Source organism: Theobroma cacao, chromosome 7 (genome assembly GCF_053813885.1).
Source record: "Theobroma cacao isolate CCN51 chromosome 7, ASM5381388v1, whole genome shotgun sequence".
NCBI classification, from domain to species: domain Eukaryota; kingdom Viridiplantae; phylum Streptophyta; class Magnoliopsida; order Malvales; family Malvaceae; genus Theobroma; species Theobroma cacao.
The window spans coordinates 6,240,262-6,372,239 of record NC_142645.1 but is presented as its reverse complement, the minus strand read 5'-3'; the positions used below and the strand labels follow the sequence as shown (position 1 = coordinate 6,372,239).

At 33.3% G+C, this 131,978-nt stretch overlaps 13 protein-coding genes, 2 long non-coding RNA genes and 2 pseudogenes across 26 annotated transcripts; 8 read left to right on the top strand and 9 right to left on the bottom strand.

The window, feature by feature from the left end:
- Nucleotides 1-627: 627 nt before the first annotated feature.
- On the bottom strand, nucleotides 628-48,885 carry LOC108662734 (putative disease resistance protein At1g50180). Its single transcript, XM_088808642.1, has 6 exons — nucleotides 47,722-48,885; nucleotides 44,982-46,828; nucleotides 42,306-42,707; nucleotides 40,476-40,593; nucleotides 36,971-37,450; nucleotides 628-829 (listed from the first exon to the last, which is right to left on the bottom strand). The coding sequence occupies exons 1-5, from the start codon at nucleotides 48,746-48,748 to the stop codon at nucleotides 36,990-36,992; spliced, it is 3,855 nt and encodes a 1,284-aa protein (XP_088664768.1). The 5' UTR covers nucleotides 48,749-48,885; the 3' UTR covers nucleotides 628-829; nucleotides 36,971-36,989.
- LOC148761558 (putative disease resistance protein At1g50180) lies at nucleotides 6,324-14,855 on the bottom strand (annotated as a pseudogene).
- On the bottom strand, nucleotides 16,266-21,990 carry LOC148761557 (putative disease resistance protein At1g50180). Its single transcript, XM_088808449.1, has 5 exons — nucleotides 20,894-21,990; nucleotides 17,820-19,704; nucleotides 17,113-17,177; nucleotides 16,792-16,843; nucleotides 16,266-16,364 (listed from the first exon to the last, which is right to left on the bottom strand). Exons 1-2 carry the CDS (start codon nucleotides 21,924-21,926, stop codon nucleotides 17,840-17,842), a joined length of 2,898 nt encoding a protein of 965 aa, XP_088664575.1. The 5' UTR covers nucleotides 21,927-21,990; the 3' UTR covers nucleotides 16,266-16,364; nucleotides 16,792-16,843; nucleotides 17,113-17,177; nucleotides 17,820-17,839.
- Nucleotides 25,776-29,027, bottom strand: LOC148761556 (putative disease resistance protein At1g50180). Its single transcript, XM_088808383.1, has 2 exons — nucleotides 27,965-29,027; nucleotides 25,776-27,652 (listed from the first exon to the last, which is right to left on the bottom strand). Exons 1-2 carry the CDS (start codon nucleotides 28,995-28,997, stop codon nucleotides 25,791-25,793), a joined length of 2,895 nt encoding a protein of 964 aa, XP_088664509.1. The 5' UTR covers nucleotides 28,998-29,027; the 3' UTR covers nucleotides 25,776-25,790.
- LOC148761555 (disease resistance protein RPP8-like) lies at nucleotides 32,580-36,333 on the bottom strand (annotated as a pseudogene).
- Nucleotides 48,886-51,663: 2,778 nt separating the features above from the next.
- On the top strand, nucleotides 51,664-53,198 carry LOC148761554 (uncharacterized). Of its 2 annotated transcripts, none has more exons than XR_016027447.1 (2): nucleotides 51,664-52,127; nucleotides 52,639-53,198. It is a non-coding gene; the product is annotated as an uncharacterized LOC148761554 (long non-coding RNA). The 2 variants fall into 2 exon arrangements; XR_016027446.1 differs by having other exon boundaries at nucleotides 52,629-53,198.
- A 776-nt stretch (nucleotides 53,199-53,974) lies between these two features.
- LOC18594062 (D-amino-acid transaminase, chloroplastic-like) lies at nucleotides 53,975-57,340 on the bottom strand. The gene is made up of 5 exons (XM_007021512.3): nucleotides 56,486-57,340; nucleotides 56,316-56,386; nucleotides 55,354-55,529; nucleotides 54,575-55,248; nucleotides 53,975-54,319 (listed from the first exon to the last, which is right to left on the bottom strand). Exons 1-5 carry the CDS (start codon nucleotides 56,520-56,522, stop codon nucleotides 54,219-54,221), a joined length of 1,059 nt encoding a protein of 352 aa, XP_007021574.3. The 5' UTR covers nucleotides 56,523-57,340; the 3' UTR covers nucleotides 53,975-54,218.
- Nucleotides 57,341-57,469: 129 nt separating this feature from the next.
- On the bottom strand, nucleotides 57,470-61,333 carry TAT7 (Tyrosine transaminase family protein). Its single transcript, XM_018124508.2, has 7 exons — nucleotides 60,879-61,333; nucleotides 59,758-60,097; nucleotides 59,424-59,642; nucleotides 58,793-58,852; nucleotides 58,353-58,508; nucleotides 58,176-58,269; nucleotides 57,470-57,879 (listed from the first exon to the last, which is right to left on the bottom strand). Exons 1-7 carry the CDS (start codon nucleotides 61,130-61,132, stop codon nucleotides 57,752-57,754), a joined length of 1,251 nt encoding a protein of 416 aa, XP_017979997.2. The 5' UTR covers nucleotides 61,133-61,333; the 3' UTR covers nucleotides 57,470-57,751.
- Nucleotides 61,334-78,952: 17,619 nt separating this feature from the next.
- Nucleotides 78,953-81,997, top strand: CUC1 (NAC (No Apical Meristem) domain transcriptional regulator superfamily protein). The gene is made up of 3 exons (XM_007021510.3): nucleotides 78,953-79,629; nucleotides 79,740-80,023; nucleotides 81,238-81,997. Exons 1-3 carry the CDS (start codon nucleotides 79,449-79,451, stop codon nucleotides 81,856-81,858), a joined length of 1,086 nt encoding a protein of 361 aa, XP_007021572.3. The 5' UTR covers nucleotides 78,953-79,448; the 3' UTR covers nucleotides 81,859-81,997.
- Nucleotides 81,998-86,613: 4,616 nt separating this feature from the next.
- Nucleotides 86,614-88,794, top strand: LOC18594059 (ankyrin repeat-containing protein BDA1-like). 8 transcript variants are annotated; one of them, XR_001928678.2, is made up of 5 exons: nucleotides 86,614-86,754; nucleotides 86,864-87,480; nucleotides 87,837-88,128; nucleotides 88,208-88,372; nucleotides 88,486-88,794. XR_001928678.2 is itself a non-coding variant. In XM_088807947.1 (5 exons), exons 2-5 carry the CDS (start codon nucleotides 86,884-86,886, stop codon nucleotides 88,490-88,492), a joined length of 957 nt encoding a protein of 318 aa, XP_088664073.1. In that variant the 5' UTR covers nucleotides 86,614-86,754; nucleotides 86,864-86,883; the 3' UTR covers nucleotides 88,493-88,794. The 8 variants fall into 8 exon arrangements, 7 of the variants coding, with proteins under 7 accessions (XP_088664073.1, XP_017980003.2, XP_088664072.1 ...); XM_088807947.1 differs by having other exon boundaries at nucleotides 88,208-88,268; XM_018124514.2 differs by lacking the exon at nucleotides 88,208-88,372.
- Nucleotides 88,795-90,931: 2,137 nt separating this feature from the next.
- Nucleotides 90,932-92,573, bottom strand: LOC18594058 (uncharacterized). The gene is made up of 4 exons (XR_001928683.2): nucleotides 92,146-92,573; nucleotides 91,729-91,807; nucleotides 91,568-91,624; nucleotides 90,932-91,405 (listed from the first exon to the last, which is right to left on the bottom strand). It is a non-coding gene; the product is annotated as an uncharacterized LOC18594058 (long non-coding RNA).
- A 14,899-nt stretch (nucleotides 92,574-107,472) lies between these two features.
- On the top strand, nucleotides 107,473-109,750 carry LOC18594056 (ankyrin repeat-containing protein BDA1-like). The gene is made up of 2 exons (XM_018124504.2): nucleotides 107,473-108,369; nucleotides 108,709-109,750. The coding sequence occupies exons 1-2, from the start codon at nucleotides 107,773-107,775 to the stop codon at nucleotides 109,555-109,557; spliced, it is 1,446 nt and encodes a 481-aa protein (XP_017979993.2). The 5' UTR covers nucleotides 107,473-107,772; the 3' UTR covers nucleotides 109,558-109,750.
- Nucleotides 109,751-111,158: 1,408 nt separating this feature from the next.
- Nucleotides 111,159-113,743, top strand: LOC18594055 (ankyrin repeat-containing protein BDA1-like). 4 transcript variants are annotated; one of them, XM_088808580.1, is made up of 4 exons: nucleotides 111,159-111,355; nucleotides 111,470-112,067; nucleotides 112,819-113,389; nucleotides 113,477-113,743. In XM_088808580.1, the coding sequence occupies exons 2-4, from the start codon at nucleotides 111,471-111,473 to the stop codon at nucleotides 113,617-113,619; spliced, it is 1,311 nt and encodes a 436-aa protein (XP_088664706.1). In that variant the 5' UTR covers nucleotides 111,159-111,355; nucleotide 111,470; the 3' UTR covers nucleotides 113,620-113,743. The 4 variants fall into 4 exon arrangements, with proteins under 4 accessions (XP_088664706.1, XP_088664705.1, XP_017979995.2 ...); XM_088808579.1 differs by having other exon boundaries at nucleotides 111,163-111,355; nucleotides 111,450-112,067; nucleotides 112,819-113,743; XM_018124506.2 differs by having other exon boundaries at nucleotides 111,164-111,358; nucleotides 112,819-113,743.
- Nucleotides 113,744-113,958: 215 nt separating this feature from the next.
- On the top strand, nucleotides 113,959-121,535 carry LOC18594054 (ARM repeat superfamily protein). The gene is made up of 16 exons (XM_007021504.3): nucleotides 113,959-114,262; nucleotides 114,565-114,673; nucleotides 115,038-115,100; nucleotides 115,680-115,783; nucleotides 116,973-117,039; nucleotides 117,154-117,225; nucleotides 117,598-117,759; nucleotides 117,848-117,918; nucleotides 118,055-118,152; nucleotides 118,503-118,610; nucleotides 119,149-119,246; nucleotides 120,006-120,143; nucleotides 120,415-120,462; nucleotides 120,541-120,655; nucleotides 120,925-121,022; nucleotides 121,259-121,535. Exons 1-16 carry the CDS (start codon nucleotides 114,126-114,128, stop codon nucleotides 121,343-121,345), a joined length of 1,575 nt encoding a protein of 524 aa, XP_007021566.3. The 5' UTR covers nucleotides 113,959-114,125; the 3' UTR covers nucleotides 121,346-121,535.
- A 331-nt stretch (nucleotides 121,536-121,866) lies between these two features.
- On the top strand, nucleotides 121,867-124,736 carry PRPS20 (chloroplast 30S ribosomal protein S20). Its single transcript, XM_007021501.3, has 3 exons — nucleotides 121,867-122,137; nucleotides 122,643-122,812; nucleotides 124,241-124,736. Exons 1-3 carry the CDS (start codon nucleotides 121,960-121,962, stop codon nucleotides 124,472-124,474), a joined length of 582 nt encoding a protein of 193 aa, XP_007021563.3. The 5' UTR covers nucleotides 121,867-121,959; the 3' UTR covers nucleotides 124,475-124,736.
- Nucleotides 124,737-125,179: 443 nt separating this feature from the next.
- LOC18594052 (uncharacterized) lies at nucleotides 125,180-126,674 on the top strand. The gene is made up of 3 exons (XM_007021500.3): nucleotides 125,180-125,420; nucleotides 125,591-125,682; nucleotides 126,106-126,674. The coding sequence occupies exons 1-3, from the start codon at nucleotides 125,264-125,266 to the stop codon at nucleotides 126,355-126,357; spliced, it is 501 nt and encodes a 166-aa protein (XP_007021562.1). The 5' UTR covers nucleotides 125,180-125,263; the 3' UTR covers nucleotides 126,358-126,674.
- Nucleotides 126,675-126,781: 107 nt separating this feature from the next.
- LOC18594051 (Tetratricopeptide repeat (TPR)-like superfamily protein) lies at nucleotides 126,782-128,609 on the bottom strand. Its single transcript, XM_007021499.3, has one exon. The coding sequence runs from the start codon at nucleotides 128,557-128,559 to the stop codon at nucleotides 126,955-126,957; it is 1,605 nt and encodes a 534-aa protein (XP_007021561.3). The 5' UTR covers nucleotides 128,560-128,609; the 3' UTR covers nucleotides 126,782-126,954.
- Nucleotides 128,610-131,978: the final 3,369 nt, after the last annotated feature.

Genomic DNA, 131,978 nt, shown 5'->3' with positions numbered 1-131,978 from the left:
TCATGTCATATCAACATTATTATTACATCGTTCGTGAAATGTCACTTTATCATTGTAATGTCATTCGATTCATTATCACATTAGTAAGAAAATGTCATGTCAATACAGTCAAACATCATATCAACATAGATAACAAAAAACTTTTAACACATTGGACTAATATTGTAAATTTTAGAAAATATAGGGACTCAATTATTCCATAGTATACAATGGACTGATCGTTTTCTATACACAATGAAAATCCTGTAATTGCTCAGGCAACCAAGGCAAGCATAAACTACATAGGCTCCAGTAGTAGTAAGAAAGTGTAACTCGCCGCCCACCAAAGAGAGGATGAATTATTAATGCATAACTTTTGGCCCTATGTCTCCATTACCAGAACAAGAAAATAATTGCAAATTAATTAATAGAAAGAATCATATGCTTTTCTTAGTCTATGAATTGAAGCAACTATATTTCCATAAATCATTCCATATATATTTGGTTTTAATCCAAATATTGCGTGTCAAAAAGTTCATGTTCTAACCATTGTAACTATGACTGCTAATTAAATGTAACTCGAAATATTATTTAATTTCAAGCATTGAAAATAAAAACTGAAAATACAGCTGTAGAATATAAATGTAGCAAACCCAAACTTACAATAAAAACAGAAAATATTACAACTTTGAAAATAAAAAACTGAAAATAATAGCAAACCAATCATGTCAACAGCAATGCAAGATGGTACAAGACAATTTCACATCAGACAATTATTCCATAGTGTTGGAACAAGTATCTTCGGTCCCCTCATGTAGGGCAGAAGAAGAAATGCCAATGGCTTCTTTTCCTGAAAAAGAAAAGTTAAATATGTCATGGTAAGTGGTTCAAATTATGTGAAACATCCTAATGGAACTTGATTTGATTATTAATATAGCATGTTAGAATTCAGATAAAAGCCAGCTCTGCAAGCAAAATAAAGCAAATGAATAAGAAACAAATGCGGGGGAAAAAGAAATATATATTTATGCTCAAGGCCTAAGGCATCAATATTTAGGATAACATAAAGACTTGATTTACTTTAATCTCTATTGCCTCTTAATTATATTGTATTACATAAACTTGAAAAGCTAGCCCTGAACAAGACTCAAATTTAGCTTCCAACACTCAATTTTTAAATCAAAAGATTATCAAATAAAAGCAAAATGTAAATGCCGCAGCTGTCACTCATGTTTGAGACAGCTTGATGGAAATAGTTTCCATCTTGCCTTACCTTGTTGATGCATCCGAATCCAACTAACCACAATCCCATTTTTCTCCTGAAATATGTCAATCTCACAGTTTCAGACTTCCAAATTGAGTGAGATGGTTTGTAAACCATTAATCAATTAGACTGAGAAAAGACATTGAGCAAAGTTGAGACGGCTTTGAAGCAGTTATCAAATGAAGAGTCTAGAAGCTCCAGTGATGGAAAACAGGTTTGTCAATTTGACGAAAGTGGGCATAATGAGAAAGAAAGCCAAAAAAATCAAGGGAATCAAATGTAAACCTAAAAATAAAGGAGATAGATCATCTCATCGACTGAAAAATGCTTTGGAAAAAGCTAAAAGAAAGAAAAGATGTCAAATTGATAAATTAGTAAAGACTCCACTAGTTCAAGAGGAAGGGTAATAATTTCTTGATATCGTTTTATATTATGTTTTGATTTAATTTTATAATTATAATTTCCTTCTAATCTATATAATCATGTATCTATTCTAATAATTTCATAGGATTCAAGTCAAATTGCTCATACTTTGTACCATAGTGCTACTAATGGATTCAATCAATGTACTCAACCATTTCAGTTTGTCCAGGTAATTAAAATATTATAATAGTAAAATTAAATTTTATATTTTATGTATCACTTACATATTTGAATATTTAACAGCAAACTCATGTTGACATCCATCAATCTACTATCACAAGCATGGTGGATTTACTACAAGTAATTCCTTTTATATTTAATAAACAATTTTATTTTTTCTATTTTTGTTTATAATACTTAATTAATTTTTTATTTGTATATGTATAGGCTCAAATACCACAAGTTTCTATTTTACAAAGATAAACTTTGGAAGGAGACGAGAAAGATAGATGAAAGATATGACTTCCCCAACATGTTTTAAATATTATTGTAATTTACTTGCGAAAGATAAAAGTGATTTATTTTGCTTTTCAGATAAAACTTTGGTTTTTCATATTTGTTAAGTTCTATATAGTTTGAATTATGCCAAACATTGTTTTATTTGATATCAAGAATAAATTTGGAGTCTTCTACCTCTATTGGGTTGGAAAGTTGGGATGCCGAACTCACTGTTCTTTCTAGTGTTTTCATCTAGATCCAGATGATAATACATGATAAAAAAAAGTGTTTGCTTTTGTTTTTTTCTTATTTGCTAATTGAGGTGAGTCTTCTGTCAACATTTTTTGGGGGCTACATGAAATGGGGTTTTTTTGGGATGGTTGGCTTTTAGCTGCAGAACTTGATGATCTCTGAGCATGTCCTTGCAAGTTAATAATGAAAAAAAAACTATATAAAAAATCAAAAACTAAAAAAGCTACTTGATTAACAGGGATTGAAAGAGTTCATTGAACATCACATAAAATTTGAAAGGTAAGGGCACTCCATTCTTTTTTTTTTAAAAGCAAAGAGAGATTTCATTAATAATCAGGAGCAAAGACTTCCCCTTTACAAGAGCCATGGCGGACAGCCATAGCTAAACATCAAGAATATTGGTAAGTATGCCCTTGTTCCTTAAAGGTATACTCTCCCAATACTCCTGTACAAAAGAAGGTCCCTGTCATCACAAACACAAACTATCTTTGTCGAGCTTACAAAAAGAAACAGCAAAAAACCTGACCTTCCAACCAACATTCAGAACAAAAAAGACAGAAACATGAGACAGACTCAAGAAAAAACAGACAGACAAATTGATGCAGCGCAGAAACGGTCAGCAAAAGCTTCCTCCCCTCTTTCCAGAGATACCATCAGCAGAATCGAAACCCAAAATCTCCATCGTCAAGTTCCCACTAACATATCCTTCTGGAAATAGAACTCTCAGAATTACCTTCATGGTAAAGCAGTGATGAGGTAACACCGAGATCAGCTAGGAATCCAAATCTTCCATCATAAACAACAACTAAAAGACATCCCAAAACATTATTTGCAAGCACAAAATTGAATAAAACACCATGTAATGAATCAATAAATATAAAATTGAAATCTAAAGAATTAATAAAACAACTTACAAAAAGTACTCGGCAAAGGTGAAGCGAAGTAAAAGAGGAGTAGGCAGCCAAAACAAGTAAAAGTGAAGTCGGCAGCAAACAAGAAAACAACCTACCATGAGAATTTTTTTTTTATTTTTAAAGTAACGTTAACAGCCGGCTTTAAAATTTTTGGCACTACCGTTTTAACATCCCATTAAAAGATAGGACATATGGCAAAAATTTCGAGAGGAGGCACGGATGGGGGCACAAGAGGGGGGCAGAGGATTTCTATCCAGTGGTTTTCTTGTTTCATAAAAGCATGATTGAGGCTCGAAGGATCAAATTACATGACAGCGAAAAATAACGTTAAATAAAAGGAGGAGAAAGACAAAACAAAAGACTTTTTTTTTTTTTAACAATAACAAATTATGTCGTGAAGTGTGAATAGATTAATTTTCATAGGTAGGAGGGAAGACTAAGAAACTGCAGTTGTTATTTAATTACAAAGGGACAGCTTGGAAAATGAGTGGAAAGCGTTCTTTTTAGACCAGGCTAAACACTCGAATTACAATAAACATATATGAAAATCACCATCTGATGTAGACCCCTTCACCAACTTGCTTTCAAAATTACTAGCCACGGCTTTTGCTCTTTTTCTTTTCTTTCTTGGAGGATTTTTTGCACAAAACATCTTCAGTCTCCTGTAAGTGTTTCCATCTTTTATGTTTCTTAACATCTGAGATGAGATGATGGGATACTCTTCCTCTTCAACCTCACAGGACTCATCAATCAAAGTTTCATCTAAAAGACCTTGGATGTGATCAGTAACAACTTGGATGGAGTCCCATCATAATCTTGTGAGGGGCCCGAGATCTGCCCTTTTGTGTTTGGGCTTGGAGGCATCCATACCATCAATTACAGGCTTGGAACTGTCATCTAAAGCATCTGCAGGCCGCAGAATGGCATTAAAAACTTCGAATGCATCAATGCTCTCTCGCATGATGCAGAAGGCAAAAGAATCATGGCGAACAGGAAAAATTATCTTTTTTTTTTATTTTTTTTAAAAAGCAATTGTTAAACTATGAAAAATAAGGTGGTAAGCGAATATTTATGAACAATTATGCATTAATCACTAAATCAAATGCAATTCTGATTATGATTGAGTATAAACTTTATAACTGCTAATAATTATATAAGTTACATAATAATCAAAAAATTGTAAAATAATACAAAGATTTCAAATTCGACCCATGCTATTGGCCCTATCAATTGAAGGTGTTAAGTCAGTCCTAACTCTCAATCCTTTGTCTTTCCGAAAAAAAAATCTCAATCCTTTGTTTGCCATAGCAAAGAAAAATGAAGCAAAAAAACACATATGAAGATAGTTTTAAAGATTATTCACAAATATGAATCACTCGATAAAAAAATGAGAGGTTATTAATTAAAACATAAACCAAATCCATAGAGGTCTCAACTATCAAGACAACAACACACTAATCCCATGTCAACAAGACAACTTTACATACATCTCCAACTTTTACAATATCTGACACCGAATATTTAGAGACAATTCCACAATTTGAAGAGCATAAACATATGCCCCTGGCCTCTTCACCTGAAAAAGAATGGAAGCAGATGAAATGCTGTTTAAGATCCCAATGAAACTTTGATTTGATTATTAATGTAGCAAGTTAGAATTCATTCAGATAAAAAGGCAGTCTCAGCAAGAAAAAACACTGCAAAAGAAAGAGAACCTAGTACAAGAGCAAAAAGATATCAATAAGATTATGTATAGGAGATCAACAAATTTATCTCAAGGCCTAAGGCATTAAAATTCTGTATGGATAACAAAAAGACATGATTTAGTTTGATCTCTATTGCCAATTACTTATATTGTATTACTGTACATAAACTTGCAAAGCTAACCATGAGTGAAGATACAAATTTAGCTTCCAAAAATGCAAAGCAAAATTGAAATGCAGCAACAATCTATCATGTTTTAACAAGCTAGGCTAGTTGGAAATGGGTTCCATTTTGCCTTACCTTGATGATGCAGTTTCAGAATGAATTGATGGCCACAACACCCCATTTTCTCCTGTGAAAAAGAAGTCAGTTTCACTGTTTTGTTTGCATCGCTCTAGTCTGTTTTTTTTTTTTTTCAGGAAAGATGGATTCAATTGACTCTTTCATGATAAAATTAGATGCATTTACGTTAAATCAAATGTTAAAATGCATTATGTCACTCTTACTCGCAAAAAGAAACTTATAAAATGAGTATAAACAACACTTTGACGTAATGCAAATATGATTTATGCATTATTATTTAATAACATTGAGAATATGAACATACTCATCACACTCGACCATTTGAGTCTATATATCCTTTGTTTAAAGAGCTGAGTTCAAATCTTTTTCTTCCCTCCAAAAAAAAAAAAAAACCCATCAAAATGCTGTTGCCTTCTAAATTTAAATAATAGAGTCTTACTCTTAATTGCATGAAAAGCAGAATGGAATGCATTTTACTTTCTTTGGTGTCCTTTAACAATCTATTCAGAATTTAAGACAATAGCAACGATGCCACCTGATAAAGCAATAAGCCTCGAAAAAAAAAAAACAACATGACAAATATTTAGAGATCTTTGTACCTGAAAAAAAAACCAGAATTAATGCCATATAGATGACTTTCTAGAGCTCCTTGAAGGGATAGTTTGGCATGTAAAAATTGAGAATTGAGAGAGAATGTCATATTTTTATCAGAAAAATAAAGAAAATGATGGAATGTAGAATGAAATTTACAATTCTATCCGGGGGAACAAAAATATACTCTGATTTTGCCCATCCAAAAATATAATAACAACAATAAATATTAAAAGTTAAATTATTTGTTTAAGATTAACCTCCTAGGCCAATCGTCTATGTACTTAAATCTTAAGTTAAGATTTTTATTGAAAAACAAATTATCAATTTCATACATTTTTGTATCTAAGTGACATTAAAAATAGGATTTGTATATGCAAAACAGTTGCAATTCTAGAGTACTAGCAACTTCTAAAACAGAGATTATATAGTTACCTAACAAAGATAATAATTCCTCATCCACAATTTTCAAATACAATTGAAGGAATATGTTGGACTTTGTAAAAATCATCTCCTCCTTCCACCAGTTTATCCTTGAATGCCTTTGGCATCCATCCATCCAATCTCCAATTTCCAGAGGGTTGTAATGAACCTCAATCCATCCGGAAGCATATTCAGGTTTTTGCATTTATAAATCTTCAAATGGCATAGAGCAGGCATGGCTTCTTCATCCACCTTCCACTCCAAATTGTGAAGCTGATAAATGCCTAGAAAATCAAGTTTCACAAAACTTTGTGCAGAGCAAGCCATTTCCTTTCCAGTGAAAGCATCCTTAAAGACTTTGAGAATCCTTAAGTTAGGTAGCTTTCCTAGTGTTGGCATTGGATCTTCAACAAGGTTGCATTTACCCAAGCATATATAAGCAATATTTGAAGATAAGTGATGATACTCTGGTAACTTCCCTATCTTTACAACTATCCTCAACTCATAAATATTAGCACAGTCGGAAAGGAGGTGTGTCACAAGTATTGGATTTGTTCTTTCGTCACTCCAAATACCCAAGGACCGAAGAACATTATTATTCCCGAGTATACGGGGATTCTCACCCAAATCTTCAAAATCTTCAATACAGAACTGTATGCAAGTCTCTAAGATTCATCATGTTGTGAAGATCTCCAATGTAACGTCCCTCTCATTCAGAAGAAAGGGGGGGGCCGACCAAGAAGAGAAAGGAAGAAAGGAGAGAGAAGAAGAAAAGTCAACCGGCAGAAACAGAGAAGGAAAAAGACAAAAGAGAAGAGAGAAGAAAGAAGAAAAAGAAGAAAAAGGGGGGGTCGGCCAAAAAAGGGGAAAAGAGTGAAAAAAGAAGAAAGAAAGAGAAAAAAAAAAGGGGGGACCCGAGTGAGAGAAAAGAAAAAAGAAAGAAAAGGAAAGAGGGAGCAACGACGTCTCGGGGAGAAAAAGGAGAGGGAGGAAAGAAGAAAAAGAAAAAGAAGAAGAAGGAGAGAAGGAGCAGCAGCAGGGGAGAAGAAGGAGAGGGAAGAAAGAAGAAAAAGAAGAATAAGGAGAGAAGGAGCAGCGACAGAGGAGAAGAAAAGAAAAAAAAAAGAGAGAAATAAGAAAAAGAAGAAGAAGAGAGAATAGCTAAGTACACGCGTAAAAAAAAAACGAAGTAACGTCCCGCTATTCTAAGGTGAATGGGTGTTAAATTTTAAAATTATGTCACTATAACATAACATATATGTTACATTTAGTAGTTGACAAAATTGTAGACAATATGAGTTGGTAAAAAGCCTTAGATTGTTTATGTTTGTGACAAAAATTTTAAATTCGTTTTTTTATAATATATAAATATATATATCTACATATTTTTTAAATACGAGGAAACAAACCTTTGACTGGCTTTCACTTCAAAATCATACCTTATAAGTTTGTGTGATATTTAGGCTAATAGCCTTTGTTTGATTCATAGAAGTTAATGATAAATTATTTATTTCAATTAGCATGTTGGTTTGGTAAATATAACATCTTTTGAGATAAAATATGCACAACATTGATTTGTGATTATATTGTTTACAAACTATAATGTTTTGCTAATGCATTAAATTGCAATGATTTTATTTTAACGTGATTGAGATACTCTGGGTAGGACCTATTACCACATCTGGTCAAGTGTGATCTTTGTGCACAAAGTAAAAATTATCGATTATCGATATTTGATTGTAAAAGGGAGACCTGAAGCCCCGATTTATATTTGGTGGCGTAGATAGTTCCCACGAGTAGGTAAAGGGGGACTTGAAACTCCAATTTATATTTGGTGACATGGGTAATTTTCACGAGTAGGTAAAGGGAGACCTAAAGCACCGATTTATATTTGGTGGCGTAGGTAGTTCCCACGAGTAGGTGATGATGTTTGAGAGAGTAAGCCTAAGGACTATAGTAAACCTACCCGAGGACGATACTCACTTGTAGATTTTTATTTCACCATGCATGGCATTAATACTTGAATTTTATTTATTTATTTAATGACAAGTGAAATTTACTTATTCATTAGTAATCAATTAATTCTCCCTTTTATATTTAAGAATTTTTATTTTTTACTTGTTATTGAATTTAATGTTGACTGGATGTCAAGGTTGAAAATTTTTCTAGTATCCTAGATACAACTGTTTTCATACATGTTTACTTAGAAATTATTATTTTTAAGAATTGCAATGTATAAAAACAAAATCTCTCAGTTTTATTAAATGTATTTTCTACGCTTACTCTTGAGTTTATCAACATTCCACCTTTATGTTTGTTTCCCTTCTTCACCTGCTCACGGGGTCGATAATGATCACTGAGTCTATGATACTCACAACCCTCTTATTTTTCCTTTTTGCAGATAGAGATCAATCTAACGTGTAACCATCGGTGCATACGATTCACCGCAAAGTAGGTAAAGGTATCTTCTAACCCTGCTCCAAGTCGCTTTGCTGTTTAGGGTTGTGTCGGAACAAAATTTGCTAGATGTTGAAAAATTTTAATTCATAAACGTGAATTGTTATTATTTTGAATGAAGTAGATAGTAATTTAATTTTTATATATTCGCTTACGCACGTAATTATATCTATTTAATGAATCTAGCGAAAGTTTTAAATGAGGCTTGTTCGGGACTTAATGAAAATTCTTTGGAAGTCTCGGACGCCGGTAGCGACCAAGGAGGGGGTCGTTACATCCAAAATAACAATTCCTCATGTTGAAGTTCACAAGTGTTAAAAGATACAACTTCAACTTGGTCTTATGGCCTGCTTCGGGAGATATAAATGTCTTAATTGTTTCATCCTCCATATTACATTAGGAACATAAATAGGTCTACCACAGATTCCTTTTACGTAACTATCAACTCTTAGATCCAAGGTTTGCAACCACCTTAAGTTGCCTAGAGATGCTGGCAATTTAAGTTATAGAAACATAAACCTTTTAAACACAAGAATCTCAAGTGGATTAAATTACCTATATCACTGGGTAAGTTAAATCCCGCTTCTGAAAATCTTCCTTCAAAATTTAGGACTCTGAGCAATTTGAAACTGTTAAACATGTATGTCCAAGATCTCCACAACATATATTTTAGCCAAAGTGCGTAGATCAAGCAAATTGGGTTCCACGCTTCCTTTTTATGTTCAAAAAGGTAATTTGCCATCATTAACATCTTTGGGTTTGTAAGCGCTTTAGTTTGCTTGGGCGTGAACTCAAACAAAAATGAAAATGATCTAAGATGGGGACTTTTAATGCATTGGACTTGAGGAAATACATGTGCGGCAACTCTACGGACTACACGAATTGTACATGAGGAAATATCCTTACCAAATTGATCTCCACTTGAGTGATCAACGATGCAGAGAACGTTTTCTTCTTTTGCCTTTGACAAGCAAAGATCCCTCATGAGATCATGCATGCGACATGTTTGGATTTTCGATAATGCATCTCTTTCTCCAACTTGAATCATACATCTTTCTGTTAGTTCAATTAGGTAATATTCTGCCACATCTTCTACAATTTTTCCTCCGTTTCTTTCGTTTTGATTTGATAAAACAATACCTTCTGCAACCCATAATTGAATCAATTTTTTTGTAGATATCTCATAATCTTCTGAAAAATGACTTAAATAAAGGAAACATGATCTTAAATAGGGTGGCAAATCGTCATAACTTAATTCTAACATCTCCTCAATCCCTTGGCCTTTACCTCTCTTCAGGTATGACTTGACATTTTCAGAGACCGTTTGCCATTCATTTAATGGATTCTTTCTAGCCAAAACTCCTCCCAACACAATGATGGCCAAGGGCAACGCTGCACAATGTCTAACCATGTCTTTTCCTAACTCTTCCACTTTCACATCAACTTTATTTTCTGTAAAGTAACGAAAAATCAATAATTGTAACACCAAATTAGGAATCAAAAAATTGTATATAAATGATGGGACTATTATTGCTAATCCAAATAACTTTTTTCATGTTTATGAATTTTTTATTTATATTTGATGCACTGATAATATATAATTTCTATATATTATGATTTAATCAGAAAATATCACATCATTAATAAACAAAGATAAAAACTTATAGAACATAAAAAATAAATATTAATAATTAATCATAAAAAGAATAAAATGGTTTTAGAATCTCTCTCCCATACTTCTCTCCCTCTTCCTTGTTCTTCATCTGTAGACATCCAAATTATTTTTTTTACGCAAATTAATTCTCCACTATCAACGAGAAATTGAGAATTTCTTTGTGGAAAAAAAATTTTAAGTTGCAATTTGAAATTATTGTTTGATTGAAGTATTGATTCAAGTTAATTAATTCTTCCAATAAAATCCAAAAAGCCCTCTCAAAACACTTTGAAAAGATACTTTGGTCTCTCTTGTTTCAAAATGATGTTTTTAGTCCCTTAGTTATTAACGCAGTTAGTCAATGGTTAAAAAAATTATAACCAATACTACATAAATATTTTAGAACACAAATACCTTTTTTTAAAAAAAAAATCGCTTATGTTCCCTGCCTTTTTTAAAAAAACTACTCATGTTTTCTCCCAAAATTTAATAAAATTTATTTTGATATTAATAAAATTCAAAATTTGACAAAGAAGAAAAAAATTAAAAACTTCATAAAATTCTAGAACAGGATTTGTGAATGTGGTAATTTGGAAAAAGCTTAAAACTTCATAAAATTCTAGAATAGGATTTGTGAATGTGATAATTTGTCTCACTTTGATATATACTTAATAAAATTCAATATTTGATTGAGAAAAAATAAAATTAAAATCTTTTATATATAGTAATCAAAGTCAAAAATCTTTTCATGTCACCCTAAACCCTAGTATCAAAAAACAAAATTTGGGCCAAATTATTTCAATAAAATTAGTAATCACAAGTAAAAAATTAATCTCGACCTGACACCATCAAATTTGAGATATCCCTCATTGAACAAATGATTTACTTTTTAATGAAAAGAAATTCTCGAAAGGTTGAAAAAATAAAGAGTTTGATGGTAATAGACTTTTCCTCAAAAAAAAAGTTTACAGTTTTAAGGCAAATATGGCTTCAAATTTCGAGGCCTTCAATTAAAAATGTTTTAGGTTTTTTTTATTAAGGTTTATTTTATTAAGGTCTTCAAGGGATCGATGAGCAGATTTTTTTCAAAAGAAAATATCTTTAATTAAAAAAATATAAAAGGTATTTATGTCTTAAAATATTGATGTAATATTAGGTCTAATTTTTTTAACTGTTGACTAATGATATAAACAATCAAGAGACTAAAAACATCATTTTGAAATAAGAGAGATTAAAGTGTCATTTTGAAGTGTTTGAGGGAACTTTTTGAATTTTGCCCTAATTCTTCCACGGTCAACAAGCAAGCTTGAGAATTCCTTTTCTAACAAAGCAGAACGAGATTAACTTGACAAAGGCCAAGATCGAAAGACTTTTGGGTAGATAAAGCTAAGAACAGATGTGATGGCAATGAAGCAATTGTCCAGGAAGTCAATAGAAATAAAGTTTTTTGTCCACAAGAAGGCAAGGCGAGATTAATTTTGATAAATAAGAAGAAGGAAAGTTTCTTTATATCTAAACTTCAAATAAAAATAATAATTCAATCAGATTTCAAGCTTCAATTTTTTTCTTTAATTATCATATTACTCTTGAAGTTGCAAAATTTTGCTTCTTAATGAATAAATAAGGGAAAAGAAGGAGTTAAAGAGACATAAAAAATTATATTTATCTTTATTTATTAATATTTTATTTTAAATTCTTAATTTTAAATTTAATTAATGATACATTGTCAATGCATCAATTATAAATTCATTTTCTTCAACTTTAATTATTCGAATGCCGCTCCAACTTAATTTAAATAATTGGAATGGTAAGAGAAGAGGTGTCTATAGGAGCAGTGTCCAGCCCAACCCATGAACATCTTTATGCTCAGATAAAATTTGTAACTATTATTCAATATATAATATAATATATACATACCTGTAGAATCTCCGTCAGGAAATGCGATTTTCTGAAACAATTTCCAACTGTTTTCTTCATTTAAACACTCCAATTCATGCAAGTAACTTCTTCCGTCTGCATGTGAAGCCACCTCTTTGTTGTGACAAGTGAGCAAAGTCTTGCTACCTGTCTCCCTCATTGGGAAGGCAGGTTTTATACTATCCCAAGCCTGAATGCTCCAAAGATCGTCAAGTACCACCAAACATTTGTTATCCTTCAAAAAGTTAAACAACATCTCTGCCAAATCTTCCTCTCTCTTCCGCCTGGCCTAGTCCTTATCCATAATCTTAAGACTACATAGCATGTCTCCCCAAACTGTTCTTCTTCGGCACTGCTGAGAGACGTACACCCAAGCCAAGTGATTAAAATGACCTCTAACCTGGCTATGATGGTATACAATTTTAGCAAGAGCGGTCTTCCCCAGACCACCCATTCCACATATGGAAACAACTTGATATCTCTTTTCGGCCTCATCAATAATGACTGAGACCAATTCCTCAACTTTATCACTGAACCCAACAATATTATCTTCAACAACATGAGGAAAAGACCGCCTCAGCTCCTGCTTTTCATAGGAAGAACTTGATCCTTCTCCATCCCTTAATTCCTTTATGCCATACGTCTGTAAGCGTTGCGTCAAGTCAGTGATTTTGGTTATGATTTCCTCTATCTCTGACCTGATTTTGCGGAGCATCCATCCTTCTTTCAAGATGCAAGCAGATCTTTTGAGGACATTTGAAAAACCTCCTTTCCTTTTGGACCCAATCCTCAGAGCAAACGTCTCCACAACATCCTCAGCATCATAAGCAAGATCTCTGATTTCAGCAACCCAAAGACGTACCCTTTCACTCTCACCTCGTCTTGCATCTGCATCTAATAACAAGCTTTGCATCCATTGCAGCTCCCTTTGCAAACGATCAACTTGCTCCTCCACTCCCCATAGGGATGTTGCCTCTTGAGTTAGAAGCTCGCCAATCCTTATGACAGCAGAAGACACAGCAGACCAAGCCAGGTAAATCCTGAAAAATCTTTATTTGGTACGTTTTGATAGCACTGGTTTACAAGTTCTCTCCCTCTACCTCTCAAGTTGTAGGAGTAAAATTGTTTGTGATGAATAAAGACTTAGTGTGAACAGCTGGCTTCACTTTCAGCCAAAATTAAGGTAGCTTTGCTGGTGCCAATGGACAATTTGGGTCTACACGTTGATTGCTTTTTCTTTTTTAATTTCTATTTAGGCATGGTTAAGGTTTGGAAACTTATATTAAGTGAGAAAATATTAAATAATTCGAAATATATTCGTTAATTTGTGTCAAATTTTTAAATTTGGAGGTTATATTATTTATACATAGTTTCATTATTTTTATATTTTCCACTTTCAAATGTAAACAATTTAACACATTTTAAATAAAATAAGATATAAATCCTTTTCATTTTAAATATTTGTCTTATTATTTCAAAATATTTTTAAAAAATTCACTCTCACAAAATTGGAAACATTTTTCCAAAATCGTCCTTAATTGAAATATGAATTACGAACTTGACCAATTTTAGTTTTTATTAGGTTTAAAAAATATAAGTTGTAAAATAAAAAATCAAAAGTGAATATTTAATATAAAATGAGAAAAATATTAGGGAATAGAGGGAATAGAGAGTACAGAAGTGAATAACGTATGAAAGTGGGGATAGGGCCACGGTCTAAAGCTACTGTCAAGTGTGAAAAGATTAATCTTGATTGAATTTAACATAGAGATTGTGGAAGACTAAGAAACCATCACCAATCTGAATTTAATTGAAAAAGAAAGACTTGGAAGGGATGTTTTAAGCATTTTTTTTCGTTTACTTTTCTGTTTGTTATATAAATTATTTTATATTTAGAATTATGTTTCATAATCTATCAGCTTCAAATTTATCATTTTTATTTTTTTTATGTGTCAAATTTAAACAATTTAAAAACTGAAAATATTACAACTTTGAAAATAATAGCAAATCAATCATGAATCATGTCAACAACAATTCACACTGTAGAAGAAAGTACAACACAATTTCACATCTTCAACTTTACAATATGTGACACCAAATATTTAGACAATTATTCCATAGTGTTGGAACAACTATATTTGGTCCCTTCATGAAGAGCAAGAGCAGAGGAAGAAATGCCAATGGCTTCTTTTCCTGAAAAGGAAAAAGTAATTATATATGTCAAATTCGGTGAAAGTTCCCAATGAAACTTGATTATTAATATAGCATGTTAGAATTCAGGTAAAAGTCAATGAAAGAGAACCCAATACAGGGAAAATGAAATATTTATGCTTAGGGCCTAAGGCATTAATATTTAGGATAACAAAAAGACTTGATTTACTTTGATCTCTCTTGCCTCTTAATTATATTGTATCAAGTGTACATGGACTTGCAAAGATAGCCCTTATCAAGATGCAAATTTAGCTTCCAAAACTCAATTTATAAAGCAAAAGATTATCAAATACAAGCAAAGTTGAAATGCAATAGCTGCAGTCATGTTTAAGAAAACTAGTTGGAAATTGTTTCCATCTTACCTGATTAGGGAATAGAGGAAAAGTAAAAGGAGTTAAGAGTACAAAAGTGAATAACGTGTGAAAAGTGGGGATTGGGCCACAGACACACAGAGTATTCATGAATGGAGGAAAGTTGGGAGAAAGATAAGTAAAAAATTCGAAATAAGAGTCATTGCACAGAGATTCGGAGATAGTACCGGAAGACTGAGAAACCATCACCAGTCTTTACTTTATTGAAAAACAAACACTTGGAAAATGAGTGGAAGAAACAAATATTATTCAAGAAAGACTTTGAAAATGAGTGGAAGACTGACCACAACTCATATTTACGATAATTTTGAACATTACAACATATGAAGTCACTTTGCAGAACAATGAGGATTTAGTAGAGTCAAAAAAACCAAATTCATATACACAGATCTCAACTATAACTACACCTTTGAGAAAATAGTAATGATAGCAAGTTATTGATCATATAAAGAGAGTTAAAGTTAGAATTTAGATAAAAAGACGGTCCTACCTACTGAATACTGTAAATTAAGGAGAGCATGACAGAGGACAGAAAGATATCAAGATTCTGTAGAGGAGAACAATGACTTCATGCTCAAGTAAAGGCCTACGGCATTAATATGACCAAAAAAATAAAGCATGATTGCATTGATATGTTGCCTTTTATTTTCACCTATATTATCTTCATAAACTTCGGAAGCAAGCAATGATCTCTTCGATGGATATTTGTTAAATATTTGAATAAAATAAATTTAAAATTAATTTTCATGTATATTATTAATAAAAATTTAATTTAATTTATAAAAAAAAATCAAAACATAATTTTTTAATTTTACTTAATCAGGTGAAGTATTGCAAGTTATTTGATTTCAAGATACTCGTTATCATCCCTAGGTGAAAAGGCAGATTCTATACTTTCCCAAGCCTCTATGCTTCAATGTTAAACTTTATAAGGTGGTCAGAGAATATTTTATGAATAATTATGCATTAATCACTAAATCAAATGCAATTCAATGCTCATTGTGATTGAGTATAAACTTTATAACTGTTAATAATTATATAAGTTACATAATAATAAAAAAATTGAAAAATAATACAAAGATTTCAAATTCGGCCCAATGCTAGTGGCCCTATCAATTAACAGTGTTAAGTCAGTCCTAATTCTCAATCCTTTGCCTTTCCCAAAAAAAAAAATCTCAATCCTTTGTTTGCTATAGCATAGAAAAATGAAAAAAAAAACACATATGAAGATAATTTTGAAGATAATTCACAAATATGAGTCAATTGATAAAAAAATGAGAGGTTATTAATTATAACATAAACCAAATCCATAGAGGTCTCAACTATCAAGACAACAACACACTAATCTCATGTCAACAAGACAACTTTACATACATCTCCAACTTTTACAATATCTGACACCGAATATTTAGAGACAATTCCACAAGTTGAAGAGCAGAAACATATGCCCCGGGCTTCTTCATCTGAAAAAGAATGGAAGCAGATGAAATGCTGTTTAAGATCCCAATGAAACTTTGATTTGATTATTAATGTAGCAAGTTAGAATTCATTCAGATAAAAGGCAGTCTCAGCAAGAAAAAACAATTCAAACGAAAGAGAACCTAGTACAAAAGCAAAAAAATATCAATAAGATTGTGCATAGGAGAACAACTGATTTATCTCAAGGCCTAAGGCATTAAAATTCTGTATAGATAACAAAAAGACATGATTTACTTTGATCTCTATTGCCTATTACATATATTGTATTACTGTCCATAAAATTGTAAAGCTAACCATGAGTGAAGATACAAATTTAGCTTCCAACAATGCAAAGTAAAATTAAAATGCAGCCACTATCTATCATGTTATAACAAGCAAGGCTAGCTGGAAATGGGTTCCATTTTGCCTTACCTTGATGATGCTATATCCGAATGAATTGATGGCCACAACACCCCATTTTCTCCTATGAAAAAGAAGTCAGTTTCACTGTTTTGTTTGCATCGCTCTAGTATGTTTTTTTCTTCCCAAAACAGCTAAATTCAATCCAACTCTTTCATGATAAAAATACATGCATTTACATTAAATCAAATGTTAAAATGCATTATGTCACTCTTACTCACAAAAAAAAAACTTATAAAATGAGATTATAATAGTATAAAAAACACTTTGACGTAATGCAAATATGATTTATGTATTATTATTTAATTTCATTCAGAATATGAACATACTCACCGTAATTGAACATTTGAGTGCATGTATCTTTTGTTTAAAGAGCTGAATTCAAATCTCCTTCTCCCCTAAAAAAAAAACTCATCAAAATGCTGTTGCTTTCTAAATTTAAATAACAGAGTCCTACTCTTAAGTGCATGAAAAGCAGAATGGAATGCATTTGACTTTCTTTGGTGTCCATTAACAATCTATTCAGAATTTAAGACAATGGCAACTATGTCACCTGATAAAGCAATAAGCCTTGAAAAAAAAACAAGAACATGACAAATCTTTAGAGATCTTTGTACCCAAAAAAAAAAGACTCCAGAATTAATGCCATATAGTTGACTTTCTTGAGCTCCTTGAAAGGATAGTTTAGCATGTAAGAATTGAGAATTGAGATAGAATGTCATATTTTTATCAGCAAAATAAAGGACATGATGGAATGTAGAATGAAATTTACAATTCTATCCGGCGGAAGAAAAATACACTCTGATTTTGCCCATCCAAAAATATAATAATAACAGTAAATATTAATTATTAGTTTAAGATTAACCTCCCAGGCCAATCGCCTGTGTACTTAAATCTCAAGTTAAGATTTTTATTGAAAAACAAAATATCAATTTCACGCATTTTTTTAGCTAAATGACACTAAGAATAGGGTTTGTATATGCAAAACAGTTGTAATTCTAGAGTACTAGTAATCTCTGAAACAGAGATTATATAGTTACCTGACAAAGATAATAATTCTTCATCCACAACTTTGGAATATGATAGAAGGAATATGTTGGACTTTGTAGAAATCATCTCCTCCTTCGACCAGTTCATCCTTGAATACCTTTGGCATCCATCCAATCTCCAATTTCCGGAGGGTTGTAATGAACCTCAATCCATCCGGAAGCATCTTCAGGTTTTTGCATTCATAAATCCCCAAATGGCGTAGAGCAAGCATGGCTCCTTCATCCACCTTCCACTCCTCCAAATTGTGAAGCCGGTAAATGCCTAGAAATTCAAGTTTCACAAAACTTTGTGCAGAGCAAGCCATTTCCTTTCCACTGAAAGCATCGTTATCGACTTTGAGAATCCTTAAGTTAGGTAGCTTTCCTAGTGTTGGCATTGGATCTTCAACAAGGTTGCAGATACACAAGTATATAAAAGCTATATTTGAAGAGAAGTGATGATACTCTGGTAACTTCCCTATCTTTACAATTATCCATAACTCATAAATATTAGCACAGCCGGAAAGGAGATGTGTCACATGTCTTAGATCTGTTCTTTCATCACTCCAAATAGTTAAGGAGCGAAGAATGTTATTGTTGCCGAGTATAGGGGGATTCTCACCCAAATCCTCAAATCCTTCAATACAGAACGACCCAACTGTCTGCAAGTCTCTAAGATTCATCATTTTGAGAAGATCTTCAACATAACAATTTCTCGTGTTGAAGTTCACAAGTGTTAAAAGATTTTTCAAAGTACACAACTTCAACTTGGTCTTACGGTCACAATGCTTCGGGAGATATAAATGTCTTAATTGTTTCATCCTCCATATTACATTAGGTACATAAATAGGTCTACCAGGGATTGCGTTTAGACCTACATAACTATCAACTCTTAGATCCAAGGTTTGCAAGCACCTTAAGTTGCCTAGAGATGCTGGCAACTTTAAGTTATGGAAACATAAATTTTTTAAACACAAAAATCTCAAGTGGATTAGATTACCTATATCACAAGGTAAGCTGAATCCAGCATCACAAGCCACTCCTTCAAAGTGTAGGACTCTGAGCAATTTGAAATTGTTGAACATGTATGTCCAAAATCTCCACAACATATATTTTAACCGAAGTACGTAGATCAAGCGAATTGGGTTCCACACTTCCTTTCCATGTTCAATAAGGTAATTTGCCATCATTAACATCTTTGGGTTTGTAAGCGCTTTAGTATCCTTTTCCGTGATGTCAAACAAAAACAAAAATGATCTAAGATGGGGACTTTTAATGCATTGGACTTGAGGAAATACATGTGCGGCAACTCTACGGACTCCACGAATTGTAGATGAGAAAAAATCCTTGCCAAATTGATTTCCACTTGAGTGATCAATGATGCAGAGAAAGTTTTCTTCTTTTGCCTTTGACAAGCAGAGATCTCTCATGAGATCATGCATGCGACATGTTTGGATTTTCGATAATGCATCTCTTTCTCCAACTTGAATCATACATCTTTCTGCTAGTTCAATTAGATAATATTCTGCCACATCTTCTACAATTTTCCCTCCATTTCCTTCATTTTGATTTGATAAAACAATACCTTCTGCAACCCATAATTGAATCAATCTTTCTGCAGCTATCTCATAGTCTTCTGGAAAATGACTTAAATAAAGGAAACATGATCTTAAATAGGGTGGCAAATCGTCATAACTTAATTTTAACACATCCTCAATCCCTTGGCCTTTACCTCTCTTCAAGTATGACTTGACATTCTCAGAGACCGTTTGCCATTCATTTAATGAATTCTTTCTAGCCAAAACTCCTCCCAACACAATGATGGCTAACGGCAACCCTGCACAATGTCTAACCATGTCCTTTCCTAACTCTTCCACTTTCACATCAACTTTATTTTCTGTAAAGTAACGAAAAATCAGTAATTGTAACACCAAATTAGGAATAAAAAAATTGTATATAATGATGGGACTATTATTGCTAATCTAAATAATTTTTTTTATGTTTATGAATTTTTTTATTTATATTTGATGCACTAAAAACATATAATTTCTATATACTATCATTTAATTAGAAAATATCACATTATTAATAAACAAAGATAAAAACTTATAGAGAGTTAAAAAAAATATTAATAATTAATCATAAAAAGAATAAAATGTTTTTAGAATCTCTTTCCCATACTTCTCTCCCTCTTCCTTGTTCTTCATCTATAGACATCCAAATTAATTTTTTCTTTCACGCAAATTAATTATCCACTATCAACAAGAAATTGAGAAGTTCTTTGTGGGCAAAAAATTTAAGTTGCAATTTGAAATTATTGTTTGATTGAAGTATTGATTCAAGTTATAATTAATTCTTCCGATAAAAACCAGAAAACCCCCTCAAAATATTTATAAAAGACACTCTGATCCTTCTTGTTACAAAATGATATTTTTGATCCCTTAATTATTAACACTGTTAGTCAATGGTTAAAAAAAAATTGTAACCAATACTACATAAATATTTTAGAACACAAATACTTTAAAAAAAAAACTACTCATAGTCTCTACGTTTTTAAAAAAAAACTACTCATGTTTCCTTCTAAAATTTAATAAAATTTATTTTGATATTAATAAAATTCAATTGTCCAGGAAGTCAAGAGAAATAAAGTTTTTTGTCCACAAGAAGGCAAGGCGAGATTATTTTTGATAAATGAGAAGATGGAAAGTTTCTTTATATCTAAACTTCAAATGAAAATAATAATTCAATTAGATTTCAAACTTCAATTTTTTTCTTTAATTATCATATTACTCTTGAAATTAATGAATAAATAAGGGAAGAGAAGGAGGAGTAAGAGAGACATAAAAAATTATATTTATCTTTATGTATTTTTTTAAAAAATTATTAATATTTAATTTTAAATTTAGTTAATGATACATTGTTAATGCATCAATTATAAATTCATTTTTTTCAACCTTAATTATTCGAATGCCACTTCAACTTAATTTAATTAATTGGAATGGTAAGAGTAGAGGTGTCTAGGAGCATCTTTATGCTCAGATAAAATTTATAACTATTATTCAAAATATAATATACTATATATATACCTGTAGAATCTCTGTCAGGGAATGCGATTTTCTGAAACAATTTCCAACTGTTTTCTTCATTTAAACACTCCAATTCATACAAGTAATTTCTTCTGTCTGCATGTGAAGCCACCTCTTTGTTGCGAGAAGTGAGCAAAAACTTGCTACTTGTCTCCCTCATTGGGAAGGCAGGTTTTATACTATCCCAAGCCTGAATGCTCCAAAGATCGTCAAGTACCACCAAACATCTTTCATCCTTCAAAAAGGTGAACAACATCTCTGCTAAATCTTCCTCTCTCTTCCACCTGGCCTGGTCCTTATCCATAATCTTAAGACTACATAGCATGTCTTCCCAAACTGTTCTTCTTCGGCAGTGCTGAGAGACGTACACCCAAGCCAAGTGATTAAAATGACCTCTAACCGGGCTATGATGGTATACCATTTTAGCAAGAGTGGTCTTCCCCAGACCACCCATTCCACATATGGAAACAACTTGGTATCTCTTTTCGGCCTCGTCAATAATGACTGAGACCAATTCCTCAACTTTATCACTGAACCCAACAATATTATCTTCAACAACATGAGGAAAAGACCGCCTCAGCTCCTGCTTTTCATAGGAAGAACTCGATCCTTCTCCATCCCTTAATTCCTTTATGCCATACGTCTGTAAGCGTTGCGTCAAGTCAGTGATTTTGGTTATGATTTCCTCTATCTGTGACCTGATTCTGTGGAGCATCCATCCTTCTTTCAAGATGCAAGCAGATCTTTTGAGGACATTTGAGAAACCTCCTTTCCTTTTGGACCCAATCCTCAGAGCAAAAGTCTCCACAACATCCTCAGCATCATAAGCAAGATCTCTGATTTCAGCAACCCAAAGACGTACCCTTTCACTCTCACCTCGTCTTGCATCTGCATCCAATAAGAAGCTTTGCATCCATTGTAGCTCCCTTTGCAAACGATCAACTTGCTCCTCCACTCCCCATAGGGATGTGGCCTCTTGAGTTAGAAGCTCGCCAATCCTTACGACAGCAGAAGACACAGCAGACCAAGCCATGTAAATCCTGAAAAATCTTTATTTTGTACGTTTTGATAGCACTGGCTATGAGTTCTCTCCCTCTCCCTCTACCTCTCAAGTTGCAGGAGTAAAATTGTTTGTGATGAATAAAGACTTAGTGTGAACAATTGGCTTCACTTTCAGCCAAAATTAAGGTAGCTTTGTTGGTGCCAATGGACAATTTGGGTCTACACGTTGATTGCTTTTTCTTTTTTAATTTCTATTTAGGCATGGTTAAGGTTTGGAAAATTATATTAAATGAGAAAATATTAAATAATTCGAAATATATTCGTTAATTTGTGTCAAATTTTTAAATTTGGAGGTTATATTATTTATACATAGTTTCATTATTTTTATATTTTCCATTTTCAAATTTAAACAATTTAACACATTTTAAATAAAATAATATATAAATCCTTTTGATTTTAAATATTTGTCTTATTATTTCAAAATATTTTTAAAAATTTCACTCTCACAAAATTGGAAACATTTTTCCAAAGTCGTCCTTAATTGAAATATGAAATACGAACTTGACCAATTTTAGTTTTATTAGGTTTAAAAAATATAACTTGTAAAATAAAAAATAAAAAGTGAATATTTAATATAAAATGAGAAAAATATTAGGGAATAGAGAGTACAGAACTGAATAACGTATGAAAGTGGGGATAGGGCCACAGTCTATCGCTACTGTTAAGTGTGAAAAGATTAATCTTGATTGAATTTAACATAGAGATAGTAGAAGACTAACAAACCATCAGCAATCTTAATTTAATGAAAAAGAAAGACTTGGAAATGAGTGGAGGCAAGACTTGGAAAAGATGTTTTAAGCATCTTTTATTTAATTTAACACATTTTAACTAAAATCATACATAAATCTTTTCAATTTATATTTAAAGTCGATATTATCATTTCAAAATATTTTAAAAAATATTTAATCTTACAAAATTGAAAACATTTTTCCAAAGTCGTCCTTAATGGAAATATGAACTTGTCCACTTTAGCTTGTATTACACTTAAAAAATATAAGCTGCAAAATAAAAAATAAAGAGTGAATATTTAATGTAAAATGGGAAAAATATTAGCGAATAGAGGAAAAGAAAAAGGGCAGCCGACGGAGTACAAAAGTAAAAAACGTGTGAAAGTAGAGAATGGGAAAAGAATGACTTGGAAATTTTGAATCTATTTTTGAATAAAAATATATATTTATTATTTAATTATATATTTGTTATAAATATATGTTTAGATCATGTCAGACAGTCGAATTGACAGTAATCCAGACAAACCAAACAGCTTAACAGACCCACACACAGGACAATATTTAATTTAAAATGAAGAAAAACTTATCAGGGAACAGAGGACAAGAAAAAGAAGATAGAACACAAAAGTCAATAACGTGTGAAAGTGAGGATTGGACCATAGAGAGTATTCATAAACGGAGAAAAGTAGGGGGAAAGAGAAGCAAAAAAATTCCAAAATAGAGTCATAGTTGTAGGTAGATTCGGAGATAGTGGAAGACTAAGAAAACCATGACCAGTGTTTTTCATGGTAGTTTCGTTATTTATCATATTCAAAATAAAGGTGTGGCATTCAATTCTCCAAGAATTTCACAATCTATTTCATAGTGAAATTAACATCCCCAAATATAAATGTAACTCCAAATATTATTTTCAAGCAATGAAAATGAAAACTGAAAATACAACTATTGAATATAAATGTAGCAAACCCAACTTTACATTAAAAAACTCAAAATATTACAACTTTTAAAATAATAGCAAACGATCATGTCAACAACAATCCACATAGTAGAAGATAGTACAAGACAATTTCACATCTCCAACTTTACATATATCTGACACCAATATTTAGACAATTATTCCATAGCGTTGGAACAACTATACTTGGTCCCCCCATGAAGAGAAGAGGAAGAAATGCCAATGACTTCTTTTCCTGAAAAGGAAAAGTTTAATATGTCATGGTAAGTAGTTCAAATTCTGTGAAAGATCCTAATGGAACTTGATTTGGTTATTAGTATAGCATCCTAGAATTCAGATAAAAAAGTCGGTTCTACAAGAAAAATAATGCAAGTGAATGAGAACCAAATGCAGGGGGAAAAAGAAATATTTATGCTCAAGGCCTAAGGAATCAATATAGCTGTCAGTCTTTGTTCGAGAAAGTTACTTGGAAATAGCTTCCATCTTGCCTTACCTTGTTGATGCGTCCCAATCCAAATAGACCAGAGCTTCATTTTTCTCCTGAAAAACGAGAAATATGTCAGTTTCACAATCTATTTACACTAAATATTTGCATCTGCTAATGGAAACATTATCTCTAGCTTTTCCAAATTCTAAAAACAGAGTCCTCAATTGTCAATTGAATGAAAAGAAATTGAGGAATATATTTAGGCTTACGTTGGTGTCCTAACAATCAAGTCACCTGCTAACACAATGAGGCTTAATTAACATAACAAATAAGAAACAGCCTTCAACATGATAATCTAAAAAGGTCTTTATAGCAAGAAAGAAAAAAGCATGATAGAATTCATTCAGACAAAAAGGCAGTCTCAGCAAGAAAAACAACGCAAATGAAAGAGAACCCAGTCCAGTCCAAGGGAAAAATGATATCAAGATTCTGCATAGGAGAACAACTGATTCATCTCAAGGCCTGAGGCAGTAAACTTCTGTCTAGATATCAAAAAGACATGACTTACATTTTGATATCTCTTGGCTATTTCTTATATTGTATTATTGTACATAAACTTGTAAAGCTAACCATGATCAAGATGCAAATTTAGTTTCCAAAACTCATTTTTAAAGGAAAATTTGTCAAAATGCAAATGAAAATTGAAATGCAGCAGCTGTCATTCATGTTTTAACAAGGCTAGTTGGAAATGGATTCCATTCTGCTTTACCTTGTTGATGCATTATCCGAATGAACCGATGGCCACAACATCCCTGTTTTATGCATTCAACTTTGATCTCTCTATTGTTCTTTATTTTTTCCTTGGAAGGATGGATTTGAATTCAACTTTTTAAAGACAAAGATACATGTAATTTTCAAAAAAAAAAAATTGATAAAGTTACATGTTCTTATTTTTGCATCACAAAACTCTAGCTAATTCAATTAAAATGAATGCAACATTAATTATATAATTACATAGAAGAAGCAATTCCAAGAATGAGACTATATTAGTATAAAAAATCAAGCACTTGGACATAGTGTAAATGTGATTTGTGCATTATTATTTAATTTCATTGAGAATTTGAACCTACCCATCACATCTGAGCAATTGACTCAATTGTAGGTGCATATTTCCTCTTTTTAAAAAGTTGAGTTCAAATCTGCTTTCCCCTCTCAGACAAAAAAGAAAAAAAAGAAACTCCTCGTCAAAGTGTCTAGGACCTTATTGACAAAGTTATCTTGCCTTCTAAATTCAAATAACAGAGTCCTCTACTCTCAATTGCATGAAAAGCATAAAAGGAATGCATTTAGCCTTTCTTGAATGTCCTTGAACAATCTATTCAGAATTTAAGACAGAGACAAGTATGTGTCACCTGATAAAGCAATAAGCCTTGAAAAAATAAAAACAGAGCATGACAAATCTTAGAGATCTTAGTATCAAAACAAAAAATGTCATTAAAAGGTGAATCATTAGTTTAAGATTAACCTCATAGGCCAATTACCTATATATGTACTTAATCTTATGTTAAGATTTTTACTGAAAAACAAAGTATCAATTTCACACATTTTTTTGTAGCTAAATGACATTGAAAAAAGGATTTGTATGTGCAAAACAGTTGTAGTTCTAGAGAACAAGCAAGTTTTGAAACAACGAATACAAAGTTACCTGACAAGGACAATAATTCCTCATCCACAATTTTCAAATATGATAGAAGGAATATGTTGGACTTTGTAGAAATCTTCTCCTCCTTCCACCACTTTATCCTTGAATGCCTTTGGCATCCATCCAATCTTCAATTTCAGGAGAGTTGTAATGTACCTCAATCCATTCGGAAGCATCTTCAGGTTCTTGCATTCATAAATCTCCAAATGGCGTAGAGCAGGCATGGCTCCTTCATCCACCTTCCACTCCTCCAAATCTTGAAGCCGACAAATGCTTAAAAAATCAAGTTTCACAAAACTTTGTGCAGAGCAAGCCATTTCCTTTCCAGTGAAAGCATCTCTATGGACTTTGAGAATCCTTAAGTTAGGTAGCCTTCCTAGTGTTTGCATAGGATCTTCCTCGAGCTTGCACCGATACAAAAATATGTAAGCGATATTTGAAGAGAAGTGATGGTACTCTGGTAATTTCCCTATCTCTACAAATAAATCCAACTCATTAATATTAGCACAGCCGGAGAGGAGATGGGTCACATGTCTTGGATCTGTTATTTCATCACTCCTAATACTTAAGGACCGAAGAATGTTATTATTCCCTAGTATATGGGGATTCTCACCCAAATCCTCAAAATCTTCAATACAGAACGATCCAAATATCTGCAACTTTCTAAGATTCATCATGTTGCGAAGATCCCCAACATAACAATTCTTCGTGTTGAAGTGAACAAGCGTTAAAAGGTTTCTCAAAGTACACAACTTCAACTTGGTCTTACGGTCACAATGCTGTGGAAGATAAAGATGTCTTAATTGTTTCATCCTCCATATTACATTAGGTACATGAATAGGTCCACCAACGTCTCCATTTAGATATACAATTCTTTTAACTCTTAGATCCAAGGTTTGCAAGCACCTTAAGCTGCCTAGAGATGCTGGCAACTTTGGCATAATGAAACTTAAATCCTTTAAACACAAGAATCTCAAGTGGATTAGATTACCTATATCACAGGGTAACTTGATTCCCGCGTCATAAACTCTTCCTTCAAAATATAGGACTCTGAGAAATTTGAAATTGTTGAACATGTATGTCCAAAATCTCCACAATATATATTTTGTCCAAAGTATGAAGATACGGGAAAGTGGGTCTAGATTCTCACTATGTTCTAGAATGTAATTTACCCTCTTTATCATCTTTGGGTCTGTAAGCGCTTTAGTTTGATTGTTCCGAACTTCAAAGAAGAACAAAAATGATCTAAGATGGGGATTTTTAATGCATTGGACTTGAGGAAATACATGTGCAGCAACTCTACGGACTCCACGAATTGTGGACGAGGAAATATCTTCTTGAAATTGATTTCCACTTGAGTGATCAATGATGCAGAGAAAGTTTTCTTGTTTTGCCTTTAACAAGCAGAGATCCCTCATGAGATCATGCACGTGCAATGTTTTGATCTTCAATAATGCATCTCTTTCTCCAACTTGAATCATGCACCTTTCTGCTAGCTCAATTAAGTAATTTTCTGCCACATCTTCTACAATTTCTTCTCCATTTCCTTTATTTTGATTTGATAAAACAATACCTTCTGCAATCCACAATTGAATCAATCTTTCTGCAGATATCTCGCAATCTTCTGGAAAATGACTTAAATAAAGGAAACATGATCTTAAATAGGGTGGCAAATCGTCATAGCTTAATTCTAGTACATCCTCAACCCCTTGGCCTTTGCCTCTCTTCAAGTATGACTTGACATTTTTAGACACCAGTTGCCATTCATTTAATGAATTCTTTGTAGCCAAAATTCCTCCCAACACAACGATGGCTAAAGGCATCCCTCCACAATGTCTAACCATATTCTTTCCTAACTCTTCCATTTTTGCATCAACTTCATTTCCTGTAAAGTAACTAGAAAATTTAATAATTGCAACACCAAATTAGGAATCAGATAATTATATATAGATGGTGAGACTATTTTTGCTAATCTAAATAGTTTTTGTTCACGTTCATGGATTTCTTTTTGACATTAATAATTATATGACTACCGCTTCACTTAGTTTATATGGTTGACATGGTGGGAGCTAGATGTGTTCACTAGCGGGTATCCAGCCTGGGCCAAACACCTTAATACTCAAGGTAAAATAACTATAATTTCAATAAGGATATAAATATAAATATAAATATAAATATATATATATATATTGTATACCTGAAGAATCTCTGTCAGGAAATGCAATTTTCTGAAACAATTTCCAACTGTTTTCTTCATTTAAACAGTCCAATTCATGCAGGTAACTTGTTCTATCTGCATGTGAAGCCACCTCTTTGTTGCGAGAAGTGAGCAAAAACTTGCTACTTGTCTCACTTTTTGGGAACGCAGGTTTTATCCTATCCCAATCCTGAATGCCCCAAAGATCGTCGAGTACCACCAAACATTTGTTATCCTTCAAGAAGTTAAACAACATCTCTGCTAAATCTTCCTCTCTCTTCCTCTTGGCCTGGTCCTTATCCATAATCTTAAGACCACAGAGAATGTCTTCCCAAACTTTTCCCCTTTGGCAATGCTGAGAGACATATACCCAAACCAAGTGATTAAAATGACCTCTAACCTGGCTGTGATGGTAGATCTTTTTAGCAAGAGTAGTCTTTCCCAGACCACCCATTCCACATATGCAAACAACTTGGTAATTCCTTCCTGCCTCATCAATAATGACCGAGACCAATTCCTTAATTTTATCATTGAATCCAACAATATTATCTTCAATATCATGAGGAAAAGATCGCCTCGACTCTAGTTTTTCATAGGAAGAACTTGAACCTTCTCCATCCCTTAATTCCTTTATCCCATACGTCTGTAGGCGTCGCGTCAAGTCAGTGATTTTGGTTATGATTTCTTCTATCTCAGACCTGATCCTGTGGAGCATCCATTCTTCATTCAAGATGCAAACAGATCTTTTGACGGCATTTGAAAAACCTCCTTTCCTCTTGGACCCGATCCTCAGAGCAAAAGTCTCGACGACATCCTCAGCATCATATGCAAGATCTCTGATTTCAGAGACCCAAAGACGCACGCTTTCACTCTCACCTCGTCTAGCATCTGCATCTATTAAAAAGCTTTGCATCCATTTGAGCTCCGTTTGCAAACGATCAACTTGCTCCTCCACTCCCCATAGGGATGTTGCCTCTTGAGTTAGAAGCTCACCAATCCTTAGGATAACAGAAGACACATCAGACCAAGCCATGTAAATCCTGCAAAAACAGTTTTTTGGTATGTTTGGTATGTTTGGAAATATGTACCACTTCAGCTTTTATTGGACTAGAAAAATATAAGTTGTAACATAAAAAATAAAAAAGTGAATATTTAATTTAAAATGAGAAAGAGTACAAAAGTGCACAACGTGTGAAAAGTGGGGATTGGGCCACAGAGAGAGAGAGAGCATTCATAAATGGAGGAAAGTTGGAAGAAAGAGGAGTAAAAAATCCAAAATAAGAGTCATTGCATAGAGGCTCGGGGAAACCATCACCACTCTTACTTTATTGGAAAACAACCACTTGGAAAATGAGTGTAAGAAACATATATTACTCAAGAAAGACTTTGAAAATGAGTGGAAGACTGACCCCAATTCATATTTATGATAATTTTAACAGAACAATGAGGATTTAGTAGAGCCAAAATACAGCTAATTATATGTAACTATAACTGCTAATTATATGTAACTCCAAATATTGATTTCAAGCATTGGAAATAAAAACTGAAAAATACAGCATATTGAATATAAATGTAGCAAACCCGACTTTACAATAAAAAATGAAAATATTACAACTTTGAAAAGAATAGCAAACCAATCATGTCAACAACAATCCACACAATAGAAGATAGTACAAGACAATTTCACATCTCCAACTTTACAATATCTGACACCGAATATTTAGACATTTATTCCATAGTGTTGAAACAACTACATTTGGTCCCCTCATGAAGAGCATAGGAAGAAATGCCAATGGCTTCTTTTTCTGAAAAGGAAATTTAATTATGTCATGGTAAGTAATTATGTTATGGAGAATCTCTCTCAGGAAATATAATATTTTGAAACAATTTTCACCTATCTCTATCTTTTAAGCATCGCAATTCGTGCAAATAACCTCTTGTATCTGCATGTGAAGCTACTTCTTTGTTGTGAGAAGTAAGCAATATCTAGCCACTTGTCTCCCTCGTTGGAAGCGCAACTTCAGATTATCCCAAGCACCAATGCTCCAAATATCATCAATTATCACCAAACATTTTTTATCCTTGAAGAAATTAAACAACTTCTCTGCTAACTCTTCATCCCTCTTTTTCCTATCCGCTTTACCCATAATGGTAAAGCTAGATAGAATTCCTTCCCATACATTTCTTCTTTGGCATTGCTGAGAGACATATACCCAAGCCAAGTGTTTAAAATGATTTCTAAACTGTCTATGATGTAAATCTTTTTAGTCAGAGTGGCCTTCCTCAGATCATCCGTTCCACATATTGACACTACCCGGCTATGACTTTCCTCATCAATAAGAAGTGAGACCATTCTCTTAATATCACCATCCAATCCAACAATATTATATTCAACAATATGAGGGTAAGACCGCTTTAACTCATGCCTTTCGTAAGAAGAACTTGGCCCTTCTCCATTCCTTAACTCTTTCGTGCCATATGTCTGCAATTGTCGTGTCAACTCAGTGATCCTTGCTATGATTTTCTCTATCTTCGTCCTGGTTTTGTGGAGCATCCATCCCTCCTTCAAGATGCAAGCAGATCGTTTGACGACATTTGTATTCAATTGGTTAGTGTGAACAATAGGCTCCACTTTCAACCAAAATTAAGGTAGCTTTGTTGGTGCCAATGGACAATTTGGGCCTATACGTTGAAAAATGAGTGGAAAAAAGAAATATTATTTAAAAAATAAAAATAAGAGTCATCGCATGGAGATTCGGAGATGGTGGCAGACAAAGAAACCATCACCTTTCTTATTTTATTGAAAAAGAAAGACTTGGAAAATGAGTGGAAGTCCCAGTTCATGGTAGTTTTATAAATATAATTTTATATCTAAAATTAAGGTAAAACATTTTAATATTTTTAAGTTTTAATCATAATTTCATGCAAATTTATTAATTTTCAAAATTTACAATTCGTCTTAAAATAATATCTTTTGTTGGACACACAAATACAACCATTAATTAATCGTTAATATTTTTATTAGTTTAATGACGTAATAATATTTTAAAATAATTTTACTTTTCATTAATTTTAAAACTTATCACTATATAAATTATAATTTTTTATTTTTAAAGTTTTTTCTCTCTTTTGCAAAAAAAAAAAATCTCTCAACTCGGCCATCCTGCGACCGGTGGCACTCCCTAAAGGAGCCTAATCTGGTGCTCCCCTCCCCTAAGGAGCACCAAGGAGCATGATCTGACCGAATATGGCGCTCCTTGACCAGATCCGACATTGGAGTTGCCGATCACAAGGTAGTCGACCGATGAGAGGGACGGTATAGAGATTTTTTTTGGAAAAGAGTGGAGATAGAAGAGTATTTTAGATATTTTACATTTGTCCATTAATGCCGTTTATACGTTTGGGACAGACTATTTATTTTGAAAACTAATAGACCCACATAAAATTATAACTAAAACTTAAAGGTATTATGATATTTTACCTTTAAAATTATGGGTTAAATTATGACATTAGTCCTTATACTTTATCAAAGTAGTGAATTTAATCCATGTACAATAATTTAAAAAAAAAAAGTCTCTATACTTTCTAAAATTAACAATGTTAGTCCAATTGTTAATAGTATTAAAATTTTTCTATTATTTATGTTGATAAGACATTTTTTATTAATTGACATTGAATATGATGATGTGTTAATGATAATTTGATAGTTTTGATTTGTTTCACAATATTGCTTTCACTGCTTTAAATTATAAAGAACATAAATTCTAGTCTTCTCTATCTCACAACATTTTTCCCCTAAATCTCAAAAATCTATTTGCATTTTAAATATGTTTTTTTCTAATCATGTTTAAAACCATTAGCTTACATTAGATAACTTCGAGTCAGTACTTATAAATTCCATGTCAGAGCTTGATCACATCATATCAACACTATTATTACATCGTTCGTGAAATGTCACTTTATCATTGTAATGTCATTCGATTCATTATCACATTAGTAAGAAAATGTCATGTCAATACAGTCAAACATCATATCAACATAGATAACAAAAAACTTTTAACACATTGGACTAATATTGTAAATTTTAGAAAATATAGGGACTCAATTATTCCATAGTATACAATGGACTGATCGTTTTCTATACACAATGAAAATCCTGTAATTGCTCAGGCAACCAAGGTAAGCATAAACTACATAGGCTCCATTAGTAGTAGGAAAGTGTAACTCTCCCTCCACCAAAGAGAGGATGAATTATTAATGCATAACTTTTGGCCCTATGTCTCCATTACCAGAACAAGAAAATAATTGCAAATTAATTAATAGAAAAAATCATATGCTTTTCTTAGTCTATGATTTGAAGCAATTATATTTCCATAAATCATTCCATATATATTTGGTTTTAATCCAAATATTGCGTGTCAAAAAGTTCATGTTCTAACCATTGTAACTATGACTGCTGATTAAATGTAACTCGAAATATTATTTAATTTCAAGCATTGAAAATAAAAACTGAAAATACAGCTATAGAATATAAACGTAGCGAACCCAAACTTACAATAAAAACAGAAAATATTACAACTTTGAAAATAAAAAACTGAAAATAATAGCAAACCAATCATGTCAACAGCAATATTACAATAGAAGGAATATGTTGGACTTTGTAAAAATCATCTCCTCCTTCCACCAGTTTATCCTTGAATGCCTTTGGCATCCATCCATCCAATCTCCAATTTCCAGAGGGTTGTAATGAACCTCAATCCATCCGGAAGCATATTCAGGTTTTTGCATTTATAAATCTTCAAATGGCATAGAGCAGGCATGGCTCCTTCATCCACCTTCCACTCCAAATTGTGAAGCTGATAAATGCCTAGAAAATCAAGTTTCACAAAACTTTGTGCAGAGCAAGCCATTTCCTTTCCAGTGAAAGCATCCTTAAAGACTTTGAGAATCCTTAAGTTAGGTAGCTTTCCTAGTGTTGGCATTGGATCTTCAACAAGGTTGCATTTACCCAAGCATATATAAGGAATATTTGAAGATAAGTGATGATACTCTGGTAACTTCCCTATCTTTACAACTATCCTCAACTCATAAATATTAGCACAGTCGGAAAGGAGGTGTGTCACAAGTATTGGATTTGTTCTTTCGTCACTCCAAATACCCAAGGACCGAAGAACATTATTATTCCCGAGTATACGGGGATTCTCACCCAAATCTTCAAAATCTTCAATACAGAACTGTATGCAAGTCTCTAAGATTCATCATGTTGTGAAGATCTCCAATGTAACGTCCCTCTCATTCAGAAGAAAGGGGGGGCCCGACCAAGAAGAGAAAGGAAGAAAGGAGAGAGAAGAAGAAAAGTCAACCGGCAGAAACAGAGAAGGAAAAAGACAAAAGAGAAGAGAGAAGAAAAAGGGGGGGTCGGCCAAAAAAGGGGAAAAGAGAGAAAAAAGAAAAAAGAAAGAGAAAAAAAAAGGGGGAACCCGAGTGAGAGAAAAGAAAAAAGAAAGAAAAGGAAAGAGGGAGCAACCACGTCTCGGGGAGAAAAATGAGAGGGAGGAAAGAAGAAAAAGAAAAAGAAGAAGAAGGAGAGAAGGAGCAGCAGCAGGGGAGAAGAAGGAGAGGGAAGAAAGAAGAAAAAGAAAAAGAAGAATAAGGAGAGAAGGAGCAGCGACAGAGGAGAAGAAAAGAAAAAAAAAAGAGAGAAAGAAGAAAAAAAAAGAGAAGAGAAAATAGCTAAGTACACGCGTAAAAAAAAAATGAAGTAACGTCCCGCTATTCTAAGGTGAATGGGTGTTAAATTTTAAAATTATGTCACTATAACATAACATATATGTTACATTTAGTAGTTGACAAAATTGTAGACAATATGAGTTGGTAAAAAGCCTTAAATTGTTTATGTTTGTGATAAGAATTTTAAATTCGTTTTTTTATAATATATAAAAATATATATCTACATATTTTTTAAATACGAGGAAACAAACCTTTGACTGGCTTTCACTTCAAAATCATACCTTACAAGTTTGTGTGATGTTTAGGCCAATAGCCTTTGTTTGATTAATAGAAGTTGATGATAAATTATTTATTTCAATTAGCATGCTGGTTTGGTAAATATACCATGTTTTGAGATAAAATATACACAACATTGATTTGTGATTATATTGTTTACAAACTATAATGTTTTGCTAATGCATTAAATTGCAATGATTTTATTTTAACGTGATTGAGATACTTTGGGTAGGACTTATTACCACACCTGGTCAAGTGTGATCTTTGTGCACAAAGTAAAAATTGTCGATTATCGATATTTGATTGTAAAAGGGAGACCTGAAGCCCCGATTTATATTTGGTGGCGTAAGTAGTTCCCACGAGTAGGTAAAGGGGGACTTGAAACTCCAATTTATATTTGGTGACATGGGTAATTTTCACGAGTAGGTAAAGGAAGACTTAAAGCACCGATTTATATTTGGTGGCGTGGGTAGTTCCCACGAGTAGATAAAAAGGGGGACTTGAAGCCTCGATTCATCTGGTGGCTTGGACAGTTCTCACGAGTAGGTGATGATGTTTGAGAGAGTAAACCTAAGGACTATAGTAAACCTACCCGAGGACGATACTCACTTGTAGATTTTTATTTTACTATGCATGGCATTAATACTTGAATTTTATTTATTTATTTAATGGCAAGTGAAATTTACTTATTCATTGGTAATCAATTAATTCTCCCTTTTATATTTAAGAATTTTTATTTTTTACTTGTTATTGAATTTAATGTTGACTGGATGTCGGGATTGAAAAATTTTCTAGTATCCTAGATACAACTGTTTTCATACATGTTTACTTAGGAATTATTATTTTTAAGAATTGCAATGTATAAAAACAAAATCTCTCAGTTTTATGAAATGTATTTTCTATATTTACTCTTGAGTTTATCAACATTCCACCTTTATGTTTGTTTCCCTTCTTCGCCTGCTCACGGGGTCGATAATGATCACTGAGTCTATGATACTCACATCCCTCTTATTTTCCCTTTTTGCAGATAGAGATCAGTCTAACGTGTAACCATCAGTGCATACGATTCACCGCAAAGTAGGTAAAGGCATCTTCTAACCCTGCTCCAAGTCGCTTCGCTGTTTAGGGTTGTGTCGGAACAAAATTTGCTAGATGTTGAAAAATTTTAATTCATAAACGTGAATTGTTATTATTTTGAATGAAGTAGATAGTAATTTAATTTTTATATATTCGCTTACGCACGTAATTATATCTATTTAATGAATCTAACGAAAGTTTTAAATGAGGCTTGTTCGGGACTTAACGAAAATTCTTTGGAAGTCTCGGACGCCGGTAGCGACCAAGGAGGGGGTCGTTACATCCAACATAACAATTCCTCATGTTGAAGTTCACAAGTGTTAAAAGATTTTTCGAAGTACACAACTTCAACTTGGTCTTATGGCCTGCTTCGGGAGATATAAATGTCTTAATTGTTTCATCCTCCATATTACATTAGGAACATAAATAGGTCTACCACAGATTCCTTTTACATAACTATCAACTCTTAGATCCAAGGTTTGCAACCACCTTAAGTTGCCTAGAGATGCTGGCAATTTAAGTTATAGAAACATAAACCTTTTAAACACAAGAATCTCAAGTGGATTAAATTACCCATATCACTGGGTAAGTTAAATCCCGCTTCTGAAAATCTTCCTTCAAAATTTAGGACTCTTACAATAAAAACAGAAAATATTACAACTTTGAAAATAAAAAACTGAAAATAATAGCAAACCAATCATGTCAACAGCAATGCAAGATAGTACAAGACAATTTCACATCAGAAAATTATTCCATAGTGTTGGAACAACTATCTTTGGTCCCCTCATGTAGAGCAGAAAGAGAAATGCCAATGGCTTCTTTTCCTGAAAAAGAAAAGTTAAATATGTCATTGTAAGTGGTTCAAATTATGTGAAACATCCTAATGGAACTTGATTTGATTATTAATATAGCATGTTAGAATTCAGATAAAAGCCAGCTCTGCAAGCAAAATAATGCAAATGAATAAGAAACAAATGCAGGGGAAAAAGAAATATATATTTATGCTCAAGGCCTAAGGCATCAATATTTAGGATAACATAAAGACTTGATTTACTTTGATCTCTATTGCCTCTTAATTATATTGTATTATATAAACTTGAAAAGCTAGCCCTGAACAAGACTCAAATTTAGCTTCCAACACTCAATTTTTAAATCAAAAGATTATCAAATAAAAGCAAAATGTAAATGCCGCAGCTGTCACTCATGTTTGAGAAAGCTTGATGGAAATAGTTTCCATGTTGCCTTACCTTGTTGATGCATCCGAATCCAACTGACCACAATCCCATTTTTCTACTGAAATATGTCAGTCTCACAGTTTCAGACTTTCAAATTGAGTGAGATGGTTTATAAACCATTAATCAATTAGACTGAGAATTTGTATGTGCTCATGAAAGTGCCCAAGGCCTTATCTAACTTTCTAAATTAAAATAACAGAGTCCTCAATCAATTGTCAGTTGAATGAAAATCATAGAGGAATATATTTAGGCTTTCGTTGGTGTCCTAAAAATCTTGAGAGAATTTGAGACATTGCCAAGTATCAAGTCACTTGATAAAATACTGAGGCTTAATTAACATAACAAATAAGAAACGGCCTTGAATATGACAAATCTGTGAAGGTCTTCTTAGCGGAAAAAAAAAAAGTTTTAATACTTTTTTTTAAACTAAAATTCCTATTCAAACTCCTCGTCACAGTTTTAATTACCAAAAACAAGCAATTTCTAGAACAGAGCTTACAAATTACCTGTCAATGAATAAAAAGTATTGGTGCACATTAATACTTTTTTCATTTTAGGAGAAGCACGATCCTAATAGGACTCCTTGATTGGATATTTTGACATGTGAGAAATGAAATAGGATTACGTATGCAAAACAGTTTTTATTATCCGGAACAAGCAACTTATAAAACAGGGCTTAAGAAAGTACCTGTCAAAGAGCATAATTTTCATTCACAGTTCAAAAATATGACAGAAGGAACATGTTGGACCTTGTAGAAATCTTCTCCTCCTTCCACCACTTTATCTTTGAATGCTTTTGTCATCCTTTCAATCTTCAATTGTCGGATGGTTGTAATGAACCTCAATCCGTCTGGAAGCATCTTCAGTTCACGGCAGGCTTCAATCTCCAAATACCGTAGTGTAGGCATAGCTCCTTCGTCCACCTTCCACTCCTCCAAATTCCTAAGCCAATGAAGGAGTAGAGAATCAAGTTTAGGAAAACATTCTGCAGAGCAAACCATTTTCTTTCCAGTAAAAGCTTTATGACCCAGTTTAAGAATCCTTAAGTTGGGAAGCTTCTCCAGTGCTGGCATAGGATCTTCCTCAAGCTTGCAGTCACTCAAGAGTATGTAAGCGATATTTGAAGAGAAATGGCGGTACTCTGGTAACTTCCCTTTATCCGCAGATTAAACAAATCCATATAGATCTCAACTATCAGGACAACAACACACCAATCTCATGTCAACAAGACAAACTTTACTATGTTTTTGGGTTTTTAACGTTTTGTTGGTTTGTGTTTTGAGGCGAGGTGTGGATGTTCCAGTGAAGATTTGGATCTCCACTGTTTTCGAGGTGTGCGCAGTGTGATTCCTTGTCTGCTTGATCTCGGTTCATTGAACTGCGGTGGGACTAACTTTTCTCTCTGAGCCTTGGTGTTTCCCTTGCATGCGGCTTGGCTGATGGCTCTTTTTGTGCTGCTTGATGGTCCTGTCCTGTGGTGGTCTGATCCACTCATTGAGAGGTTCTCTTCGTATGGTGGTCTTCACTAAAACTACAAAGTGTGCTCCTCATGATCGCTCCTCTGGGGCTTTCTTCTTGATGCTGTCTCGTGGAAGGCTTGGAAGCTGCTGCAGCGAGTCTTGCCCCTTGAAGGATTGAGCTAACGGTTGATTTGTGCTGTTTCTCTTGCCTTGACGCTGCTGTTTCTTTTCGCTGATGCTTGGAAGTCTACCTTTACTCTCTCTCAAGAGGGTTGCTTGCGTCTTTGATGTTCTCTTCTTACTTTTTGGGCGCCCTCTTCCTAATTAATGCCGGTTTGCTTTGGTTGTTTCCCCTTGTGTTTCTGTTTTAACGTGGCAGAGTTGCTTTATGTAGCTAGTCTCTTGTTATGATTATGAACATCATGTTCTATGTTGTATAGTTTAGAGTTAATTAAATTTCATATTTACAATAAAATTTGAGAGAGAGAGAGAGAGAGGGGGGAGGGGAAGGAGGAGGAACATAAATAGTGCGAAGAGCTGATTATATTGCTTTGCTATGTCATTGCCAACTGATACACCATGTGTTGTAGACCATATTTGTTGGTTTAATTTGACATTGACTTGAGTGAAATTGGCTAAGTGGCCAATTTGGGTATTGGAATTCTGATAAACTTTAATTAAATATGTATTTTTTTCGTTTTTAAATATTTATCTCTCTTCGATTTTTATGGAGATTAAGAAAAAAAAGTACGGAAAGAGTACTACTTTTATATCTCTTTGGTTGCCATTTGTAGGATTGGTATACCTTGAAGAACAGATCGCTACCAAACCCACATTAAATGCTTGCCATTTGTGTCTTAATTTATTTTTAATATCTCTTATTTATGTCATAATAAATTTTTATTTATGATATATAAAAAGTTTGGGGTTTGAGCTGTTTTGGCCTTCATCTTTGAAGTTGGTGCCAACAAGTGAGCAGCATGCGGATGGTGTCTCTCGTCTGGTTCAATGATGCAAACTTTGTAATGGAGTTTTGTCTTTTTATTTATTTACAGTTCATACCTAATGGCAAATGCACATCGATTAGGATCTGGCCTTAGTTTTTTGTTTAGTGGCCTTCGTACCACCCTTCTTTTGCTTCAGGCTTTTAATGACTCTGGTTTTTTTGGTCTCTTTGAGCAACCATCAATATATTGGATGGTGCTTTTCCATACATATTCTCTTTCCCATACCGGATTTTTAATAACATGGGAGCCTTTAACCTATTAGGTGAGAGATTTGAAATGATATGATATTGAGATTGAATAAAAACAGTTTTAAAATAAAAAAGAGATATCTAATAATCATATTGACAATTCATTGGTGATCAAATGCTCGTATATAACTTAATACTCATTTTTAAAAATTGATCAATATATTACAGTTTTAACTGTGAACTCTATAATAATTAATAATTCGTTAAATATCATAAAAAATTACAAGATAATATAAAGATTTCAAATTTAAAACAAGCTCAATTGGAGATCTTATGTTAAGTCTTAACTCTCAATCTTTTTTCTTTTTTTTTAAAGAAAAAACTCTCAATATTTTATTTGCCATAGCAAGGAAAAATAAAATAAAGAAAAACATATGAAGGGTAATTCTGAACATTATTCACGTATATGAGTCACTGATAAGTCTCAGTTATCAAGACAACAACAAACCAATCTCAAGTGAACAAGACAAACTTTACATCTCCAACCTTTACAGTATTTGACGCCCAATTAGAGACAATTCCATAGTCGGAAGAGCAAAACAAAGGGCAGTGGCTTCTCTACGTGAAAAAAGAATGGAAGCAGATGAAATTCTGTTTAAGATCCCAACAATGGAACTCTGATTTGATTATTAATGTAGCATGGTAGAATTCATTCAGATAAAAAGCCAGTCCCAGTAAGAAAAACAATGAAAATGAAATCAATAAGATTATGTATTATAGATAACAAAACACATTATTTACTCTGATCTCTACAGCCTACTACTTACATTGTATTAGTGTACACAAACTTGTAAAGCTAACCATGATGAAGATGCGAATTTAGCTTCCGAGACTCAATTTTAAAGAAAAGATTATCAAAATGCAAAGCAAAATTGAAACAAGGCTAGTTGGAAATGGGTTCCATTTTGCCTTACCTTGTTGATGCATTATCCGAATGAATTGATGGTCACAACACCTCGTTTTCTCCTGCAAAAGAGAATGTCAGTTTCACTATTTTGTGCATAGCTCTAATGTGTTGGAACAGAGGCAAGATGATCAGAGGCGTTGGCAATAGACCTTCCCAGCCGCTGCCGAGCAAGGCAAGCCTCGTATATACTATTTTTTGGAAAAAAAGCCACTATTGGACGAATGAATAAAGAAGGCAATCTGCAATATTTCTATTAGGGCTTACTCACTGGCCCATTAAATTAATATTTGAATTGGCCCATTAGACATAGGCCATTTACCTATGTACTTAATCTTTGCAACTAAAAGACAAAGTGTCAATTTCACGCACTTTTGTAAGGTCTATACAGCAAGGAAATAATAAAAAAAAAAAAGCAACAGAAACTAATGCTGTAATATGACTCTTTCTTTTTATATCTAAAATGGAAAAGTAGTATTTACATTTTCCATTAGTGGATAACTATGATCCTAAGAGAACTCCTTGGTTGGATAATTTGACATGTGAGAATTGAAATAGGATGATGTATGCAAACCAATAGAATTGAAATACCGGAGGGTTGTAATGAACTTCAATCCATCTGGAAGCATCTTCAGTTTTCTGCAGTTTTCAATCTCCAAATGGCGTAGAGTAGGCATAGTTCCTTCATCCACCTATTACATAGAGTTATCATACAAATTTGTAGAGCATGAATTGTACTTATTCTTTTAATTTTCAGCATAGTTCTTACCAAATTTTCATACTTTTTTAGTATGAGTTAATTTTAAGGATGTTTAGTGTCATGAAGGCAATTTAATCTTTATTTGTGTTATCAAAACTCCCCTCAATGCAACCTTTGATCATTCAAATTTTCTTTGATTTTGAAGGAATGGTGGCTGAAAGTGAAGTTGAAGAATAGACCTCATCAACTCTGCACTTGGTGGCTTAAAGGAGGAGAGCATGGTGGCAGAAGGATCAAAGCTGCCGCAACAAATTGTCCAAGCAGAAGGATTTTCGCTGCAACGAGAACTCATTCTCGCTACAGCGAGAACAGAGCACAAAGAAGTAGAAGGATTTTCGCTGCAGCAAGAATCCAATATCGCTACAGTGAAAATGAGGAACTTGTCAACACCATGCCAGATCAGCTTTAGCTCACTGCAGCGAGAATCCAATCTTGCTACAGCGAGAACATGTTAGAGAAGAGGAATATTCTGGGCTCGAGATCGTAGGTCAAGGTTGAATGAGGGAGACTATAAATAGAATTCTTTGGCATAGAAAAAGAGGAGATTCGGCTGAGACATTTTTGGCAAAAGGAGCTGCAACAAAACGGGAAAAGAAGGAAGATTCAAGGGGAGGAGATTTTAAAAGCTGCAACAGATTATTTTGCTCTCTCTCTCTCTCTAAATTTGAAGCTTTCTCTCTCCCTCTCTCATTTTTTAAAACTATGCTCTTACTGTTGTATTGTGTACTCTATTTCTTTGAAATGTTGAGCTAAACTCATTTATCTAGGATTATGGTTAACTCTATTATTTAGTTAGGAAATTGGTTGGTTGGGTGTTTATTCTTAATGCAAATCTTAATGTTTATGCAAATCTATTGTTCATTTAATTGATTGATCACCAATTAATTGAGTTTGAGTATTTGGATGACACTTGAAAAAGTTAATCTAAATTAAACTTAGGCTTGAGTAAGGTGTGTTCAAACACTAAAAAAGAATGAATGTGAGTGTTTTGATGTGTAGTTAGGGTAGAAATACAACTAATTGCCACACTTAGTTAATTAGGAATTCCTTAACTTCAAGAGCTTAAATTATTTGTATCCTATAGACATATAAGGAGGCAAATAGATTAGGCAGGTGTGTAATACCTTGACAGAGGATTACACACAACTTAAGATCCTAGACTGATATCAAATGTCATTGAGATTAAATAACCAATCAAGACCAATTCCAAATGAAGTACTAGAGGACACCATGATCCTAGGTTATTAGACCATTGATACCATTTCCATTTATTAATTGCATTACTTAGAGTAGATTTTTGTTAATTAGTTTACTTTTTCTATTTAGTCATAGTCCAAAAATTTATTTCTTGGATAAGGTTAGCTTGTGTCAATTTTGGTAATTAGCAGCAATCATTAGACCAACTCCTTGAGGTTCGACATCCCATTCATCACTTATTACTTGTCACGACCGTATACACTTGCACGAAGTCTTTGCTAGTAATTTACATTCAATTTGAGCATATTTACATATTGCATAGGCATGATTATTATTACTTTCAACTAGCAACAATTATGTATGCAAAACAGTTTAATTACAGGAGACAAACAATTTCTAAAACAGAGTTTATAAAATTACCTGTCAAGGATCATAACTTAGATAGACAGTCGGCAATATGATAGAAGGAACATGCTGGACTTTGTAGAAATCTTCTCCTCCTTCCACCAGTTTATCTTGGAATGCCATTGGCATCCTTTCAATCTTCAAATACCGGAGGGTTGTAATGAACCTCAATCCATCTGGAAGCATCTTCAGTTTTCTGCAGTTTTCAATCTCCAAATGGCGTAGAGTAGGCATAGCTCCTTCATCCACCTTCCACTCCTCCAAATAGAAAAGTCCCAGGAGGGTTAGAGAATCAAGTTTAGGAAAACATTCTGCAGAGCAAACCATTTTCTTTCCATTGAAAGCTCTAAGTCCCAATTTGAGACATTTATTGCATAGTGTTGAAACAACTATATTTGGTCCCCTCATGAAGAGCAGAGGAAGAAATGCCAATGGCTTCTTTGCCTGACAAGGAAATTTAATTATGTCATGGTAAGGAATTATGTTATGGAAAACCTCTCTCGGAAACCTATCTTCATCTTTTAAGCATCGCAATTCGTGCAAATAATCTCTTGTATCTGCAAGTGAAGCTACTTCTTCGTTGTGAGAAGTGAGCAACATCTTGCTACTTGTCTCCCTCGTTGGAAGCGCAACTTCAGATTGTCCCAAGCACCAATGCTCCAAATATCATCAAGTATCACCAAACATTTTTTATCCTCGAAGAAATTAAACAACTTCTCTGCTAACTCTTCATCCCTCTTTTTCCTATCCTCTTTACACATAATGGTAAAGCTAGATAGAATTCCTTCCCATACATTTCTTCTTTGGCATTGCTGAGAGACATATACCCAAGCCGAGTGTTTAAAATGATTTCCAATCTGTCTATCATGGTAAATCTTTTTAGTCAGAGTGGTCTTCCCCAGACCATCCGTTCCACATACTGACACTACCCGGCCATGACTTTCCTCATCAACAAGAAGTGAGACCATTCTCTTAATATTACCATCCAATCCAACAATATTATATTCAGTAACATGAGGTTAAGACCACTTTAACTCACGCCTTTCGTAAGAAACCATCACTAACATTCTTATTTTATTGAAAAAGAAAGACTTGGAAAATGAGTGGAAGTCCCAGTTCATGGTCTGGTAGTTTTATAAATATGATTTTATATTTCAAATTATGTTTCATGATCTATCAAATTCAAAATTAAAAGGTGTGGCATTCAATTTTCCAAGAATTTCATAATCTACTTCATAGTGAGACATTCCCATTTATCAAAATTAATCACTTAATGAAACAATAATTTTGGAATTTTGTCTGTTTGTTTTTTGGAAAAAGGCTATTTTTAAAGTGTGAAAAATTAACATAGTTCTATAAAAGTACATTCTTTTTTCTCAATGATTCCTGCCCAAAAGCCATATTGAAAACCTTGGTTTTTGTTTTTTCTCTTTATTTATTATAACAGAAAATAGCCTAACAATTTTATGATTATTTTGAATATTACAACTTTAAAAATAAAAACAAAAAACAATAGCAAACAAATCATCAATCATGTCAACAACACCACACAATAGAAAATAGTACAAGAGAATTTCACATCTCCAACTTTACAATATGTCACACCAAATCAGACAGTTATTCCATAGTATATAATGGACTGATCGTTTTCTATACACAAGGAAAATCCTTTAATTGCTCAGGCAACCAAGGCAAGCATAAACTATATAGGCTTCATTAGTAGTAAAAAAGTGTTGCTCTCCCTGCACCAAAGGATCAATTGTTAATGCATAACTTTTGGCCCTATGTCTCCATTACCAGAACAAGAAAATAATTGCAAATTAATTAATAGAAAGAATCATATGCTTTTCTTGTGTATGATTTGAAGCAAACTATATTTCCATAAATCATACCATATACATTTTGTTTTAATCCAAATATTGCACTCTAACCATTGTAACTATGACAGCAAATTAAACGCAACTCTAAATATTATTTAATTTCAAGCATTGAAAATAAAAACTGAAAATACAGCAATAGAATATAAATGTAGCAAACCCAAATTTACAATAAAAACTGAAAGTATTACAACTTTGAAAATAAAAAACTGAAAATAATAGCAAACCAATCATGTCAACAGCAATAGAAGATAGTAAAAGACAATTTCACATCAGACAATTATTCTATAGTGTTGGAACAACTATATTTGGTCCCCTCATGAAGGGCAGAAGAAGAAGTGCCAATGGCTTCTTATCCTGAAAAAGAAAAGTTAAACATGTCATGGGAAGGGGTTCAAATTAGGTGAAAGATCCTACTGGAACTTGATTTGATTATTAATATAGCATGTTAGAATTCAGATAAAAGCCAGCTCTGCAAGGAAAATAATGCAAATGAATAAGAACCAAATGCAGGGGAAAAAGAAATATTTATGCTCAAGGCCTAAGGCATCAATATTTAGGATAAAATAAAGACTTGATTCACTTTGATCTCTATTGCCTCTTAATTATGTATTACATAAACTAGCTAGCCCTCATCAAGATTCAAATTTAGCTTCCAACACTCAATTTTTAAATCAAAAGATTATCAAATAAAAACAAAATTTAAAGACTGCAACTGTCACTCATGTTTGAGAAAGCTAGATGGAAATAGTTTCCATCTTGCCTTACCTTGTTGATGCATCCGAATCCAACTGACCACAATCCCATTTTTCTCCTGAAATATGACAATTTCACAGTTTCAGAGTTTCAATCTGAGAATTATTGGTGTGACCTCGTGACAGTTTTCAACAATGATAGAAGGAACATGTTGGACTTTGTAGAAATCTTCTCCTCCTTCCACCAGTTTATCTTTGAATGCCTTTGGCATCCATTCAATCTTCAGTTGCCGGAGGGTTGTAATGAACCTCAATCCATCTGGAAGCATCTTCAGTTCACTACAGTATTCAATCTCCAAATGGCGTAGAGTAGGCATAGCTCCTTCATCCACCTTCAACTCCTCCAAATTCCTAAGCCAAAGAAGGCTTAGAGAATCAAGTTTAGGAAAACATTCTGCAGAGCAAACCATTTTCTTTCCTGTGAAAGCTTCTTCATCCAATTTGAGAATCCTCAAGTTGGGAAGCTTCTCTAGTGTTGGCAGAGGATCTTCCTCAAGCTTGCACCCACTCAAGAGTATGTAAGCGATATTTGAAGAGAAATGGTGGTACTCTGGTAACGTCCCTATCTCCGCCGATAAACTCAATTCACAAATAGTAAAACAGCTTGAAAGAAGGAACACCAGAGTTGGTGTATCAATTCTTTCACCTCTTCGAATAGATAAGGACCGAATACGCTTGCTTTTGATGATGGGGAGTTTCTTATCCAAATCCTCCTTAAAATCTTCAAAAAATATCTCCAACTTTCTAAGATTTAGCATGTTAGAAAGATCTTCTAGAAAACAATTCCGTGTATTGAAGTTCACCAGCGTTTGAAGCCTTTTCAATGTATCCAACTTCAACTTGGTCTTATGGTTACATTTCTCCGGGAGATACAGATGTCTTAATTGTTCCAACTTCCATACCACGTTAGGTACATGAATGGAGAAACCCTCCTCATTAACTCTTAAATCCAAGGTTTGCAAACACCTTAAGTTGCCTAAAGATGATGGAAACTTTGGCCAAATGAAATCAAATTCTCTTAAACTCAAGAATCTCAAATGGATGAGATTACCTATAGCACTAGGAAACTTACATCCTCCAATATTGTCTCGTCCTTCCAAGTATAGGACTCTAAGCAATTTAAAATTGTTGAACATGTATGTCCAAGATCCATGCACTTTACATAATATGAAAACCAACAAAACCCACGCCAATATATTGTCATGTTCTTCAGAGTATTTTTGCACCTTTGGGTTTAGAAATGCTTCACTCATGGAATATCCTTCAAACTGGTCAGCAAAGAACAAAATTGATCTAAGATGGGAACTTTTAATGCGTTGGACAAAAGTACCTTCATGTGCAACAATTCTACGAATTGCACCAGTAATGGATAGAGAAAAATTTTTCGTACTCTGACATAAATTTGAATGGTCAATGATGTAGAGAAAATTTTCTTGTTTCGCCTTTGACAAACAGAGATCTCTCATGAGATCATGCATCCGACAGGTTTTGATCTTTAAGGATGAGTCTCTTTTTCCTACTTGAATCATGCACCTTTCTGCAAGTTCAATTAAGTAACGTTCTGCCACATCTTCCATAAATTCTCCCCCGTTCCCTTCATCTTGCTTTGATGAAACAATACCTTCTGCAACCCATAATTGAATCAATCTATCTACTGGTATCTCGTAATCTTCTGGACAATGACTCAAATAAAGAAAACACGGTCTTAAATAAGATGGCAGATCATCATAACTTAAGGCTAACACATGCTCAGTTTCTTGGCCTTTACCACTCTTTATGTATGACTTGACATTTTCAGACACCATTTGCCATTCATCTAATGAATTTTTTGTAGTCAAAATTCCTCCCAACACTGTGATGGCCAATGGCAACCCTGCACACTGTTTAACCATAGCTTTCCCTAACTCTTCCTTTCTTGAATCAACTTTATAGTCTGTAAATTAAAAAAAGGGCGATCGGTGATTTTAAACATAATTAGATGGTGGAATCACCATCCTACATTAATTTCAATAGGTAAAAACACTTTCATTTCTAAATACTTTTAATTGACTTGCTATCCATGGTTTCACCAATAGAAAGAAGTTAATTCAATACACACTTGAGCCTAATGGAAATAGTAGGCATGGGTGGGATTTTATGTACAGATTTTAAGTTTATATTCTTCCTTCATCAGTCCTTTTAATCTACCTTAACTATTACAGTTAGTGCATAAAAAAACTGTACTATAATAATTTTCTTGGTAAGTTCTGCAGATTCATGCCATGACATTGTTATATATGAACTCTATGGTATTTTCTAAGTCAAGTTACTTGATTCATTCTCCATAAAACAATTTTTTTTTGCTCCAATAATAATCTTTTTATAAAAAAAATATTTAATTTAGTATAAATTATAAAAATTAAAAGAAGAAGATTGATCATAGCATTTTTTTTTTTGAAAAGGATCAATCATAGCGTTTTAAACAAAACAAAACAAAACAAATCTTTTTTTACTTTTGTTCCGACAATAATCTTTTTATTAAAAATATTAATTTAGTATAAATTATAAAAACTAAATGAAGAAGATCAATCATAGTATCTAAATTTTTGCATGAATATGTAATTGAATTCTAGATCTTAAAACAAAACATAAAAAAAAAGGTGATATGGGTTTTTGCAGTGTCAAATTAAGTCCAAACACCAAAAGAGTTGTGCTCTACCCTTGCTATGTATTGAAGTTCATTTTTAATAGGAGAAATTAGCATATTCAAAAGTTGCTGCTATACCATGGCAATATATATAGTGAAAAGGAAATTAAAATTCGGTAGTTGGCATCTAAGTGAATTACCTGGAGAATTTCTTTCAGGAAATGCAATATTTTGAAACAATTCCCAACTATCTTCACCATCTAAGCATTGCAATTCGTGCAAGTAACCTCTTGTATCTGCATGCGAAGCTACTTCTTTGTTGCGGGAAGTGAGTAATATCTTGCTACTTGTCTCTCTCATTGGCACCGCAGCTTTTAAACTATCCCAACCATCAACGCTCCATATATCATCAAGTATCACCAAACATTTTTTATCTTTCAAGTAATTGAATATTTTCTCTGCCAACTCTTGATCCTGCTTTTTCCTATCCTCCTTATCCAAAATTTTAAAGCTAGATAGAATTCCTTCCCATACATTTCGTCTTTGGCATTGCTGAGAGACATATACCCAAGCCAAGTGATGAAAATGACTTCTGATCTGGCTATGATGGTAAACCTTTTTAGCCAGAGTGGTCTTCCCTAGGCCACCCATTCCACATATAGACGCTACTCGGCTATGACTTTCCTCATCAACAAGAACCGAGACCAATATCTTAGTTTCATCATCCAATCCAACAATATTATCTTCAATAATATGAGGATAAGACCGCCTTAACTCACGCCTTTCGTAAGAAGAAGTTGACTCTTCTCCATTCCTTGACTCTTTTATGCCATATGTATGCAGTTGTCGAGTCAACTCAGAAATGCTTGCCATGATTTCCTCTATCTTTGACCTGGTTTTGTGGAGCATCCATCCCTCCTTCAAGATGCAAGCAGATCTTTTGACGACATTCGTAAAACCTCCTTTCCTTTTGGACCCAATCTTCAGAGCAAAAGTCTCGACAACATCCTCAGCATCATAAGCAAGATCTCTGATTTCAGCAACCCAAAGACGTACCCTTTCACTCTCACCTTGTCTTGCATCTGCATCTATTAAGAAGCTTTGCATCCATCTCAGCTCCTTTTGCAAACGATCAACTTGCTCCTTCACGCCCCATAGGTATATTGCTTCTTGAGTTAGCAGCTGGCCAATTGTTGTGACAGCAGAAGACACAGCAGACCAAGCCATGTAAACCCTGAAAAAAAGATCTATATGCTGTATGTTTTGATAACATACACTGGTTTAAGAGTTCTCTGCTCTCACTCAATCTCTTAAGTTGTAGCAGTAAAATTCTTTGTGATGAATAAAGAGGATATTGTATTCGTATTCCATTGCTTAGTGTGAACAATTGGCTCCTCTTTCAGCCAACATTAACGTAGCTTTGTGGGTCCCTATCTCGGTGGATGGTGGACAATTTGGACCTACACGTTGATTGCTTTCATTTTTATTTTCTATTTAGGCTTCTAGGCATGATTAAGATGTGGAGGATTATTAAAAAAATTCGAAATATATTCGTTTATGCCAAATTTTTATTTTTGACGGTTATATATATTATTTATACATAATTTTATCATTTTTTTATTTTCAAATTTAAACAATTCAACTATCTTAAATAGAATAATATATAAGCGTTTTCGATTTCAAATTTAATTTCCATCTTATCATTTCAAAATATTTTAAAATAATATTTAATCTCACCAAATTGAAAACATTTTTTCAAAGTCGTCTTTAATGGAAATATGAAGTTGACCACTTTAGCTTTTATTAGGCTTAAAAAATATAAGTTGTAAAATAAAAAATAAAAAAAGTGAAAATTTAATTCAAAATGAGAAAAATATTAGGGAATATAGGAAAAGAAAAAGGAGAGAAAGAGTACTAAGGTGTGAAAGTGGAGATAGGGCCTTAGTCTAAAGCTATTGTCAAGTGTGAAAAGATTAATCTTCGAATTTAAAATAGAGATAGTGGAAGACTAATATTAGAATTATAAGTAGGGCCGAAGGGAAAGAAAGGTCACGACAATGGCAAATATTAGATTTAACTTTTTCTTTGGAGAAGCATCTTACAAAGTGAATAAATATTATACTTAAGGTTTATTATTCAACAAAAAAGTATCTTAAAAAATAATATTAATCAGTCCTAATTTTGTTTTTCTAAAGCTATTGTCAAGTGTGGATTGTGGAAGACTAGGACCAGTCTTACTTAATTGTAAAAGAAAGACTTGGAAAATGAGTGGAAGAAAGAAATATTATTTAAAAAATCCAGAGTAAGAGTCATTGCATGGAGATTCGGAGATGGTGGAAGACTAAGAAACCATCACCCTTCTTATTTTTTTTAAAAAGAAAGACTTGGAAAATGAGTGGAAGAAAGACTAGGGAAAGATGTTTCAAGCATTTTTTTTTCTCTTTGTTATATCAATTATTTTATATTTAGAATTATGTTTCATAATCTACCACCTTCAAATTTATCATTTTTTTTTATGTTCAAATTTAAACAATTGGGCACATTTTAACTAAATTAATATATAAATCTTTTCGATTTATATTTAAAGTCGACATTATCATTTCAAAATATTTTTAAAAAATATTTAATCTTACAAATTTGAAAACATTTTTCCAAAGTCGTCCTTAATGGAAATATGTACCACTTTAGCTTTTATTACACTAGAAAAATATAAGTTGTAAAATAAAAAATAAAAAAGTGAATATTTAATTTAAAATAAGAAAGAGTACAAAAGTGCATAACGTGTGACAAGTGGGGATTGGGCCACTGACAGAGAGAGAGAGCATTAATGAATGGAGGAAAGTTGGAAGAAAGAGGAGTAAAAAACCCCAAAGAAGAGTCATTGCATAGAGCTTCGGAGAAACCATCACCACTCTAACTTTACTGAAATACAACCACTTGGAAAATGAGTGGAAGAAACATATATTGCCCATCCATTGCAGCAAGTTGAGGCAAAGAATAAACTATGCTTTATAAACTTGTCAGGCCCTAAAAACTCAAACTGAGGCCAGCGAATGCTTAATACACTAGACTTGGAATTGGATACTAACCTTGGAATCCAAGTCCATGCTGATTTTTTCTGTTTTACAAGGAAAAGGAGTCCAAAGTCTGATCTTCTTTATTGTAGAATATCAGTGCATGAAGAAGTGAGCTTTGAATCATTTAACCGTTTGCTTTCACCTAGCTGTTGTCCCTATTCAAAGATACCTTTATAAACGAGTAAGCATTTAGTAGATGAAAAGAAAGTTGGCAACTGTCATTAAAGCCATGTGCCAGGCTACATCACAAACTTAAGATCAACTAATTCATCTAAGAAGGTAGTTAAACAAAACTTTAAAACCCTTATGCTAGTGGTTGGTAATTGCCATGGAGAAGGAAATAAAGGAAGCTAAGGAACAAGTTGGGTCTTATCTAATGTTTTCAACTTCTCCATGATACAGTGTCTGTCACCTTGTTGAATAATGAGATATGAGGCTCAACCCTTGCCAATTCATGGGCCACTGTCGCCTATTACTCTTATTCTTGTTAGTTGTAGGCTTTTCTTTATTTTATGTTGTAATAAACATCTAAGTGCCCACAACATCTAATCAAAATATTGGAATTTATTTTTTCCTATTATCATACCCATCGCTTTTTAATATATATATATTTGAAGAAGGAGATTCAAATCCTATTCTTTTTGAAAAAAAAATCATACACCCATCAATAAATCAAATGCTCGAATGCTATCATACCCATTTTATTATTCCAGACTTCATCAAAATGAGATCCTCAAATTTCAAAAATTGGTATTATCTACATGAGGTGCCTCATCTAGGTTTATTTGAAGTATCTTCTTACATAATATACATCTCTATTTATTTGAATTATGTTTAATAAAAGGATCATACTTGCAATAGTTTAAAAAGATTTTGGATTCAATTGGAACAATGAAAGGTTAACTAACCTAAAAGGATATTACAAAATTAAGAAACACAATCATTTTATCCCAATACTGTACCAGCCATACTCAATGTTGCATAGTAACTGTTATTGAACAAGTGAGCTTTGATCATAAAAAAGTTTGCCTTTACCTAAATATTGACCCTACACTCAAAGCTGCCATTAACAAGTGGGGAAACTTGTGAAGTTAAAAAAGGTCTGAAAAGATAGCCGGAAAAGATAGCCGGTAATGTCATAAAGCCATGTGCAGGCCCCCACAAAATTCCTAGATGCCAAACTTTAAGATAGAACGGATCACAAGATAAATGCAAAGAAAGATGCTTTTTGAATGGTGTGAAATGTGTGTTTCTCAAAGAAACATAGCTCCCCCAAGACTCCATATTTGGGAACTTCTACTATCTCTAAGAAAAAGAGCATCTGTCCTCTTCTCCTCTCCCCATCTTCCCACATCTTCCTTCATTTCTGTATCTATGCAGGCATGCTGCTGTAAGATGAGAGGGCAAAGCTTTGGTCAAGTTATATGTGCTTTGACGAATTGTTCAATATCACAATTTTGCAGATGATGCATGGAAAGGCAGTTATGAGGAGGCTGATCGCAGCAGTATTTCATTATTCTTCGGAACAGGTGGCATTGGGAAAATTTTTCTATTTCTTCTATGAGTTAGAAGAGAGCTGGGAGTTGTTCTGCAATGACAAAACCTAGCTATTTTCTAAATCATCTAAGAAGATAGTTATACACAACTTTAAAAAGCTTGTGCTAGTTTACCCTTTGCCATATCAATCTAAAAGGGGTAAAGATTTGCACAAGTATATAAACAATAATCAAGAAATTGATTTATATATTTGTTAGCAACATGTTTAACATATGTAGATTGTATAGAGTATGCCAAATATTTTTGAACTACATTGAAGGTTCAGCTCACTGTCTTAGCAATGGTAGATTAGTACACTAACTACCATAGCCCTCCATGAATTATCTCCCTTAACCACTATATGTTTGTTCTATAAACTCTAGCAATTGTTTTGTAGTGAGAAGCTTTTTTTTCCTTTCTATTAACTGTGTATTTTTGTTTTTCTTTGCCACTAAATTGGGTTTAGACTTATACTGAGTAGTTCATTTTGGAAGCTTAATCCAGATTTGTATGGCAAAATCAAATATCGTACAAGGTTCTAGCGATTTGTGTAAAGGAAAGCAGAAAGCAGTTCATTCAAGGACTTGCATCATATGAACTTCACAGATCTGTTTAAGATTATAGCAGGCACAATACAAACAGACTGCTCTGCATAATACGTACTCAGTACTCCTAGTGCTGTGGTAAGTGATTGAAATCCTACACCATAGAAGATGTTATTTTGTAAATCTAGAAAGTTGTATTTCTTATTGAAGCTAGATGTTCTGCAAAAGATAGGCTGTTGATTTCCCAGTGAAATGATCTGTTTAATATTTCTCAGATTCCTGATCAGATAGAAATATGTTCATTCATAACTACATGAGCTAAGAATGCAATACTATATAATAGCTAAATACTGAATTACAATGTGCATGCAAAATGTCACCAGAAAGTATTGGTAGATCTGAATGATATCCAACATGAATCAAAATAGTATTACAAGACAATGCTGGAAATAGGCAACTGGAACGATCACTTCTACGATAACATTATAGAAGGCATAAGTGCATAACCAAAAAGGAAAATATATCACACTAGCAAGAGACGCTTTTTTACCCAGAACTGATGCATTTAGCACCAAATCAGATTCTTAAATGGAATCCAAAACTGCTTAACAGGATAGAAGCATACAAACATGGATTAAAGTACAAAAACCCACCCTGAAAACATATATGAAGTACACTTTCTTCAATGGAAACTGGAGGAAATGTTTCCAGAAAGCTTAGATGCATAATAATTCCCATGGGACCTTATTCAGAAAAAGTGAATGCACTAGGTTCTAATGGTTCCCATGAAATCAAAAAACAGAGCAGTTTCTTACCAAAAAGTTTTCACATTTAAGATTCACAAGTTTCGCACTGGTATTGAATTCCTCAGCCAGTTTTCACCATTTGATATTCCTTCAAGTTCATACTTCATCATATTCCCATTAATCCATGGTTCTCTCTTTGATCATCATTCGTTCCCAATTAGGCGAATATTGATTATAAATTTGAAACAGCCTCCAAAATGGCTCTCACTAAATAGCATGAAAACTGTAAATATGTTTCTAGCAGCTCCTAGAAAAGCAGAATAATACAGAAGGGAAATTGGACATACTTCAATATGCAAAAATAAGAAGAATCAATTTGAGTGAAGATTAGCTTATTTCCTCCACTAGCTGCTGTTAGTTACAGCATCATGGAGTTACAGAAGCTCCATATTTTACCATGTTTGCCTGTATGCATGTGTATATGTACATGTATATCTGTGAACATTTAGTATGTTAGTAATCATATATAGGTATGAAGGAGTCAGTCTATGGATGTAATGCATCAATCATTTACTCGATCAAATAATGAGTCATCAGAATGATGTTCTTGCTAAATAACACAAACAGCAGTGCAAGCTATTAGCTTCTTATTCAAGTCCTTTTCTCCAATTTATTCAGAAAAGGGCAAAAACAGAACATACACAAGGCTCTTGCAAGGATATGCAGCTGCAATAATAAGCACTACGATGCCTAAGAGCAAGATCCCTTTTTAGCCCCCTTGGTGAAATTTGGATCAGTTAATGTATGGAACAGGAAGCCTCTGTGTATCAGGACCTGCTACCATATCATGCCAAAGCAGATCAGAGAGTGCCATTGTCAAATCTCCCACTTTTCCTGTAACAAGGAAAAATAAGCAACACCTTGGTAAGAACATAGGAGCTAATCCGTAGATAGGCAAGGCAACATAATTAGAGATGTGATTAATAGATGCATGTAAACACTAAATTTCGTCCATTTTAATGAAGCAAAAATTCTTAAAAATCTCAATGTGACAGGTTACTCTTCTTGCAAGGATAGTGTAGAGGACGAGCCTAAATTAAGGCTTCCTAAACATTAAAAAGTCATCTTAGTATAAAAGATTGTACGTACCATCTCCGATGGGCTGTTCATCCCACATGATGATTGGCAATATTGGTAGTGTGCTTCCTACATACATCATTTCAGCTGCACTTTTGGCTTCCTCGACAGTAAGATTGGCAGTTTTCACACTTTTAAGACACCCCTGCTGAACCAACTTAGGTGCTAATTCAAGAAGCCTTTTTGCAGTACATCCACTTAGGATCTTATCAAATTGAGGCAAAATAAGCTCCTTATCATTGGTTATAAAAGCCACATTCACGTTTGGACCCTCAGCAATAAAACCTTTCTCATCAACCCAGATAGAAGCAAATGCACCCTTGTCTTCAGCTTCCATTACCGATAGAACATTTGGTAAGTAATTTACGTTCTTCATTGTAGCAAATAGGGGTGATTTGATAGGGATGGTGGAAGTTATCACTTTAACCCCTTTTTTGCATTGGGAGAAGTCATCATCAATGACTACAGCGTAGAATGCAGATGTAGGCAATCCGGCAGGAGAAAGCAAGAAATTACCAGGACCTGCACTCAACCAGTATCTTAGAGTTCCTTTCTTGCACTGTGATGCTGCAGTCAATTGCACAAGAATACTACGAAGAGTTGATTGAGGAAAGGGAGAGGAGATTCTTGCTTTTGCTGCTGATCTAAGAAAGCGTTCTAAATGGGCATCCAGCTCATAGAGATAGCTACAAAAAGAGATAGTTTAAACCTTACAAACATAGAATCCTGCTGATAAAGTGTTATTAAAGTATATGTCAAACTTATGCATCAAAGAGATATCATGCACTTACCCATCTAGAATGATTGCTGTATCAAACACACCATGCCCTCGATGAACCATGTGATCATCTATGGGAATTACCATCATGGCAGGATCAAGAATGATCCCTCCAAAAATGCTGGAATACATAGCTGGGTATGGTTTCTTATTCACCGAACTCCACTTTTTGTCCAGCTTTTCAAGCAACTGGTTGAGACAAAATTGGGATATACAAACAAGGTAACTAAATGTTCAAAGGATGTAATAGATTGAGAAGTGCATTGAGAAAAACAATACTATCAATAATTTACAAAAGAAGAAGGTAAGTTTTCAGTTAATAATCAGAAATATAACAGCTCATAATGGTAATCTACATGTTACCAGCTAAACAACCATTTTTAAATTCTTATTTTGGGGACTTAATCTGCAAGACTTCATATAGGGATTTTAGCAAGGAATATGAAAACTTGGTTATCCTGGTCCTTAATAACTCCCAATCTCATGAATTTTTTCAATACTTCCACTCAGTTCCTTTTTATACTAGCAATGACCCTACTCCCAAGCACATAGAATACCAATATATAACCATCAGTAGTACAATAGTTTCATAGACAAGGCAACTGAAACAAAGAAATATCTACTGAACAGAGAACTGATACTGGGGATTCTCCGGCAAAATCCAGTATTTATTGAAAAATAAAATTTCCAGCATCTTAAGGAAAATAGTGATTATCACAATTTTACTGGCATAGAACCATTTCTGCAAGCAGGCTAAATGCAATTCATTCAAACCACTCAATAAGCTCCTTATAAGCAATTCATCCATGTACCAAAAGATGTTCTTAACTATTTGCTAAGGAGCAAACTTCTGACTTATTGACGAAAACCCAACCTTTTTCTATTGAAACAAAAACACACCCAAGAAAACTTGACTTGAAAGACAAAGAAGACGAAAATGAATTGAAAGACAAAGTTGGGAATTTGAGTTTTAACCTCCGATGATGATGAGAACACATGAACCTTATAGTCACTGCCACTTCCAATTTCCAAGGAAGCCATTTCACCTTCCACCCAAACAAAGAAAAACACAAAACAAGAAATAAGTTCAATAACTAAACACCCAAATTAAGAAATATCAGTAAAATCAAAGAGGGAAGGATCACCTGATATCTTATCAGAAGAAGGGTTGCAATCTGCCATAGTTGTAAAAATAGATAACCAAAAGATACCCTTTTGATATGGAAAGAAAAAGAGAGGCGTTGGATATATAAGAAGAGTGAAGGAGCCTGGTTTCTGTTATGTAAGAGAGTGGAATCCATGATTTTATAGTTTGTCTTGCAGTGCTTGGACATTGAAGAAAAGTGGCTTAATAGTTTTAAGTACATAAGTTACGAGCTTCAGGTAACCGTGAATTTTGTTCTGTCTTCTTTTTGAGCAATATGTTGTCATTTTCTATATTCTGCATTGAATATACTCCTAACACAGACACACATCCTCATATGTAAGACATCCCCAGCCGGCAATTGGCAGTTTACTCTTTTGGTTCTTTCTAAAGAAACATTTAATAGATTATAATTATTCTAAGCACAACACCTGCTTAGTGTATGCTAAAGAGATGAGTTTAGTTGGTTTTCCATGTCATGGGTTGTCCTTTTCTGTGGCATTTTATTACATTTAATTGTCCACAAAAGGGGCCAGAAAAAGAGGTAACATAGTGGAGATCGAATGAAACAAGCACTGAAGTTCAAAAATATCTGCTAGGGGGAATAATGGAACTAGCAGCAGATTGTATTTAAGCACTGAAGTTACACTCTTTAGATTCAAAGTGTTTTACCTAACATTGCCTAACATTACCCAAATCTTTTATTCCTGCTTCTGTACTCTTTTCTCCTCCCTGTACTTGCTCTGTTTTTGGTCCCCATTGATTTGAGGAATCCAACTTCAATAGGTAATCCCTGAATTACTGAGCTACCCAAACCCATCTAAGCTTTATCATTGTTACTGGTTAGAACTATTCTAAAAATGTATTCATTGCAAATGCCAAGTATTTTTCCCTGGGAATGGATAATTGAAAGCTGTTATGGTGGAAAATTTGATCAACTGGTGTTAAGTCTGTGTACTTAGACAGATGAGAAAGATGACAAACATAACAAAGTAACAACTTCTTATACATTATATCATTTGGCACTATAAATTTTACTACATGTGGAAGAAGACTACTTTGCAGATGACCTCTAACATTCAAGTTAAAATTTCCCATAAAAGAAATAACATCTAACATCTGCAAGTGTTATTAACAATAAATCAACAAGCATTATTGACCAGTTGAAGAAGCATAATATTATTCTATTATTAAAGATATGCTGGCAGCAGGAAATGGTGTCAGTATACTGTGTGAGGCTTGAGGGCATGTTGTGTAGCCGGTACTTTTAATATATCTGCAGTATCTTGGTATGTCTTTCACAGAAAGACTTCAATCTGCCCAACGCTTCTTTCAGAGAGGGTGGATCAGCAGCAAACGTGATTCGAAGCCAATTCTTTAACCCCACTGCAGTACCTGCACAAGACACATGCTTCTCAGTTGTAAGTGATTACAGAGCTACTTGAAAGCCTAAAAATATGAACTCAAAATTTCATGAAATTCCTCCTAATCTATGTGACTTTGCTTGTCTTTGTTCCCAAATATTAAAAGGATTCCATAATACAGATTTCGAGTACAAATCATAGAGTTTATATAATCAGACTAAAAGGTCATGATAAGGCTCCTGTTTGAGCTTTTGAGATGACATAATTTCCTTGTTTTGCTGTAATCACAGGCCAGAGAGAACCATGCTGCTTTCAATTTTTATATACCAGGAAGAATGATAACAGATTCTTCTTTGGCCAGCCTGAAACAGAAGTCAATATCATCGCTGATGTCTTCCAGGTCTGAAAGATTTAGTTTAATCTGCAATACATATACTAAATTAGCATATTTCTGAACCCTTTAGTTTCAAACACAAAGAATTGCAAATTATATTACTCCATTACCATGACAGCCATAGATCCCTGAGGCTTTTGGGGACAACTAATGCAAGGGATCTCCTTTATCATATCCCAACAAATATCTGAGGTCTGCTTCAGTGTGTTAATAGTTTTTCTGAAGAAAACCTCATCAGTTTGCTCAATGATACAGGGAACAGCTGCCTAAGACACCAAATAGAAAGCCACAGAAAGAATGCAGTGAATACCTTTGGTAATGGCATAATGCAATTTATAACATTAGCTCTATTATAATGATTCAAAATCTTATTAACATTAGATTAATCATCCCTAAGATCAAGCACAAAATTAGCTATGATATGTGTAACAGCAATACTGTATTATTATGTCTAACTTCTTAACATGGTTTTGTAAGTACTTGTAGTTGTGAACAACAATAGGATGTTCTCATTTCGTTAATCCATAAACAAGCCAACACCACAACATACCTGAATAAAAGTTGCAGGTCCTCCCAAAATATCAAAATACTTCTTTATACGCTCGATAATCTGATAAGAACAAAGATTAGGACAAATATGCATCAGAGAGATTCAAAAATTGATTGTTTCATAATAAACCTATATCATACAACAGAACAGATTTTCAAACATAAGAGGTAAGAAGTGCAAATCGGGTGTTCAATATTGACATCACAATGATTGCATCAGGTTTTTCTCTCTTTTTTTTCCACATGGAGAAATCACTGATTAAAAGCCCAAGAAAGTTACTATCAGTAGCACCTCTCATAAATAATACACACAACAAAAGTCTGGACAAAAGTTAGATTGCCAAAATTAATTTCAGGATAAAGTAGTTGGCAGATGTTGAAAGTGAATATGAACATCGATAGCATTTACTGCATTGAAATGGTTTGAGAAATGTCCAGGCACCATCCATAGAGCATCATTATTGTTGAAATAGACAATGCATGGAGACCGTTGGTAGTGCATCATTATTGTTGAAATAGACAAGTACCAGAAACAATTCCATGGAGTTATTGGGGGTTTCATTATTGTAGCGTTGGGGCAAATACCAAAGTATAACATCAAGAATACTGATATGTAAGAGAAGGAAGAGAACCTTAGGATTTTTAAACATGCCACAGGGGTCACTCATCACGAACCAACCAAGTCGCCATCCGGGTACTATCCATCTCTTTGATAGAGACCCTAGAGTTAGGACCGGAACAATTGATCCGAAAAGTCCCATTGGTACAAACGGGTTGTCCCCAAAAGCAAGGTGCCCATAGACTTCATCAGCAACAACAGGAATTTTAAGCTTCTCTGCAGTTTCTGCAATCTAAGTACAATAAACAAACAATTAATTATTCCCACTAGACCAATACTATAGGCAAATATAGTCTTATCAAAGTCTCATTTCCCTGTGCTGCATTTCCTTATCCTAAGGTACTTACCCTTTTCAAATGTTGGTAGGAGTACACATTGCCACAAGGATTGCCAGGGTTTATGATTACTAAACCAACTGTGTTCTGATCTGCAAGTGCTTCAACCGAATCGAGATCAACTTCCCAGCCTTTCTTGGGGAGAAGATCAAAGTACCGAACTTCTAGACGTCTAAAGGTAGCACAGAGTTCATAGATTGGGAATCCAGGCCTTGGAAGCAAGATGTTTGCACCTGGTCGTCCAAGCATTGCCAATGCTACATCAATAGCTTGTGTGCAGCCAGATGTGACAAAGACATCATCAGATGATAGCTTGTAAGGAAGATCACATGACAGATATTCTGCAATTGCCCTGTTAAAAGTGAAAACATGAGAAAATGAGTAAAGAAAATTTCAAATATATGGTACTGGTGATCAACTGCAAGATTCAAAAAAAAAAAAAACTGCATCATCCCACCAGAGGAAACCCACACTTTGAGGTGAGAAAAAAAGAAAGAATATTAGTAGCTCTAGATTGCATTAAATTCAAGAACAAGTAAGAAACTAAAGCTAGACTGTATTAAGCCTAGGCAGACAAGTGCTTGAAAATATCCTTCAACTGCAACAATTAAATAACAAAGAACTTGAGCAAGATTGCAGAAACCCAGATTTCTACTCTGGGTCACTTTCAAATTGAAAGTTTGCAACAGCAATAAATGAGAAATTAAGTCTAGAATCAAAGAATCATAATATTTCTTTTTAATTATACTGACCATGAGAGCAAAAGAAGAATCACTAATAAAATCAAAATGAAAACAAATCCAGATTACTTGCATGTCCTCAACTGCAATTGCAGAATTCGAGGAACTAAACAAATCAATTATTAGAGTAACCATGAAAATTGAGAAGCAAAAAGTACTATTGCAGTAGATATAAAAATTGCTTTGACAACAAACAGGTACCAAATGAAAGATGAATTAGCAGTAAGTTAGCTGATAACTGTCAAAGTAGAATGCAGAGTTAACACAATTAGATGAAACTGAACATATTTATACTGAAATTCATGCTGAAGAGAATTACAATTCAAAGCAACAGCAAAAAGAAGAACATGCAAGCAGCATTCCCAAAGCAGTAACAAAGCTGAGGAAATTTACCTTCTGGTTTGGGGAAGGCCAACAGTGGGTGAATAGCCATTGAACTTCTCAGATTGAAGAGCTTCAGCAACAGCTTCTCCGGCAACATGAGTAGTATGAAAGCAAGAATAAACAGTAGGGTCACCGATACCTAAAGAAATCAACCTCTTCCCGTTCTTTTCATCAACGTTTTGCATTAACAAACTAAGGATGCCTTTGATCGTGATAGTTGAAGCTGTTTCCATTTCATGGTTCAGTACCGTTGCATTCTCCATAGTTTTAATTCTTCAATAATAACTTTTCTTTTTCTTTTTCTTGAACACTTTGTGGCTCTTGTTTTTGGCTTCTTCAACGAGTGGAGAACTGCATAAAGAGAGAGGGAGAGAGAGAGAGAGAGAGAGAGAGAGAGGCTTTGTCAGATGGAAAGATTGGTCATAGAAGAAAAATGTACTTCCTTAACCACACGTTAAAGCTGCTTTTGGTCCTTTGCATGGCAACAAATCAATTTATATTGGTGGTGGTCACTAGTCAAGGAGAAATAGTTGTAGACTTCTTGCTTGACTGCCAACCAGGAATACTGTAGCAGCATCTATGGTACTCACGTTTAGTTACTAACAAGCACGAACCAATGCATTCAATTTCTTTTCTTTTTTTGTTTATTTGTCAAAAAAAAAAAGCACTCTTGAACCTTAGGCCAGGATGTAGAAAGGGATAGTGCGAACCAAAGTTATTTTATTGTGAGAATTAATGAACTTACTATAGAATCACCCAAAATTAAAATTAAAGAAATAAAAAGAAAAGATTAAATTAATTTAATTTATGAATACTACAATAATTTGTCATCGGTGCATCAATATTACTTTAAAAAACTTTTTATTTTCTTAATTTATTCAACGAATATATCATAATTTTCATAAATAGTGTCTTCTCGATTTAACAAATACTTTTAGATATTAACTTAGAAAATTCTTTTTGTAAGCTCTAAAAATAAATAAAAAATAACAACAATATATGCAATCTTCTACCCTCAATTATTTATAATAATTGCATATTTAATTTTAAACTTATTATACAGTGCGTTGTTGTATTTTCAAAATTATGTCTCTTCGTATAAAAAGTTATAAATGAAAATTTGTGATCATTTGAAAGTCACATCAATTGCCATGTTAATATTAAAATTTTTAAATTTTATCCATAATTATAAAATATATAAATAATCTAAATATAAAAAAAAATCATAACATTTGTTCCTTCACTCACATAATTATATTTTTTTACATAAACCATCAAATTAATATTTAAGATTCAACATAACAAAAAATTAAAGATAATAAAATTAACATCTACAAAATAAAACTATTTAACACAAAACCATTAACCATCACAAATTATCAACTTAAATCTCCTCCATGACTTGGATCTTCACATTCACTCACATAGGCTATATATCTAATAGTTAAAAGAAAATGAAAAAATATAATTAGTATAAATTTATTTTAATAACAAAGTAAAAGAAGATTAAAAATGAAAAATTATGTAAAAGTCATAAATTTAAGATTTACCTCAATTGAAGTGTAAAGCATGCATTTCTAACTTCTTTACTCATCAACCGTCAATAACGAAAATGGAATCCATAATCCCAATCTTTGTCATCTCTAAATTGCATAAATAAAAAAGAATTATAAGAAACAAAGAAATAAGAATCGAAAAAAAAAAGAAGAAGTGAAAATATTAAATGTATATTATATTTTATATAAATTTAAATATAACATATATTAATTTATATATATAATTAGTATTTTTTTTATCAATTAGGTCTAAAAATTTTAAAATCAAGAATCGATTAACAAACTAATTAGACTAAACATTTTGGACCAATTTACTTAACGAACCAATTAAACCAAACCATTTTGCCTAAATTATATTTGATTTGGATGGGCAATTGACCTTATCCAATTTTGCTCACATTTAATTTTATCGGCTCTTTTGAATTCCAATAAAACCCTATTTACCCAAACACACAAAAAAGGGAAAAAATGTAGGAGTAAAATTGCAAAATGCAATATAGAAGTAAAACTAGAAAATTATCATCTTCCAAGTTGAGTCATATAATTTTGACTATTTGTTAAATAAAAACAAATGCATGACCAAAATTCCTACAATAGAGTAATAAACATGCTATGTTTCTCTTTTAATATTTTTGGTAAAATATAATAAAACAATTCTCTATTCTTTTAACTTGGGTCATCTATAAACCTAACAATTCGTGTTAACGTGTTGTAAACGTGTCAGATACGATTAAACACGAAACACGTTAAGATTAAATACGAACACGACACGTTTAATATTCATATCTTAAATTAAAAATACGTACATGTACACGTTTAATACACGTGTAACACGACACGATAAGATTAACACGTTTATTAAACGTGTCAATATACGACACGACACGATTAATAACACGTTTAACACGATTAAATAAAAATATTTATAATTAAATATAATTTTATTATTTAAATTTAAAATCTATAATTATAAAATAATTATAATAAAACAAAAATAATAATAACATCAAATAATCACCAAAAGTTAAAAATTAGGGTTGAGCATGCATAATTACATTATACCCTTTATAAAATTAAAAAAACTTATTAAAATAATTATTTAAAATTATTTATATAAAGTTAAAATAGTTTTTAATTATTAATTTTTAATAGGTTAATAAATATGTCATATATACACGTTTAAACACGATAACACGATTAAACACAATAACACGATTAAGTAAACGTGTTTAAACGTGTTTTAAACGTATTTGTTGTGTCAAACACGTTAAGATATGAAAATTTTCGTGTTTTAACGTGTCAGACACGATTAAACACGAAACACGTTAAGACTAAATCCAAAACCTGTTTAATCCGTGTCTTCTCGTATCGTGTTAACGTGTTGTGTTCAAAATTATCAAGTCTAGTCATCTATCTCAAGGTGTTATTATATTAGGCTGTCTCCCTAAAATTTGAGTAATTTCAGCATGATATACTGATGGTCAAAAACAATAAATATGTTTTATTTAGTCACAATAATGAAAATTTATAGACATAGTACACTATATCACATACCAAATTCTTGGCATCCCCACTGAATTTCTAGCTACTAATTAATTGTTAGTCATGGAACTTTAACAAACCCTATAATTTCTAAAGAAGTTAATTACCAAAGTAGACATTAATTTTAATTGCGGAATATTTAGTTACTTTCAGTACTTTGGTATGTTCCTATCAATTAATTATCACCATAAGTCAACAAAAGCTGCCAAAAAGAGAAAGTTTCTTCCCTCTCCTTCCATTGAAAGAGGGTCATTATCAACACATATACAAGATCCAGGACATTTGGTTTGAGATAGCCTTGCCAACATAGGTATTTGTCAGTCATACTTATGTCTGTAACCATGTCAATCTTCTAAGTTTTGATTACATAAATATAGCAATAAACTCTTAAACTACCAAGCCTAGCTAAAAGTTAGTTAACTCTATCTAATGTCTATACTATGTATATTAAAAAACTTAGAGTTGCTTTGAAGGACAATTTTTTCTTTCTTTCCGCCGTAAAGAGTATTACAATTCAAAAATTTAAGATTTATACCTAAATTCATTCCATTTTTATCCCTTAAGTGACTTTTCAGAACAAATTTTTCTATACTTTTCATGTAAATTTTTTGAATTTGATTCCAAACTTCTTATTAAATTAGTAATTTACTTTAAAAATTGTAATAATTGATCAGTTAAAACTTTCCTTTTTTCTACCCACTCCATTTTTCCTCCTTATTTACAAATAGAAAATCATAACAAAACTAATTAATTATATAGATCAAATGAAAAAATTATTTTTATTTTATAATCCAAAAATCATAAGTAATGTACAAAAAAAAGAAATAATTATCTTCCTTTGAAATTAATTTAAGTCAAATCAAATGGGTTTGTATCAATCTTTCCTAATTCCCAACAACTTTATCCCTATGTCTAAAGTAAATTTGTTTCTTCCCCAAAGCAAATATCTTTACAACATTATCTAAATTAGAAAATTATTTTAATATTTTAATTATTTTTAAAAAAAAAAAAGTGTGACTAAGACTATTTGGACAAAGTATCACTTTAGATTGGATTCTTATTTTCCTACTTAGAATATACACGTGATTGGTTTGTCTTTTATTAGCCCCAGTTTTGTTCCTATTCACAAATAACTTAACATGTGTGCTGAGCTTAAAAAAATTACAAAAAAATGCTAAAATGGAAAAAATACTTGTACCACATGAAAAGAATTGTCTCTTGCTATTGAACACGCAACGTTACCACTAATGCTTACAATTTATTAAAAATTAGTCGTTTTCTCCTTTTATGGAAGATCAAAATCTTTAATTATTTTTTTTATTATTTTGCGAGAGTCGTTGTCTTGACGGAGAAAATAAAAGGTTTAAGATTTTCGGATTTCAAATTCAAATTTTATTTTGTATAATTCTCTTTTTGTTAACGAAAATGGCACTTTTAATCCTACACATTCAAAATTCTTGAAAAAGTGAGTGTAGTAAAATATTGTCACTTATTTTATATAATTATAAAAAAATAAAACATAATGAAACTTGAAATAGAATTCGATAATGGGTTGAGCTGGTAAAATTGATCCGAACTCAAAATATATGATTGATCTTCTTGAACTTGAATTCTGCCCAACTTGATTTGATCAGATAATATATTTTTTAAGGGTTGATGTCTTAATGCGAGTTCTGATAAGTTCGTAGTATAGAGGTTCCAAACTTCAAGTGTACTAAGGGTCACTTAGCCCATTATAATTAATGTGATATTAGGAATGAAATGGTTTAAGAGAGTGGTAATCATGTGTGAATGGCAGATGTTGGACTTTTAAGATGACACCCATAATGCTCATCCTACTTGGATAAGACTTAAGATAATGTTTTACCCAATTATCTTGATAAATTGGAACTATCAAAATTACTAGATTTTAATATTATTTTATAAAAAGGTTATCAATATTATTTTAATAAGAGTTGTTAGTTGTTATTTTAATAAATTAGTTCGGATGTTCCATCAAAGAACGCACCAATAATTCATCAAAAATACTGTACTACATCGCATTCGAGCATTAAGCTAATTAGTTGATATATAATCTCTCTACTTAAAAAAAATAATATGTTTTTTTTTTTTTTTAGAGGTGTAAGCACTATGTCTTTTCCCGAGGAATAAGATGAGTCAACGTAGTTGCTAGATTAGTCAATACCAAAACAACCATAAAGAGAATATTTTCTTTAGCTGTTAGAAAGATAATATAAATCACTGAAAATATTATTGAAGAGTATTTTGATTGGAAAATGAAGGAGGAGGTTTGGCATACTAGACAAACGGTTGTGGAAGGTGCCTGGAGAATAGCACACAGTGTTGATTGCAGCTTTTTCCATCGCAATCTTCTCTTACTGCTTCCTTTAATTATTTATACTCACTGCTCTTTCATTCCTATTTTGTAAATTTTTATTTTTTAATAATGAATGATTTCATGTTATATTTTTTATTTTATTGTCTTAAAAAAAGGCTTCATCAACGTTATACATAATGATATGACATGTTAATTTGACATTATAACATAATTATGTGATATTTTTTACTTTTCACATCAACATCATATCAATGTCATATGAATATAAAATAACAAGTGGTGCTTTAACTAATAGCAATTAATCAATCGTTAATTATAAGAGTTTATTTGACTCAAAATAAAAATATAAAAATTTGATTGGTCGCAATAACAAATATTTATTTGAATTCTTTTTGAATAGTTTAGAAGCTTATTTGAACATTAAACCTTTTAAAAATTATATATTCAGTCCCTTGTATTTTTAAAACATTTTATTTTAATCTTTTCATTTTTAAAAATAACATTTTGGTTACTAACGTTACAGAAATAAGTATTAATGATCATCCAATTGTTAAAATTTACCTTCAAACATTCCATGTTATCATTTTTTCAAGTGACAAATTCACATCATTTTTTTTAAATCAAAAAGAATATTATTGCAAATTGGGATTATCTAGAAGGATAAGTTCCAAATCAAAACAATCGTGGAAAAACTAGAAGCAACAAAACATAATCAAAAGCAGTAAGAAGCTGTATAGTGTTCTTTTGGTTAAGGAGAGAAGACGTGTTGTAATGAGTGAATCTGGATGCGCTAGAAGCAATAAAAAGGAAAACTGAAGCAGTCCTTAAAGCGTAAGTACTTTGGGTGGCAAGTGGTGAGGGATGAGAAAATGTGGAAGAAGCGGCGGATTACGATAAATGGAAAAGACTGAATAGAAAGAATGTTTTGAAGAGTCTAGAGAGAGCTTTCGGGGTAATCTCTGAGCATTTTTGTCAAGTCATGACAAAAATTGAGTAAAATCAGTTAACTTTAACAGTTTAATTTATCTGAAATGGCTTTAAGAGCATTTTCATCAAGTCATGACAAAAATTTGATAAAAACAGTTAACTTTATACTAAATGTTATTTTTAAAATGACCTCATAAGGTTGATCATTTCTCACAATTTCCTCATTACCATTTATATATGCTTCCAAATTTTCTAATATATCAATTATCACTCTTTATATTTTTAATTTCCAATTTATTTATTATGGGGTTTTATATATATGAACAAAAATGATCGATATGTATGTGTATATACATATACGTACACCAACTAAACGGGCAGAGCTATAGCTATCTCAATGACCCGTTAAGAAAAATTTTGGGTTCAATTTGTAAGTTATAATTGCCATTAAATGGAATACCAAGGAATATGTTCAAAGAAAATGCATCTCCCATAGTGATTACAATGTTCCATTCTCCATAGTTTATAACCCTTTTTTTCTTTTGCTTGAACATTTTTTGGCTCCTATTTTAGCTTCTTCTATGAGTTGAGAACTAGATAAACAGAGAGAGAGAGAGAGTCTCTTTTTGATGATCAATAGATTGGTAAGAGAAGAGAAATGCAATTCCTTCACCACACACTAAAGCTATTTTGGTCCCTTGCATGGGAATAAATCAATTTATGTTGGTGGTTAGACTTCTAGTTTAAGTGCCCACTATGATAGTGTAGCAGCCTTAAACAACTTGCATGATTATTCAAAGTTACAGGTATGGTATTCATGTACTTGATTATTTTAATGTTTGGTTCAATAGTAAACACGAATATATGTACTATTTCCTAACTTAAGCTATGCATTCCATTTCAATTTTGATTTTAATTTCTTCTTTTTTTGGTGTCGGAAAAAATATTTCAAAAGAAACATGCTCTCTAACCTCAAGTCAAGATGCAGATGTACAAATTTTCTAACAATGACGGATTTAGAATTTTATATAAACGGTGGTTGAAAGGTAATCATATAAAATCATAAATAATATATATAATGCTAAAAAAATTAAAAACTAAGGTGGTGGCCATCATCTTCCACTACTACCTTGACTTTGCCATTGTTTTCTAGTTAACTTTAGAGATGGATATTGTGATCCAAGTTACTTTATTATCAAAATAAATTAATTAATATTGAATCACTCGTTAAAATATTCAAAATAAAGAAATAAAAAAATAAATACAACTTTTAATTTGATGAACAGACATAATTTTTCACAATTAAATTAATTTAATTTATGACTACTAAAGTAACCTATCATTGATATCAACTATTTGGTCCATCGAAGTTTCTTTAATAAAAACTTTGTATTTTCTAACACAATTGTAACTTTCTCTTTAGAAAGGTGGGGGTAAGCAAGGATTTTGTTTAAATGGAAGAGGAATCAATATTGATACGTAACCAAAGACTTTTCAATTTTATTATGTTATAATATTTTAAAAAAATTGAATTAAATCTTTATATTTTTATTTTAAATCAAATAGATTCTTAAATAATGGTTGAATAACTATTATTAGTTAAAACGTTAGTTGTCATTTTATGTCACATAGTACTAATATGATATACTGACATGTCGTAATGGATGGATAACATGACATGATGACATGGTTACATGCTTTTTTCATATTGTACATTAGTGTCACATCAATATCACGAGACATAAAATGAGAAATAACATTTTAACTAATAATAGTTAGTCAATCATTAATTATAAAAAAAAAAATTAATTCAAAATAAATGTAGACGATCCGATTGAACACAATAGAAAAATAAAAACTTAATTGAATTTTTTTGAATAATTTAGAGACATTTATATCTACCTAATTGAAATACTTTTTTGTCTTCATTCTATGGTAAACATAATAATAAAATTTAATGAATAAAATTAATGATAAAACTCATGCCTTCAGTCATGATATTGATAGTTTAATTATGCCTTTTCATTTTAACAAAACACGATTAACTTAAACTCAATTTGATTAAATTTGTGTTGTATTGTCATGTCGCATACAAAATTGAAGTTTAAAAAACTCCAATGACCTAGTGAAATTTGAGAAGTTCCAAAGGCGTATATAGTTTGTTCATGGAAAATTCATGAATTTAACCCAACCACCTATAAGATAAATATTGGGTTCGATGTCTGAAATAAAAAAGTTTTAATTGCCATTAACTGGAATACCAAGGAATATGTTCAAAGAAAATGCATCTCTCATAGTGATTATAAAGTTCCATTCTTCATAGTTTATAACCTTTTTTTTTTCTTTTGCTTGAACATTTTTTGGCTCCTGTTTTGGCTTCTTCCATGAGTTGAGAACTGCATAAAGAGTCATGAGAGGGAGAGAGGCAGTATCCTTTAGATGATCAATAGATTGGTAAGAGAAGAGAAATGCAATTCCTTCACCACACGTTAAAGATACTCTGGTCTTTTGCATGGGAACGAATCAATTGATGTTGGTCGTTGCCACGGACAACAGTTCTAGACTTCTAGTTTAAGTGCCCACTAGGAAAACTATAGCAGCCTTAAGCAACTTGCATGATTATTCAAAGTTAAGAGTTATGGTATTCATGTACTTTGATTACTTTAATTTTTGGTTCAATAGTAAACAGACATGAACATATTTACTATTTTCTAAATTTCGAAAAAAAAATGTGTTCTCTAACCTTTCAAGTTAAGATGTAAATGTAATAAAGATATAAGAAAAATAAATAAATACAATTTTTCATTTGATGAACAGATATAATTTTTTATAATTAAATTAATTTAATTTATAAGCACTAAAATAATCTATCATTGATATCAAGTTTTTTGTCCATTGAAAGTTTTTTTAAAAAAAACTTTTTAATTTCATAATTGTAATTTTCCCTTTAAAAAGAACGGGGTAAACAAGGATTTTGTTATAGTGGAGAGGAATCAATGTTGATTAGTAACCAAAGACTTTTAAATTTTATTATTGCATAATATTTAAAAAATTCTTAAATTATTTAAAAAAATTTACATAAGTCTTTATTCTTTTATTACGTTTAATTAAACTTTATATTTTTATTTTAAATCAAATAGACTCTTATAACTAACGATTTACCAATTGCTTGTTAAAATATCACTTATCATTTTATATAACATGTTATTGATATAAAATATTGACATGTCATAATGGATGAAAGACGTTGCATGATAATATAACCACATGACTTTATTACCCTTTACTTAAGCATTATTTTAGCACCACGTGATATAAAATGATTAGTAACATTTTAACTAATGATAGTTACTAGTTAGTTAATCATTAATTATAAAATTTTATTTAATTAATTTAAATTAAAAATACATAACCTGATTAAATATAATAAAAAATAAAAACTTATTTTAAATTTTTTAAAATAATTTCAGAGACTTTTGAAAGTATTATACCTTTTATATCTATCTTATGGAAAAACTTTTGTGTCTTCATCTGACTGTCTAAAAAATCTATTAGTTTTGAAGGTCTAAAAAATCAATGCTCCCTTTCTTGTTAGCCATTGAATTAAATTGCTATTATTCTATATGCTTTCAATAGTTCAATTTATTGACTTAAATTGTCAACATTCATACGTGAATTTTATAACCCAAAAGAAAGAAATACCTAATGGTGTTATTTGGATTAACTCAAGTAAAAAGGATTAGACAATATTTTCATTTTGATGGAAGCCTTAAACTTCAACTACATCAAGAAAGAAAAAGGTAAAACTCAAGCAATATAGTTAGGCCAAACATACATACATATATGTATAACAAATTAAGCTATTATACATAACAATTTATTTTTTTGTGTTTTAATCATATTGTGTAAATGTAGGGTATTGATAGTTATATAACTAAATAATAATATGACATGATTAATTAATCATGTCAGTCAAGATCTTAAATGTATACATGAATGCATGTAATAAACGTATAATACGATACGACATAATATGTTTACATGATTATTACAATTGATACGATTAACATGCTTAAAACACGATTAACATGATTAAATTAAAATATAATTCTATTAGTCAAATTTACAACAAAAATTATAAGTATCATAATATCTCAACATTAGTAAATTTTAATCATTATAAAAATATTAGTATTTATATGGATCAATAAACGAGTCTTAATCATATAGTAAACGTGTGTACTTGACACGTGAATATGACTAAAAGGTTAGGTGATACATGAGTCACAATTTATATGGATACACCATAACATGATTAATTAATCGTATTTTAGATAAATCTTAAAAGGATTAAGAGGGTTTAACATAGTTAAAATATGAAACACGATCAACTTAAACCCATTGAAACTTAAGAGCTACGAGCTATACCTATTTCAATGACCCACTGAAATTTGAGAAGTTCCAAAGGTACATAGATTGTTGGAAAATTCATGAATTGAACAACCACCTATAAGAGAAAAATTGAGCACAATGTGTGAAATAAAAAATTTTTAATTGCCATTAAATGGAATAACAACTAACAAGGAATATCATTGTTTTAAAAGAAACCCTGAAGAGCTAGAAATGAACACCCAATCTTCAAAAAGATTGGATCTTGGATCTTGGCCCAACCTAATGGGCTTCCTAAATTGCAATTTAATATATTTCTTGCCTAAAACTGAAACTTAAAGCCCAAAACTAACATTAACCAAATCTGATTTTTATGTTTAAATAGTGAGAGGAGGGAGGATTTAAAATTGAGATATTCTTTTTGGAAATAAGATGTTATGCAAGTGATTCTTTTGTGTGTGTGTATGTGAGGAAAATGTTCACTAATTAATGTGCTTGAATATCATTGGTGAAGTTTGGATTTCCGTAATTCTTAATAATCTGTGAATAATCTATATTAAACAATCAAAGAATGTGGAGTTATTTTACAAATTTTCTCTCATTTCTCCCATAAAACAAAGGCATAAACATTGGGTTATTAGGATTACATGAAATTCAACATTGTCACTCAACTTTTGGATGTGTTCTTTGACAAAAAATGTCCCAAAAAGCAAGTAATAATAAATACTCAAAGCTAGAGACAATATCTAAAGATGATTTGAAAGACCCTTTTTTACAATGACCCCCAAAAAGTAAGTGAACAAGAAAACTTTATACAATCTAATCTATATAGGCATAATTTTGTGATGCTTCGAAATGGAGTATCAATCAATTTCCATCCAAAGGAAAAGTGGTATCAATCAAACATGAGAGGTAAATCAAAGGTCCCACATATTTATGATCACATCAACCTACTCATTGTCCTATCAAGAACATGTTCATCATTGACCATGTTGACACAGATGCAACCTATACGCAAAATCAATCAAAGGTCTGCACAGTGTCGACCAATTGTGGGAAACCATCTGATTGATTTGATTTAAAGCCCCCTATGTATGAATTTGGAATTGCTACTAACTTAGGTCCTGTGAGCAAATTCATGTCAATAACAATGGCGGTGACCACATTTTCTTCCTTTCTTATCAAATAAATTAGAGGCTTATGCGAGTAGATTCCTGCAAACATGGGAATTGCCATAAGGGGACTTGCTTGTTGACAGTCTTGCTTGGTGAAGCAGAATATAGTTGAAATGTTTTGTAGCTAAAAATGGGTTCAGTCTGATGTTGATGCAAACCTTTGGAAAATGGTATAAATTACAGCTTGGATGATCTGCAATGAAGGCTTTTAGATGCTGCATGCAACAAAGGAATCCGATACTTTCTTGAAAGAGTTCACCTTTGTTTAAAAAGGAATATATTTGAATAGGAATCTTCCATATCAAATTGTTTTTTAAGTGAGATTCCATACGTCTTTATCCTCAATGGCATCCTTTAGGGTTCACTTGTGTCTCATATAAGTCCAAGAAACAAAAGAGCAGAAAATTTTGATTTAGAGATCAATTATAACACAATTATTAGGATTTGCAGTGAGGTTAATGAGTTCAAATTAATTAATGTCTGAAACTCAATTCGAGTTTGAGTAACTTTTACTCTAACAAATACTCAATATGATTGAACTCAAACTCTTACTTTAATAATGTACTTGTTGTTTTAATGAATTTACATAAATTTATTATTTGAATTCGTTGCGGATTTGAATATAGTGAGAATATTTACTCGATACTTATTACCATATCTAAACTTACACATATAGTAAACATTTCAAAAATATAAACAAAATTTATTTTCAATATGTATAAATTAATATTCATATGCTTAAAACTCAATTAACATGATTTATTTGTTTAGATAACAAGTATTCGTAGATTCAAAATTAATTAAGTTAATCAATTGGTGATGTTCCTAATGTAAATTTGTAACAAGACAAATCAACATAATACAATGTAAAACTCATACACTAATTATTGGATTAAACATTGATTAACATATATATTTATTGTATATATCTTATTGTAGAGGTTGTGAATATTTATGGAGTGTCAACCCTAAAATTCAATCAATAATAAATAATTAAATTGAAGTTCATAAATTTAAGTAATTATATCTTATAACCATGCATGAAAATATCACTTAATCTTAAGGTAATGTTACGAAAAATATTTGATTTAATGATAATTAAAGTATATGATTTGGGTTTAAGGAATTAGTAATTTTTTAAAAAATGAAAATATAAAAAAAAGCGAGAAAGAAAGCTATCCATTCGTGCATGTGAAAAATTGCAGGAACGAATCGAATTATTGAAGTACAGAAAATCAATTCCAGGTTGTAAAATTACCCCACCTACGATCTCGCCACGTCACCTGAACCACCACGGACGTTGACGTGTCACGATCAGAGGCGTACGGGTCCCATTATTGTTACTGCAACTGTACAAAATATATATGAAAAAATCTACGCTTTATAGCCTATAGAGGGAAGAGATGGGGATGTGCGTAGTGCGCTTGTGAGGGGCGCATTTTAGCGGAAGGGAGGAAGCAGGTGAGCCAAAATAAAGAGGGAAAATAAAAGAGTGGGACCCTGACTCGCACTACGAAACGCCGTAGGTGGAGGGCGGCGCGGCTTACTTCACCTTGTCGTCACGCGCGATCCGCTAGGTAATCTCTCGGTTCATGAGCCTTTTGTTTTTTACTTTGTTTTTTTCCCGTTTGATTTTAAAATAAATTTTTATTTTTAAAAAAGAATAATTAACAAAAAATTACAGTTTTTTTTAAAGTTAATTTAATTTAATTATTCTTCTTTTGTGAAAGAATTTTTTTCCTTTTGTGGATTTTATTCAAAAGTCAACTGCCATGCTCTGGTTATAAAAGGGTATGCATTTAGTAAAGAATACAAACTACATAACTAGTGAACTAACACTTATTTGGTTGGAATGGATTGGGATCAAACTGAACCAATCGGTTCAATTATTGATAAAATCATCATCTTTTATTTAAAAATTAAATTTTGATTAAATTATATTATCAAGAAGACGTTTAACGATAAAAAAAATCAATTAGAATAACTCAATTTATGTTTAGAATTATAAACTAATTTACAATGTCGTGTCAACATTTTATTGATATATAAACATGAAAATAATTAACTTGTTAAATATGAAAATAATTTTATTAATTAATAATAAATTCAAAATTTTACATGAAAGATAATAACGTCAGCACCCGTCACTCTCTTAACTGGGTCCCTACTTATTACATTCATGCCCTCTTAAAACTTTTTGTCAATGATACTTTAATCTTGAGGAGGTAGATAACTCGTAGGTGTTGGAAATGTTCAAGGTTATAAAATAAAGTGAGTATTTGCATGGATTGGCATAGGGCCAATCGTGAACAAAAGAAAGGCAAAGGTTGGTGGCTGGGGGAGCCAGATGTTTGGGTTAGCATTACGAAGAAGGGACAGAAGAAGAAGAAGAAGAGAAGTGTGGGGGGGGGTGGGGGAGCCGTAAATGCATGAAGGGGATAGGCCCCCAAAGGGTGAAAAACTGAAAACCTGAAGAACTCGAGGGGGTGGCCAAAATAGGAGAAGATCATGGGGGGATTTTTTGGCTTTTTTAGGTAACTACTGTTAGAGAAGCCTTGACAACTAGAAAAAGAAAGCATGGAATTGGGCAAATGAAAGACAGAAAGAAAGAAAAAGAAAAAAAAATATTTATATATATATATAAAGAAAGAAAGGGATGGACCTAAGCATGCAGATTGATGAGATGATTTGATGTAAAGCCTGTGACAATCTCAAAATCCGAGCATGACGCGTCAAAATCCCATAGCATCAAGTCCTCCCTTCTGATTGGTGATGGATGGATGGGATTGCTTGAATTGATGCATGCATGGTGATCTAATCATTTCATGAGTTGAAATTCCAGCACCCCAAAAAAAAATAAGCCACATAAAAAGTAAGACCCATTTGTTATATTAAAATAAGAAAAACAAACCAAAGTACCCTTTTTTTCCGGACAAATTATTGTTTTCGAAGAACTTTTAGTATTGGCCTCACGAAAAGATACCCACTAATTAATGCCATTAATTTAATTGGATATTAATTCGTTTTTAGGTCTTCAATTTAAATGGATTACGATCTACATCATTTAAAATGTAAGCCTTTTAACAAAAGTGAATAGTAAAACTATATATTTATGTTGTAATTTGAGTTGAATTTATTAAATTCTATGAATAATTAGTTTATATAAAACGTATATGATTTTCGATGAATGATTTAATAGTGAAAATTAAATTAATTAGATTAATTATCGAGATTTAATTTAGTAATATCTTTTCAATAACTCTCATTGGGTCATCTTGATATTGTTGTAATAGAAGAAGAAAATTAGTGATACATTTGAAAGTGAATATTTTATTTAAACTCTCGCGAGATTTAAAATTTTTTTACAAAAATTACATGTTCAAATTCACCTTTAAATATGAGAGTTTACTTCAATTTATTAAATAATATTATAAATTATAATATTATTTTTTATCAAAATCACATTATTTAAACTTTGATTTTGATTAAATACAAAATATAAATCAATGTAAGTCTGCATTTTGATTTCCCAAAAAAATTAACAGAATAATCTATTTATTTTTAATTATAATAAAAAAATCAATTTGAACTAATTGGGTTGTATTAAAAAAAATTATATGAACTTCAGTGAAGCTGATCATTGCTTTTTCAAGTTTGTTTAAATCTAAATACTAAAAATTGAACTCCTTTGTATCATTGTACATAAAATTGATCGATATATACAAATCTATTATTCTTAAATTTAAAACTCAAAATGAAATCAAAGGAAAATTTGCAAAAGGAAACAGAAGCAAGGCAGCCTGTCTGTACATGATGTGTCTTCTAGCTGTAATATCATCAAGTCCACTTCACCAACTACTCTCAGCTTTTCCTTTTTTTCTTCTCTAATTTCTTTCTATTCCTTTTTTTTTTAGGAATTGTCTACTTTCAGTAAATATTATTTTGTTTGATTTTGGGGATTTCTGTGTAGATATGGCAAAAGGAAAAGCCTGAGAATTGGGCACACTTTTCTGAACTTTTAATGAAAACATGATATAAAATTGAATCTTATTTTGGAGGAGTTGATTTTGATAGAAAATCCTATTAGATTTTCTTTTATTAATTTTTTTTTACTATTTTTGATATGATATGTGACAAAAGATGGGCACTGGATAACTGGATATTGCGTGATTTTTGTAATATTAGGAATCCATAAAGATTTTCAATTTGATATATCTCTCTCTACAACAGAATGAACAGTTAAATGCATCAATCAAAAGCATGAGAGAAAATTCCTACTGTCTTCCAATCTATTCATTATTACAGTACTTGGAATATGAATTTTTTTATTATTCAAAAATTTCAAAAAAAATAATATTTAAAAAAAATTTAAATTATTTATAAAACTTTATTTTATTATTTTATTATAATTAATAACAAGTTTATGTCTTTATTTTAAGTGAAATAAATTGTTATGATTAATAGATGACTATTTGTTCTTATTTTAGTCAAATTATTATTTATAATTTTATATTATATAATATGTTAATATATCATAATAAATAATTACACGATATTTTTATTTTTAGAAACAACATAAAGTGAATATAAAAATAACAAGTGAGTTTTAATTTAATTAATAATAATTAATCACTCATTAATTATAAAATTTTATTTAATTTTAAAATAAAAAATAAATATTTTATTAAATATAATAAAAAAGAAAAACGTTTCTTAAATATATTTTTTAATAGTTAAGAGCTTTAAAAATATAATGCTAAAAAGAGATAATGATTTTGCAGGAAGACCATAATCTGAGTAGTCTGTGTTATAAATAACTGAGTAGTGAAGTACTCCAAAGATTTTAGGATCAGAAGCCTCACTGTTTAATTTTTTGGTTTGTCTTATTTAACCACCTGACAATATTGCTTCTACTACAGTTCTATTTACATTCTTAATTCTTACTTATTTTATAAAATTTTTACTTCCAAATTCATTATACTTGAAAATGAAATACTAAGAGGAAGACATATAAATGTTACAACAATCTAAGAATAATTTTATTTTCTTGAAACAATGGGATGAGTTGTGGTTTTGATATGAAGTCTCTAGCAATTAAATTGATTTTAAATGATTTTTCCTATCCTTTATTGATGTCCATAATTCAGTCTGAAAATATCAGTTTTTTTTAATTTCTTTTTTATCTTTTGCCTAGCTGAGAATGTCACCTAACCCAGTACTCAGCATTCAATCCATCAAAAAATAGGTAGGGGGCCATGCACTGTAGAATTTGTCCGCAATTCCTACCAAAATAAAGGCAAGTTCACATTTTGTATATAACAAAGAAAAAGGAAAAAAAAAAAAAACAAGTGCCAACCATTTTCATAGCTACAAGGGCACATGCCTACAAGAAAAAATAGCAGAGGAAGGAGGGAGAGGGGGGGGGGGGGGTAAAATGAAATCTCTTTTGCCACATTGCTTTTTTGCTTACTTTCTGAGGAAATATTTTTGTCTTATGTGTCAAACTGTGATTTGTACCTCAATACCATAACAATGTCATGTATACTATGGGGTGGAGGGGAAAGGAGGAATAGCAACCATAAGTTCACTGTGGAAATAATAGTGAATCCTCCAACCATGGCTTTTCATTTCTGGCTTCAAGGACACCCTAGAACTAACACAAATGAACAAAAAACCCCCAAAAACAAATGATCTCCTTCACTGAATTCAATCAGGTAGATAAGAACTCCCAAGACAAGACAAATGAAAACAATTCTCAAAGTCCCTTCACCCATTAAGCCTTTATGGTATAGGGTTGGTCTTACCTGTTGCACACTTGGCAAATCATAATACTCTCCATGTTTGTAATATACTTGTAAGTTGATTGTTACTTGAAGATTAAAGGAGTAGGATATTTAGGGAAATGGGAATAAGGGGGAGGAGGGGGGAGGGAGAAGGTGGCGTGTAATTACAATGTCTCTGTCAAGTTGATAATTTAATCTTGTACTGTGCTGACAGGAGAGATATGAAACAGCTTTATCGATACATGGTGAAATCTCTCCTCTCAATTCTCATCTCCCCTCCTCCCCCACCCTCCACCCCCCCCCCCCATCTCTTTCCTTTTTTCCTTTCTCTCTCTCTCTTAAAAGGAACTCTCTCATAAAAACTACTTTCTGTTCCCTCCCTTTCATTTTCTTCACTGACAGAGAATACCTGCACACTTTCTCACGCACGCACGCATACTCAAAACAGAACCCCAGAGCCCACTCCCTTCAGACACATACATCACCCTCTCTTTCTTTCCCCCTTATCATAATCCTTAGCTCTTGAGAGTGAGAGAGAGAAAGATTGCGGAAGAGGACAGAGCAGAGAAAAAACACAGAGATTTTTCTAGCTCCAGATCATACTCTCCTTCTTATAATTAATTTTTTTGGCCTTTTTTTTTCCTGTCAGTCACTCGATTCATCAAATCCCCCTTTGACACCCCAATATAACTCCCCTCCCCCTCCCTCATTTCTCTCCCTTCCTCATCCAACGCAAGCCGTTTAGCTAACTTCATGATGTTAGCACTTTGGTTTTGAAGTTTAGGGTTTTTAGAAGATTGCTTGCACAAGGGCTGTGTGTGTTGTTCTCTTTGAAGTGGGGGTGAAGGTTTTGTTGTTTGGTTCTTGATATGGATAGTTACCATCATTTTGACAACGGTGATACTCATTTGCCTCCTGGCTTTCGATTCCATCCAACTGATGAAGAGCTTATTACTTACTATCTCTTGAAAAAAGTTCTTGATAGTAGCTTTACTGGTAGAGCTATAGCTGAGGTCGACCTTAACAAGTGTGAGCCTTGGGAACTTCCTGGTAAGTGATCATAATCAATTTTGCTGACTACCCTTTTCATCGTTAAACATGAGTGATTGTTGTTATGATATTAACTCCTTTATTTGGTTTGTGTTGGTGTGATATGGCAGAGAAGGCAAAGATGGGGGAGAAGGAGTGGTACTTTTTTAGTTTGAGAGATAGGAAGTACCCAACTGGGTTGAGAACTAACCGAGCAACTGAAGCTGGTTATTGGAAGGCTACGGGAAAAGATAGGGAGATTTATAGCTCAAAGACATGTGCACTTGTTGGAATGAAGAAGACTCTAGTTTTTTATAGAGGAAGAGCTCCTAAAGGAGAAAAGAGCAACTGGGTCATGCATGAATATCGCCTTGAAGGCAAATTTGCTTACCATTATCTCTCCAGAAGCTCCAAGGTTTCTCCTTCTCTCACGTTATACCTATTTCTGCATGATAAATTCTAGAACAAAGAAGTTATGTTTTGGTAATAACTTGTTGATCGATCGCAAAATCACCTTGAAAAAGTTAGGTTTTTCCATGAACCTAAATTCTGAACAATGCTTTCCAATGAGGGTTGGGGTGGGAATCTATGAAAAAATAATGTTAGGCTTTTCTCCATCTTCTTGGTCAATCTGTGGTCCATTTGGTAACGGTACCCGTACTTTTTTGCTTCACCCTTGCTTCCCAACAGAGCTGAAATTTTCTAAGGCAATGGTTTGTGTTGTAGGAAGTTAATGGTAGTTATGGTTTTGCTTACAAATGCACACTATTAATGTATCCGTATGCTGTTTTTCTCATTTAAGGAGCTGAAAAGGTATGTTGGGAAATCTTAATAGCATTTGCACTGCCTTGAAGACAGTGGAAAAGCTCGTCTTCATTGGGATTTCAATAGGCACAATTTCTGCATCATTATTCCATAAAGCTACTATACTAGCATCTGTTTGAAATTGTTAATTTCCATTTCTCCTACACTCATTCCAATGGCAAAACCTTTCACAGTTCACTTTTTAAGGCTGAAGGTCTAAGATTTTAACAGTAACATTGCCTGTTAAAGAAATGGTTCCTGTTTGAACCATGAAGTGAAACTCACTAATCTGTGTTAAAAGTTTCGATCCTTTCCCCTTCTTTTTGCCTACTTTCCAGGAGCTTTCCAGCTTTTTTTTTGAGGTTAACACTGAAAATGCAAGATCTAACAGTAATATGACCTCTTAATGATTTGGACTTTTAACAAGGAACTGAATCTTGCTAATCTGTCTGTTAAAAGCAATGTTATCTCACTGTTTGTGTCTTCGCACTTCAATGGCTTTTGCAGCGACATATTTCAGATTACTATAGGTAATACGAGATCACAGTAACATGCAGCTTACTATTTTCTTTTTTCATCTCCCTAGTAGTGTTTTTTCTTGCAATCTCTGTTACGGATGATTTCTATGTTTGCTTATGCAATTGTGTTTTTTGTGCAATTGCCATTCTCCTGCAAAAGAGCAACTTTCTAAGTGTTGTTTCATCTTTCAAGTATATATATCATAAAATACACATTGGTCCTCAGTTTCACTGTTGCATTAACCACCAATTAGTTGGATGGAAAGAAAAGCTTTTATTACTTGCTAAAATGGTTTTATTATTCTAGGATGAATGGGTCATATCCAGGGTCTTTAAGAAGAGTGGCTCTGGCAATGGTGCCACCAGCAACACTGGCGGAGGAGCCAAAAAAACCCGCATGAACGCCTCCGTGGCTCTCTACCAAGAACCAAGCTCACCTTCCTCGGTCTCCCTTCCACCTCTCCTGGATCACACCACAACTGCTACTGCCACTACCGCCACTTCCCTCACAGATCGTGACAGCTGCTCATACGACAGCCAAACCCAACCCGAGCACGTGTCCTGTTTCTCCACCATTGCTGCTGCAGCTGCTTCCGCTGCTGCCACCACCACCACAGCTGCACATCATGCCTTCAACCCTGGTTTTGACCTAGCAGTGCCACCACCACAAATGATCAACAATACTTTTGATCCAATCGCAAGGTTTTCAAGAAATGTGGGTGTTTCAGCATTTCCTAGCTTAAGGTCTCTTCAGGAGAATTTGCATTTACCCTTCTTTTTCTCCCCGCCAGCATTGGCGGCACCGCCACCCCACGGTGGCTCCTCGCTGAACTGGGGGGCAGTGTCGGAGGAAGGTAACGGTGGTTCTGGTGCTGGTGGCAAGATGTCCATGGGTTCTACCGAGCTTGATTGCATGTGGACTTTCTAATTAGGTACTTGAACTTTCGATTATAATTAAGTTCTAAATTATGTTGTCATTGGAGGTAGGCAAGGAAAAGGACTGCTGATTAATGTCAGCCAGATTTCAATCTCATGTCTGTAATATATAAAGCTTTATTACTACTTAATTAATCTTAGGTTTTGCTGCCTTAGATGATGGTGACTGATCCACAGCTGATAAGTATGTGTCAAATGTACTGTTATCAGAACAGTCAATTTTCTTTTATTTCTGCCATAATTTAAATTTCTTAACTCTGCAAAAAATTCATATCTGGCTTTTGGATTTGCTAAGAAAGTGACTCATTATTTCATCAATAGATAAAACCCACAAGTAACCTTGTTCCATATGGTAAAGATTTTGTGTTTTTCTTGCATTAAATGCTCCTCCCAAAAGAAAGGGTTGTCTATCTAATAGCATTAAAAGGGCAGTTGAGTTAGGTGGTGGGATGGGGAGATGGTGAAAGAATGTGGTCTCCCTACTCACCATTTCCATCTAGCAGCTAGATTCGGCTTCTTCACATGGGGCTCTGTCTGAGTTTAGGTTTGGTACCATAGCCCTATTTTGTCATCCCCTTCCCTACTTGTGGAAGGGACAAATTTAATGCTCTTCTGTTAACATTGTACCCTTTCATGTCAACATATGTTATTGGAGCAAGGTAAAGGGACCATTTAGCCAGGGCATTGGTTACTTTGTGAGCCACATAATTAATGTTGTCCCAACATATTTCCTTTGCTCCATTATTTCTGTTATTGGCTTAGTCATACAAGTAGTACAACAGAACAATGTGGAGAATAAATATATGTATGTACTTCATTTTTAGTTTTATTTGTAGATGATTATGTTGGTGTATATATGTGTGTGTGTTTGTAGGAAAGAATTGATAAATTTGTGTTTTACCTTTTAATTAATTATGTGTTTGTAGGAAAGAATTGATAAATTTGTGTTTGACCTTTTAATTAATTATATGTTCTTTGGTTTATAGCATATTTATTCCATTGTTGAAGAAATTCACACTTTCTTTTTTTTGTTGTTGTTGTTAAAATAAATATATGCAGTGCAAAGTACTTACAATGATCGCACATGTCCTGCAATATATGTCGGTTAAAAAAGAAACAAACACATTGTATCATAAACTATATTCATTGTGTGAACTTGAATAATAAATGACATTTGTTATCACTTTAGTAAAAAAAAAAAGAATCATAGACATAATATTAAAAATTGGCAAATATTAAACAATGCTTATAGATTCTTCGTAAGGATATACATATAAAAATAAATTGTAATTAATGTATTGTCTATTTTTAACATTGATGAGAATAATACATTAAATAAAAAATTCTTGAAATAAATAGTTAACTAACTTTAAAAAGTGTTTATAAATACCCATGCATCAATCTTGTCGCTTCTTTTTTCCACGATTCTTAACTCCTCTAACCATTTTTCAGCATTTCTTGAAAGCTAACATGAGTAGAGGGTAGAGTTGTTTAACAATTTTTTCCTAGATTTTTCATTTATTTTAAATCAAAGAAGGAAATTTCACTTTTTTTATTTTGTTATAAAATAAATAAAAAAAATATTAATCATGCATTATGAGATTATATTGATGTAAATATAATAAAATATATTAAATATAATGAGTAAAATATAATAGAAATATTTGATCTCGACATTTAGTATAATTAAAATTTATCTTCAGCTTGAAATTTAAGAATCTTCCAATTTTGAATTTATGAAATAATGCTCTTGATATAAGTTTATCCTTCCACAAGGTTTTTATATTTTGGAATTAATATACAATTTTACGGTTTAATATTTGATTTTCATTAACAAAATTAAATGTCTATCACACCACTTGCATATCTTTCAAAAATGGCAGTTGAACCAAGCAATTTCATGTCATCCTCAGTTTGAATCTCTTCTAAATCTCTTTTCTTTCACTTTTTGTTAATTCCAAAATTTGCTATACCTCCAAACTTGTAGATGGAAGAAAGGAAAAAATGCACTTAAAAGACATCTGTATAGAAAATGCTAAACATTTGTATATTACACTTAATTTTAGCATCATAGTTGTATTTTTTAAAATATAAAATTTCTTAATTTTCCTCCAATATCTCAAATCTATATACAATAATGTATAGAATTGTAAAAAAAAAAATTATTGCCACTATATATATATATATAGGGTTGTTATACTTCATGATTACATATAACTTTAAATTAATTGGCATACTTATATATACTTGCAAAGAATATAAAAGATGTGAGAAGCAGCTCGGAGAACGTAAAGATAATATGCTTGAGTAGTTCGTTGTTGAGGCATGTGGATATAAGTTCTACCGTTTGCTTTTCCTATTTTCTTGTCATGCATTTTGATCTAGTCCTCATGCAAGACTTGTGATATGAGCTAGCTAGTAATAAAAAATATTAAAAAACTCTCCCCTTTCAATAAAATATGCATGTATATATTTGTACGTATAAATGTGTATATATATATATATAATATAATATAAATAAAATAATGTTATTTATCATAATTCGACTGTCTGATCACTTAATGAATTGATATAATAAATTATAATTTGAAAGGTATTCATAACCTCTTATGTTTAACAACAAAAATAGTAAGCACTTCTTCATCTAAGGAGGATCTATCCTTATCTTCTTTTACTAGACAAAGCCTTTTTCCTTTGAGCAATTGCTACTGAATTGGCATCCTGGACTTAATTCAAGCGAGCATAATTATATACATATACACAGGTGAGATGCAGATATAAATTGTAAGTTCAATACATACCTTTTGGTAAATAAGACTATTGGAGGGAGGAGGAATCGAAGCATTTGTAACAATCATTAGAACAGGTCTCAATAATTGTTTCCAAAAAAAAAAAAAAAAAGAATTGTTAACGCAATTGGCAGTCTGATTGGCAGAACTTCTCTCCAACTTTATCATCAACAATGCTTTTGTACCCATTCTTTTAACATTACACAAGTGCTTATTCCGGAGCTACATGTAATCCTAAACACAAATGACAAACATGTAAGATCAGCTTGATTGCCTGAAACTCTTCGACATTATTTCAGAGAGATATATAGAGTACAATTATCCATTCAGAAAAAGCAAGGTGTTTGTTTGTTTGTTTGTTTGTTGCCAGGTGGAAAGCATCAAGAAAATCTTTGGCTATGATGAGTCTGAGCAGCATCTTTGGTTATATTAAGGTTGGAATTGAGCACGTGATGGGTGAAATGATTGGCAAAGCAATCAAAACAATAGCATTTTAGGTAATTTGGAAGGCAGTTCTGAAAGGGTCCCCAGACTTCTGCATGCATGAGAAGAGCCAAGCACGCCATGTACCAAATTGGTGCAAAGCTTTGAGATGATAATTGCTATGGAGTGGGCACAGCCGGCTGCCCCCCCAACTTGTGGTTGGTTTTTTTTGACAAGGAAAGAAGTATTTTGGGAGTTGGAAATTTAAAGATTTCAATGGAAAAACAAGCAAAGGAAACCAAGATGCCAAAGCATTAAAAGCTGGGACTTGGATGTTTGGTAAGGAAAGATGCCAATTATATGAGGTTTTCAAAGTATAGTTTGTTTTTTACTTGTCTCAACGCCTTGGCTCTTTGTAAGATCACAAAAAAATCTAAAATAATTCATATGGCTTTTTCCCATCCCAATGCATTGCTTTTCTTCATCCATATATTCATTTAGGGTAGACATTTTCTTTTTCCTTCTTATCAAAAAAAAAAAAAAATACCACAGTATTTCTTTATCTGAATGTAAGCCAAGGCAGGCCCATAAAATCAATTCTTACAAGTCTGTTCTTCGAAAGCCCATTGAGCCCTAGCTCGTCCCAGAACTGGCTCGATCCTTCTATTCCTAGCTATTGTTCAAGCAATCTTTCCCCGACAGCCCAAAGCCTTGTATACTTCCTGTTTATTATCCGTTTTTGTCATTCTCCTTGTCACTCTCTTTTTTCTAAAACAAATGAGATTTAGATGCAAATTTGTTACACAGTCACACAGGCACACTCACGTACGGATGACAAAAAATTAGTTAAAATCGACTAATCTGGAGCTGGGTTAGGCACCTAATTGTTAATTAAGCATTGGACTGGAAAAACTCCCATTTCTGTAACCCTTACAATAAGGGATGCTTCTGGTAAAAGGTCAGATAATTCTATTAATGCAAGTGTTATTTTCCAGAAAGAAATATAAATACATGGTCAAAACATATGGTAAGGTGCTTCTAGAACATAGTAATTACTTGCATGTTACTTACTAGATTTCCATGTCTAATTAAAAGCCGCTCTTGAAACTATATCATGAACAGTGATATTTTCTTTGGGCTTTAGATAGAAAGATTAAAGTGGTAATTTTTTTTAATTGAAAGGAAAAGAGATTCGAACTTAACTCTTTAAGCAGAAGATTATTTATCAACTAATGAAATAAATACTCGAATACTTGCTATCAATGCATGAAACAATACTCTTAAATGAAATGGCTATAGTTATTGGAAAACCATTCCAGAAGAAAGCATTTTTTCTTGTTTTGTGTTATTTTTCTAAGTAAAAAGCTGTAAAAAAAAAAAAAAAGAATCTTATCGCATATTATCTTGTTTATGCCATTATGTACGGTGGTAAAATAATGATCATCGGAGGCGTATTAAGCTTGGAGTGGGGATGGAATAAGAATCAGCAACTTTGCTTATTGCTTAAGTAGAAAATGGTATATTTATTTCCATCTGAAGTTCACATCCATGTTCCCTGCGTTCATCTTGTGTTGGGTTTCAGTTCACTTTCATCAGAAGTTTGCATCGATGTTTCCTTCGTCTGAGAAAAAGACCAGCTAAAGAAACGAGTACGATGGCTATAAATTCGAAATAAGGTGATTTGCGGAGCTAAGCCCTGGTAATTGGTATCAGTCCATTTACTTCAATAGTTCTTTATCTCAAAGTCTTATATTTTTATTCCTTGTTTTACTTCTACCTTTCCAGAATTTTCAAGTGTCTTTAGAATGGACGATGCTTTGATTCAGGCCTCTCAAGTGGGTGATATTGATGCCTTGTATAAGCTAATTTGGGAGGATGATGATATTTTGAGGCGAATTGATGAGAAAATGTTCATAGATACTCCCCTACACTTAGCAGCTTGTTCTGGGCAAACTCATTTTGCAGCGGAGATGATTAACTTGATGCCTTCCTTCACCAAAAAATTAAACAAGTCTGGGTTTAGCCCCATGCTCCTTGCCCTCATAAATGGACATTTCAAGTTGGTTTCTCTATTTGTTCATGCTGATCCTGGTCTTGTTCGTGTCAGAGGAAGAGGGGGTCTTACTCCTTTACATTATGCTATCAAGCATGAAAACATCTATCTCATGGTTAATTTCCTAGCAGCTTGCCCAGAGTCTATTGGAGATGTGACAGTTCGAGGTGAGACTGTTTTGCACATTGCAGTTAAAACAAACATGTTAGAGGCTCTTGAAGTTCTTGTCGGATGGTTGCAGAGAATCTGCCATAAAGACGCCTTGGATTGGGTAGCATTCATTCCAAATTGGAAGGATGAGCAAGGAAACACTGCATTGGATATTGCAGTATCCAATATGCAAATTCAGGCATGTTCTCATACCTCTGCAAATTTTTTTTGGAGTTTCTAAAAACGGGATCTTAGCTTGGATCCTCCTCCGTGAAGAAAAATATAGCTACTTTACAGAATTACATGATCTATCAACTAACATCACCATTAATTAAGACAAACTAACACAGTGGCATGGATAATCATCGCAGCAACTTGAAAGCATAGCAAGAGCTAATATTTATATACCAACAAAATTAATTCTTCTACTGATTAGAAAATGCTTTTTAATTTATTTTATCTAATTTCTAGATTCTATTTTCTTTCTATTTACTTTTTGCATTAATAATTAATTTCTCTTCACTGAATTGGTGTTTTTGTGCACAATACATACAGGCCATTCAGTTGTTAGCTGAAATAAATGCTAAGAATAGTAAAGGTGAAGATGCTTCACAGATCCTGCAACGTCAAACCCAATTGGATAGAAGAGAAGTTCTTAAAATGCTAAGGCGCCACACTCCACTTGTAACAGCTTCATCAGTTGAAAGTATTGAATGGCTTACTGGCTTCTTAAGATCAAAGACACTGTTTCCCGAAAGATTAGCGGTTTGTATCAAACGCCAGAGAATGAGAATCCCAGGCGATGTACTCAATGCTTTGCTAGTGGTTGCCGGGCTGATTATAGCAGGTACCTGCCAAACTATGTACAATCCCCCTGGTAGTTTTCGTAGGGACAATAATCTCAGCACCAATCTTACAAATAGCAGTACTCATGGAGGACCATCGCGGAATGTTGCAGCAGATTCGGCCTACAATTCTACGGTGGTGGTATTGGTCAACAGTTCAATCCTTTATTTTGCATCCACCATAGTTAATCTTCTCCTGCCAGATACCGTGGTTACAGAAATAGTGGCAGTACTACTATTTGGCTTGTCAGTTTGCTATTCGATGTTTCTTGTTATCATGTGCCCATATCCTGCAGGAACCGTCTTATTACTCGCATTGTTTTTGATATATTTTTCTTTTCGCTATATTAATATGTTAGGAAATAGGCAAATTCAGCGACTGACCTGCTTTTACAACGCAAAGAGGTGACCTAAAGAACTTAGATCAGCTTTAAGTTGAGGCAAGTGGAATAAGATGGAAATGATGTCAAGGCCTCTACGTTTCGTACAGAGGATGTTTTCTGAAACGTGGAAGCTAAACGTGGTCTGATGCGGCTGCAGAGTTTGGACTTGTCTGGTACAGGCGAGATGTGCCCTTGAAAAGTATATTATGAATTTTTATTGTAGTGAAACTCTGGTTGTAATGGGCTGTTTATGGAGTGGTCTTTCAATTATTGCTGTATTTGTCATGCTTTCAGAGCACCTGTACGTAGGTTTGTCAAAATGGGGTTGATCCATTATATCGGTATATTTTTTATTAAATATAAAGTAAGTTGAGTTTGAAAATTTAAATTCATATTAGAATCGAGCTTCAATGGACCGACTTATTTGATCAGTGGGCAAGGATGGGTTGGAACGGGTTAACTTTATAGGTCAAAATAAAAAAATTAATTCATAATTTTAATTAATTTAATAATTTTATATATTTAATTATATAAAATTAATAATTTAGTTATTAATGGTATTACTTATGTTATATATTTCAATGTCTTTAATATTTACTTGTCAAATTAATAATTTTAGTTTAGATTTTTTTAAATTAATAATTTTAGTTTAGATTTTTTTTTAATTAAGGGAAGGAGGATTTGAACCTTGCTCTCTAAGCAGGAAATCATGTACTAACTAATGAGCCAAATACTCAGATGTTAATTTTAGTTTAAATTAAAACTTATATCTCTTTTTCTTTTGTGGCGATGAATATTAAATAATAAATTGATAATGATTCAGACTTTGAGATATCATTGTGGTCTAAACAAGATTTAAATGTTTTGTCTGAGGATGAGGGTTGAGGAGGATATAAATGAGTTTTGAAGTTTCTATTATTTGGTTATATACTTATGTTTATTGGATAGTAGTTTATGTTAAAAATTTAAACTTTATTTATGTAATTTATTTGTTTATTTATATTTGGTGTAATTTATTTGATTGTAACATATTTTTATTATTCAATTTATATATTAAATTATAGAATAATTTTATGAATAGAAAATTTGTTAGGTAGAATTATAAAAATAATTTAAAAAAAAAAAAATGAAATGGATTGATCCAACTCTACCCATGGGTTAGCAAGAAGTGGGTTGAGTTGGAATTTTGATGACCCAAGTATAAAAATGGGCCGACCTGGCCCAATTCACATTTTCTCAACACATTAAGGGCTTGGGCCGGGCTAGCCCATATGGACACCTCTACCTATATCATGGGGTTATATGTGGATCAAGCTTACAGGGTTTTTTTTACCTTCTTTGAGTGGTTTTGTATCACTACAGGGTTAGAACATACTAATTACTTACATGTTACTTATTAAATTTTTATGTCAAATAAGTTCTTTTTTAAACACTCGAGTATCTGGTTTTTTGGTTGATGTATGATCTTTTATTTAAAAAATAAGATTTGAATCCCCTTTCTTCTAATTAAAAAAAAAAAACCACTCTTGAGACTTTACCTTAAACAGCAAGATAGTGGTCGCCGTAATCCCTTTGACTCCATCCGTGACTGTAGTTATTGAAAATGCTTTTTAGAAGAAGCAATTTTCTTTCTTTTATTTCTTCTTTTTTTAAAAAGCTTCCTACAAAAAGCTTTAAATAAATAAAAGAAAGTAATGGCATATTTTCTTGTGTATGCCATTATTTAGGAGAGTAAAATAATGATCATCGGAGGCAAATTAAGCTTGGAGTGGGGATGGAATAAGAATCAACAACTTTGCTTATAACATTTTTATTCTATTGTCGAAGAAATTCACACCTTTTTCTTTTGTTGAAATAAATATATGCAGTGCAAAGTACTGAATAAATAGGTACATGTCTTGCAATATATGTGTCGGCTAAAAAAGAAACAAACATATTTTACCAGAAACTATATTAAAGATTGTGAAAACTTGAATAATAAATGAAATTTGCTACCACTCTAATACGAAAGAAGCATCATAAACATAGTATTAAAGATTGACAAATATTAAACCGTGCTTATAGAGTCTTTTTAAGGTTATACATACAAAAAAAATATTTTTGTAATTAATGTATTGTCTATTCTTAACGAGAATGATGCATTAAATAAATAAAATTCTTGAAACAAAATTTAAATAATCTTAACAAGTATTTATAAATGCCAGTGAATCTTGTTTTACAAACTTTTAGGCTTCTTTTTTTTCTACGTTTCTTTTACAACTTTCTCTTATATTTTTTGTTTGTTAGAGATCAAAGAGCGAAGTTTCACTTTTTCTTTTGACTATATTATGAAATAAAAAAAAAAAACACATATATCAACCTCGGCTAAAAGGTTATATAGACGTAAATATGATAAAAAATATTAAATATAATAAAGGTTATAATTATTATTTTGGAACCACTGACAACAGATTTCATGTGCAGGAAATCTCTTTAGATGGATGTTGAGTACATGAGGTGCTTTTGTAATGTAAACTGTGATCTGTTTCGTTGCCCTAACTTTCTGCTTGCAGCGTTGGCATTGATACTGCTTCTCCCCTCCGTCCTAAAGCTCCGCAGCAGTGAAGTTTTTGAGTGCTTGAAGCAACGAATCGGCCTTAGCTATTTCAAGACTTAAATCTACCAAGGGATCATCATTCGGAGATATGCATCGAAGGTTTGAGACCAGATCATCATTCGGAGCCAATATTCTCCCAGTTGATTGAAGAGCGGGGCTAACATGTTTCTGGATAGCACGAGGCACAAAATCCAGCAATACGGCAAGAATTTTGCTGCTTCCCACTTTGTAGGTAAGCTGCTAAAGGCTCATGATACTTCGGATCATATGGAACTGCTTGCCCATGGATGAAAGGGTCTCCTGAAAGTTGATAATTTATTATAAGAACTAATAAATATTCATTTATTAAAGCAGTAAGACACACCAATTATCAAGTTTTGAGTTATCTGCAAGTCAACTCATCAAGCATTAAAAAAGATATAAAACAAGATTCAAATGGCAATTAAAAAAATGCATATCTACCTTATTCTTCACATCCAAGTAGGAATCAGGATAAACCCACCGAACTCCTTTTAAGTTCTGCGTGGAAAATAAACTTTATGAGAACATCCATAAAAAACATTAGCAGTGACAAGAAAATTTGAGAACTTAAGAGGACATGCACATTTGATCTTATATGAGACCTCTTCAGACACAAGACCTCCAAATGCATAGTAGTGCCTGGTAGAAACTGAATATATCTTCATTCTTGCTTCCTCCTCACTGTATAAAAGATATACACAAAGAAATCATAAACAAAGTAATGTATGCGTTTCCAATTCCAAATATGATTCTGCTAGGGATGAATAGAAACCAAATGTCTATAGAAAATCATTGCTAGAAATACCAATATCCCAATATTCAGATGATATAAGTTTAAATCATCATACTTCTATAATGGCCCTTTTGCAGGCTACAGTTCATACAAAACAGAGCTAAGAGCTAACCATTGACACAAATCGAAATTTTGTCACAAATCGAATTTAAAAAAGACTTTTTTAAGTTTTGGTAGCTACATGTTACAAATCGATCGAAAAAAGCTAAATAAGAAATAAGCTAACCATTGACAGCTATAAAATTCTCTGCTGATTTCGTTACTCGCATGGCATCCTTACACAGCTTACTGAAGCTATCTAATTCTAGTAAAATTTTTTAACTTGATATGTATTCCCATACAATGCTGCTATGATACCTTGCCCTATATATCCTTTCAATTAGTTTCATTTGGTACCAGGTGATCTTAAAATCCAAGGTTACCTATTAGTTTCAATTACTTCATGCTTTATAATTCCTTATAAACAGTGGATTCTTATTCTATAAATTCATTATTTAGTTAAAATTGATATTGTAGCTTGTTTTTAAGATTATCTTATCAGTAATAATAAGATTGAATGTGAGTTTAGTGCAGGGTGGTACGTTTTGTCTGACTGCTGAAATGTTCAAAGTGTTGATTTTTTTTAAAGGGAATATCTCTGTGTATAGGCTGCTGGTATATAGAAGGTTTTTGTTATCAGAGGCCTTGTTTAAATTTAGGGGGGAAGCTAGTTTGCTGGGTGGAATTTTTTGTATAATGATTTTTGGGGATTAAGATTGTTACTCCTGCACTTTTGTTGTTGTAAGTAGGAAAGAGGTCTTTTGGGTTGATCTTGGGTTTTTTTCTCTTGTTTAGTTCTATGATTTGGAGCTGGGTTGATGGCAGACAGGGCTGTATGTTTTGAAGGGATATTGAGGGGCATATCTTGTTTTAAGTTTGCGGGTATATCTTCTAATATACTTTGTAGTATGTACCTTAGGAATGCAAGGCGGAATTAGCCAATTTTTGTTGAGAGAGCTAAAGACGAAGAGGAATAAAAATAAAAAAATTTTTAAATTAATACATTGCATGTAACAACTTAATTCTAACCATTGGCCTAGCAAATTTTTGAGTATAAACCACATGACCCTCAAAAGTTTAAGTTCAAGTTATTAGTAGTGATATACTTGGATTGTTATATGAGTCTTAACAATCATATTCATATCAGATATAGGATGTGAGGTATCACAATACCATCCACTCAAATCCTTGATGTCCTCATCAATGCCACACATCACATCCACGAGCCTAAGATCTCACCAGAGCAATGCGAAAGCCCACATTAGACTGGCGCAAACTCTGATACCATTTGTAATGATCCAAGTCAAACCACTGGCCTAACAACTTTTTAGACCTAAATCACGTGGCACTCAAAAGCTTAAGCTCAAGTTACTAGTAGTGATGGACTTAGATTATTGTATGGGTCTTAACAATCATATTCATATCAGATGTGGGATGTGAGGTATTGATCGGTTGTCCAAGTTTGCCACTGCTTTGGTTTCTGATGATGAAAGTAGGGCTAGGAGGTTCGAAAATAGTTTGAATGCTCACATCCGCAGAGGCTTAGCTCCATTACATTTGATTAGCTACAATGAAGTGGTTGTGGGGCGAAATCCTTAAATGTTGTATGGAGAGAGATTGCACAATTTGTAGCCAAATGTTTGACATGTAAGCAAGTCAAGGTTGAACATCAAAGGCCAGTAGGGTTGTTGCAACCCTTCTCTATTCTAGAATAGAAATGGGAACGAATTACTATGGACTTTATATCTGGTTTACCAAGAATCCTGAAAGGTAATGATGGCATTTGGGTGATTGTTGATAAATTAACAAAGTTTGCTCACTTCTTGGCTATTCATACGAGAATGTCATTAGAAAAGTTAGTGGAGTTATATGTGGAACAAATTATGAGATTACATGGGGTACCAATGTCTATTGTATTTGATCGAGATTCTCGATTTGTGGCAAAATTTTGGGAGAGTTTAAAAAAAGCTTTGGGTATTAGAGTTGATTTTAACACTGCTTTTCATCCCCAAACAAATGGTTAGTCCGAGAGAACTAATCAAATTCTTGAGAACATGTTGAGAGCTTGTGTCATAGATTTTGGAGGTTCTTAGGATCAACACTTGTCATAGGCGGAATTTTCTTATAATAATAGTTATCAGTCTACTATCCAAATGGCTCCATTCGAAGCTTTGCATGGCAGGAAGTGCAGGTCACCTCTTTGTTGGGATGAGTGGGTGGGATTGTGATACCTCACATCCCACATTTGATATGAATATGATTGTTAAGACCTATATAACAATCCAAGTCTATTACTACTAGCAACTTAAGCTTAAGCTTTTGTGGACTACGTGATTTAGGCCAAAAAAGTTCCTAGACCAGTGGTTAGACTTGGGTCGTTATAAATGGTATCAAAGCCAGCGCTAGTCCGATGTGGGGCTTTCATATTGCTCTGGTGAGATCTTAGGCCTGTGGATGTGATGTGTGGCTTTGATGAAGACATCCAGGATTTGAGTGGGTGAGATTGTGGTACCTCACATCCCACATTTGATATAAATATAATTGTTAAGACCCATATAACAATCCAAGTTCATCATTACTAATAACTTGAGCTTAAGTTTTTTAGAGTCACGTGGTTTAAACCCAAAAAGTTACTAGGTTAATGGTTAGACTTGGGTTGTTATATTACATTTTTTTTTGAAACTATGAAACTACTTTCATTAATAACAAAGGGAATAAATTGTTCCCTTTTCCAAAAGTAGAACAACAACAAAAGAACAATTTAGGAGAAATTGGATAATATTCTCTCACAAATAGCCAAGTATATCCTTCCAGATTCAACAACCTCCTTTAAACTTTAGCTTACCTCGACAAACCAAATTCAACAACCTCCTTTAAACTTTAGCTTACCTCGACAAACCAAATTCAACAACCTCCTTTAAACTCTTGCTTTCTTGGTGGCTCAAATGTAGCTCAAGTGATGAAATATAAAGATTTCTACTAGCTCCAATTTCATAATTGATGAATTTTTGTGTAATGTTGTTTAGCTTTTTTTCTGTTTGGAGGGTTTTCTTTTTTTGTAGGAAAAAAAGTTTCTTCTTTTTTGTTTTGTTTTGAGGATGTTTAAAAAAATGTGTATAGTTATGTCTGGGGCTCTTTTTGTCTAGCTTTTGATCAATGTAAAGGTATGGTAAAATGGGAATGGAAGGGGAGGTTAGGCTGGGAATTTGTTACTGATGGCATGAAATGTATATGTTTTTTTTTGAAATGCAGCATGAAATGAAATGTATATGTAGGAGAGTATTCAAGCTAAGTTGAAATGGAAATGTGGCATAATGAACACCAGAATTTGTGGGCAGCCTTAGGTTAGAGAAATGATAGTGAACTGAGCATATTGATAATTGTGTGCATTAGTTAATGTCAAATTATAATAGAGCTCCAAGTTTTGTAGCTAAGGAGTTTAGTTAACTGGTTTGGCAAAGTCTAAAGTGGTAGAGGTAAGTATAAGCATGCTTTTATTGGATTCACTAATTGATTTCTAGAAATTTCAAGTTTCATTAAGAGTATACAAATTTCCACTTGGTGGTATGCTTTTTTGTATTGGTTTTCTTGGAATGAATTCTCCAAGGTAAGTTTGTGTTGAAATTAAGTTGGGAATGATATGAATTATGAAAATGGAGGATGATTAAACCAAGGCAAAGCTAAAATATCGGCAAAGTGCACTAACACCAGTAGGGTAGAAATGGACTTGCAGAAAATGAATAGGTTTGATAGGTTTTTAATTGTTTTAATGCTAGGTGGTATTAGAGCTCCCTGTCTAACAGAAAGGGAGCCTATGTGGGTGAGTGGGTAACTGTGTAACTGGGTAATTGTGAGTGGGTGTGTATTTCAAAATTATTTTTTATTATACAAGCATTAAAGCATGATTTATTTACGTAATGCTATATTTGAGAAACATGGGTGTATTAAGGTTGAATTTTATTGTTTACTGAGATTTATAAGAGCTGGTTAGATATAAGCATGAATTATGTGCTTAAGTTGATGTTTTAAAATGTGTCACGCACGATTTTAAATGTTGTTTGAACACTGAATTGGCAATCTACATGGCTGTTGAGCATGGTTTTTAAGTTGGAATAAACCACGGTTTGAAGTGCTGGTTTTAAGTGGTTTTTGGAAAGTATAAGTATGTATACAAATATATGCTAATATATAATAGTTTTAAATATTGGGAAACAAGTCCTTGTACTGCTTTGTTCCTCAAATTAGTTTTAAATGAAATGTTATCATATGAGCCACAAAGTGGCTTTTTTCATTATCCCATATTCTGTTTAGTAAAATAAATTATTTCCAATTGTGCTTGCCATATTTATATTCTTTATGGCATGGTTTATTAAGCTGACATATGCATATATTGAGTTAAATGCTGCTAGCATAAATGCTTTAAAAATTATGAATGAGTTTGATTTACATTCAAATTATCTTTCTTTTGTGCAGTATGGGCAAAAACCTAGAAGATCAAATTTGAGTTCAATGTATAAACATTGCAACATACCTGTAGATCTCTTGACTCACCGAGCTATTTGCCCATTCATCCGTCAAGTATGTGACGTTGCCGGGGACCTACTGTAGGAACGGCTACTTCTGTCGCCTCTCATAAACGTGCTATGAGTGTTGGGCACACTCGTGATTGTATTCTTAATAATCACAATGCCACAACTCAGCACCATGCCAACCGTTATGCCTAGGACCGTGCAACCACTCGAATTCGTGCAGCTGCCGTGCACCCACCCTGCCTCGTGCAACCACTCGAGTCTATGCAGTTGCCCTCGCCTTGGCCCGTGTAGTCACTAGAGCCCGTGCACTCGCCCTGCCCTGTGCAGCCATCAGGGTCTATGCAGCCATCATTGACTTGGCTCGTGTAGTCACTTAGAGGAAACGAAAGCACGAGTGAATTTTGTATAATTTTTTTGTATAACATATAAATCAATCGAAAGATTTATAATAAAAAATAATTTTATATAACATATAAATCAAAAGGAATAAGAAAGAAAAACTTAAAAAAAAATTATGCTCGGTAATGTTTTCTAGATTCATAAAATATAAATAGTTAAATACGATATATAAAATTTCACATAATAGTTTAATAATATAAATAGAAAGAAGAAGATAAAAGAAAACTTTACCTTATTCAATTTTTTTTTTACCTTATTCAAATTTACAAGATCATAAATCTCTCTTTGAAAGAATGAAATGTGTTTTAGTAATTAATTATATAAGAGAGAGTAACGTAAAATAAAAGAACAAAAAGAGAAGAGAAAGAGAAATATGTGTGAATAAACTTAAATTAGGGTAACATTGATTAGGGTTGGTAGGGTCATTTTATTATTTATATTAATTATTAAATAAAAAAATTATTTTGAAGAATATTAAAAATATATAATAAATAAAATATTTCAAAATTTTAGGGGAGGCCATAGCCTCCATAAATATACTACTTTCCAAGATTATTAAATATATATATATAATAATTAAAAATTTTCAAAATTTTTGCGGGGATGTATCTTGAAAGGGCCTTTTTAATGAAATTCTTCTAAATGACTTTTAAAAAAAAATTCTTATTATTAATAATAAGATTTTTTTGAATATTTTTATATTTGGTGTTTGTTTTTCAATACAATACCAAACATGATCATTTAAAATCATTGATAATTTATAATTGGATAAAATACTCCCGTATCTTAAGTTTTAGTCATAATTTCACGTGGATTCATTAATTTTTGAAATAGACCGTCCATTCTAAAAAAATATGACACAGAAGTTTAATTGTTAGTTAATCATTAATGTTTCCATTAATTTGGTGACGTGGTAATATTAAAAAGATAATTTTACCCTTCATTAATTTTAAAAATTACCACTATACAAATTATAATTTTTCATTTTTAAACTTTTTTTTTTTGCAAAAAAAAAATTCTCTTAGGCCACCCTGCGAATGGTGGCATTTGGTGCTCCTCAAGGGAGGGGAACACTCTGATCGGTGCTCCCCTCCACTGGGGAGTACTAGATTGGTGCTCCCTTCCCTTGGGAAGCACTTGTTGTGGAGTGGTTGGTCAGTTGGCTATATTGTTTGAGAGAAAAAAAAAAGTAAGGGAAAAAGAAGAAATGATATTTTAGTTCTTTCATATTTTTTATTAACGATATTTGCACTTTTAAATTTAATTGTCCATTTAAAAACTAATGGACCCGCATGAAATTATGACTAAAAACTAGGAGCAAAAGTATTTTATCCTTTATAATATTACACCAAACATGTTAATTTAAAATTATTAGAAATCAAATCATTTGATAATCTTAAAATTGATACCAAATATTACTTAAAAATGGTATCGTAAAAACACATGAAAGACTTTAAGGAAGTTATAACGAATGACCTTTCTTATCTCTTTTGGATATTGAAAGCAAGAGTTCATGGTTGAATTTGATTGTCACTCTAAGCGTAAAGCAAGAAAGGCCAACCAAGTGGATGGATGCCCTAAGTAGGAAGGTTGATCGCTTCCATGACAACTAGTAGATTGACCATGGACATCCGCAAATTGATCGAAGAGAACTTGAAGAAAGACCTTTAGGCTGTTGCCTTCATGAAATTAGTGAAGGATGAGAAGTTCAAGTACTTTTGGATGGAAAATGGTATCCTATTGACAAAGAGGTCACGAATGTTTGTTCCAAGGGTAAGAGAGATTAGACAAAAGTCAATGCGAAAGTGTCACAATATTTCTTGGGTAAGCCACCCAAGTTGGCAATGCACCTTTGCTCCATTGAAACAAGGTTCCTATTGGCCCCATATGTAACAGGATGTAATGGATTATATGAAGACATGTCTCATTTGTCAATAGAACAAAGTGAGGAGACAAAAGCTGACGAGAATGCTTGAACCTTTACCAGTACCCATCAAACTTTGAGATATTATCTCCCTTAACTTCTTAGCAGGCCTCTTGAAAGTTGGAGATCTAACTTTCATCCTAATGGTGGTGGATTACTTCTCTAAATACGTTACCTTCATTCTAGTCCAAAAGTTTGGTACTGTGAAGGACATGCACACATGGTTTTTAAATTATCATCTCTAGACTGATGGCCAAACAGAGTACTTCAACAGATTATGGGAAAAATATTTAAGGCATTTTGTGCAAGCTAACTAGAACAGAAGAATTTTGAGTTAAAATCATAATTATTAATATAATACGATATGGGATAGATATTGTACTATGAAAAAAAAATTATACGAATCGATATACTATATCATTATAAGATACTTTTTTAAGTTTTATTCTATCCAATTACTACAAACTTATTTTTATTTATTTATTTATTTGGTGAAAACATGATAAACAATTTTTTATAGATTTAAATCTTTAAGATTTAGACTTAAATAAAAAAATACTAAAAAATTCAAAATTTCTTTTGACTTCAACATCTTAAATTTGTATCTCGCCTTATGAAAACTTGAATAATAAAAGGAATTTGCACAAAAAAAATATCAATAATATTAAAAATTGACAAATGTTAAACCCTACTTATAAATTGTTGTTAAGGTTATACATATACTACTTTGTAATTAATGAATTGTCTATTATTAAAATAATATTTTAATAAAAAAAACCTTAAAATAAATATTTAAATATTTATAATACTGTTAATTAGATACTGAGAACACGTAAACAAATAATTGAAACACCTAAACAAAATATCTTATCAAAAAGTAGGATCCACCACGTGTGACTATTGGTTCCTATGAGTGAAGAGATGCTGCAGCTTCCATTCAATCCCCCAATAAATAAATACTCCTCAATTTTTCTATCTTGCCAAGAAGATGGGCAGCTTCTTTTTAAAATTAGGGGTTGCTATGAGAGAAGGGCTTCTTGCTGGATGAACTTGATCTTTCCCAGCTTACCACTGGAAGAAGCAGAACTGACTTGTTTCCAAGATCAAAACATTGCCCCTTTTCTGTTTGAAGTGGAGAGTTTTTTTGATAAAAGAAAAAAATGAAAAAAAATTAAATAGAGAGCTGTTAATAAAGGTTTGTATTTTACACTTAAGCATAATTGTATTTTATTAATGTATAAATTCTTAATTTGCCTCCAATATCTCAAATCTATATAAACTAATTTATAGAATTGCAAAAAAAAAAAAAAAATAGTGCCTATACAAATAGATAGGGTTGTTATACTTGCAAAGAATATATAGGATGTGATAATAAGCAGCTCGGAGATCACAAACATAATATGCTTGAGTGGTTCATTCTTGCGGCAGGTAGATATAAGTTCTAATCTTTGCATTCCCTATTTTCTTGTCATGCATTTTGATCCAAACTCATCAGCCAAGACTTGTGATATGAGCTTGTCATAAAAAAGATTAAAAACTTTCCCCTTCAATAAAATATACATGTATATACATATATATATATATATATATATAAATTCAATTAGTTATATAAATAGAATAGTACTATTTACCATAGTTCAACTTTTGATCACTTATCAATAAATTGATATAATAAGTGATAATTTAAAAGGTATTCATAATTTTTCCTCTTTAATAACAAAATAGTAAGCAATTTTTCATTAAGGAGGATGTATCCTTATCTACTTTTTGCTAGATAGAGCCTTTCTCCTTTGAGCAATTGTTAGTCAATTGGCATCCTGGACTTAATTCAAGTGAGCATAATTAGATATACAATATAGATGAGATGCAGATATAAATTGTAAGTTTAATGCATCCTTTTGGTAAACAAGACTATTGCAGCGGTAGGAATGGAACCTTTTGTAACAATGATTATAAGAACAAGTCTCAATAATTGTTTTTTTTTTTTAAAAAAAAGAGAAAAGACATGAATTGTTATCCAATTGGCAGTCAGATTGGCAGATCTTCTATCCAACTTTATCATCAACAATGCTTTTGTACCCATTCTTCAACATTACACAAGTGCTTATTCTGGAGCTACATGTAATCCGAAACACAAGTGACAAACATGTAAGATCAGCTTGATTGGCTGAAACTCTTCAACATTGTTTCAGAGAGATATATAGGGTACAATTATCCATGCAGAGAAAGCAAGGTGCTTGTTTGTTTGTTTTTTGCGAGGTGGAAAGCATCAAGAAAATCTTTGGTTATGATGAGTCTGAGCAGCATCTTTGGTTATATTAAGGTTGGAATTGAGCACGTGATGGGTGGAATGATTGGCAAAGCAATCAAAATGGTTGCATTTTAAGTAATTTGGAAGGCAGTTCTGAAAGGCCCCCCAGACTTTTGCATGCATGAGAAGAGCAGAGCACGCCATGAACCAAATTGGTGCAAAGCTTTGAGATGATAATTGCTATGGAGTGGGCACAGCCGCCTGCCCCCATCTTGTGGTTGTTGTTTTCTTTTTCTTTTTTTTTTTTTTGACAAGGAAAGAAATATTTTGGGAGTTCGAAATATAAAGATTTCAATGGGAAAACGAGCAAACCAACCAAATTCCAAAGCATTAAAAGCTGGAACTTGGAAGTTTTGTAAGGAAAGATGCCAATTGTGAGGTTTTCAAAGTATAGTTTGTTTTTTACTTGTCTCAACGCCTTGGCTCTTTGTAGTATCAGAAAAAATTTTTAAATAATTAAGATAGCTTTTTTTCCCGTTCCAATATGTAGCTTGTCTTCATCCTTATATTTAATGAATTTCAACAAATTAATGAGATATTTCATCATTCATTTATGGTTAGATATTTTCTTTTTCTTACTTATCTAAAAAAAACTAAATATCTAAACAAACCTCTAAATTATATTAAAAAAGTCAATTTAATTTTTTTTATTACGCTTAAATAGGTCTTTGAAATTTTATTTTAAATAAAATAAACTCTTTTCTCTAGCTGTTAATTAACTTCCATTAGTCAACGACATATGTGGCATTTTTATACCATATCATCTATCACGTGATAATTTGACGTGACATTTTGATTATATCATTGTCACTAACAAATAATGTGATATTAAATGTTAAAAATTGAATTTATATACTTACTTTTTTACCTAGACATATGTCCATAGATGATTAATTAATTAAGAATTTAAAACAAAAAAAACTTAATTACCTTCTTCCTAATCTGTTGAAGAAACATTATGTTTCTAAACAAACTAAATCATTTGATTTAGGGTTTAAGAAAAAATAAAAAGAGAATTACAAATTGAATTTAAAATAATTTAGAGTTTTTTCATCCTTCGACTTTTTGAATTTAAAGTTAAAGTTTTTTTTTTTTTGAAAATTGGAATCTATTGATCATGAATCGGTCGAGGCAAAAGGCCAGAAAGATGAAGGTTCATACTGCATACAACATTCCTGCAACAGACCTTCAAAACAGAGACACACAAGAAGAGAAGTCCTGCCAAAGAAAAACAAACAACTGCAGGAAGCAAGAAGACAAACAACAAACCGCATAACCAACTTCTAACATAGACAGCAAAATGAAATAAAACAGGGGAAACATCAAAATCTTTTAAAACCCTTGATCAACAATTGAGGACCATAACAAGCAAAGAGAGAGGGGCAGATCATCAAGGTAGCATGACGAGAAGGCAGATGGCAAACTACAGCAGAAACCAATGCAGCAGCCACAATTAAGAATTAAAGATAAAAAAATCACTTGTTCTTCCAATGCCACCTTTGGCCAACTTGTCAGCTAAATTATTACCTGATCTTGGAAAGTGATGAATTATCCACGATCCAACTTTAGATTTGAGGTTCTCTATCTATCTGATAATGTTGTTGAACCTCCAAGGGGATTCCTCAGGCTTCAAAATCCATTTAACAGCATTGGAGGAATCACTTTCAATGATGAGAAGACAAGAGTTCACCTAAGGAGAGGTTGCAAATAAGAGAAAGGCTTCTTTGATAGCCAACAGTTCAGCCAAGTTAGAATCACCCCAGCCGGTTGACTTAGAAAATTGCAACTTAATTCTGCCTTCATAATCTCTGAGGACTCCCCCGATACCAATTTCCCCAGGACATCCCTTTGCTGCTCCATCAACATTAAATTTTAACTCACTAAGAGCTGGTTTAATCCATTCAAGATTTTTCTTAACAAATTTCTTCTTAGAAAAAACAACCCCAAGTTCAGGATTTTTGAAAAAGTCAAGAAAGGACAAACAAGGATTATCCCATCGGGCTTTCGACCAGTAGGCAATTCGAGTTTTGATAATATCCATCAACTTTAGCTCGTCCCAAGATTTGCCGTTAAAAACCATTTCATTCTTGAACAGCCATATGGACCATTTAATAACAAAGAAAGCCATTCTCCATATTTTATTCTTAGCTGCGTCCTGAACCAGATCAATCCAAATGCTCAAAAAATCCCATGCATTAGCAGGGGCAACCTAGGAGATGCCCCAGATGCGACACCAAGTAGCCCAAATTTTCCAACTTTCAGCAAGCAAAGGAATTCAACATTTGGTGGAGCGAGGCCTTCCTAGACAGTTTTCCAGATCCGTATGTTAGTCGGATTTCCATGATAGACGCTCCTACAATAGCTTTTAGAAGAGTAAATACCATTAGGGAATCCCTTCCAAATAACTCTGTCTTTCAAATTTCTAGCAAGGGTAACCTCATTAATTTTCCTTAAGAAATCAGTCCATTGTCTCTCTTCCTAACCAAATAATCTTATTCTTAATTGTATGTTCCAAATCCATTCCTCATTTTGCCAAGCCCTAAAGTCATAGATGGTTCCTTGTTTATTTTCAGCAAGCGTGTAAATGCGTGGGAACTCATTTTTTAGGGATGAGTCCTCAAGCCACTCATCATGCCAGAAGGAAATGTTGCGGCCATCCCCAACAATGAAGCTTAGTCCTGCGTGGATAGAGTTATAATGGACATTGTTGGGAGAAAGAGGAGAAGTAATGTTGCGCCAAACAGGAGCCATTCGAGAGTTAACACCCGCACTTGCAATAAGGTTAGTGGGGTTATAACCAACGTTTTCAGCAATAACACTTCTCCACCAGCAATAACACTTGGAATTTTAAGTTAAAGTTTAGACTAAAAATTTCGAGTTGATCCATAAAAAACGCAACAATTTGGAACACAAAGAGAAAGAGATCATGGCTTTGAATGCAATTGAGCTTCGTCTCCTTCCTCTCAATCCCTTTCCAATTTTTAGGTACTTCCTCTTCCAATTTGGAACACAAGGAGAAAAAGATCATGGCTTTGGATGAATTTGACAATGGAACCCCATTCCTTTTCGACCAATTCTTCGATGTTGGCGGTGTCAATTCAATCCCATTCATAACTGGCTGTCTATTCTCCTTCCTCAAAGTTGCTGAAAAATAAAGCACTGATTGAGTCAAAATGGAGGACCCTTTCCTAGAACTCCCCAAACTTGAACTAAACTTCACTTGTTTCTTTGTTGGGGCTTGCTTAAATTCAATTTCTTCACTTTCTTGTTGCTTTGCACTCTTCATACTCAGCTTTGTTTCTCTCAATTCTGCATATACTCTGTATCTTAGGCCTATTTCCATGATATAACTCTCTGCTGTAAGCCTTAAAGGAATTGGGTTACTGGGGCTTGAAATTTCAGAAAATATAAGAGAAATAGGGTCAAGGGAATGAAAAAGAGATTGTAAAGCAGTATTTGGTTGGTGGATTTGCCGCAAAGGCCAGAAAGTCACTTGTCTTTGCCATTTTTTTCTTCTGTTTTTTGGGATAAAATGGCTTCAATTAATTAGACAGATTTATTTGATTTTTTGTTTTTATGATAATTTAGTAAGTTTTGAATTTAGTAAGTTTCTTCTGTTGAAAGCTAGCATTGCTTCCAATGGAGTAATTAATAACTGCTAAGAACACTTAATTTGCTATCCAAAAGAGCAGTTTGGGCACAGGAGACATAGATGAAAACATCACCTTCTTTATGAAGTATGAGGTTTAAATTTCAAAAACCCTTTCCTATTCAGACTTCCATAAAATATATTAAAAAAATGAACTTAATTATTTGAAAAATAATATGAGAACCACTTGGTACGTAACTGGTATGATGATAGAGGAATATTTGTGTAAATTAATATCCATTAACATTTAACAATATTTGCAAAATTTACTATTAATGCATAAAATCAATAATCTTAAAAGAAATGGCTATGGTTGTTGAAAAGCTACGTATAGAAAGCTTTGACCTTATATATATCTATTTATTGCAAAGAAGCTTCCCGGTAAAGGCCTGAAACAAATAAAAAAATCTTATTGCATGTTATCATTGTTTAAGCCTTTAATTACGAGGAAAAATAATGATTACTAAAAGCAAAGCTTGGGAAGGGACGAGTGAAAATCGTCTCCCCCATTTTATGCCCTGCTCCTTTTATAATTTGATACCACGTGTTTCATAAATTTTGGTTTATTAGCGTCAGTGTTGATGACGTTTGTTGTTATTCTTTAAGGGCGGCTAGATACAAGGCCGACCCTTAGGTGAAGTTACCCAAGCAAGGTTTTAGGTTCTCAATTTGGAGAGGTTTTAATTTTAAGAAAAATTTATAATTTTATAATAATTATAATATAATTAATTATATTAAAATATATAAAAATTAAAAATATATATAAAAATAAAAACAATTTATAAAATTATTTATTCTTTTACTTTTTTTTAATTATGTACCTAATAAATTTTAATTTTTTATTACTTCTTTATTTCTTGAATGCTATTAATTCTCAATTATATTTTTTTATTTTTAATAAATTAACAGTCATATGTATTTAATTATTTTCAACAGTTAAATTTTTTCTCACTTATTTCTCTTATTTTCAATCAACGTATTTAATGATTTCCAACCGTTATTTTTTCTTATACATAAAACCAATTATTTTTTCAATATATAATATCTACTTTTGAAATCTTCCTTTCTCATTTGCTCTTTTTTTCTTTAACTTTAATTTTTTTAAAAAAAATACACAAGAAGTCTATTCTTTTATTATTTTCATAAAGTTGTGAGCCTCATTTGCGGTTTACAATAAGCATTTAACAATTAGGTACTATTGTTCTAATCTTTACAGATTTTTTTACTTTAATTTAGATTTATATTATATCATTATATTATTTTTATTTTATGTAATAGTTGATTTATTTCAATTAAAAATTTTGATTGTTGATTTTATATTAGCCATTGAAAAAATATAAGATAATTATAATAGTTAAATATTTTTAAAATAATGTTAACAATTCCAGTAAGTGTTGCTTTAGGAGAAAGAAGTTTTTCAAAACTAAAATTAATAAAATCTTATTTAAAATCAACAATGTCTCAAGAAAGATTAAATGAATTGACTATATTATCAATTGAAAAAGAAATATTAGAAAAACTTAATTATAAAAGTTTAATTAAAAATTTTGCATACTAGAAGAATAAAATTTTAATATAAAAAAAACTTCATTTGAATATTTTACTTTAAGTTTTTGAACTTATTGGGTTGCCCCTGGTTAGATATTAACCTCAATCTTATTACAGATAATGCTTGTCTTTGCTCTTCTTTCTTATCATGCCCATCAACATTCTCATACTCCTGTTTTATACCTGTCAATATGGGCTAGCCTGACCCTAGCCCTTGTGGATTGAAAAAATATGAATCGGGTCGGGTCAATCCATTTTTTATATAGACTGTGAAATTCTCAACCCAACCTACCTCTTGCTAGCCCATGAGTTGGGTTGGGCCAGCACATTTCTTTTTTTTAAACAAAAAAATTTATTTTTATAATTTTACGTAATAAATTTTTTATTAATAAAATTATTTTATGATTTAATTCATAAATTAAAATTATTAATTTGATAAGTAAATATTAAACACATTAAAATAATATAAAATAAATAATATTATTAGTAACTAAATTATTAATTTTATATAATTAAATATATAAAATTATTAAATTAATTAAAATTATTAATTTTTTTAATCCATAGAGCTAGCTTGCCTCAATCCATCCTAGCCCATTGATTTGATAGGTTGATCCATTTAAACACGATTTAAATATGAATTTAAATATTCAAACTCAACCTACTCTATAATAAATAAAAAATGAATTGACCTAACGTGCCAAGCTCATTTTGACAAGTATACTTTTATTGCAATCAGCGTCCAATCTTAAGTATAAATGTTCATTGAGTTTGATGAAACATTTGATGAGGCTGTAGAGTGTTGATGTTATCTAAGATTGGAGTTACACGTAACCGCAGTGCAAATGACCTATCAGCTGACGTTAACAAATAAGAGCTTATCATACACGTGGCATCCAATTATAAGAGGGGTATTAAACGGTGCACAAAACAGGGGCAGACGATTTGTATTCGGAAGGGACCGGGATGGAACAACAATCAACGACTTCCTATTGCCTTCTGTTTTGATGCGGACAAGTATAATTGTTTTGTCTGAAGTTGACAACGATGTTCCTTTGGTTCAACTTTTACTAGGTTTACTTCACTTTCATCAGAAGTTTACACCGATGTTTCCTTCGTCTTGCCAGAAAGAAATTTAGCCTATAAATAATGGTTATGGGAAGCAAAGCACAGGACGGGGCCGGGCCCTACTTCACTTTCATCAGCAAACTACACCGCTGTTTCTTTCATCTGAGAAAGAGAGCAGTAAAAGAAATGAGGTAAGGTTCCTAGAAATTAACAAGGTTTTAAGGCTATAAATTCACAATAGGTTCCTCTGCGGAGCCAAGCCTTGCTAATTGGTGATAGGCCATTCACTTCCATATTTCTATATTCTGGTCAATTCTCTAAGTCTTATATCCATATTCCTTGCTTTACTTCCAACATTTCAAGAATTTTCAAGCGTCTTTACAATGAACGATCGCTTGATTCAAGCCTCTCAGGTGGGTGATATAGATGCCTTGTATGAACTAATTCGGGAGGAGGAGGATGTTTTGAGGCGGATTGACGAGAAAATGTTCGTAGATTCTCCTCTACACATAGCAGCTTCTTCTGGGCAAACTCGTTTTGCGATGGAGATGATTAACTTGATGCCTTCCTTTACTAAAAAGTTAAACAAGTCAGGGCTTAGCCCCATGCACCTTGCCCTCTTAAATGGTTATTTCGAGTTGGTGTCTTTATTTGTGCATGCTGATCCTGGTCTTGTTCGTGTCAAAGGAAGAGGGGGTTTGACCCCTTTGCATTATGCTACCAAGCACGGAAACATCCATCTTATGGTTTACTTTCTTCTAGCTTGCCCGGAGTCTATTGAAGATGTGACGGTTCGAGGTGAGACTGTCTTGCACATTGCTGTTAAAACAAACATGTTAGAGGCTCTTGAAGTTCTCATCGGATGGTTGCAGAGAGTCTGTCACAAAGATGCCTTAGATTGGAAAAAATTCATTCCGAATTGGAGGGATGAGCAAGGAAACGCTGCACTGGATATTGCAGTATCCAATATGCAAATTCAGGCATGTTCGTATACTTGTGCATTTTTTTTAGTTTGTGAAACTAATCAGGATTTTAGCTTTGATCCTCCTCTTGGAACAAAAATATGGCTACTTTACAAAATTGCTCACAATTAATCAAGAAAAACTAACTCTGTGGCATGAACAATAATAGCAAAACTAGAAAGCATGGTAGGAGACTAGGAGTTGATATTTATATACCAACAAACGGATTAGAAAATGCATTTTTATATATTTGATCTTTTCTTTTTTTTCTAATTTCTTTCTCTCTTTTTTTCCCTTCTTGCAATAATAATTATTTTCTCTTCCATGAATCGGGGTTCTTGTGTACGATTCATACAGGCCATTCAATTGTTAGCTGAAATAAAGGCTAAGAACAGTAAAGGTGAAGATGCTTCACAGATCTTGCAAGGTCAAACCCAATTGGATAGAAGAGAAGTTCTTAAAATGCTAAGGCGCAGCACTTCAGTTGTAACAGCTTCATCAATTCAAAGTACTGAGAGGCTTACTGCTGTCTTAAGATCAAAGACACGGTTTCAAGAAAGATTTGCGATATATATCGTACGTTGTAGAATGAGAATCTCTGACGATGTAATTAATGCTTTGCTCGTGGTCGCTGGGCTGATACTAGCAGCCACCTACCAAACTATATACAATCCCCCTGGTAGTGTTCATCAGGACAATATTGGTGCCATCAAAACCAATGTTACAAATAGCAGTACTGGTGGAGGACCATTACGCGATGTTGAAGCAGGAACAGTCATCATGAGTGGAGGCGACTTCACTCTTTTCTCAGTGTGCAACAGTTTAACCCTTTATCTTGCGTTGAACGTAATTAGTCTTCTCGTACCAGATGACTTTTTTGGACGTACACTGAAATTGCTACTATCGTGGTTGGCATTGTGCTATTATGTGTCGATTCTTATCATATCCCCATCTTCCAGTGTCGCTCCCGTAATATGTACTATATTGGCTTGGTTATTATTTTCTATTGTTTACAACATTTTATCGGTATACAGTAGGAAATTCTGTGCTTTTCAAAAAAAGAAACAGATGGAACTTCAGCAACTGATCCGGTTCTACGACGCAAAGCTGTGCCCTGAAGAACTTTTATCAGCTGAAGTTCAGAGACGTGGAGCCGCTGCTGCCCCCGGTGAAGAGACATGTCCAGAAATAAATCCGTCAGCATGATGTGGTTGCATTAAAGAAAACCTGGCTCGCTTTGATTATCTCAAAATAACTGATATTCCTCCCTGTCGTTCATCATATATATATATACTGAGACACTAATTTTTGGAAGCAAAATTGAACTTTCACTTGATATCTACTAGTCTGACTGGGAGCAACAGTCACCGTAATAACAATTTCCAGTTTTTTTTCAGAATGTGTTTTTTTGGTAGGATATTTCAGGAAGTGGTTGCGAAGGACTATAATTACTTTGTTACATCATAATATTTGGAACAAATGCCAAACAATTATCAAGATCTTGGCGGTGGTCACTGGTCAGATGATCTGAATTCAACATTTGAAATGTAAAGTTTACCCCACAAAACTACAAATCATTGTTAGATTGAGCATAAACAAGTTGAATGCAATATGGTTTGGCAAAGGTTAGTAGCCAAAATTAGCTATTGGCATTTTATGAAAATTTGATTCCCTCTATAAATTGGCGAACTTGTGAGAAAACTGTAAAGCAATCATTCCTCCAATTATATATTTCTCAATTTTGCTAATTGCTTGCTTCAATTGTGCTATATGTACAAAAACATGCATGACTGCATGTCAAACCTTATGCTACACCGACTGCCCCCTCATACAATTATCTCAATTGCTTTCTCTCTCGACTTCTTCTGGGTAACAATCTTGTCCAAAACACTTACAATCCTTTCTTTTCTTTTCTTTTTTGATATTTTCATAAAATATCGAGTTGCATTAAGTTAACTTTTTAAGACAAACATAATACAAGGTAAACTCAACTTATCACTTCAAATCTTTTCATCTCTACTGCTTTTTTCTAAGTTCAAAGCACTTGGCATTGGTGTTTGTTTACTTTTAGTCATAGCTGTGACTTTTCTTCTGTATTTCTTCTTTTGAATAATAATTTCTATTCGTTTGCTACGTGTTTCTTGCTTCCCCTGTTTTTCTGTATTATTTTCAAATCTCTCTTTCATCCCAATCATTGCTGTTTAATCATATGAAACCAATATCAAAGATAGCCAATTAATCAACCAATTGGAAAAGTCAAAGTCAAAGATGGAGTATGACTTTTTATTCAAAGTTGAATTTGAATGGGTTAATGGACTATTTTTGTTGGCTGTTCCAATGGTTTTTTTGAATTAAATTTTTATTTTTGTTGGCAAGAGACCGTTCGAAGTTTAATTACTTAGAGTTGACTTTCTTGGCTTGCTTAGCTAAGCAACTAGACAGATCCATGGTTATACAAGTAGACTGAAGTGTTGAAAATTTCTATTAATTATATTATTAACAATACTATTAAAATTATCATTATTATTTTAATTATAACACTATTTAAAAAAAAAATTTTGAATCCATATTTAAAAAATGATGGGTACTGAGTTTTGTTTTCCACATAAAGAGCAGAAGAGACCAGCTAAGGAAATAAGTGAGTCCTGAAATCTTATAATCTCCTGAGACCACATTTTTAACTTCAACTCATGACTGCTAAAATACTATAACTTGCATTAATTACTAATTGACAGGGAAAGTCCTGGCAAAAAACTTAGACCAATGGACATGACAAAGTCAAATGTGATGTCAGGTTTCATTTTCTCATGAAGTCTTGGCCGGTGTTCCCTTCATTCATCTTGCGTTTGGTTTGACAAGCTTCACTTTCATCAGAAGTGAGAAAGATACAAGCAAAAGAAACGAGTTTCCTTTTGCTTGTCTCTGAAGTTGCTAAAATTTAACGTGGCAGATGATTTGAAGTCATAAAGTTGCGATTTAAGGTCCTCCGCAGAGCCAAGCCCAGGTAGTTGTTATCAGTCTTTTCTCTTCCATATTTCTTTTTTCTGATCAGTTCTCCATGTTTTATGTTCGTATTCCTTGCTTTACTTCCAATTGAGAATTCTCAAACTGTCTTTAGAATGGATGATCGCTTGATTAAGGCCTCTCAAGTGGGTGATATAGATGCCTTGTATGAACTAATTTGGGAAGATGATAATGTTTTGAAGCGGATTGACGAGAAAATGTTTGTAGATTCTCCTCTACATATAGCAGCTTCGTTTGGACAAACTCGTTTTGCAATGGAGATGATGAACTTGATACCTTCCTTTAGCAAAAAATTGAACAAGTCTGGGTTTAGCCCCATGCACCTTGCCCTCATCAATGGGCATTTCGAGTTGGTGTCTTTATTTCTACATGCTGATGCTGGTCTAGTTCGTGTCAAAGGAAGAGGGGGCCTGACCCCTTTACATTATGCTATCAAGAATGGGAACCTCAATTTCGTGGCTAAATTCCTATTAGCTTGCCCAGAGTCTATTGAAGATGTGACGGTTCGAGGTGAGACTGTTTTGCACATTGCCATTAAATCAGACATGTTAGAAGCTCTTGAAGTTCTGGTAAGATGGTTTCAGAGAATTTGCCACAAAGATGCCTTAGATTGGTTGGAATTCATTCCAAATTGGAAGGACGAGGAAGGAAACACTGCATTGGACATTGCAGTATCCAATAGTCAAATTCAGGCATGTCTTATACTTCTGCAATATTTTTTTTTTTAATTTCGTGAAATTGGGATTCTAGATTGGATCCTCATCTTGGAAGAAAAACATGGCTACTTTACATAATTGCATGATCTATCAACAATTTTTTGTTTTTTAGAAAGGTGTGGTAATTTCATTACTGAAAGTGGCACCAGAGTATAGGATCTAGCCCCAAAAGGTTCCAAGCTGAGCTCCCTTCACCCTGGGTCATGATACAGAAATTAGCCATCCAGACAGGCTTTATACACAAAATCCTCCCAAACAGGCTTACGCCACCAAACCCATAAGATAAGCGTCCCCTAACATGCATCAATTCAACCTCAATTAGCTAGGATCCAGTAAGAATGAGAAACAGAGGCTGGGAAATGTTCTGTTTCTGTGTCTTGCATGGTCCTGGCTACCCATGATTTCAGTTAACCAATAAATCAATACCCATTCAGAAACACACTTAACTATAAGTCTTTGTTCAACAACCATGCAAAGTAAAGACCCATTGCCACATGATCTATCAACTAACATCACCATTAATTAAGACAAACTAACTCAGTGGCATGGACAATCATAGCAACAACTAGAAAGCATAGCAAGAGTTTATATTTATATACCAACAAAATTTATTCTTCTACGGATTAGAATATGTTTTTTTTATATATATTTGATCTTTTTTTTTTCCTTTTGCAGTAATAATTAATTTCTCTTCCATAAATCGGTGTTTTTGTGCACGATCATGCAGGCCATTAAGTTGTTAGCTGAAATAAATGCAAAGAATTGTAAAGGTGCAAAGGCTTCACAGATCCTGCAACTGCAAAACCAATCGCATAGAAGAGTAGTTCTTCAAATGCTAAGGCGCCGCACTGCAGTTGTAACAGCTTCATCAATTGAAAGAACTGAAAGGCTTACTGGTTTCTTAAGATCAAAGACATGGTTTGGTGTAAGATTAGCAGTGTATATCAAACGCTATAGAATGAGAATCTCAGGCGATGTATTCAGCGCTACGCTAGTGGTTGCTGGGCTGATTCTAGCAGCTACCTTCCAAATTATATACAATCCTCCTGGTAGTTTTCGTCAGTACAATAATGACGCCATCAACACCAATGTTACAAATAATAGGACTGATGGAGGACCATCGCCGGGTGCTGCAGCAGGGACGGCCACCATGATTGGAACATTCCAAACTTTCTTAGTGTACCTGACCCTTTATTTTGCAGCCACCATAATTGGTCTTCTCGTACCAGATGGCTTGTTTGGGATCACACTGGCAGCGCTACTACTTTACTTGTCATGCTATTCGATGTCGCTTGCTGGTATATCCCCATATACAAGAGGAGCTGACTTTACATGTCTTTCATTGTGTTTTATAGCTTTTGCCTTCCTCATAATTCATTCGTTAGGAAAGAAAGAACTTCACCGACTCATCTGCTTTTACAATGCAAAGAAGTGCCCTCGAGAACCTATAGCAGCTGAAGTTCAAGGAAATGAAGCTGCTGCTGCCCCCGGTGAAGAGACAGGTCCAGAAAAAATTCTGTCAGCTTAATGTGGTGGCATTAAACAGAACTTAGCTAGCTTTGATTACCTGAAAATTACAGATATTCCTCCTTGCCATTCATCATATTTTGAGACACTTAATGTTCAGAAGTAAATATTGAACTTTCACTTGATATCTAGTCTTCTGACTATGAGCTACAGTCACTGTATAATAACAATTTCCAGTTATTTCAATAAGTGGTTGCATTTCAATAGTGAATGTCAAACTTCAATTCATTAAAGAAAGAGATATTTACCTTGTTAAAAAAAGAAAGAAAGGAAAAGTAAAGAGGACAGCAGAAAAGAAGCGACCGCTATTCCCAGTGACTTGGCTTGGCTCTTGACCGTGTTGGCCTTAAGGTATATTGGGCACGCGTCATCACTAAAGAAGCCCATGTTTCACTAACGTTTCTGCCACGCGGCTCCGTACACTTTTGCTCTGCCAGTCTCTTTCTTCTTTTTTGTTTCTCTGTCACCGCCACTTGACTCAACAAAGAAATCCAAAGCTACACAGCCATGGATGAAGAGTTCTCTGTAGACGATCCGACTCAGTTGCTGGACTCAGCTTCTGAGTTCGCTCATCACCCTGGTGTTCAAAACGACGCCACCACAAAAGATTTTCTTGACCGTTTCCCTCTCCCTGTCATCATCAGGTACCCAGCCCCCTTTTGACTCTTTTTTATTCCCCTTTTACTTCACTTAAATTTATTTTGGGGTCATTTTTTTTATTAATTTTGGGTATTTCTGGATATTCCTGGATATTTCTTTAATGGGAAGTTCAAGTTTAGCAATACTAAATGTTTATATATGTGATGCAAACTATAAACTTTGTTGCGTTGAGGTTGTTTTCATGAGAAAAGGAATCACTTTTCATAGTGGGAATTGGTTTTAGCTTAATGGGTTTTAAGATTTCAACTTAAATATTGGGCTATAACTTTAACTAACTCTTTTGCAGTGCTTTGCAAACCAAAGCTGATGTGCCTGGCCTGGAAAATACTCTGGCTGTTTGTTTGGAAAGGGTTTTTAAGACCAAGTATGGTGGTTCACTTATTCCACAATACATGGTATGCATTTCGTCTTTAGTAAATTAATTGCTTGTTTGTCACTTGTAGTGAGCTATTGATTAGATTAAAATTTAATGTTCATTGTTGTGTTGCCTTGTGCGAATGAAAACCTTTGGATAGTATTAGTGTTAGGAAAATTTTCTGACATTTTGAAGATAGGGTCGAGTTGTTAGCAATTATTACTTGGTATTTGATGTTTTAGTTTTGAATACTTCAAAATGAGCACAGTTTTTGACATGTTTTAAAAATCTTGAATAACTTAATCTAGAGCAGCATTTGAACAGTTCAGATTATATAGTCTCTTCATTATCTATGCTTGTAAATCTACAATGAGATTGAAGCTACATCTTTGCTGTTTCTTCAGCCTTTCCTTCAAGTTGGCCTTAAGGCAGATTCTCAAATGGTTCGTTGTTTGGCATGCAAAACGGTATGTGCACAATCCCTCTAAATATTGTTCATTTATTTCTTTTATAGTTTTTTCACTTACTAAGTTGAATTCTTATGTAAAAGATTTCCTCCTTGTAGCTGTGATAAGAATCAAATGTCTATAAAAGTTATGTCCTAGTGGTTCCTGCACAACTGTTATTTCCATGTCCCTTATGAGATTTTTCTTTTAGGGATGGAAGGGACTGGCAGATGTTAAGATTTGCCATGCAGAATAAGAATGTTGCTTGATTTGTTGTTACTAATATGGCCGTGGGACTCTATGAGCAAAGCAGGACATGTGTGTTGAGACAAAATTAATATACCATTGCAAACTAATATTTATTTGAATGTTGACAACTTCATCCAGGTTTCATCCCATGTCCCTTATGAGATTTTTCTTTTTGGGATGGAAGGGACTGGCAGATGTTAAGATTTTCCATGCAGAATAAGAATGTTGCTTGATTTGTTGTCAACAATATGGCCGTGGGACTCTATGAGCAAAGCAGGACATGTGTGTTGAGACAAAATTAATATACCATTGCAAACTAACATTTCTTTGAATGTTGACAACTTCATCCAGGTTTCATCCTTTTTAGAGAACTTTGATGACAAATCTATATCTGCCATACAGCTGATTATTAACTATGATCTATATCCACTCTTACTGGACTGCCTAATTTATGGGTAAGAATCTAACACTGTGTGCCTTGAAAACTAGGCCTTCCGTTGTTTGTGATTTATCTTCTTTTTTGCAAGAAATTCGTCATATTCCCTCTTTTCATTGTCATTTTCTGCATGTGAGTGTTGACAAATTTTAAAGTTGATGTATGAATGGAAAATCTGTTATGAATTATTGGCTAGAGGCATACCCTTTTTTCGTGTTCATTGTACCCGAGAATCTGCCATGGCTGGTTGACATATGGACCCTCTTAGTGTGTGGTTACAAAAAATTTGTTCATTCTTTTTGGGTGGGCAATCAATAAGTTTTGTACATGTCATCCAAGTCTCTTATCTGTGATGTTTCTGTGAACTTGATGATTTCGGCGATTTCAAACTGTATAGTATTGTGTTTGGTTGTTCTTCTCTGCTAATCTTCTTTTTGCTTTCTAATTTGACGACTTGTTTCAAGGAGTACATGTCAAATTCTTGAAAAATTCGACGATATACAATGGAATTGAATGTGTAATTTTGTATCCTGTGTGAGGGGATAATGGTGTGAAGAATATTGTCACCCTACTGCTTTCTTTTGCCTCATAAATTTTGGTACTAAAGATATTTTTGCACTGCTCCTGGGAGTTGGCAATTATTCAAAGTAGTTTGAAGAGCATAACCACTGAGTTGATAGGAGTTACCTAACTGTATTTTTTACCTATCAAATTGTATTAACAATAAGGATTCTGAAAATACTTCTACTTAAGCTTATTTTTTCCCTATCAAATTGTATTAACAATAAGGATTCTGAAAATACTTCTGCACCCCTCTGTGAGATGGGCAATTGCACAACAACCTGGAAACTATATAAACAAACTTGTAAGAAGGAAATACGCTTTTATATTCTTTTGCACCTGTCCTGTGGAGGATAAAAGACTGTTCTAGATTTTTCACAGAGAAAAAAAGGAAAAATGCTCTAGATTTGAGCACTAAAATCTGGTATATGCTGAAGTCATTTGCTGCAGTTGACAGAGGGAGGTGGGAGGATGAAGATAGGGAGAGTGGGTGGTGGAAGAACGTGCTAGCCATCTTTTAGCATTTCTATTATTTGTCTAAAGATTGCTTGGTGCTTGTATGCCAACTATATTATTGCTTTTAATGTCCATTTAGTTGTTTGAAAGCATTTTTTTGCATACGATAATGTTAAGTTACTCACCTGTAGCAATGAACTAGTTGCAAGTGCTGCAATTGATGCAATCAAGAACTTAGCTCAGTTTCCTGAAGGCATGGTAAGGACTTGATTTTCAATTACTTTCTCTGTGGGGTTAAGATTTTATTAATGCATCGAATTGTTATAGTCTCAGTTTACTCATGGTTTTCAATTTTTGTGAAACTTTATGGAGAGCATCATCTTTCCAGCTAACATAAATGAAGTTGCGCATCTTGGGAACTTAGCATCACGATGTTCATCATTGGTATGATATATTCTGTTATGTGCTGTTTGACTTTTTTCATTTTTGGTCTGATGGGTCTTCCCTGTTGGTTTCAAAATCTTTTTCTTATATTTTTGGGCATATTATTGAAAAACTATCAGTTGATCAGTCAATTCCTTTACTTTACTAGATGATGTTGTAGCTTCTTTTGACTGTATCAACATCAAAAAGATGTCTGAACTTTTGTCGATGTCTATCTTGAAGGATTTTACTTCTATCATTTTTAAATGTTTGCAGTAGCTAGAAGTTTGAAGTACCTGCTAAACACTTGTAAAATTTTACATATTATGTGGTTCACAATCATATATGCTCTCTGGAAATTTACTTGTAGTTGTATTACCAATCTTATTTCAGGGACGTGCACGGGTTTTATCATTGATAGTGAAGCTATTCTCTATTTCCGGCTCTGTAGCTTCAGTAATATACAATTCAAATTTGCTGAGTTTATTGGAGGCAGAGATCAGGAATTCAAATGATACCCTTGTAACCCTAAGTTCTTTGGAGCTCTTGTATGAGGTTAGCCATTTACCCCCCACCCCCACCCCAAAACACATGTCATTCTATGTGCATTTGTGTATGAAATATTGACTAGACAGATATGCAGTTGACTGAGATCCAGCATGGTACAGAGTTCTTGTCTAGGACTACCCTTCAATTACTTCATTCTATAATCAGGTACCTATTTGAGGATTAATTGTTTCCCAATCTGTTTTTCTTTTTTTTTTTTTTTTTTTTTTCCTTTTACAAAAGCAATTGTTACTTTCTTTACGACCAGTTTTTCCTTGTTTTTTCTGTAACCCCTATTTTATAGCAACTCATCGATGGAAGGAATTCTAAGATCAAGAGCAATGATGATAAGTGGAAGGCTTTTATCCAAGGAGAACATATACATGTTTGTTGATGAACCGAGTAAGGCTTATGCCTCGGAGTTCTGAACTTACTTTCACTTAGAATTAAGCATTGCTAGAAGTGTAAAAGACTGAACTTGCAATTATTGCTATTATTTTTAATGTTTTCCTTGTGTTCATTGGATTTGCATGTGATTATATGTTTAGGCCTTTTAATCCTGGGTACCGTAGACAATATTGTGTTAGCACCTTGCACCCACCTGTAGGTTTCCCTAGTTTGACTTTCACAGTGCTGGTACAAGAAAAGTGATAACCAAGTTTAAAAAGAAAAATCGTGTTGAAAATTGACCTGGATTTTTATGCATATGGATATGTGATTTTTTTAAGCTTTCTTTTTCTTTGTATATTCAGGTGCCAAAGGTGTGATTTCAGCCATTGATGTGAGACTTGGCCTGTTGGACAGTCAAGATACAGATGAATGTGAATCTGCACTTGAAGCCCTTGGACAAATAGGATCGTGTAAGTATTTGATTAGGCTATGTAATTGCAAATGACTACCATCTAATTTAGTAATTTGCTTCAGTAATAGTCTTTCATATTGTCACTAGTTCACTTCGAATTTATTCCTATTCTTACTATGGTCTTAAGAATTTGTTCAGTTTGCTTAATGTTGGATCTAGTTTCCATATGATTATTTAATTTCCCTATTTGGTTTTAATAAAAATGGTTCATTCTATTACTTGTCACGTGTATACACCTGCCCCAAAGCATATGCTCCATGTTATAATAACATGGGTTTGGTTTAGGGTACATTGTGGTCTTATATCATGGTTGGGCTTCACCATCTATTGTCAATTGGTTTTAAGTTGGAGGCTTAACATACTTTATCATGTCTTTAACAAACTGGTTGAATGTACATTGCACATTTGGTTTTTATTAGAAAAAAATCTCAAGATAGGGACTATAAGAAGAACTTGTCCAGCATTTTTAATAATCGTGAAATGATTATTGTTTATATCTGATTTCTTCTTCTCCAACTACTTTCTGATGCTTTTAGCAATCCAAGGAGCTGTGTTACTACTGTCAAGTTTTCCGCCTGCTGCAAGGCATATAGTTCATGCTGCATTTGATCGGCAAGGACGTGGTAAACAGCTGGTAAGCATATTAAATTTATTTGCTTTTTGAATGTCTATTTTAATTTCTTATATTTCATTTTGCCTGATATGCTTCAGTGCACATAACGAATTAGTGTGAAGGCTCTTTGAATCAGTTGATTAAGAACAGAAAACATATCACTAATACAACTATGCACATGATTCTATGTTATCCTGATTTGTGATATTTTGGTGGATTCGTCAACAACCTGACTTAATGTAGAGGTCGTTAAACCAGTACAAATCTGTTCATAAATAACCTCCCAATTGTCCATCAGCTGTCTTAAACTATCTAGATTAATTCACCCATCAGCATGCATGACTGTTTCTCTATGAGCTTGGAGGCTCAAATTAGAGGGCATATGTGTGAATAAGGATTTTTTTAATATTTATTTTAGTTTCATTATTAACGGACATTTAGCCATTCCCTTGCCCTTGTATTCTTGACCATTAACTTTGTTTGTCTTCCAGTTATTTGTGTGGTCCTCTTAGCCATAACCTGTGTTGCTTCTTCTCAGAGCTTGAGAAATGTTGCACCCTAATATTTAAAATGTCCAAGGAGTTCACTGGAAATAGTGGTTTTCATTGGGCTGATTCCTTTTTGTCAGAACATAAAAATTAGATGTAACTTGTTTAAATTATGACTGAACTGGCAAATTATGTCTTGAAATTGATCTTGTATGGAGTGTGTTCTACATAAGAACCTTACAGATTGCATCTTCACTTTAATATTTCTAAGGGATTTTATATTGCAATTCAGGCTGCATTACATGCATTGGGGAATGTCGCTGGAGAAAACCGGCCTGAGGATAGTGTAATCTTAAGCGGTGATGCAGAAGAAAGCCTTCGACATTTGATCTATGAAGTAGCATCACATAGTTCAAAGCTGACACCATCTGTAAGCAATTTTTTGAGTATTATCTCTTTTTGGTATCTTTCTTTCCAAGGACATTGTTTCATGTCAGTCCATTGACTATGATCAATACATTATTTAGTAAGCATAAGAAAAAAGTTACCATGTTTTCTTCTCTAAGGTGCTAGTGGTATGTCTTTGTTTTGTATGATGAAATGTTTCATGAAAGCCAATTATAATCATTCGCAGTGCAGCTTCACTGATATTTTCCAAAAGAGAAAAGCTTTATTAACTACCGTTTTTGAATGATTGGCAGGGTCTTTTCCTATCAGCTCTTCAACAGGCGGCAGAATTTCGTCTGGCAGTGAGTTATTCTTCTCAACAATTAATCTTAATTCCATTCATCAAGAAATTAACATGGTATTGCTTTTGCTGATAACAGGGGTACAGAGTGATAACAGGGTTAGTAGCTCGAACTTGGTGCCTGATGGAGATTTGCTCAAAACAGGAGATAATAAACATGGTGACTGATCCAGCTACAGAAACTACAAAAATAGGTATATTTCTTTTGGCATCATAAAAGATTACCTCCTTGCTTTTCCAAATTGAATGTGAAGGTCTAATCATAGTGTCTTCTTTCTTTTGAACAACTCTAGCTTTCATATACATCCAAAATTTGATCAATCATTATTTCTTGTCTAACCTTCTAAGCATTAAAAAAAAATCCGAAACGTCCATGTATCCTGGTTTGTATTGTTATCTGTGTTTGAGATTGTCTCTGCTTGACTTATGGAAGTGACAATTTACCTCTTTTTGTTTTATTCAGGTATGGAGGCTAGATATAAATGTTGCAAGGCAATCCACAGAGCATTCATGTCAAGTAAACTTGTTAGCGACCCTGCGCTTTCTGGTATAGCTGGGAAGGTTAGTCATAAACTGATGTGTATCCTGCCTCCATTTTCTTCTGCATTTCAGTACTGTCAACTGTTAATCAATGGCATGACACTAACTTTTACGGTGCTGTGAAAAGAGACCCCAAATTCATACGAAGTGATGTACTTTGCCGACCGTACTTTATACCCCTTTCATAACATATTGTATATAGCAATCATTATACCTTGTATGACATATTTCAATTCTTTTCCTTTCTACTCTTGCAGTTGCAAGAAGCTGTTCAAAGAGGTCCATATCTGACAAGAAAACATACTGAAGCAGCTCCGGTAGTAATGACAGCTGAAAGATTTTAAGGTTCTTGCAAGCACATTGGGTTTACATCATGGGGCTTCTTATAGACAAAAGCCTTTGTCATCTTTGAGATAATCACTGTTTCTTTACGTGAAAAAGAACTTGTAAATTTTACCAAACGGCTTGCACTTAATAATTTACTATGTTCCATGAGATATATCAGAATATGTGAAAAGAGTTTTCAAAACCTCACACATCAAGTACATTCTTTTTATTCGAGAAAAGAAGATTCGAATGTGTTTATTTACGAATCAAATATTCGGTATTATAAACATTTACTTTTTCTTGAAAATAAATATTTTTTGAATAATTTAAAAATTATGACTTCTAATTTGTGGAATCAAATTATAGTATACAAATTATATTATAACGAAAATCAAACTAAACAAAACTGAAATAATTTGGGTCGATTTTATTTTTTGGTCTGGGACCGAACAGCATCAAAGACCTGCAAAACGACGGTGTTTTGAGAGGGCAGCAGCGGGAAAGTAGGAACCATAAAAAATCCACGCAAGCTTTCCCTCTCCTGCCTATGGATATTGGATAAGCAAAATAGCCGGAAGAAACATATAGCTCAAATTTCATTTTGGTAAGAGAGACAGAAAGGGAGAAAGAGATGGCGAGTGCAGTTAACTGTTGCTTGTCTTCTTCCTGCTTCACTCTTCAATCTAAGCTCAAAAGCCTTTCACTCAGAAACAGCGCCGACTCTTCTTCTTATGCTTTGCATCAAAATTCCAGTGCTTTTAAGACTCTCAGTTTCTCCAACAGCCTCTCTCACAATTTCTTCTCCAAAGGTAACCCCTTTTCTCTTTTATTTTCATGTTATCATGTTTTATGCAATACCCATTTCTCTTTTTGTTTTGTAGATGTGAAAATACGGTGAAAGTTCTATAACTATTTTAGTTCTCAGCTGATGGGTCATTAGAAGTTTGGGGGGGAAAAGGGGGGAAAAAAAGAGCATTGCTTGTTTACGCAACTTTCTTCTTATCATTTCATTGCAACACACTAAATTCTTGGATGTAGTTGACATGTTTAAGTTTCTGTTTCTGGGTTTGTTGGCATTTGCAAACCCCATTTAAGCCCTTTACTTGTTTTATGCTAGATGTTCTTGGCAGTTCAATCGAGCTTGTTGCAAATTCAGTGATTTTTTGCTATTGTATAAATGTAGTTTTGGTCCCCCATTTTTTTTTTTTTGTTAATGAATAATCAAAATTTAGATGATGAATTAAGCTTTTTGTGGAAATTGAGGTTATGAGTTTTGAGTTGTGTGGTGTATTTTTGGTGGGGTTTCTGTTTCAGGTAGTCTGTCTATTAGCACAATGACTCAGAATCCCATTCGTCGAACTGTTGTTTGTGAGGCTGCACCAAAAAAGAAGGCTGATTCTGCTGCTAAGAGAGCTCGTCAGGCTGAGAAAAGGCGAATTTACAATAAAGCAAGGAAATCTGAAGTCAGAACCCGGATGAAGAAGGTACTTATCCGTGCAATTTATTTCTCTGATTGCTTAACACTGGTTATTTTTATTGTGCTTATAGGATTGTAGGAATGCTGAGTTTTGGAATTTTATGTATCCTAAGGTTCTCTCACATGCTCTCTTATTACATCAACCATCCATGCCATTTAGAGTGGATTAAAGATGAAATAATAAAGAAGGCAAAACTGTACTTGTAGTTGAAAGGAATTACTCTATTCATTGAATTGGACAATAACTAATTGCTGAGTCTGGAATTTGACTGTACTAATATTATAGAGTAAGAAGAGACTCTGATTTCTGTAGCATGAATGAATTTCTTTGCAACCATTTTTTGTTATATCACTTTGATATGGATGAACCTTTTGTACTACTTGGGCATTATGTAAAATTTGATGGAAAGATTTTGTTGGTCTGTGCTTTACCGAACATAATTGAACATTAAGGTTCTCCTAATTATCCTATATATTGTGGTTTATATCTGGATTAATGACAAAGATAGAAAAGAGGATTCAAGTTGGGGGCTCATGATGTATTAAGGCCTTTTCCTTTGATGGCATCCCTAGCAGTGAATGATCTAAAAATTGAGAACGTATGTTCTATAATTTAAACTTTCTTTCGCTTTGAGTTGAGAGCTACCACTTAAGACTGTGTGGAAAAAAAAACCCAATATTTCTGGCAATTCCACAAGGTTCTTATGACAATATTTTGGAGTTTAAATTCAGCTAATCTAGGCCACAAACATATGCAAGTTTCACTCTTTGCAGAATAGATTAGCTTATTTGTAATGGTTTTTATATATCTCTTAATGGAGTTATTGAACCAAAAGTTAATCTTGCTGGATAATTTTTTTCCATGTCAATGAAGTATGTGTGATACTAATATGTTTAGTGGTCATTGCTTATCTCAAATCCAAAATATTTGATCTGCCAATTTGACTATCTGTGGTTCTCATTAATGGATGGTACTCTGCACGTTGATTAGGCTGAAGGAGCATTGCTGAAATTAGAGGCCAGGGGAAGGAATGGATGAATGTGTAACAGTTTTAGTGTTTAGAAGAGTTTGGTAGTGCTATGCAGCCTATGTAACTGGAAATTACAAGCAGAAACAATATCATATCTGTTACTTGCTGGGGAATGGACACCAGCCCAGATATGTTTTCTCATTTTTTTCTCCTCAATGTAATTTTCCTGTAGTGTGGAATGTAAGCAAACCTTAGGAAAGAGATATCGTGCCCTCTATCTGCAGCTTTGTTCCTTTCAATGCCTTTATTATCATCTTCTGGCACTTTTAGTGGTGTAATGTGCAGTAAATTGGTAGAAGTAAGCAACTTGGGCAAAGTTCTGATTAAATGTGCTTTGTAGCCTGTTCTAAGAGGATTCATAATGTTCCATGAAGTGCCTGCTGACTTTTGTTCTTTTTCTCAAGGTTTTGGAGGCACTGGATGTACTGAGGAAAAAACCTGATGCACAAGCTGAAGAAATCTTCTCAATTGAGAAACTAATTGCTGAGGCATACTCAGTGATCGATAAAGCGGTAAAAGTGGGAACACTGCATAGGAACACTGGAGCACGCAGAAAGTCACGTCTTGCTAGGAGAAAGAAGGCTGTAGAGATACACCATGGCTGGTATACCCCTGCTCCAGCAGGAAATGCCGCATAGTTGACTGATGAGCACGTTGAGAAATCATTCTTTCGTTTCTTGGGCAGATAACCCAAACTGTTATTTTTTGTTATACCATCTTCTGCTTTGTTGCTTAAATGCATTTCTCCTTAATACATTTTATCCTCTCTCTAACTTGACTGAAGATCATGTTATGTTGAGTTTGTAAATTTTCTGGACATTGCCAACACTTCTGCATTGAGTCCGGTTGTATCTTCCAGAATCTGTCTCACTAAGCATTCCCTCTCTCTGTTTCAATGAACTTGCTCAAGAACTAAGTTGTAATACTGCAACCAGGATTCTCAAAAATCTGAATGGCATGAGCGCGGCAAAGCATAATGTGGTATGAATCATATCCTTCAAGAGTAACAATTCAACATGCTTGGTCTTATGAGAACATAATAAATATTCTTTTTTGGATGGCTAATGGACATTCTTAAGTTGCCCGAAATTTCCCTTTTTGTCCTTAAACTCCATCATGCCAGACCAATATCTAGTGAACAATAATTTATAAATAAATAAATAAAAGGCCTGCAAATGAAAATCTAGCTCTGTTTGTCCTTCTTAGAGTATTGGAGATCACCTGACTACTGCTAATCTTTCAGTTTCAAGACCTTCCCCTCCATCAGGCCTTATATTTAATTGGATTCTTGTCCTGGGTGATCCAAGGAATCCCAAAAGGTAATTCCTAGATTTAGACCTGGATTCTTTTCGACAATTCAGGTAGTCAACAATATTTTCTACATTTTCCCATAGAGAGACAGTGAGACAAACAAGAGAAATAGAAAGATGGCGACCTCTGCTATCTCATCTCTCTTTGATCTTGCTTATGCTTGCCAACCAAGAAATCTCCAACTCAACAACTTCCCTTCTTGTCACCTCAAGCTTGCACCTTCAAGGTCTCCCAGCTTCACCGCAAATCTCTCTCATAGTTTCTTCTCCAAAGGTATAACCTTTACCCCAAAAAAAAAAACAACGTAACCCGTATCCATCAACTCTCTCCTGGGTCTTTTTGTTTTTTAAAAATCTTGACTGGAGGTTGTTTTCTTACGTTTTTATGGCGATTAGAAGGGTTCAAAATGTTAAAAATGTAACTTGGGTCTTTGTTGATTGTAGGATGTCTGTCCATGACCACATTTCAGAGGTCATATCATTATACTGTTGTTGGCATGGCCAGAAGATACGCTTCCAATTCTTCCCTGAGAAAGGTACCACCTTTCAGCAATTTGATGCTTTGGTGCTTCGTTTTCCATCATCAAATTTATTGGTTTCTTGATTCTGATCTTTAGAATGTTCTGGTGATGTAAAGCGATCGGTTTCCAACTTCTCTCTTATATGTAGAGGTATTTGGGCCTGGAAGAGTAGAATAGCATATTAATAAAAGAAGGAAAAAGAAGAATGTTGAGGAAGTCATGATTTGAACTTCAAGCATGCTTTTGATGGTTGCTGAATGTTTGCAGACTTAGCATATATTACTAATGTGACCAATTGTTCCTCTTGGATGATGAAGTTCTCTGTACAATTTATGCTTTCGATGTTTAAATTCCATGTTTTCCTTTCATAGGAAAGTATGGGAACTGTTTTAACCATTTTCGAGTTTGCCAAAATATATGATGTGATTTTGATTGCAGAAATTGAGTAGAAAAAAGGGTGGTGATAGAGGAAAGAAGAATAAGAGGAGGAGGAAGAGAACCAATAAGAGGAAGGGGAGGGAGGGGAAGAAGAAGAAGAGGAAGGAATTCAAAGTTGTCAGGCTTGTCTCAGCTGCTGGGACAGGTGTTTTCTATGCCAAGAAGAAGAGTAGGCAGATTAAGGAAAAGCTTAAATTCCGTAAATATGACCCTCAAGTGAAGCAGCATGTTCTGTTTGAAGAGGTGAAATGAATTGTCTGTGGAGGTCTCTTAGGTTAGATCTAGATCTGTCCATCTCAAAAACTTATGAGGATCAATACAAGTTCTGCTGATTCTAGGTACTTGAGAATTTAGACAAGCAAGAATGGACAGAGTTATCCTTCATGCCATTTGTTTTGTACATTCATTTTTGTCCCTATCAAGGCAATTGCATATTGTCTTCATGTATAAATTTATACATGTCTAGTGCTGTCTTGCATATTAACAATTTCACAACTTTGTGTTTAACATGAAATGGACCTTTGGAAAGACCTTGATTGATGGTAGTAACTTGAGCTCAAAGAAGTTAAAGGAGGTTTCCAATTGTTTCAAGTTCTTTGTGACAAATATCACTTTCTCTTAGACAAGATTAAATCTCGAAGAAGTTAAGAATAAGCAAATGAGTAAAACATGATCGTGCATAAGCCCAAGCAACCGAAGGTTAAAATATTATCCTTTGAAATTGGGTGAAAGTATATGGGTTCTCTTCAACGATAGTCTTTAAGGATTGGCACGGCACTGATAGACAAGAAACACCAACCTCCTCTGGGTTTCCATTAGTAACCTAATGGTTCAATTCTAAAACAAGCGTTACCCAGTTCTCTTCTCCTTTCTCCTTTTAGACCTAGGCCTAAGTGATTTGCCATTTTTCCCTGGTTCTTTCCTTTCTTTTTCACCTTCTTGCTCTTTCAACTTGTCCTTCATGGCATTCACCAGAATCTCAGTCCTTGGTTCTGGCACCATTCCTTTAGATGTCATCTCATTAAAATAGCTCAAAGCATCCTCAATGCTTCCCTTGTCATACAGACCATGAATCATTATAGTGTAAGAACGCCGGTCAGGTCCCAAACCACTTTTCTCCATCTCATCCCATGTGCATCTAACTCTCTCTTCATGACCCCACTTCATGTACAACTTCAAGATCAAATTGTACGTATCACCTGACATGTTGCAACCATATCTCTCCATCCTCTCCAAAACACCAGGAACTTCCTCTGGTTTCTTCAATGACTTGAGCAAGTAATTGAAAGTTACATCATTTGGCAAACACCCTCCCTTCTCTTCCATCTCATCCAAAATCTCATACACCTTTTCCATCCTCCGAATCTTGCATAGGTGCTTGATAAGTGAGTTGTAAGTTACAACATTCGGGACACAACCTCTCTCCCCCATCTCCCTAAACAATTCCAAAGCCTCTGGAATCCTCTTCTTGAAGCAAAGAGCATCAATAACACAATTACAAATCACCACATCAGGGTCACACCCTTTCTCCCACATTCCTCGAAACAACTTCATTGCAGTACCTAACTTCCCCTTCTTTGTCAACGCATTTATAAAAGTCCCATACGTAAACAAATCCGGCTTACATTTCGACTCAATTATATCCTTCCAAAACCTGCGAGCCTCATGTACATTCCCTAAAACACACCATCCATTGAGAATAATATTCATTGTCTTAATATCATAACCAAACTCTCTCCTCTTCGATTGATACAAAGTTTCCGCGAATTCAACATGCTTATACCTACATAAACACATCAAAAGAACTTGAAACGCAACCACATCATCCTTGAATCCGAATTCTTTCCTCCTATTAAACACCCCCATCGCATCCTCCACCTTATCTGCAGCAGCATATCTATGAAGCAAAATCTTAAAAGTCCCCTCATTGACAAGTCCTTCTCTTTCGAGCATTTCATCAAACACTTTCCTTAGCTCTTCGAAACGATGCATTTTCCCAAGAACGTCCAGAATTTCATTGTAAACATCAAAACCAAGTGAATTTTCACCTTTCTTAGACACCCATTGGAAGAAAACGTGAGCTAGTTTCCAATCAGACCGGTTCCGCCTAACCAAATCCAAGGCCAAACCCTCTGTCATTGTAACCTCACATTGATCAAGAGCTTGCTCAATCTCCTCTATTGAGCTATTTCTATGGTTATTTAAAATGTTTTGGAGTTCCAAAACATATTTTCCATCTGGGAATTGCTGAAAGTCAATGCTTTCACCAGAACTAGCAAATGAACGAAAAAAAGGAAGCTTCTTAATAGTACCCAGAAAATGAAAGGTCGGATTTGTGGCTTGGTTTCGAGGGATTGGGGTGAAATGAAAATAGGATATCGGGAATTTGAATTTCCGGTGGATGGTTCCCCGGGAAAGGGAATTTAACGATCGGCATTTGAATATGCGGCGCATTGTTGAGGAATGAAAATGAGGGAGGGAATTTTATATGCAATGTGAATACGATATGGAGTTGAAGTAAGTTTGGTTTAAGATTATCAATCTCATGTTTTAATTATATCAGTACAATTAAGACATAAAAATCTATCAAACACGTTTAATTTATTAAAGAGCGGTTTAAAACATGTTAAGTTTTAAATTGATTAAAATTTTAGATCTTATTTGATTATGATTTTTGTTTGTGTATAATATTGAGTAGTTGTGTTTTAAACTTCTTATTCTACATCGAATCATAATCAAATTCTACTTTGAACTTTTATACTATAAAAGTGGATCTCTAGGTTTTAGAATTACAAGTAGTGCTTTGAGGGCTATAGAGAAGAAACACCTTGTAACTACATGGAGTTAAAGTGGTTTGGGTGAATGTTCTTGGGAGGTTATTGAGAAAGAGTATGCAAGGGATTTTTGGTTGGTTTGGGGAACCATAGAGGTCAATTTATTGTATTTTAATTTCTCAATAATAGAAAGAACAGTTTCACTCCGTAAACGTAGGCAAGAGGTCGAACCATGTAAATTCTTATATTTTTTATGTTTGCTTAATTTCTCTGAGTTTTATCTTTGTTAATTCTTGGGCAATTTTCACAATAAACTGGTATCAGAGCTTCGGGTTCAGTAAATTCAAGATTCAATAAGGATGTCGAAAGTTACTAGTTCTACGAATTTTTCAATTGAGAAATTTGATGGGAAGACTAGTTTCACACAGTGGTAAAGAAGGATGAAAGATCTCCTTTTGTAGCAAGGTTTAATGCGCCCCTTACTAGGAAAGAAGGAAGAGCAACCAGATGACATGAAGGATGTTGAATGGGAAAAGTTAGAGCAAAGGTGTGTGAGCACTATTCGGCTTTGCATTGGAGATAACGTATTTAACCATGTTATTGATGAAGATTTTGCTTCAAGATTATGGGTAAAGTTAGAGAAGATTTACTTGGCGAAAAGTCTTTCCAACAAGTTGCAGCTTAAGCGAAAGTTGTATCGCTTGAAGATGGAGGAGAATGGAGACCTCATGAAGCATATGAATGAATTCGATGGGTTCATTGATCAGTTGAAAAAGGCTAATGTTAAGGTGGAGGAAAAGGAAAAGGCACTGTTGTTCCTGGCTTCGCTCCTAGACTCTAATGAGGTATTTATGAAATCTCTAATATGTGGGATGGATACAATAACATTAGAACAAGCACAAGCAATATTAATGTCTCGTGAAGCCCGAAAGAAAAGTAAGGAAGGGGATAGATATCCAAGTGGCTTGGCATTGGTAACTGAGGTTCGTAAGAAGAAGTCAACCGGTAAGGGATCTAAGGGTGGCAAGTCTAAATCCAACAATGTTCAGTGCTTTCAATGCAAAGGGTATGGACATATTAAAAGGGATTGTCCTACAAAAAGGGATGAAAGTAATGAGAACAAAGGTGAGTGTGCTTTCATTGCTGAAGGTGATGATTGTGATGTCTTTACAATCTCAGAAAATATGGATGTAAATTCTTATTGGTATTTAAATTCTGCTTCTGTTACTCACATATGTTATCAAAAAGATTGTTTTGATTTACTTCAAAAATGGGTGGTCGGGAATTTGACTTTAAGTAATAAGTCAATAGTGAAGGTCATAGGTCTTGGAGTGGTGAAAATCAAAATGTTTGATGGAGCTATGCGCTCTTTGGGTGGTGTGGCCTATGTCCCAGAGATGCGTAAGAATCTAATATCATTGAGCCTGTTAGACTCGAAAGGGTATGGATATTCTGCTTGTGATGGAGTGGTAAAAGTCACACAAGGCGACATGGTCCTCATGAGGGGGAATTTGCATAATGGCTTGTATCGTCTAGAATGTGAGGCCTCAAAAGGATGGGAACAGTGCACAGGAGATGGTAGCTACCAAAGTGAGATTTCATTTGCCAATAAGGTGATGAAAGGTTCCCATGGTGTAGACAATGGTGAAAGGACGAAAAATCTTGCCAGTAGTGAATTGGAATGGTCGTCGAGGTCCCTTTTCGAAGTCAATTAGTGCCATTGGCTTGACGGCTACACAGGTGCATTGGCCGTTTTGTGGAATTGAGTGTTGGACCATGCTTGATTCGGTATGTGTAGTCGTGGTAATTATAAAGGCCAATGATTTGGAAAGTCTTATGCTTTGAGAGTTGTTCAAGGTGTTGGAAAGTAGGTGGAGTTAGGAAGTTGCAATCAAGTGCGACTGGTGGAAGAGGTTTAAGGAGTTTGAATTCAAGTCAAAGGTGGACATTTGTTAAGTTTTAGGTTGACTAAATTTCTAGATCTTATTTAATTAGGATTTTTGTTTGTGTACAACATTGAGTAGTTGTATGGTTTTAAACTTCTTATTCCACATCGAATCTTAATCACATTCTACTTTGGACTTTTATACTATAAAAGTGAATCTCTAAGCTTTAGAATTGCAAGTAGTGCTTTGAGAGCTCTAGAGAGAGAACACCTTGTAACTCTATCTTTTGCTCTAGGTGGAGCTAGAATGGTTTGGGTGAGTGTTTTTGGGAGGTTATTGAGAAAGAATATGTAAGGGATCTTGGGTTGGTTTGGAAAACCATAGAGGTCAATTTATTGTACTTTAATTTCTAAATAATAGAAAGAACAGTTTCACTCTGTGGACATAGGCCAGAGGCCAAACCACGTAAATTCTTATGTTTTTTCTATTTGCTTAATTTCTCTAGGTTTTATCTTTGTTGATTCTTGGATAATTTCCACAACAAAACATGTTTAATTAATCATGTTATCCAATATTCGTATAATTTATGACTTGTTTAATTAATTACGTAAACATATTTACCTAACACATTTGTAACTCAAATATGACTCATTTAAATCTTCTTACAAATAGTTTTTTTTTAATTGTAGTTTATGTTGAAACTAGTAGATTTTATTATGTTTTATCGAGATTGAATAGTATAGAAACAAATGAGTTATCCAAGATAAAAGGTATGCACTGGCCAAACACGGCTTTCCTGGCCTTAAAGGTGACACGGGCCTTTTATTTATCAGGATTACTCAGGTGGCTTTAAACAATTCATGTTTGGCCATGTTTGGCCAGTGCATGCATCGGTACTGTTGAGGCCACACTTAATACAAGAACAATAGTAGTCACACTTTTTTCAAACTACACTATGGCCTTGTATGATCCTAACATACTTTCAACTCTAAAAGTTCATATTCAAATCGTAAGGCCTCAACAAGTGCCTTCATCCATCATAGCTACTCTTTACTACCAAATGGTTTATAGGGTTCAAGACCATGCATTTAATCTTTTCAAGCTTCAGACTAATTCAGATGATGCATTAGTTCTAACCATAAATACAACACAGGCTCCCATTTGCTCATTTGTCCTTAAAAGAATTCCAAAAAATGATTTGGCTAAACTTCTT

Excerpts from the sequence above, each read along its gene's own strand:
- LOC148761557 (XM_088808449.1), bottom strand. The coding sequence starts at position 21,926 with ATGGCTTGGTCTGCTGTGTCTTCTGCTGTCGTAAGGATTGGCGAGCTT. Across the intron at positions 19,705-20,893 it reads CCCTGACAGAGATTCTACAG|AAAATAAAGTTGATGTGAAA; the intron begins GTATATATATAG and ends GTTACTTTACAG.
- LOC148761556 (XM_088808383.1), bottom strand. The coding sequence starts at position 28,997 with ATGGCTTGGTCTGATGTGTCTTCTGTTATCCTAAGGATTGGTGAGCTT. Across the intron at positions 27,653-27,964 it reads TCCTGACAGAGATTCTTCAG|GAAATGAAGTTGATGCAAAA; the intron begins GTATACAATATA and ends GTTACTTTACAG.
- LOC108662734 (XM_088808642.1), bottom strand. The coding sequence starts at position 48,748 with ATGGCTTGGTCTGCTGTGTCTTCTGCTGTCACAACAATTGGCCAGCTG. Across the intron at positions 42,708-44,981 it reads TAATTCTCAGATTGAAACTC|GCAAAGAAGCCATTGGCATT; the intron begins TGAAACTGTGAA and ends TTTCCTTGTCAG. Across the intron at positions 37,451-40,475 it reads CCGGTATTTCAATTCTATTG|AATCTGCGGATAAAGGGAAG; the intron begins GTTTGCATACAT and ends ATGGATTTGTTT.
- LOC18594062 (XM_007021512.3), bottom strand. The coding sequence starts at position 56,522 with ATGGCAGATTGCAACCCTTCTTCTGATAAGATATCAG. Across the intron at positions 56,387-56,485 it reads TTCTTCTGATAAGATATCAG|GTGAAATGGCTTCCTTGGAA; the intron begins GTGATCCTTCCC and ends TTTGGGTGGAAG. Across the intron at positions 54,320-54,574 it reads TGAACAGCCCATCGGAGATG|GAAAAGTGGGAGATTTGACA; the intron begins GTACGTACAATC and ends TCCTTGTTACAG.
- TAT7 (XM_018124508.2), bottom strand. The coding sequence starts at position 61,132 with ATGGAGAATGCAACGGTACTGAACCATGAAATGGAAACAGCTTCAACT. Across the intron at positions 60,098-60,878 it reads GGCCTTCCCCAAACCAGAAG|GGCAATTGCAGAATATCTGT; the intron begins GTAAATTTCCTC and ends CACTTTTAACAG. Across the intron at positions 58,853-59,423 it reads GCATGTTTAAAAATCCTAAG|ATTATCGAGCGTATAAAGAA; the intron begins GTTCTCTTCCTT and ends TGTTCTTATCAG.
- CUC1 (XM_007021510.3), top strand. The coding sequence starts at position 79,449 with ATGGATAGTTACCATCATTTTGACAACGGTGATACTCATTTGCCTCCT. Across the intron at positions 79,630-79,739 it reads TGAGCCTTGGGAACTTCCTG|AGAAGGCAAAGATGGGGGAG; the intron begins GTAAGTGATCAT and ends GTGATATGGCAG. Across the intron at positions 80,024-81,237 it reads ATCTCTCCAGAAGCTCCAAG|GATGAATGGGTCATATCCAG; the intron begins GTTTCTCCTTCT and ends TTATTATTCTAG.
- LOC18594059 (XM_018124511.2), top strand. The coding sequence starts at position 86,884 with ATGGACGATGCTTTGATTCAGGCCTCTCAAGTGGGTGATATTGATGCC. Across the intron at positions 87,481-87,836 it reads TATCCAATATGCAAATTCAG|GCCATTCAGTTGTTAGCTGA; the intron begins GCATGTTCTCAT and ends CAATACATACAG.
- LOC18594056 (XM_018124504.2), top strand. The coding sequence starts at position 107,773 with ATGAACGATCGCTTGATTCAAGCCTCTCAGGTGGGTGATATAGATGCC. Across the intron at positions 108,370-108,708 it reads TATCCAATATGCAAATTCAG|GCCATTCAATTGTTAGCTGA; the intron begins GCATGTTCGTAT and ends CGATTCATACAG.
- LOC18594055 (XM_088808579.1), top strand. The coding sequence starts at position 111,471 with ATGGATGATCGCTTGATTAAGGCCTCTCAAGTGGGTGATATAGATGCC. Across the intron at positions 112,068-112,818 it reads TATCCAATAGTCAAATTCAG|GCCATTAAGTTGTTAGCTGA; the intron begins GCATGTCTTATA and ends ACGATCATGCAG.
- LOC18594054 (XM_007021504.3), top strand. The coding sequence starts at position 114,126 with ATGGATGAAGAGTTCTCTGTAGACGATCCGACTCAGTTGCTGGACTCA. Across the intron at positions 118,611-119,148 it reads CCTTGGACAAATAGGATCGT|CAATCCAAGGAGCTGTGTTA; the intron begins GTAAGTATTTGA and ends TGATGCTTTTAG. Across the intron at positions 120,144-120,414 it reads GTTCAAAGCTGACACCATCT|GGTCTTTTCCTATCAGCTCT; the intron begins GTAAGCAATTTT and ends AATGATTGGCAG.
- PRPS20 (XM_007021501.3), top strand. The coding sequence starts at position 121,960 with ATGGCGAGTGCAGTTAACTGTTGCTTGTCTTCTTCCTGCTTCACTCTT. Across the intron at positions 122,138-122,642 it reads TCACAATTTCTTCTCCAAAG|GTAGTCTGTCTATTAGCACA; the intron begins GTAACCCCTTTT and ends TTTCTGTTTCAG. Across the intron at positions 122,813-124,240 it reads TCAGAACCCGGATGAAGAAG|GTTTTGGAGGCACTGGATGT; the intron begins GTACTTATCCGT and ends CTTTTTCTCAAG.
- LOC18594052 (XM_007021500.3), top strand. The coding sequence starts at position 125,264 with ATGGCGACCTCTGCTATCTCATCTCTCTTTGATCTTGCTTATGCTTGC. Across the intron at positions 125,421-125,590 it reads TCATAGTTTCTTCTCCAAAG|GATGTCTGTCCATGACCACA; the intron begins GTATAACCTTTA and ends TGTTGATTGTAG. Across the intron at positions 125,683-126,105 it reads CCAATTCTTCCCTGAGAAAG|AAATTGAGTAGAAAAAAGGG; the intron begins GTACCACCTTTC and ends TTTTGATTGCAG.
- LOC18594051 (XM_007021499.3), bottom strand. The coding sequence starts at position 128,559 with ATGCGCCGCATATTCAAATGCCGATCGTTAAATTCCCTTTCCCGGGGA.